The 141,970-nt window shown below is 44.7% G+C and overlaps 2 protein-coding genes across 4 annotated transcripts; one reads left to right on the forward strand and one right to left on the reverse strand.

Annotated features, from left to right (window-relative positions):
- Positions 1–25,276: 25,276 nt before the first annotated feature.
- LOC311244966 (serine/threonine-protein kinase WNK1-like) lies at positions 25,277–107,413 on the forward strand. Of its 2 annotated transcripts, XM_084334680.1 has the most exons (28): positions 25,277–25,475; positions 26,826–28,085; positions 71,037–71,209; positions 71,542–71,762; positions 73,546–73,703; positions 75,530–75,618; positions 77,022–77,241; positions 77,324–77,425; positions 77,790–78,420; positions 78,555–78,706; positions 79,694–79,771; positions 79,942–79,974; positions 82,537–82,662; positions 84,738–84,805; positions 87,052–87,214; positions 87,328–87,444; positions 87,670–87,783; positions 87,899–87,947; positions 88,075–88,218; positions 89,194–90,188; positions 90,451–90,525; positions 90,741–90,860; positions 91,400–91,724; positions 92,525–92,696; positions 94,338–94,537; positions 95,050–95,202; positions 102,879–103,087; positions 103,557–107,413. In XM_084334680.1, exons 2-28 carry the CDS (start codon positions 27,294–27,296, stop codon positions 103,899–103,901), a joined length of 6,024 nt encoding a protein of 2,007 aa, XP_084190806.1. In that variant the 5' UTR covers positions 25,277–25,475; positions 26,826–27,293; the 3' UTR covers positions 103,902–107,413. The 2 variants fall into 2 exon arrangements, with proteins under 2 accessions (XP_084190806.1, XP_084190807.1); XM_084334681.1 differs by lacking the exon at positions 79,942–79,974.
- Positions 107,414–108,957: 1,544 nt separating this feature from the next.
- Positions 108,958–121,206, reverse strand: rad52 (RAD52 homolog, DNA repair protein). Of its 2 annotated transcripts, XM_084335635.1 has the most exons (11): positions 121,118–121,206; positions 119,908–119,993; positions 119,292–119,393; positions 118,624–118,717; positions 118,460–118,527; positions 116,741–116,859; positions 116,033–116,108; positions 113,283–113,575; positions 110,767–110,978; positions 110,128–110,370; positions 108,958–109,199 (listed from the first exon to the last, which is right to left on the reverse strand). In XM_084335635.1, exons 2-11 carry the CDS (start codon positions 119,962–119,964, stop codon positions 109,138–109,140), a joined length of 1,326 nt encoding a protein of 441 aa, XP_084191761.1. In that variant the 5' UTR covers positions 119,965–119,993; positions 121,118–121,206; the 3' UTR covers positions 108,958–109,137. The 2 variants fall into 2 exon arrangements, with proteins under 2 accessions (XP_084191761.1, XP_084191762.1); XM_084335636.1 differs by lacking the exon at positions 119,908–119,993 and having other exon boundaries at positions 121,118–121,183.
- Positions 121,207–141,970: the final 20,764 nt, after the last annotated feature.

Raw genomic sequence — 141,970 nt, forward strand, 5'->3', positions numbered from 1 at the left:
CTACGGCAGCTGTCCCCACATGTCGTGCCACAGGGCCAGTTTAACAGATAACACAGGATATGTGACTCTTGACCTATTGTCTGCAGCTGTTGCCAACACTTTGTATGCAAATTCACCTCTTGTTGTGAGCACAAGGTCTCTGTAAACACACACACTCTATGAGCTAAGTCACCCTAGTCAAATCAGGTTTAAACTATATTTGATTGCCAATTGTTCCACTTTGACTGTTTCTATAAGACTAGAACACATGATTTTGATTAGTTACTGAATTCCTTAACCCAAGGCAACAGACATCCTTTTCTCTTATCTATCTGAACACCAGTTTCAGGCAGAATGCAGATCTATGGTTACCAAATGATACTACACGAGTTAGTATAGCGATCAGCCCGAGCCAAGGCAATGCTGACTCTCCGGGAGGCAAACTGATGTTTAAAATTGTATTTTCTCCTACTAAACTCACTTTCTAAATGAAAAAGATTTAGTCGTTTTTCTGGCAGTGTATTATTTCTTGCCCTAAACATAATTAACATTGTTTGAAACGTAACCAAGTCTTCACCCACAGTCTGCGAATCAGATACAGAGTAGGGTGGGTCTTAAACAGTCTGAGTCAGAGCAGAGCTGACAGCGCATCTACAGTAAACTTGCTCCCAGTTTTATCTCCGCCAGCAGGCAGCCAGCAGAAAAATATGGCATTTTCAAAGATGGTCAGTAAAAGAAAAATCGACTGCAATTCAAAGGTGAATGGACTGAAAAATATGCGTTCATCCTGAGTCCCAGCACCAAACCAATGTGACTATATGCCAAGAAACGGTAGCTCTTGTGAAGGGTGGCAATTTGAAAATAATGTATGACTGAAGTGATGGAGACCATGTTTGAAAGCAAACAAAAGCAAATCCCCCTCAGATAGCACAGCAACCAGAATAACTGAAATACTGGCTGGTGATTTGATTAAACAGCTTTGTGATAGAATAAAAAAAATGCACAGTGCATTTCTGTCACACGCCCAGGTAAGGTCAGACCTGGGAGAGTCAACACCACAGACATGAGGTGAACAATGGTCTCCTACCACCCTCTGGTGGTCACCCGCAGACGGTGCGGGCCAGTACAGTGGACATGCTGACTAATGTTTTGACTTTAATTAATAGTGTGATTAATGTGGTGTCATGGTGTGTGCTGTCGTTGACTTTCCCTTCCCTTGTTTGATGTGGTTTCACTGTTTTGGTTTTGTGCTATGAGTTTGCTTTAGTGTTTAGTTGTGTTGTTTGTTTCTATGTTTTAGACTGGGCTGCCAGGTGTTGTCAATGATGATTAGTATAGGTATTTAAGTGTGTGTCTTCCTCTCCTCGTTGTGGCGTCATTTCCTTCTAGTCCTCGGTGTTCCCCTGCCCGTCGTGTCTCCTGTCGTCTCCCTTGCCTTGTTGTTTTGTATTGAGAGTGTTTGTAAGTAGATCTAGTATTTTATTTGTATTGCACTTTGGATCTGAAGTAAACACCCCTTCTTCAAGCATCACTCCTCGTCTCTGCCTCCCTTATCTGCAAACTGCGTTCTCTCCTTCATCATCACCCCCAAGCGTAACAGAATGACGCCACCAGTCAAGAACCCAGCAGAGAGGAAGAAAGACGGAGCGAGCTACGCGACATCTTGGGCGCTTCGGTCCTGTGTGCCGACCAGGCGGCCGCTCGGGGTCTGGCACCGTGGGACGGAGTGGCCGGGCCAGCGGCGCCGATGACACTGGGTGCTTTCTGTGCTGGATCCCTGGGTGGGGAATCGCCTGGTCCGCAGGGGAGCGTCTGGGAAGGGGCGCGGATCCCGACGCCACAGCCCCAGGGGGGGATGGGGTTCCCAGGACCACGGGTCCTCCTCGCCGTCCCGGTCGAGATCTCCTCAGCCCTGGGAGGTTCCGGAGGACGAGCCGCCACCGTGGCAGACCTGGAGGACGGCGCCGGATTCCGCTGCCGGAGGGACCCCAGTCGGGGGTCCTGCATTGCGTCCTGCCGTCGGGGAGCCTCCGGTTCGGGGTTCGGCAGTGGGTCTCGCCATGGAGAGTCCGACACAGGCGTCTGCGATGCGGGTTATGGCCAACCACGTCTCTGCCCTCAGGGAGGGGTTTAGGTCGATCTCTAGTACCCTACCCACCAGCCTGGTCCCGCTGGCATTGCCGACTAGCATACAATGCACGGTCAGCCTAGCTCCTGAAGCTAACCATGCGTCCCCAGCTAGCGCAGCTCCGCCCGTTAGCATTTTTCCTGTAGCTAACTAGGCGTTCCCAGCTAGCTCAATCCCCACTGCTAGTCTAATCTCCAGGTTTATGATTAGCCTAGTACCTGAGACGGACCAGATGTCCCTAGCTAGCATTGTCCCTGCAGCTAGTCAGGTTTCCTCAGTTAGCAAGCCTAAGAAGGCTATCATGACAGGAGCTTCTAGGCTTTCCCCGACAGATAGCTTAGCCTCTGCAGCTAACCAGGCATCTACAGCTAACCCAGCCCCTACTGTTAGCTTAGCCTCTGCAGCTAGTCAGGCCCTCCCAGCTAGCATTGTTCCTGCAGCTAGCCAGGCCTCCCCAGCTAGCACAGTTCCCACAGTGAGTCCAGGCCCCACAGTTAGCCTAGCCCCCGAGGCTAGTATTGTTAACAAGGCCTCCACAGCTGGTCCAGCTTCAACGCTTGGCCGAGCCTCTACACTGGGTCCAGACTCCTCATCCCCGGATCCTACACCACGCCTCGCCGCCGAGACAGGTCCGGTCTCCCCGCCCTGCCCGGCCTCTACACCTGGTCCGGCTGCTGTGCCGGCTCCCGGCTCCTCGACTGATCCTGGCTCCCTGTCTGGTCCAGCTCTGCGCCGTGATCGGCGTCCTGGTCCTCGCCGTGGTCTTCGCCGTGGTCTGCGTGGGATCCTGCTCCGGGGGTCGTCGCCGCCGCACCTCCGTTCCGGCTCTCCTGAACCGGTCCCTAGTCCGGCGGCTGGAGGGTCTCTCGTCCGGGGTCCAGCTCCCCGGGTCTCGGTGCCCATCCCCACCCCACCTCGTTGGGCCTCGGTTCCCAGGTGCTGCTCCCCTCCCCGGGTCTCGGCGCCCGTTCCCACCCCCCCTCGTCGGGCCTCTGCTCCCAGCTCCGGCTTCCCTCTCCAGCTCCCTGTTTCTTTCCCCGCCTCCCCTCTCTGGGCCTCTGTTCCCGTCCCCACCCCCCCTCTCCGGGCATCTGCGCCCGTTTTCAACCCCCCTGGCTGCTATGCCCCTCCTGGGTTTTTTCCTCTGCCTTCCGGCCCCAGTTCTCCAGGTCCTCGCCCTGGGTTTTTTCCGGGGTCCCGGCCTCCTGCGTCGCCCGTGGGCGGACGATATTTCCGGGGGTCTGGAAGCCCCCCGTTCGGGGGGAGGTACTGTCACACGCCCAGGTCAGGTCAGACCTGGGAGAGTCAACACCACAGACATGAGGTGAACAATGGTCTCCTACCACCCTCTGGTGGTCACCCGCAGACGGTGCGGGCCAGTACAGTGGACATGCTGACTAATGTTTTAACTTTAATTAATAGTGTGATTAATGTGGTGTCATGGTGTGTGCTGTCGTTGACTTTCCCTTCCCTTGTTTGATGTGGTTTTACTGTTTTGGTTTTGTGCTGTGAGTTTGCTTTAGTGTTTTTTTTTTTTTTTTTCACTTTTTCTCCCATTTTCTATATTTTCTCCCATCCCAATTTCGTATCATCCAATTCAACCCTCCCCTGTCACGAACGCTGTTTCTTGCCTCCCACAAGCCGGCTGCAATGTGGACTAAGTCATACATAGCACAAGTCCCCTCCGGTACTTGAGGTAACAGCAGTCGCATCTTTTCACCTGCGCAGCTCGATCTCTCAGTGGCGAGGAGTAACGCGTGGGAGGCTCACGCTGCCCCCGACACTTCCTGATTCTACTGCGCAGGCGCACCAACCGACCTGTAGGAGTCGCTGTCCACAACGCCCGATCCCCACCCATCAGTTTCCCACCCCCTAATACGGCCAATGTGTATTAGTATGAACGACCAGCTAAACTGAAAGCAATGTGGAGCGCTGGGCTCGAACAGGCAAGCCCAGCGTCTCCGTCATTCGTGGCGAGCGCCTTGCCCACTACGCCACGTAGCCGCCCCGAGTTTGCTTTAGTGTTTAGTTGTGTTGTTTGTTTCTATGTTTTAGACTGGGCTGCCAGGTGTTGTCAATGATGATTAGTATAGGTATTTAAGTGTGTGTCTTCCTCTCCTCGTCGTGGCGTCATTTTCTCCTAGTCCTCGGTGTTCCCCTGCCCGTCGTGTCTCCTGTTGTCTCCCTTGCCTTGTTGTTTTGTATTGAGTGTTTGTAAGTAGATCTAGTATTTTATTTGTATTGCACTTTGGATCTGAAGTAAACACCCCTTCTTCAAGCATCACTCCTCGTCTCTGCCTCCCTTATCTGCAAACTGCGTTCTCTCCTTCATCATCACCCCCAAGCGTAACACATTTCCATAGCTGTGGATGAGTCCACTGACACCACTGAGAAGCCTATGTTCTGAAGAACCATTCATGTTCTGAAGAACTGTTCATGTTCTGAAATGTTATTGCTAAAGATTGAGAAGATTGGATCAGTTGTAAAAAAAAATTGAATACTTGAAACCCTTTTTTTGTGGAATATTTTATGCGGCCCAGCCTCACCCAGACTCTACCTCCAGCGGCCCCCAGGTAAATTGAGTTTGAGACCCCTGCATGCTGGGTTGTGGTGGCTTTGGGTTTCTTCAATTGGGTTTCTTCCTTGAGTGTTTATCCTTATCATTAGGGCACAAGTATCTTGTGTTTTATTATAAATTATTATTTCTATTATTGTATTTTCCTGTCTGTACCCCCAAGGGGATTAATAAAGGAACAACTGACTTGAGAGATGACTTGGCATGTAAACATGGGCAATACTTAATCCTTATATTTCACAGTTTCCACTTACCCAAATACATCAACATGCATGCAAATAAGTCCCCTTTCTGCTAAGAATCACAAATCATAGAATGAATAACCATTAAAAGGTAGCGTCACATCAATATTAGCTTTATTAACATTATCAAGAGTTAGGATCACCTTTACTAGAGTTGACCACAGTGAATATCAGGTCTCAGATTTTGAATGTTAAAAATAAATTCTTATGAATCATAGCACAACATACAAATCTCGTCATTTTAAATGACAGTCTGCTAGATTAGTAAATTTACCATGGGATGCAAATGATTTGCATTTGCAAAAGATGTTTGGCATCCAACCAGAGTGAAAAGTAAAGTGTTAGTATAAGTATAAAATATATAAATGAGTACTACTGAGTAATAGTGCTAATCAGATGTATGTACAAAGTTGTAGTATTAATATGTACATTGATAGAGGAAGACACCTACGGGAGACTGCAATTCAACACTGGCCCCTGTAAATATCCTAACCCAACCCCCTCCAATGTACAGTCATTTACCTAGTATGGTTTTGTCAATAGTCCAATGTACAATTTTGTTTGTTTGTACAGTGTCTCCCCCCCCCCCCCCCCTCAATGTACAGTTTTGCTTGTATATACAGTGTGCCCCCCCCCCCCAACCACCTCCAATGTAGATTACCCAGTATGGTTGTCAATATCCCAGTGTACCCAACCCCCCCCCACCCAACCTCCTCCAATGTACAGTTTCTACGTCAAATGTATATACTCCCTTTTCCTGACTCCTTCTGTATCACAAACAGTACTGTATTTGCAAATCTGGTATGTCATAAATGTATAGATGTAGCAGTACTGACTATCTGTATGTCATGTATGTCATATATGTCCTGATGAATTGAAAATGGGGGACCCTGATGTAAACAAGACGAAAGTCTTTCTCTGGTCTGCATCCCCTTAACAATTGTGTGTATTGAGCTGTACTGTATTGTACCCATTCTGCAATCTGTTAATAAAGTTTTCAATCAATCAATCAATCACTATGGTAGTAAGCCATACTGGCCAGCAGTGTAACTAGTAAGAGTAGGTAAGGGATATGTACAGATATAGTATCTACAGATATGTAAAAAGGATTATGCAGGTATGTACAGACAGATGTGGATTTAAGCATTACATCACACGCAGGAGTGGTTTGTGACCAATAAACCATGCCTAGGGGTGGTCGTTAGACCCCCCTAGGCATGGTTTATTGGTCACAAATCACGACTACAAGTGGTGTAAAGCTTTTATACAACTGCCAGATTCATCCAACCTTATTTCTATACAATAAACACACATTAATCGAAGATTTATTGAAAAAACCATCCGCCAGAAAAAGTAGTTCCCACAACTACAAAAAAGACAAGTTGCCTCCATGTGGAAGCAGCTTGAAGTGCATCCAACCAAACTAACACATCCAACTGTGTATTATTGGAATGATTGAGAGAAGTTGCCTCATGTGGAAGCAGCTTGAAGTGCATCCAACCAACTAACACATCCAACTGTGTATTATTGGAATGATTGATTGAACATTTTATTACCAGATGCAGAATGGGTACAATACAGTACGGCTCAATACACACAATTGTTAAGGGAATGCAGACCTACTTTCCATAGAACTTCATTCTTAGATGCTTCTATATAAAGTAGGTAAAACAAATTAAAACGTTTTCTTTGCCCTATAGGAAAAAAACGTTTTCTTCGCCCTATTTTTTTATTTATTTCTTTTAGCCTAAACTTAACCAGTTGGAAACCAGGGGTACAGTAATAAAATTAGCAATCAACCAATCAATCAATTCAATAGACCATGCTCACTTAAAACAGCGCTGCTTCTCTCTCAGTCTGACTCCCCCGCTGTTGCAGACAGGAGTGTGTGTGTGTGTGTGTGTGTGTGTGTGCGTGTGTGTGTGTGTGTGTGTGTGTGTCACAGTGTGTGTGTGTGTGTGCGTGCGTGTGTGTGTGTATGTGTGTGTGTGTGTGTGTGTGTGTATGTGTGTGTGTGTGTTTGTGGGTACGCCAGCGTCGGACAGTGTGAGAGAGAACGCTGCAGTCAGTAGAAAGTAGGAAGGAAGAAATTTAAATCAATCAATTAATCAATCAATCAATCCGCGATTTTTCTTTTGTTCTAGATTGACTCAAGACCCATCAATTACATCATCCAACATTGTTTAAAGGACTAACACATTCCCCTTGACAGAATCGCTTCATATTTAGTCGTTATGGTGCTTTCAACATAACCATTTGTTGTCCGCGATCTTGTTTTCTCCCGGAGTGAGCCGGGGAGTGATATGTGATTCGGTTGTGGGCGGGTCCTGAGCCCAGGACCGTGGATTGTTGCCAATAAAGACGTGTAAATGGCCAATCAGAATCGAGAAATTTGCATGCCGTTGTATAAAAGTAGATAATTCTTTATTGTCTGTTGATACCTGGAAGAGGTCAAGGTCCTGGCGGGATGGTGCCAGGAGAACAGCCTCTCCCTGAACGTCAGCAAAACAAAGGAGATGATTGTGGACTTTAGGAGGTCGGGGGTCAGGGACTACAGCCCCCTCAGCATCGACGGGGCACCGGTTGAGAGAGTGAACAGTTTTAAGTACCTTGGAGCCCACATATCCGAGGACTTGACATGGACCACACACATTGACAGTGTTGTGAAGAAGGCACGACAACGTCTCTACTTCCTCAGGCGCCTAAGGAAGTTCCAAGTCAGTCAGAAGATCCTTAAGAACTTCTACTCATGTACAATAGAGAGCATCCTGACTGGCAATATCACCTCCTGGTTTGGGAATAGCACTGCACAAGACCGAAGCAGACTACAGAGAGTGACACGTTCAGCCGAACGCACAATTGGAGGGGGGCTTCCCACCCTCCAGAACATTTACAACAAGCGGTGCAGGGGTAAGGCTAAGAGAATCATCAAGGACTCCAGCCACCCAAACAACTGCCTCTTTGAACTGCTGCGGTCAGGCAAGCGATACCGGAGTCTCATGGCGAGCACAGAAAGACTCAGAAGAAGCTTCTATCCCCAGGCCATCAGGCTGCTCAACAAACAATAAACACTATGCAACAACCATCAAATGCACACAGCACACACATCCACACGCACACACTCACTTTAAACAAACAACACACTGCAGCACCCACTCTCCACACTTTAGAACACCTAAACACACTTTATATTTATTGGTAAAGGATTTGTACTACAACTCGTACACCTTACTGTAAATTGTACCTAAATTGTACCTCATCCCATTTCTGCTTTGCACTATATAGTATTGTATATTAGTACATTGCATAGTATATTGTATATTGTATGGTAACTCAGTTACTTCTATTCTGCATCGAACATTGTATATATGTCTATACTGAACACTGTGACTTCTATTTTTACTTCTATTTTACATGCTATACTATTTTATTTCATACTTATCTTGTCTAGCACAGTCTCTGGAGCGTAACAGTAAGAAGCATTTTGTATAAAAGTATTCTGTACTTCTGTATGACAACTATTAAAGAAACTTGAAACTTGAAACTTGAAACTTGATACAGAAATGTGTTTTGTGTCGGAACACACAATGTGTTACAAAAAAGAAGAACATAGGACAACCATGTTACAGCAGAGACAGTAACATACAGGCAAGACATCAGAGAGACAACCATGTTACAGCAGAGACAGACATACAAGACATGAGAAACAACCCCTTCCTTCCCTCCCAACTAACATCATTAATTTGATGTGGCACAGTCCCAAAAGTAGATATATAGAAGGATTATATGCAAGTATATTCAGACAGATATAGTGTGTGTTGTGAAGGGCCAGATTAACACTGAGAATCTACGTTTTATTATTTTATATAACTTGTATATTATTTATATATATAAGCTATATCCCTTTAAGCCTCCGTTTGAATCATAGCATTATTCGCTTTCCTCATTGGACAACGCCCTTGACACTGGCGGCGCCAACGGTCGCGCCCCCCAGACAAGTTCAAAGACGAGTTCGGACAAGTTGAGACATGCCCTTGGCCAGTGCATTGATTCCGGACAAGAGATTCGGTTGCGCCCTAGAAAGCACTCTAAGTATATATATTGTGGAAGGCGCAAACAGCAGCAGTTTGTTCGGTGTGCAACAGTAACGTGAAGTGAAGCGTGAACCTAGTAACTAGTGTGAACCTTAGCAAGTGTGTGTGGACTTAACGTAATTAGTATCAGAACACGAGGTGAACCTAGCAGCAGAACTATTGGACATGTGAGCAGTGGAACCTACCGCGGTGTATCGTTACGGATAACTAGTAGCTCCTTAGATACGACCTTGATATTGTAGAACCATTGTTGGTGGATTATAGTGAATTGTGTAAACGTAGTACCGTGGAGAAGAGCATCGTTAATACCATTGTCGTTTGGATTTAACTACCCTGAAGATCTGCATCGGGCTAGCTTCGAGGACGAAGCTAGCTAGCTATCATCACTGCCGTCGGGCATTGGATTAAGAGCTATTACCCTGCTATCGAGCACTTGGATTACAAGGACCGGATCCGTATGAGACCCCCTTTCTTCAGTGACAAGCCGGAGTATCCGCCTATTCTTCAATCCTCTGGAGCTTACCACTCCGTGGGGGAAATCACCAGTCTCCAGCTATACCCTCGTTTGCCCCCTATATCGCCATCTCACGCCATGCAGCGTTCTGGTCTAGTATTATTAGCCTAGGAATTATTCATTCCCACTGACTTTGATACTCTGACATTCTAATATCATTCGCCATAAAAGAGCGACGTAATAATTCTCAGTTGTATATTTGACATTGATAATAAAATACTGTAAACGTTATCTCTTTGTCACCGTGCCGTCTATTGAGTGTCTGCCATATTTAACTGTACTGTCTGGCAAGTAATAATAATATGTAGTAGTGGTTTAATCTATCACAATCTTTAATACAGTCAGGGTTTTGTAACCCCTCAGTTACAGTGTGCCTGTCTGTACAAGCTGACTCATTGAAACCTACTACACGGTGCTCACAAAGCAGACATCTTGGGGTCAGTGCATTGGGAGAGTCATAAGAGATAAAGATCATCCTGACAATCATCTCGATGTCAGCAGCCTCTAAAACAGCAGCAGACACTGTGTGGGCATGGAACTGATTTTTTTGTCTAGTCACAGTGATTCATGGATTCAGAATGTCACCGTTCAATTTACATTTACTCATCACTATAACCTTCAGTGAATCTAGGCAGAGCAATACAACTGGTGTACCGGATCTCCTCTCTGGTAAACAAGAATACCCTGAAGACTCTAACAGGAGCACTCATTCAAGGGTACTACGACTATGCTTGCACCTCATGGCACCAAAGCACCTTAAAGGCACTAAAAACAAGATTACAAACATCACAAAACAAACTGGTCAGACTACTGCTTGACCTTACTCCTAGAACCCACCTCACCCCTGCCCATTTTGACAACCTACGATGGCGAGTAGACGACAGAGTACAGAAACTTGCAATGGGCCTGGTCTACAAGATACACTACACCACTAAGGTACCCATGTACATGTCGAAATACTTCCCAAAGGTCAGTGAATACCACAACCACAACACCAGAGGGAGTTCCACAAATCATGTTCAACCCAGATTCGGCTCAAACAAGGGACTAAACACGTTTTGCAATTATGCCACATCAATGTGGAACGCCCTACCCACAGCCGTAAAAAAATGTGAATCCCTACCCACCTTCAAAACCGCTCTCAAAGAGCACCTACGGAATGCTGCAATTCAAAACTGGCCCCCCGTAAATGTCCAAACACCCCCCTCCTGGTCTGCATCCCCTTAACAATTGTATTTTGTATTATTGAGCCGTACTGTATTGTACCCATTCTACAATCTGTTAATAAAGTTTTCAATCAATCAATCACTGTACGTCTGTTGAAAAGCTGCTTTTTGAACCAGAGAAAATAGTATGTCATGTAGCCTAAAGTCTGAAAAAGGTGAAATTGCATCATTGTAGACAGAACTATGGCAATAGGACAGACACAGAGAAAGGTAAATAACACAAAGATAAAAGGATAACATATTAATGACATATTAATGTATATAACCTAGTTATATGAGTACTGGCTAAGCGTCCCGCTCTTAAGCCTATCGAGATATACCTCATCTCATGTACCTATTGTACTCCATCAACCAAAACAAAAATACGCCCCTCACCTGCCGGGCCCCGCCGCTAGGCGTGCTCTATAAGATACTCTGCATGGTCACCAAACACTCTTCCTCACAGAAAAAACCCGTTTCCAGGAAAAGATTTCCCAAGGGAACTCAGGGCCGCTTAAGAGCGGGACGCTTAGCCAGTACTCATATAACTAGGTTATATACATAACCTGTCATTATATTATCGTACTTGGCCATCGGGTCCCGCTCTTAAGCCTATCGAGATATGGGGTAGAGCGGACGCGAGGCCCAACAGATGTACCCCCTGAGGACCCGTAAGCCCACATCAAGGGGTTGGGGAGTCCCGTCACCCCATCCTTCCTAATGAAGGGGGGGCGCAGTCAACTCCACCCGAGTGCGAGCAAGAGGGAACTAGAACCCCTTGAACACACAGCACAGGCGGAACCACGTGTGACCCAACATACTGTGGCCCATACCCACACACTCCTGCTACCCTACCAAAGGACGGGAAGCAGGAAAGGCCACAGACCCCAGAACCGCCTGGGAGACAGAACCCCCGGTCATGTCCATGAGGTAAAACCTTACAAAGGGGCCCGGGAGGACCATGAAGCTGCAGCACAGATGTCCTCCACCGAGGCCCCACCCAGCAGAGCGGCAGAGGCAGCCACCCCACGAGTGGAGTGCGCCCTGACGCCCCCAGGGGGATCCAGCCCGGCCAACGTGTAGCAGAGGGCAATGCCCTCGCACAACCAATGGGACAGGCGCTGTTTCGATAGTGCCTTACCGGCACGAGAACCACCGTGACAGACAAAAAGCTGATCGGTAACCCTGAGGTCCTGAGTACGGCTGAGGTCAATTCCCAAAGCACGGACCGGACATGACAGGTGAAGGCCCGCATCTAACTCACTAGCGTGAGGAGGCGGATGAAACGCCTGAACCACAATATCCCTGGAGCGGAAGGAACTCCGGATATTTTTAGGCACGAAAGCAGGATTAGGCCGCAGAGTGGCACCGCAATCGGAACGAAAAGACAGGCACTCTGGATGTACCGAAAGAGCACAGAGCTCACCCACGCGTTTAGCGGAGGTGACAGCCAGCAAGAACGCGGTCTTGAAAGACAGCTGTCCCAACGGCGCTTGCTCAAGCGGCTCAAACGGGGCCAAGGACAACCGACGAGGACCAATTGAAGATCCCAACTCGGAGCCAAAGAGCGTTGCACCGGCTTAACGCGTTGAGCGTCAAGCAGGAAACACTTCACAAGAGGGTGGCTGAACAAGACATCCCCCTCAAACCTCTCATGATAGGAGGATATAGCTGCTGCATATACCCTCACCGTCGAAGCCGACAGTCTACCAAGGAGAGACTGGAGATAACCAAGGACAGCATCCAGGGGGCAGGAGACTGGGTTCCGGCCCCCCGCCTTACACCACTCTTGGAACATACGCCATCTGCCCGCGTAAAGCGCGACAGTGGAGGGAGCATGCGCATTCCGGATGGTATTAACCACAGAAGGGTCCATCCTCTACAGACTTACCCTCCCACCAGCCACACCAACAGGCGTTGGCTCAACACCGGGTTATGGAACAGCGACCCATGTTGCTGAGAGAGGGCCGTCGCCGACCAAGGAATAACCCAAGGCGGAGCGACCAGTAGCTGGATCAAGACCGGGAACCACACTGCCGTGCCCCGGTCCGGCGCGACCAGGATCACCGTCCTGCGCTCCCTCCGTATCCGCTCCAACAGCTGACCCAACAGTTGTACAGGAGGAAAGGCGTACAGAAGACCGGGCGGCCATGGAAAGATCGAGAAGGCGTCCACCCCCAAGGGGGGATGATCTGCTCGACTGACCGAGAACCACAAGGGGCACTTGTGAGAGCGTCGGCTCGCAAACAGATCTACCGAGGCCTCCCCGAAGCGATCCCAGATCTGCCTGACTATGTCGGGGCAGAGTTCCCACTCGTCGTAACGAGGACCGCCCCGAGACATCATATCCGCGCCCACATTCTCTGCACCAGGGATGTGGAGCACCCTCAGACTGCGCAGCCTGCGAGATGCCCACAGCCAAAGTTCGACCGCCGCCCGGTGCAGGAGGATGGAACGAGTCCCACCCTGCCTGTTGATATACGCCGCTGCCGTCATACTGTCCGTTCTGATCATAACGTGCTCGCCTACCACCAGGTGGGCGAACCGTTTGAGGACCAGGAGGACCGCCTTCAATTCCAACACATTGATGTGCGGGGTAGACGGGCCAGCACGGACCTTCGTCCAGCTGCCCCCCACTGCGTTGGTCCGACACGTCCCTCCCCAACCCGTGAGAGAGGCGTCGGTGAAGACCGTGACGTGTGAGCGCCTGCTGCCCATGGGGACCCCAATGGTGAGGATACCCAGCCTCCTCCAATGGGCGAGATCTCCCCATATCGACAAAGGAACCGTCAACCGTTTCCATTTGTCCCTCACCGGATCTATTCCCATAGAGAAAAGCCACCTCTGTATACTCCTCATGAAGAGGAGGCCAAGAGGAACCACCGTGTGAGCAGATGCCATCATACCGAGCAGGCGCATCACTTGCAGCGCCGTGACCGTCCCTCCCAGACGGAGCGCGTGAAGGATAGACACCCGCCGCTGCTCCGAGAGGGTTACAATCATGGGCCTTGACCTCAACGTCAAGCCCAAGTACTCCACCTGTTGACTGGGAAGAGGCGTACTCTTCTTCCAGTTCACAGCAAAACCCAGCCTGGTGAGGAATTCCACCACCAGCCTGGTATGAGACCTGGCAACCTCCTCCAAACGACTGAGGAGTAGAATGTCGTCGAGATAGAATAGAACCCGTATTCCCCGACGACGTAGAGGCTCCAGCGCAGTCGCTACGCACTTGGTGAATGTGCGGGGAGCCAGAGAATAGCCGAACGGCAACCTCTGGTACTCGTACGCTACGCCCTGAAACAGGAACCGCAGGAACTTCCTGTGAGGAGGGAAAATCGGGATGTGAAAATACGCATCCTTCAGGTCTATGGAGGTGAACCAGTCTAACCAACCAAAATAACGGGAGTAGATGCCTGACATCGCGTCCTCTCTCGGGACCACGACTACGGCCTGCTTCGCCAACAGAGATTGGATCTCGTCGGCCAGGGCTGTCACTGCTTCTGACCCTGACAATAGGGTCGGCACCAAACCTGAGAACGGAGGGTGGGGTTGCGCAAACTGCAACACAAGCCCCTCCTTCAATGTTCTCTCTATCCACCCCTCCAAACGGCATTCTTGTCGCCATATGTGAAAATAATCCCACAGCGCACCCGCCGTCAACTGACGCTGGGCCGCAAGGAACAGTAGATAGTTGGCCCGGTCCCTCCCTCTGTGCGACGCACCCAAGGGGGGACCCCGACAGAAAGGGCCGGTTTGATACGGAAGCTGTCATCAAACTGGTTGACACACACACCCCCCCTGAACACCCCTCTAGCGCATGCTGAGGAGTTGTTCTACAGCTAGACACGCAAGGCATGAGGACCCCATGGGCTCCTACACGCCGAAGCCCTGCAGTGATATTGCTATCACCCAAATCACGCTCGCCTCTTCTTTGCAGACCACTGCCACTCTCACGGGAGTGGGAGGCGTCAGTGTGACACCCCGCCTGGCGAAGGCGAGGCCGGGGTAACCCTTACTGTGCATTCAACAGAAGAGGCCTCGAGTCCCCCTGCTGACCACTGTAGCTAGTGGCAGCCGTAACACCAGGCTCACCCATCACACAACATGTGGTGCAGGAGCCACGTGACAGCAAAACATTCTCACGGACAGACCCAGGCTCAGCCATCAACTGGGTGTCAGCCCCTGTCCCCATGAGAAGTGAAAAGTGGGGCCGCATGCGCTTCAAAGAAGGTTCGCGGCCCGCAGCCAAAGGAAAACGATCAGAGCCCCGCTTCCGTGGGTAACGGAGAGAGGTTTGAATGGGAAGCGGGCTGCTCGCGGCAGAATGACGACGGCTTGTATTATCCAAGCCGAATACATCCAAAATGGCCGATCCCTCGGCCGCCAAGGCTGTCGGCCTTGTGGAGCCCTGTTGACTCTCCGCCCAGGGTACCACTGGCGGGGGAAACATGGCCGCCTGTCGAGGGCCTCGCCACAGTCGTTGACGAGGCCATGCTCCAACCTCTGGCTGCACAGCGTGAGGCGGTGTGGGACCCAGATCGGCACGGTGGTGTAGTGGTTAACACTGTCGCCTCACAGCAAGAAGGTCCAGGGTTCGATTCCCGCTTGGGGACCAGGTTTCCATGATGCCAGTTACCCAGGTGGGGTATCTCCCAGGCCTTTCTGTGTGGAGTTTGCATGTTCTCCCCGTGCTCGCAAGGGTTTCCCCCCCGATAAGATAAACCCAATGGAAAAACATGCACAACAACAAGATCGCTAACGCTGTGGCGTCCTTGACGAAGACGGACAGGAGCACTTGGATTGGTCCCCTGGCGCGGCTCACGTTGACGCCTGTCTGCTCCCGGCTGCCCTTGGGGGGGAAGGACGACGGGATGGGTTAATCGCAGATACGAATTGCATGCATGCATCGCATGTGTGCCAATTGATGACCTCGGAGCAGGTCCTAAATTATAAATTAAATTATTATTATAGATCAACAACCGCCTGCGCCTCCACAGAACAACCAAAAAGTCCTTCCGTGGAAAAAGGAGTCGTGAGGAGAGAAAACCTATCCTCTTCCCCAAGAGGAGATTGCTCCAACCAGACATGCCTAACAACAAACGTTGATAGCATCCTAATCCTCCCCGCAGTTATAGCTTGCGACTGAGTCAAGATCTCTATAACACCACAAACATGCAACATGTTTACAATGTCGGCTGGACCCATAGCCCCACTACCCGACGCCAATGTGGATAGGAAAATAGCTAGCTGAGCCATAACACTGGCCGCCGCTACAAACCATCCTGCAGCAGTATACCACTCATCCGTCCATACTGCCACCCTCCGAGCCGATTCGCTCTCAAGCATCGGCCGGGTGGGACATTGTTCATCCCCGCCGGGACACAGGATCAAAGCTACCTGGCTACGTAGCCACGGTACACCCGGCCTGCACCCTGTTGTTAGCCCTTTTACCCGTAAAAAAGGTAAATAAGACTCAGCGAAACCCCCCACATTAGCAACCGACTGACGTTCATCAATGAACCGGGCAAGAGGAGGGAAAAGCGGCAATGTCCCGCGGCGGGGAATATTAGAACAACGACCCATTTCAGCATCAACATTAGCATTAGCAGTAGCATTAGTAGCATTAGTGTAAGCAGCATGCTCCAGGACAGCCAGGAAATCGTCCACTGCAGTGGAACGATCACAAAGCCACCTCGCCCCTGGCGCCGAAACACACTCCACAGCATTACTAACACCAACATCAATGCCTGATGACACAGGGCCTACCTGTGTACAAGCCGGCTTGATAGCCAAACCTTGCACGCTGCTCCTTGTCCTGCTGCCACCAGACGAGGAAACATCAGAATAGGCCCGACGTGTCGCTGAAACATGCCCCGAAGATTCCAGGGGTAAGCAAACCTCCGGTAAGCATTCAACATTACGCAATTTCTCTAATCTTTTTATAACAACTAGTTACATAAGGCGCCTTGCGACCGATTTATGATGGAAACGAAAATAGAGGAAGAGTGTTTGGTGACCATGCAGAGTATCTTATAGAACACGCCTAGGGGCGGGGCCCGGCAGGTGATGGGCGTATTTTTGTTTTCGTTGATGGAGTACAATAGGTACATGAGATGAGGTATATCTCGATAGGCTTAAGAGCGGGACGCGATGGCCAAGTACGATAATATAACTGACATAATATGTACAAGTGACAATTATATACCTAGGCCTATACATAATGAGCAAATGTGTCATTTCAACATATATAAACTGTGGATCGACAAGTGCATGTCATTTCATCGACAGGTTAACAGGACTGCTGATAATCACCAACCTTGCATGGCAGTGGGTTTAGCAAGATCACGTGACAATCCCATCTTGTCAGGCTTAAGGTTATACGGCTTGTGCCCAAAACACAGTGGTTTGGACCAATCGGCGTCCTTTGAGGAACTACTGTCAGCTATGGGCAAGTTCAGGTAATCAGGTAATAATAATAATAATAATTTCCTTGAGCAAGCAACCCCTAATTGCTCCCGATATGCAGGTTGGCACCTTGCATTGTTGCCTCCGCCTTCTGTGTGAGAATGGGTGAGTGAATAGGTGACTATGAGGAACAAAAAATTGTAAAGCGCTTTGGATAAAAGCAGTATATAAATGCACCATTTACCAAATATGGCCTGTATAGTCAACATCGCGCCAGACAATGTTTAAAGATCCCCTTCACTCAAATTGTATTTATGGTTAACTCCACTTGGAGGCATGACTTTGACTATACAGATTGTTATTTGTACAAAACTTTGAGTGCCTTTTTCACATTCTTCCCTGGAGAGAGAGAGCTTCTCTGTACTTTCCTGAAATCTGAGTTGCATGTGTGATGTCACTAATAGGTTGAACCTATCATGGTCCAATATGTGGTACCTTGACACCTTTAGTCTTTAAAGAGGGCCTGGATTAAAAAAAAAATATTAAAAGAGAACTTTCCTTAACAATTGCACTTAAGGAGGCAGTGATGCAAGTGCTATATACTGAATACATAGGTGACAGTGGCAGTAAGGCAGCACAGTTAATCAACATTTAATTTAAATCCCAATATGGCCTATAGTGCAATTTCCAAATCGCAGGAGGCGGCAATATTTGATAAAGGCTAAATATGTGTCAAAATACCATTGCAAATTAACTATTGTGGTGCAGCAGACTCGCAGAGACACCTACACCATATCTCACAGACTCAATGAAATGGTATTGATACAGACCACTGCAGAAATCACATTATTATTTTATATTTTTTCCAGTGAAAGGGAAAATAATCAGAATCAGAAAGGTATTTATTGCCAAGTAGTTTACACATACAAGGAATTTGATTTTGTCGTTTTTGGTGCGACATTAATGGATAGACAATTACGGTAGAATAAAATAAAAAGGTAGAATAAAATAAAATGGAATATAAACTATATTAAAATAGAAGCACAGTAGAATATAATAGAATTATAAAATAAAATAGTCCAGCAACAGTGAAGTATGAACAAGTATGAAGAGTTTTGATTGTATATACAAGCTAAATGTATCATTCCCTCTAAGATCATGAATCATATTGCAATTCCAATATCTGCCAAAATAATCACAATATGATCCCCCCCCCCCCCAAACCTTCAGTCCTAAGTTGTGTGTTGAGGGGCTGGGGGTTTCAATCAGTTGGGGGGCACAGCTCAGTGAGAAACACTGTTCCTGTGGTTCGTGGTATCATCATAGACATCACAATCCACAGTCGCTTTCCTGATGGGAGAGCTCAGAAGACGTAGTGGCCAGGGTGTGAGGGGTGCGTCTCTACAATTCGTAGCCGCATTTCTGCAGACCCCTCTCTGATTGGTTGAACTCTATTTTTGCAGACCCCTCCCATTTCTGCAGACCCCTCTATGATTGGTTGAGCGAAGCCCCTCTCTGATTGGCCCCCCGCATGAGCCGAGACAGGCTCCTCTAGCCAGGAGTCGAAAGTCGAAACTCCGTTAACTCCAGAGAGAGAGGCTGAACGCAATTTATACGCATGGAAGTATTGATTACGCCATAACGAATCATTAAAAAAATATACCGTTAACTGGAATATGTTGTGTGTGCCTTTACACATGTTGGATAGGATTATGTAATTGGTTTGTATAGCGTCGCGTATAACGTTATTTCGCGTGACTTCACGGTTTATTCACATTTCACAACACAGCCAGCGGTCAACTTGTTTACACTCCCCACTTACTGTACAATGTAACATTTAGATTAACCCAGTTGTCTATCTGTATGTCATATGTTACGATGAATTGAAAATGGGGGACCCTGATGTAAACAAGACGAAAGTCTTTCTCTGGGGTCTGCATTCCCTTAACAATTGTATGTATTGAGCTGTACTGTGTACTGTATACCCATTCTGCAATCTGTTAATAAAGTTTTCAATCAATTCAATCAATCAATAACTAGACAGTTACAATATAACATTTAGATTAATTAACCCAGTTAATGCCTTAAGAGAGAGAGGCTGGTGGTCAAGTCAAGAGTTATTTGTCACAAGTTGTTTATTAGCCTAGACATTTTCAATTCATCATCTTGTTTACATCAGGGTCCCCCATGTTCAATTAATGATAACATATATGACATACAGGTAGACAGATGGACAGTACTGCTACATTTAGACATTTATGACATACCAGATTTTGAACTTGTGGTAGGCCTAGACATTTTCAATTCATCGTCTTGTTTACATCAGGGTCCCCCATGTTCAATTCATGATAACATATATGACATACAGGTAGACAGATGGACAGTACTGCTACATCTAGACATTTATGACATACCAGATTTTGAACTTGTGGTAGGCCTAGACATTTTCAATTCATCGTCTTGTTTACATCAGGGTCCCCCATGTTCAATTCATGATAACATATATGACATACAGGTAGACAGATGGACAGTACTGCTACATCTAGACATTTATGACATACCAGATTTTGAACCTGTGGTAGGCCTAGACATTTTCAATTCATCGTCTTGTTTACATCAGGGTCCCCCATGTTCAATTCATGATAACATATATGACATATATGTATGGGCCACTCTCCAGGTGACCTGCATCGACCTTGCCCACACCAGGATCTCCTCCTCAGACTGGTGAGTCATTCGCACAGTGGCCTCAAAAGAGGTATGGTCAACGCAGGTCCAGGATGGGTTCACCGCACGTCTGTACGTGCAGACATGATATGTGTAACCCTTCGGTAAAAGTCCTTCAACACACAAGCAACAAGATGTTATTTTTTTGAAAGCCAGTAAATACTGAAAAAAAAAAGCATAGACACTTAGAAGAAGCAATGTATAGTCCCCCCCACCCACCCTCCTCCAATGTACAGTTTCTACGTCAAATGTATAGCCTTTCTTTTCTGGACTCTTTTTGTATCACAAACAGTACTGTATTTGTAAATCTGGTATGTCATAAATGTCTAGATGTAGCAGTACTGTCTATCTGTCTACCTGTATGTCATATATGTTATCATGAATTGAACATGGGGGACCCTGATGTAAACAAGACGATGAATTGAAAATGTCTAGGCCTACCACAAGTTCAAAATCTGGTATGTCATAAATGTCTAGATGTAGCAGTACTGTCCATCTGTCTACCTGTATGTCATATATGTTATCATGAATTGAACATGGGGGACCCTGATGTAAACAAGACGATGAATTGTGAAATGTGAATAAACCGTGAAGTCACGCGAAATAACGTTATACGCGACGCTATACAAACCAATTACATAATCCTATCCAACATGTGTAAAGGCACACACAACATATTCCAGTTAACGGTATATATCTTTTAATGATTCGTTATGGCGTAATCAATACTTCCATGCGTATAAATTGCGTTCAGCCTCTCTCTCTGGAGTTAACGGAGTTTCGACTCCTGGCTAGAGGAGCCTGTCTCGGCTCATGCGGGGGGCCAATCAGAGAGGGGCTTCGCTCAACCAATCAGAGAGGGGTCTGCAGAAATGGGAGGGGTCTGCAAAAATGGAGTTCAACCAATCAGAGAGGGGTCTGCAGAAATGCGGCTACGAATTGTAGAGACGCGTGAGGGGTCGTGGTGATCTTGTTAGCATACCCCCTGGTCCTCCAGCTGCAGAGGTCCTGGTGGATTGTTAGGTCGCAGCCAATGATCCTTTTTGCTGACTGGATGATGATGACAGACAGTCTGGGGGGGACACACACATTTTACACTGTACATTGGAATACTGACAAAGCCTTACTTGGTCATTTACTGTACAACTAGGTTAGGACATTTGTAGGGGCCAGTTTCGAATTGCTGTCTCACGTAGGTGTTTTTTTAGAGTGTTTTTGAAAGTGGGTAGTGATTCACATTCCTTTACAGCTTTGGGTAGGGCGTTCCACATTGATGTGGCATAATTGCGAAACGTGTTTAGTCCCTTGTTTGAGCTGAATCTGGGTTTAACATGATTTGTGGAGCTCCCTCTGGTGTTGTGATCGTGGTATTCACTGACCTTTGGGAAGTATTTTGACATGTACATGGGTACCTTGGTCGCGTAGTGTATCTTGTAGACCAGGCCCATTGCAAGTTGCTGTACTCTGTCGTCTACTCTAAGCCATCCTAGGTTGTCAAAGTGGGCAGGGGTGAGGTGGGTTCTAGGAGTCAGGTCAAGCAGTAGTCTGACTAGCTTGTTTTGAGATGTTTGTAATTTGTTTTTTAGTGCCTTTGAGGTGCTTTGGTACCATGAGGTGCAAGCATAGTCGTAGTACCCTTGAATGAGTGCTCCTGCTAGAGTCTTTTTTTTTTTTTTTTTTTTTTTTTATTATTATTGCAAAACAAAAAATATTAAGTCAGTACTCAACACACAATGCATAATGAAACTAACAATAAAGGTGGCTAAAATGACATGCAAGTACAGAAACAGAAAACAAAAAAAAGTCTATAATAATATTTGACCGTATACAGTGTATATCCAACGAAATTACCAATTATACCAATGCCTTATACAGGATATACCCCTAATACCTATTATCTAAAACCCTACACACATATGCTCCAGCTCCTGCTAGTCTTCAGGGTATTCTTGTTTACCAGAGAGGAGATCCGGTACAAGAATCGAGTTCGTTGGTTGACTTTTTTTATTACATTGGATGCCATTTTGTCACAGGAAAGATTAGCCTCTAGGATGGAACCCAGGTAGGTAATTTCATCTTTCCTTGTGACAATATTGTCACCCACTGTAATCGAGAAGCCGTCGGTCTTGCTGAGTCTGTTATTTGAACCGAAGAGAATGGACTCTGTTTTGCCCATGTGTAATGATAGTTTGTTGTCGGCGAGCCATATGCAGATTTTGCCTAGTTCCGAGCTGAGGGCTTTTTCAACCTGTAACTTGTTCTTGTCAGAGACCAGCAGGGCTGAGTCGTCCGCAAACAGGAACAAGTTGCAGTCACAAGCTGACAACATGTCATTTGCATAAATTAGGAATAGTAGCGGTCCTAGTATGCTTCCTTGTGGAACACCGCAGCTCACTGTGAGGGGGGGGATAGAGTACCGTTTACCTCCACCATCTGTTCCCTCCCCTCCAGGTAGGATTGTATCCAGCTCACTGATAAACTATCAAAACCAATTGCTTTTAGCTTGTCAATCAGAATGGTGTGATTGACAGTGTTGAAGGCCTTTTGTAGGTCCAGCATGACCATGCCGCAGTATTTGCCCGCGTCCACCTCTTGTTTGATGTGGTCGTTCAAGTAGAGAAGGCATGTGTCAGTGGAGTGGGATGTTCTGAAGCCAGATTGGAATTCGTAGATTAGATTTTTTTCCGCAAGGTACTTTTCGATCTGTTCGTATACTATTTTTTCCATGACTTTCAAGATGGATGTAAGGATAGAAAAAGGGGGCGGTAGTTGCCCGGGTCTAATTTGCTGCCCTTTTTGTGCAGGGGTGTTACTCTCGCAAGATAAGATAAGATATGGGGAAATTTGGGCGTCATAGCAGCATGGGGGAGGGGAGATACAGGTATGGGCAGGGTAATAGTAGAAAGACATAGGCAATACAATTAGATCTTAATATAAGAATGAGAAAAACAGTGTAAACAATATAATTAACTCTGAATATATATGTATATATATATATAAATTCTATGACTGTGTAGAATTGAACCACCGTTGCCTGTGACAGATTGAATGTCTTCATCTGTCACAGGAAGTACATCTGGTGAGACTCTTTTGTGGTGGTTGTCGATGTTTGCTTCCCAGGTCCAGGATATTGTTGTTCCCAGGACCTTGAATGACTCCACGGTGGTAACTACTGAGCCATTCATGTTAACAGGGGAGGGGGATATGTAGAGTAATATGTAGAGTATACAGAATTACAGGCATATGACTAATCTACAAGTTTACAGATGCCTACTGACATTTACAGTGCAATGTGCAAGAGAGCCTATAGCAAATACATTACATAGTATAGATAGTGGACAGATTGGGCGGCAGATTGGCGCAGTGGGCAAGGCGCTCGCCACTAACGCAGGAGACGCTGGGTTCGAGCCCAGCTCTCTGCGTTGCTACCGGCTGGCCGGTCGTTCATACTAACACAATTGGCAGTGTTAGAGGGTGGGAAAGCCGGTGGGTAGGGATTGGACGTTGTGGACAGGGACTCCTACAGGTCGGTTTGGTGACGCCGGTGCGGCAGAAGCAGGAAGTAGCGGGGGCAGTGCGAGCCTCCCACCCACGTGTTACTCCTCGCCACTGAGAGCTCGAGCTGCTGCGGTGAAAAGATGCGACAGGCTGCCTCCTCGTGCACCGGAGGGGACACGTGATGCAAGGCTTCTGTCCTCACTACAACCGACCAGTGGGAGGCATAGTCTGGCAACGTTCAAGACAGGGGAGGGAAGAATTGGACACTACGAAATTGGGATGGGAGAAAAATAGAAAATGGGGAGAAAAAGTGGATCCAAAAAAAATTATAGTAGACAGATTGTGTGTACTAAGCAAGCTGCTGATATTCCCATAGTAGTCTAATGTGCCAAATTCTTGGGGAAAATTATTCTCACATTTTATATTCAGTTGATTATATTGTTTACACTGTTTATTTGTTCTCATATTTTTATATTCAGATCTAATTGTATTGCCTATTACCCTGCCCAAGGGAATCAATAAAGGAATATCTGATCTTATCTTATTAAAAATACAGTCTGTCATCTTGTATTAGTTAAAATAATGTATATTTCCCCAAAAGTCCAAAGGTATGGCTAATACCCCTTCGAACCAGCCCCTTCTTTGGTCCATGAGTCCAACCCATGCCAGGTAAAGAAATCACCAACACCACTAAATGTAAATGTGATTATTCTGGAAGGTTGCACAATAGGCTATGGAAATGATGGTGGTGAATGGCATGCCAGGCGCAAGTCCAAAGTGTTTTGTTAGAACTAGCCTTAACATCTAGGTCCATTCTGATTTGAGCTATTACAACTACTGTTCCGATTTAGAGATCTAGCATGACGATGACGACAACAAGAGAGTGTGAGCATCTGGGAGTGATGCTGCTGCTGCTTGGTAACTTCAGCTGATAACGCACATCAAACACACCTACGTGTGTGATGAGGTCATCCCTCACGAGCGCAGGCGCTTGGGCAGGTTCAGCTTTCCCTTCGTCGGATTTTTGGAATGAGAATCAACTGCCATTGCTTTTGGAGGTTGTCATCATAACCCTGTAAATGCTAGTTAACCTTTTTAAATGTGGATATATTTTTATTTGTAAAAAGATTAAAAAGAAACTAACTAAATAATAATAAATACATACTATTGTTATATAAAGAGGGGTCTTCTACGCCGTGGAAACGACCTCGACTTTCATAGCTGACACTTACCAAGAAGTGACTCACACTTGTGTCGTTATCCAGTATCCGCCACCCGGCGCCGCTACTAGTAACTAACGTGAGCTCGCGCTACACTCAGTGTATGTAGCCTAGTAGCTAACGTGAGCTCGCGCTACACTCAGTGTATGTAGCCTAGTAGCTAATGTGAGCTCGCGCTACAGTGTATGTACTAGTAGCTAACGTGAGCTCGCGCTACAGTGTATGTAGCCTAGTAGCTAACGGGAGCTCGCGCTACATTCACTGTATGTAGCCTAGGAGCTAACGTGAGCTCGCGCTACACTCAGTGTATGATGTAGGCAGCCTAGTAGCTAACGGGAGCTCGCGCTACACTCACTGTATGTAGCCTAGGAGCTAACGTGAGCTCGCGCTACACTCAGTGTATGTAGTCTAGTAGCTAACGGGAGCTCGCGATACACTCACTGTATGTAGCCTAGGAGCTAACGTGAGCTCGCGTTACACTCAGTGTATGATGTAGCCTAGTAGCTAACTAGCTTGTCGCGCTAGCGGACAACAAAAGCTACCCGACGCTACCGTCGTTAACAGTTCGGCCATGCATACATCCGCAAGGTAGGTAACGAGGCCACCGGTTAGGCTCGTGGAAAGGATAACGTTAACGTCAAGGGGCAACGGTAGAAGAGTAGTAAGGTAACCTTAGCGGATATATTATTGAGGGGGGCGGTCGGGAGGTGGGTCACGGATCGGATGTCTCGGTGGCACCGTCAGTAAAGACCCGCCTCGCCGAAGCAAACGTCGGCTGGCGGCTGCGCGCTGTCTGTCTGTTGGGGAGCATTCCAGCCGCGGCGCACCGACCGGTTGTTACCAATGCGGTCCGTGATCACTCGGGGATGAAAACTGGATTATGAGACGGTAATGTTCGCCGCGTTAGATGTAACTGTTGTAACGTTCGCTAGTTACGGGGTGTCATAATGTTAAAGCAACGGATGGATTTGTGACGCGTTTTTAGCTAACGTAACGCCAGTGGCGACCGCTGCCCTGTAGTTTGTTAGGTTAGTTAGCGAATGGCGAGCTGACTAGTTGGTTGGTCGCTAGCTCTTAGCTGTTAGCTAGCGAGCTAACAAAGAACCATCGTCCCTGGCTCTGCGTTGCTGGATGTTGCCATTTCAGAAGAGCTAGTGTGGCGCGTTGTTGGATGTAAAGAACGAGGCATGTAATTCAACATTTGTGTTGAGAGTAATGCATTGCTTGTATTAATGTATTGTTGTTATTAGTTGGGTTATTTTGCCAGCTTGTAGGTTCCAGTTTAGCAGTGGGGTTGGTAATGGCTGCAACGGCCATATCTGAAAGGTATATTGATAACTCGTGAATTGAAATGGCAAACATATTTAGTAACCTGTCGTGATTTGTGCTAATTTTAGTCGGTCAGTTGTAATCATCATGATAATCATATTTAACCAGATAGCAAACAGCGCAATTATTAGTCTTGAGTGGCCACGAAGCTGATCGTACATACGTAGCTACTAGTTTTTATAAAATGTTGTACTTGTTTATGATCGGGTATTGGGAAGTAATTAATCATGAGTTGCCGACGTCGTTAGTCAATTCCTCTCTCGACGAATGACTGAAGTGGTGCCAAGTTAGTGTGACAGTAGACGGTTAGGGATTAGTCAGGTCAGCTGATGGGTATACTATTACTGTCTTCATACAGTTTACGAGTAAGTCATTTGATTTGGACATTTACCACATATGAGATATGAAAGTATAAAAAAACGATTTTTTTTAAAATATATTTGAAACCTTTATTTCGAACATGTAAATACAAAACAAATCATTCATCTCTATGAAATGGAAAAAAATAAACAAAAACAAAGTAGTAGACGGTGACCACTTGTTCATGTCAGTCAAGTGCTCTTTTCATAGCTATTTTACTGAGCAGTGCAATGTTACCAAAATCACTGTGTACTGTAAATTCCACCTGCAAGCACTTTGCTTTCTCTCTTGACAATCATGTTGACATTTGACATATCAGTGGTTACTTGAGCATGCATAGTTCTGCCAAGAGAAACATAGAATGTGGTTAATCGTATTGTCTAAACACAACACCTCTTGCAACCTTTCTGTTAATGTGATGTGAGAATTCAGTTTTTTGTGACTTAAATATCCTAAACATCTTGATACTACCACTGACTTATTACATGATATGAGGATCTTTCCGTTTGTGACTTTCATGCTAATCTTTTTCTTTCTTTCATTTTGCAGTGATACTGGACTGTAAACTCCTTTTGGAGCATATGGCCAACCTGGTTTTGCCTGCACTGTAAATCCTCGTGCCTGGCGTAGGCTCGAACTCTACCTCTTCTCCTAGTTATTCCTTATGCTTGATAAAAGCTGTGCCCTGCAGGATGGATGGTGTGGATTTAAAGGGAATCGTGTGTCAGCATAAGCACTCCCTGTTTTGCAACAGTGTTCTATTCTTCTCCATTTACAAAAGAACACCCCCCATCCTACATCCAGACTCTCTGCACTGTATATGTAATAACTGCCTTTGAGCAACAAGAAACAGACAGGAGGGTAAGCGGAGGTGGAAGCTGCAAGATATATTTTTTCCTTTTTTTAATCAAAGCCTAGATTTATATTGCGTCGCTCGGTCTGTATGGAGAAAGTGAAAGTGTCTTTATTTTAATTTCTCTCGTCGAATTCCTGCTCTCACTTGCTGTGGGCGGTGGGATGTCGGAAAACCCCAACGACAAGATGGTGAAGTTCCTGGCCCCCCCCCCCAAGAGTGGAAACGGCACCACCGGGTCCGGTTCGGACTCGCTGGTGGGCGAGCGGCTGACGGCGGAGGTGCGACGCCGGCACCACACCATGGAGCGCGACCGTTGCAACCCGGAGCACCGCTTCTTGAGGCGCAGCGTCATCAGCGACTCCAACGCCACGGCCTTGGACCTCCCGCTACCCAGCAAGATCCCCATCCTCGTGCCCCAACGGATCCCACTGCGTGAGGTCGCCCCCGCCCAGAGACCCCAGGCCGTCGCTGCTCATTTTCCCCGCATCGACCCGGGCTCGGCTGTGACAGAAGAGTCCGCTAATGACGTAGGAAGAGATAGAGAGGTAGCGGGGGTGAAAGTAGTCCCTGTAGAACAGAAGGCTGCTATCGTACAAGACGTCTGCGACCGGGTGGTGGTGGTGGCCCGCTCGGCGCCTAGCCTAGCTACAGAAGTGCCGGGTCAAACCGACCTAGAGGGCCCCGACGGGAAGGCGAAGGAGCGTGAGGGAGAGGACGGAGAGAGTGAGGAAGAGGATAAGGAGTCCGCCAAGGCTCGCGCCGAGGCAGAGCAGAGGGAGGCCGAGAAGAGGGTGCAGGACGACATCGAAGAGGCCGAGACCAAAGCCGTCGGGACATCGCCGGACGGACGATTTCTGAAGTTTGACATTGAAATTGGACGCGGTTCCTTCAAGACGGTCTACAAGGGCTTGGACACTGACACCACAGTGGAGGTGGCCTGGTGTGAGCTACAGGTATGAAATTGGGGGATATGGGTGTGTTCTCAATGTTACTTTCCCTCTCCTTTTGTGGGTGTGTTCTCAATGTTACTTTCCTTCTCCCTTTGTTCACTCGTAATTTTCTTTGTTTCCTGAAGTGTAATTCTACGCTGACTTTAGCCCCCGCGTAGCTTTGGAGATGGTGTTTTTAAATTAGGATGGACACCGTTCCAGAGCCACTGTTAAGTAGTTGGCTCAACCGCGCAGCAGCGTCCTCGGGGGTCGTTCGGTGCTGCGTCCATACGGCACCCCTGGGGATGCTTGAGCGGGTGAGCCAAATACTTAACGGAGGCTTTGGATCTCAAAACACTACCTCCAAAGCTACGCAGGAGCTATGCTGAACACTAAAGATTACCCACAGGCACAAAACGATAATAGGCCTTGTTCGTCTGGTTCTCCTTCTTCAAACATGGCTGCCTTTTAACCATTCAATAGTAGTGAAAGGGTTAACCATTGATAACTACTTTCTAAAGAAAATGCCTAGTTTCTGTGCAGTGGGGTAGAGAGTAGGTAAAACATTGGAAAAGCACAATGTTACTGTTCCACTATGACTTTGACTATGAAGATCCAGCAATAAGATCCCAGTTGTGTGTGATAAGATGTGTGGATGCTGTCCCTAGACTAATCTAACTATAAATTGCTTAAGATTTCTTTCCTTGTAGTTGCTCTCTATATTTTAGTTTTGACGTCTGACAGTTATTTAATCAGACCTATTTCAGTCAGACTCCCAACAGCAGCTAAAGAAAAAAAAGATGGCCAGAACATATGGTGAAAAGTTAGCCATTGCTCATTTGGCTAACTTGGCATTACTTTGGTTTCAGCTACTGACAGACTCATGTGTTACTGTTTAGTCACACTTTTGAACGTTTGGGACATTGAAACTTGAGGTCCCACTCTCTGTTCACTCCATCAAGTCTTTATTTTCTCATTTCCATTTCTGATGCATGTCATTATTAATTTAGCATGTTCAATCAAAACATTTACTTTTGTTTTTGGTTGTACTCGACTTTGGCCTGATGGAGCAGAGCCAACGTGATTCCCCTCCCTAAGCTACAGCCTCTTCCGTTTCTTTGGTTAATTTCATTATTGCCAAATGGAAGAGCAAAAAAAAACGTCTGTTTTTATGTGGTGCAGTTCTTCCTCGAGTTGTGGTTTGGAATTTGACATACCGGTTTGCTATTTTGAGTTAGTTGGTTGGTTGGTAGATTGACTTTCGCCTTCAGTCCTTGGACCGACTTTCATCACAAGGTGTTGTCGGGGCTGTCGCGGTAACCGCATCACCGCAAACCCGCGGTGTGTCAAGTCACCCGCGGATGCAGAACAGACAACCGCATCAACGTGAAAAAAATAAGAAAAAGGGGGGCGTCATTTTTAACTCAGTTAATTTAATGACGAGGCGTCCGTTTTCCAGTAGCATGAGCTAACTTCACGTTTCCATACAGTTTACAACTCACGGATGAAATCAGGATTTATTTTCATATCCCGGACTCGAGCCCCTAATGTATAAATTTTCCTGTATTAATCTGAATGTCTTTAATAATAAAAAAGATATACAGGTATACAAATATTTATTTGTATTTTTATTTTATTTTTAACACTTTGAGTGCCACGCCGGGTTTTCCTTTTTACCCCCTTGATGCCACCATCCACTTCAATGTTAACGTTAATATCGCCTAATCTATGTTTTAAATTATGGCTATGTGTCTAATCTGCCCGTCGCTTATCAAAGACTATTTTCCAGTCAGTGCTGTCAAGGCAGATTGGTTTTTTATCTATTCATTTCTGTTTCAGAGCATTTAGAAAAGCACCTGTTTTGAGATTTAAAAAAAAACAGTTCATTCTGGACTATTCTTTTTTTTTTTTTTTTTTTTTTTTTTTTTTTTTTTTCCTCCATTTTCCTCAGATTTTCTCCCATCCCAATGTTAGTCGTATGCCAATTCCCAGTAGGAGTCGCTGTTTACAACGACCCGGACCCACCCCGCCAGCTTCTCCCACCCTCTAATACAGCCAATTGTATTAGTGCAGATGGCCAGCCAAGCTGGTGACAACCCCGGAGCTGTGAGCTGGATTCGAACAGGCGAATCCAGCTCACAGCTCCGGGGTTGGTGACGAACGCAATCTCCGCTCGGCCACCTAACCGCCCATTCTGGACCATTCTATGAAAATCGTCTTTTACTGGAATATTCCACAACGTTGATATTCGTCGGCCTATTTATGAATCGTTTTCAAATAAATGCTAGATGATCAATATTATACGTGCAGTCGTGCATGCAAGCACATTCGGGCCGTGCACGGATAATCGCCGCGTTGATTTCCTCTTGGACTTTTACAGTGAAACCGAAAGAGCCCATTTCACAAAACAGCTTATAACTTCATCAAAATTAGTCTGATTATCCTAACACTGATAACATAGATTCCTTACCTGACATCAGATGGTATCCAACTAGTATATTCCAATTCCTGATCACCATTCGAAAAAATCGATACGTGTATGGATCCAACGTGATACAGTAGTACACATGATTCCGCGGGGCTGAGAGGCTCCAGAATGAACTGTGGTAACCCCGGCTGGATCAGTGGACTGGAAAATGTGGAGTACCGGATTTTTTCCCCCATCCATTTTCATTGAGTCCATTCCAAAATCCCTTATGTCATCTGGGAGACGATAGGGGGCGCTTTTTTCCACATATGATCGCCGGCGGTGCTCGGGTAGGCTCGCGTGATGCAATATGATTTCAGATCGCTAAAAAAAAGAATTCCGAGAAATCTCGTGAGTGGCTTTCAACCACATATTAATAAACCCGAGATATCTCGTGTGTGGCAGTTAAAGAGTGTTAATAGAAGTGCGGTACCACCGCATCCCGCAGTGATTAGCCACACACAACCGCAGTGAGAAAATGTCGGCAAAGTAGTTTGCATGGTCAATGAATACCTGAGACTTAAATGACAATATAGGGGTAATCCACTTGGACCGGTTTCCACCAGAACCTTTTCTAACAAAGGTGAATTGGGTGTTCATGCTCTATTGATTTCCTCTCCCGTGTAGCATGTGATGAGCAAACAATTTACCTGCAAAGTTGCCACAATAAGCAGGTTGGCAAACAATCTTTGGCAGTGCACGGTTGTGCACCATAGCTGAATACATGTAGAGCATCTTTATTGTAAATATATACATGTGTGTATATATATATATATATGTAATAATAATCATTATTTGTATAGCACCTTTCATACAAGAATTGCAGCCCAAAGTGCTTCACAGCAGTGATATAGACACAAAATAGGCATAAAACTAGCATAAAATTGGCATAATTATAGACTGGCATAAAATGAGCAGAGGATTGATATTAAAACCTCCCGGGAAAATTGTAATCGATTTCTGTCGTTAAAATCTATAAAAGACTATTAGCAGGCTTCTGACAAAATAAAAGCAATGCATAAAGTGCAGACATAGAAGAGTAGAAAAACCGACAGAATAAGACATCAATTAGCATAAAATAGACAATAGTCTATAAGTGCAGTGCAATAAAATAAAATTCCAGACTAGTGAAATGCCAGACATTATCTAGCCTCAGATGGTGTTCAACAAGTCCAGTGGAAACAGCCACACGGCCCACAGCAAGGTCTGACCTCATTCACTGCATGCATGTTTGCGTTTACTGTCAGGCCCTCAGTCTATCATAACCGTCCGAGACCCCACACGGCAGCGTGCACAAGCACAGCCGTGCACATGCGCAGACAAAAAACCCCAGCGCTTGTGGAGATTACAGACAGACACGTGCCCCTCCCCCTCCCTCACATAAAGACAATCCTGCACATGCTCAGTGTAGGCCTGCTCCGAATGCCTGTGTGTGAATGTAAAATGGGTCAGATTCCTGACGGAGGAATTTCTAATCTCCTGTGTGAAGTGCGGCAGACTGGCCTGCCAAGGCCTGTTCCTCCCCTTCCATTCCATCCTTCTACTCTCGCTCTCTGTGCCCTTCTTTCCGCCACATGTCTCCCTCTGTTTCTGTATGCCTCATCCTTCCTCCAAAAAAAACCTTTTTAAAGCCACCCCCCCCCCCCCCCCCCACACACACAACCGTTCTCATCTTCCTCCCTCCATTTGTCTGCCCTATACTGCTGCTGCAGCCTCCTCCTCCTCCTCCTCTTACTGCACAGTATGAGCCGATGCTTCATTATAGCAGCACAGGCCCGATGTTTTACTTAGTTAGAATCCATCCTTTTCTTTATTACATTCGTTTTTTTTGCCTTCTTCCCATGACATATAACATGACAAATAGTAACAAAAAGCTACCCCCAATGACCGTGCCCTGTGATTACTAGACAACATGATTGATGCTAGTCAGTGATTAACTGTTTTCTTGAGAAGAAACGTGGTAGGTTTAAGATGCTTGATTTGTTTTTTATTGCTTTGTTTTTATTTTTGCTGGTAACTATACACCTAGCCACTTGATGCGTCTCAAGCTGATCGGATCGCTATCGGATAGCTCAATAGCCAAGTGTAAGTGCAACCAAGACACAGTGGGGCCGGATTAAAATCTGATATCTTGAGACGCGTCGGAGCCCCAAGTTGATCAACAGTGAAGTAAACGGATGCTTCTACACGAGCCACACAGCGTTATGCAGCCGTCGCAATCAGCCTGCCGGAAGGAAACAAAGTTATTTTCCGGGAAAGATGGCAATCAGATTCTCTATCTGCTTAACGGAAGATGCATTGATGTGGCCAGGTTTAAATGGTATGTAGATAAATCTTATCTGGACCACTATCCGGATCAGAGGCACGTGAAATAGCGCGTGTAAAGCGGGGGGCCTCTCCTTCCTGCCACATTGAATGCTGTCCGAAGTCTGTCAGTAAGTGGTCAATGCGTTGCAGAGTTGACCTGTCCATTTACTATTATGTAAGTTATTGATCAAGACAAAAAGTTTTCCTTTTCGCCTGCTGATACATCAGAAGAGGGCTAATACATTCTTAAAGAACAGCATGAGAAGACGGGGCGTCAAAACCGTGACGAACAGAACTTTAGAAACGATGTTTGAACAGCTCTTGTTTGTTGATGTTTATCTAAACCTCTAGAAGCACTTGGTGCGAGGCCCAATTAGAATGCCAGTTGATGCGGTAGGTTTATCCAGCAGGGTGTGTGAACATTTAGATAAGCATTTACATTTGGACCAGTACCAGCAGTTGCCGGTGACCCATTTACAGTATGACGCTGTTGGCGGACGTCTGTTTACTCCCAGTCTTATGGTTACTCGGGGGGGGGGGGGGGTTATGGTTGTTATATGTAGTTGTGTAACCCGACTCGCGGCTCCCTGCCTATACACGTTAGCAGGTAGGAATGTGTCTCAATTAATCTTTCAGCACGTCAAACCTGGGACGGTTTCATCACCGGACTGTGGTTCAGCTGCACTAAGAAGTTGAAATCCCCTCTCACATGGTGATTAAAGCTGTCCCGTGATGATCACACAAGTGCAGAGTGCTACTCTGCCCCCGCAAAGGGCCGAGTGTAGGTGTATCAGTATCGGATCTGTTCTCCGCGGCCTAGACGTTAGGAAATTAAACGAAGCATGGCCGGTGCAAGAACGTATTACAGTCTCCCTGCGAACGCGTATCACGGCTGAGATTTTAAACGGTGATGACGGTCATATATCGCCCTGCCACTAATTCAGTCCAACCTTCACTTCAGTGCAGCTCCATTCCTCCCTGGAACCGCTGTTAGTAATAGTCTGTTACTCTCATAAAAGTATATGAAAACACCAGAAGGTCAGGCGATAGGACTATTAATAGTCTCCTCTTTGTCACTGTGTCCAGGGCCAGAGCACGGATTTGTCCTGTTATTTTACGAGGGGCGTAAAAGGGGTCAATGGAACGGTTAAGAGGCGGTAATGTGTTGGAAACATAGTAATTACCCACTGTGCATGTACACCTCCACAACTGTTTAGCTTATAAATCCCTTGGCCTAAGCTGTAAGCAAACTGTTGCCTCTTTAAAATCACATTTGCAATGGGCCTATTTAATTACAACTTATAAGAATCTTCCCACAGTGAATCAGTACAAAACTCATCAGACCAGCATAATTGTTAAAGAACTGCTTTCTAATGAAATTCTACTTCCATTTAGTCATGTCAATTGGTTAATTTCAGTTCTGATGCCTTTTTTAGAATAATCACATTTGCAAGGGGCCTATTCAATTACAATGTATAAGAATCTTCCCACAGTAAGGGCGGCTACGTGGCGTAGTGGGCAAGGCGCTCGCCACGAAATCTGGAGACGCTGGGCTCGGCTGTTCGAGCCCAGCGCTCCACATTTGCTTTCAGTTTAGCTGGTCGTCCGTACTAATACACATTGGCCGTATTAGGGGGTGGGAAAATGATGGGTGGGGATCGGGCGTTGTGGACAGCGACTCCTACAGGTCGGTTGGTGCGCCTGCGCAGTGGAATCAGGAAGTGTCGGGGGCAGCGTGAGCCTCCCACGCGTTACTCCTCGCCACTGAGAGATCGAGCTGCGCAGGTGAAAAGATGCGACTGCTGTTACCTCAAGTACCGGAGGGGACTTGTGCTATGTATGACTTAGTCCACATTGCAGCCGGCTTGTGGGAGGCAAGAAACAGCGTTCGTGACAGGGGAGGGTTGAATTGGATGATACGAAATTGGGATGGGAGAAAATATAGAAAATGGGAGAAAAAGTGGATAAAAAAAAAGAATCTTCCCACAGTGAATCGGTACAAAACTCATTGAATCAGACCAACCTACTCGTTAAAGAACTGCTTTCTACCTACATTCTACTTCTATTTAGCCTAGTAAATAATATCAACTAATTAATTTCAGTTCTGATAAAAGTTTTATACAAAACCCATACATTTCTATTCATATGTTTAGAAAATAGAACTTTAAGTTAAGTTGAACCTTTATTAATCCCCTTGGGGTAATTCGTTCTCTTGGATTTTACCCATCCTAGTCTCACGTAACCATACCTCTCCCCACGGGACATTGTGCACACAGCAACAAGTTCAAATGGAGTTACATTTTATATTAATTATTTTCCTCATGAAACAAATGTATTAAATACAGAATGTTTAACTAATCTGTTATCTGCTAAATGAAAATCGTTTTTTTTTTTTTTTTTACTATGTATTCTTGGTTATGCTAAGGCCAGGTTCTAGGCTGATGATTAGGCTTAAATGTCCTTTCTTTTTGGTAACGTTAACATCAGACATTCAGGTTAGGGTGGTTGAGGTCTAGTTTTGGTGGTTCGTATTGATGCGAAACTCGGCGATGCAGAAGGGAGACCAGCCTCGCTGTCACTTGCTGTTCGCATTGGAAATGTGAGCATGAACTGGAAGTAACAGGAGGGGAGGAGGTTGGGCATGTAGGCAAATGAAACAAGTTTGACAGGTTTTACTTCGCGAACGACCTTGACTCTCGTTTCAGAAGACCGGTGAACTTGTAAAAATGTTCCACGGAACGACGGGTACATTCAACGTGGAAGTCCGGTCCACACAATATCCTGGTAGAAAATAATTCCTAGTCATCCGCCATCCACCCACAAACCATCTCACATTTGTTTCGGATCTCACGTTGCAGGCATGTTTGAACAATAAGTAGGTCACCGCACAGGGAGGAGGGGGGGGGATAGGAATATGTTTAGGAACCTCCCCTCTCCCTCTCACCCATTCTCAGCGACACATGTCATCCCCCACCTCCCGGTGTCCCGCCCCCTTCCTTCTCAGTGTTTGGCTGAAGCCCAGTATTGGGGGGGGGGGAAGAAAAGCGTGGAGGAGAACTCCCAGGCATCCTTCAAAGAGGCTGCCTGTCCGACCAGCCGGCTGCTGGCACTCGTAGGGAGTGGCAGGCTGTGCCCCGGTTGTCTTAACACATGCCCTAATCGGCAGGCTGCATGTCAATGGAGTGTGTGGATATTTTGATTCATAGCGGGGATTTGGTCAATAGAGGTGAAGTCCATCTGTGGGGTAATTCTCAATTTAAGGCCTTAAAGGGTATTAAAAAGTCTTACATTTCATTTTCATTTGGGGGGGGGGGGGGCTGAGCAGGAAGATTAAATAATATTGAATATATTAAATGTTTTTGTATTCGAGTCGTTTTTTTTGCGGATCTTAGTCTAGCGAGAGCTTTTAAATTGCCACGCAAGTGCAGCCGCCAGTTGTCGCTATGTGTTTTTATTTAGCTAGTATGGTCGTGAAATTGCTATTAAATCATGCTCGAAGTAGTATTAAAGGGGTCTTAAATTTAACTTGTTGAAATCTCCAGATACCCTGCCCTTCCCTTCCGCTGGATCACCATGGGACCCAATCTTGGAAGAAATATGAACGGTAGTCAATGGTGACAGACAAATAATTTTTTTGGTCCCGTTTGAATTGTGCATGAATTACACATGTTTTTTAAAAGTGTAATTGTCAGCTAAGTTAGCTAACATCATGTTCTTGCATCAAAAGCTATCAATTATGTTAGCTAACTTGTGAGTCGATCAACATTCTTGATTGCTTATTATCTTTTTAAAGTGACAAACGTTATATAAAAACCTCAAACAGGATAATTTTTTGTCTCTCGCCATTGAATGCTGTGCATATTTTAACCCAAAATGGTGTCCCATGGTGGTTAGCGGAAGGAGAGGGACTTTGCCTCTATTCACTTTCTATTCAGGAAGTGGATTTTCTTATATAAAAACAAAAACAAAACATAGGCTTATTGTGGAATATTTCGAGAATGAATGCTTAATCGTTAGACACCTCGCTGAGAGAGCGCAATCTGTATCTAGTGGCAAAAGATAGGCCTACATATTTTCTTTCAATCTCCGGGCATACGATGTAAAGAATTTCCATGATTTGAGACGAGACAAAAGAAAAACATTCTTTGCTCATCTCTTGAAAAAATACATCTAAAATAACTTTTGTAATCGACCTATCACAAACCCCACCCTCTTGATCCTCCAATCGCAACCGTCGCAAAGTTTGTCCGAGGGAAGCAACAGTTGTGACTGGAGAATCAAGAAAAGAGGGTGGGGTTTGAGATGGGTCAATTGTTACCAATCACAGAAAGTCGAGGGGTGAGTACTATGCTGGCTGCTGCATGTCATTAGAAAGACGTAAAGGAGCCCTGCTGCTTCACATGATCCCTGGCTGGTGTCTGTCTGCTTCCAGTCCCCTGTGGCTGTGACTGTCACTATAATGTGGAAGTTCATGACCACTCGCATAAACTTGGATATCTGAGGCCGTTGACCCGGCAGAGGGATTCAGAGCTACGATGTGTGAATGGTTTTGTATTATGTATTTCATGATCATCTGAAAAGCACACCGCTGGCGCTACGGGAGGCATTTTATGTTGCAAATGGCACTACTAGTCGGTGATCATAGCAGGGGAAGTGACCACTGATAAATGGACCTATCTCAAACCCTGCCCTCTTTCCTTGATCTTCCAATCACGACTGCCGCTCCAAGAGAAGCAACAGTTGTGATTGGAAGATCGAGAAAAGAGGGGAGGGGTTTTGAGATTGGTCAATTGAGAGCCGTTCTCCGGGTTATTACCAGGCCTGCTGTGTTAACCACATTAACTGTTTCCGGACCTCTATTATGATAGAGAGCTTTCGTGTCTGTTTTGCTAAATCTGTTTATCATAATCCAAGGAGATTCTTGATGTATATTCCTCCATACAAACGGTCTCCTTGTTTGTTTATATGTAGTCTCACTGGGTGAGAGGACTGGAGGATCTACTCATTCTTTATGTATTGTACACCCAAGGAAATTACTTGATATGAAATCTAATCGGGCCTAATTAACAAATTTGCCCTCCCCCCGTCACCAGTCGAAGCACTATTTTATGCCACGAGAGTGCACGGTAGGCAGTTTTTCACATCTACAGAGTCGGCACCCTGTGCGGCTCTTTAAATTCATACGAGGTCAATGATTTGCTTATGTGAGCCGTTTGACTTTGCTCTTGATGTGCGCGCCGCACAGTGCAGTCTTTCACGACTCCTGTCAAAGAAGCTATAGTGCGTGGAAGCCATGTGATTCAGAGACATTATCTGCATAGACACACACACACGCACCAGGGTTTCCGTTAGAATTTTTTTTTGCAGGTCTGAGTGTCCGGTAGATTTCAATCTACCGGACAAATGGGATAAATTCCCGTCAGAGTTTATTGAGCTTAAAAACAATTGATAGGCCTATATAAAGAATGACATCATCAAGGCATTTATAATATTTTAACTTAAAACTAGACTACTTTTGCGTATATGCAGTCATTAATATATTCCAAATAAAATAAGTCCCTCGAGACTGCGTGCTGCTGCCGACTTGAGGTGTCGGTGGGCAGTCTGCCCGACCTTAATAAACAGCAGTCTGTTATAATCACATTTTTATGAGCTAACGAATTCCGTTATATTGGACATTTGTATTAATTATATCAAGCGAAGAACTGAGAAATTTGGCAGAGAGACTGCAACATTATCGTGGGTTTGCGCCGTGATGTATATCTCCACCTCCCAACGACTTGGTGCTGCTGCTCATAATGTCCGGTGAAAATAATTCCCTCTAAGCACAATTTGATTATTTGAATTGTATTAAAATAGGCAAAAATTAAATAGCCTATGCGATGAACGAAACAATCATTACATTTGTCGTTGCTTCACCAAGCAGCCGGTCAATGACATCCTGTGTCAGCGAGCTGGCAGCTGATATATTTACGTGAAGCATGGAGCAGGAGCAGACAGAGCAGAGCAGCGGTGTCAGCAGCGCCCCCACCCAACAGCTGAATTGCCAATGGCTAAATTGGAGTACTGCACCCTGCCAAGCCATGCTTCACGTAAATATATCAGCTGCCAGCTCGCTGACACAGGATGTCATTGACCGGCTGCTTGGTGAAGCAACGACAAATGTAATGATTGTTTCGTTCACCGCATAGGCTATTTAATTTTAGCCTATTTTAATACAATTCAAATAATCTAATTGTGTTTAGAGGGAATTATTTTCACCGGACATTATGACCGGAGAGATTAGATATGTCGGACTTCACCAGATTTTGCCGGTCAAATACCGGTAATTACCGGCTAACGGAAACGCTGACACGCACACACTGTACACACAATGGGTTTACACAAGTATATGCAAGGTTTCTCCCACGCCAGTCAAAGCAGATGGAATCACCCAGTGTTTTTTATTTTTAATTTTTTTATATTATATCTTTTCCCCCCCTCCTTTTTCCGATTTTTCTCCCATCCCACTGTTAGTCGTTATGCCAATTCCCAACCCCCTTCCTGGTTGTTGCGCACTCCCCCCTACTGTTGGTCCGGGAGGCCGGAGACTGTCGCATGCTTTCCTCCGACGCATGTGCAGCCAGCCGGCAGCCAGCCTGGCAGCTCAGATTCTCACTGGGAGAGTGTAACGTGTGGAAGGTCACACTACCTCCCTCCAGATCCTACCCTCGCTGTGCAGGCGCCCCGACCGAACTGTAGGGGTTGCTGTCCACAACGCCCAGGACCCACCCATCAGCTTTTCCACCCCTAACACTGCCAATTGTGTTAGTATGAACGACCAGCCAAGCTGATAGCAACGCAGAGAGCTGGACTCGAACCCAGCGTCTCCAGCGTTGATGGCGAGCGCCTTGCCCACTACACCACCTAGCCGCCCCACCCAGTGGTTCTTGTGGTGTGAAATGAACCCAGTCTGTCACCCTGTCTTGTCTCCAGCTGACAGCTCGTCTCACAGTGTACCGTATCCCAGTCACCTTTGACTCCTGTGACCTCTCTTGCGTGTATCCGGATAGACATGTCTTCGTGTCACCTTTTGATTATCTTGCCGCCTGGTCTGGCCCCGAGGCATGCGTAGAAACGTGGGTTATTTCTCACAAGAATGAAGAAGGAAAAACAGGATTTGAAACTAGAAGCAGCCTAACTGGTCAAAGTCTTCTATTAAATTCTACCCCAGTCTAAGGTTACTTCTAGTTTCAAATCCTTTTTTTCTTCATAATAATAATAATGAGAATATAAAGTCTTCTATTAAGATCTATCCAAATTAGTAGTCGTATTATTCCATATCTATATGCCTTCTCTGACTCCCAGGCCTTGTGACCCAGACTAGGGCTGGCCGATATAAAGATAATTATCACGATATATTTAAATGAATCGATATTGAAAGAAAAAAATATCTTTCAAGACTCGTCTTTCTTGCCTGCAACTTAAAGTAATGGCTTTGCTTGTCCAAATGACAATACTGACCAAATTGAGATTTATTTTTCTACTTTATTTTGTGTGCTTTCTAATTTAAAATACAGTTATGTGTGCTAGCAGAGCTAGTCTCCAGTCACGACTCACGGTGCACATGTGCGGTGGTTTGTCCACCAAAAAAGCGCCAAAAGATAGAAAAGAAACGAGCAGAGCCAGAACTGTTCAACTCCCCTGGAGCCACAGCCAGATAGAAAAGAAACGAGCAGAGCCAGAACTGTTCAACTCCCCTGGAGCCACAGCCAGCAGAGAAGCCAGTTTACTTTCGCTTTCAAACCAGCTGTAGCCTGAGAACTGGAGTGTGAGGGGTTGTAACACTAAAGATGGCGGCAACGACAAAGAATTGCTGCAAAAGAAACATACATCTGTTGTTCTTTATATACTTATAACAATATCGATAATATTGAATATAGAGTGATCTGATATTGTTATCGATATTGTTATCGCGATATAATTTTTGGCCATATCGCCCAGCCCTAACCCAGACCCCCGGGGGGTCTCCATCTCAGCCTGGGTGTCCTCCTGACGGAGGCAGCATGATCACAGGCCTTTTCTCACTCTGGCTATTTTTAGGTCCAATGGGTTATTTATGACAGCCTTTGCCTGGTAGCAGCATGTTCTCTTCCATGTTGCCTTTTCTGTAGTTTACTGGCATTGGACGGGGGGATCCACAGTGTACCGGGTGGTTCAGAGCCGCATGGAGGCTCTTGTATAGGCCGGTTGAGCTCAGGTTGAGACTGAAATCTCCCCTTTATAAACAAGCAGGAAGCCCCGTGTCCGATGGAAGCTAGCTCCTATACAATCCACGTTCAGCTATACGTTCCGACGTTCGTCCCTTTAATATTTAAAGGGAAGCCCGAGAGCTGTTGGTTCCAATCCCAGAAAGGGTTAATGGTTGTGCGTTGAAATCGAATTAATAATAATGATAACTTTATTTGTATAGCACCTTTCATACAGGGGATTGCAGTTCAAAGTGCTTTACATCAGTAAGAAATAAGACAATCAGTGTAAAACAAGCAGCAAGAGCTAAGCATAAAGTGGGATAAAATAATGCAGATATATTAATCAAATCATATCAGAACCTCATGTTCCAATAGGCTTCTTGAATTTCTGTAATCTGTTACAAAACATGATAAAGGTCATAGTACTATGCAGTATGCACCCAGCGCATAGTGGTGCGTAGAAATAAAAGTAAAAATAAGTAAAATAATAACAAGGGTAAAATGAGCAGACATATAATTAGGAGGATGAGCCCCTTGAGATGAACGGTCTCGTTATCAAGGGGGTCCTTAACTTAACACACCAATATACAGAAAATACAGTACATAAAAGAAAAACACAAATACACTTCTAGTAGTACAAACAAAAGCTCTCCCAGACCTAGCCACTCACTGATTCTTGAAATGCCAAACATGCATAGTCAGTAAATGTACCAGTTCCTGGAATTCAGTATCGGTACCCAATGGTAGCTTTTTTGGTACTTAACTCTCTCTGTAATAACAATTTTTATTTCAGTCATAAAAAATAAGTCCAAACTTCTACATTTCAACATGATTTATTCAGAACATTTTGTTATTTATTGTTGTAACACACCAGTAAATATTATCAAACTCCTATCAAATATAATATATATATTTGTGGAAAAGGCTCCTTGTCTAGTATATTGCTCTTATACTAAACATGTAAAGGTCCGAAATCTGGTACCGATTGATCTAGCGTGAATCGCTACTCTGTAGTACCAATGTAATTCGGTCGCTACCCTTAAAAGTCCCATATACATACACTTGCATGCAGCTATACAATTATTTCCATATCTCAAGTATGATTTCGAAGCAAGAGCATGTTTGAAGATAAGTAAAAAGAGATGAAAGGAGGTAAAAGATCTAAGTGAATTGGCAGGTTTAAATCTAAAGGCACAACGCCCAATTTCTTTAGAAATTCTAGGAACAGAAGAAAAAAGGATACTCTACATCATTGTTTCCCATTAATTACCTAGACTGTGGCGGCCCGCCACAGTTTTATAATGAACCTAAAATAAAGAAAATGTAAAAAGATTAAAAAAAATAAAATAAATGTATTATATTTTTTTTAATATAAAGTTTGCCAATAGTAATCCAGTATATTTTTTATTTTCTGAAAAATAAACCAGTTCATTACGGGTAACCACTTTTGCTTCATTTCTTTGATGGCTCAAATGTATGCTCTAGTCCAGTGGTTCCCAAACCTCTCCTTGAGGCACCCCAGCCGTTCCATGTATTTGTTAAATTCCACCACCAGCACACCTGATAGTTAAGTTGACTCGGGTGTGCTGGTGGTGGAATTTAACAAATACATTGAACAGCTGGGGTGCTTCGAGGAGAGGATTTGGAAGCACTGCTCTAGTCGATTTTGTGTTTTGAGCACAAAGTTCATCATAGATCTAGCCTCTTTATTTTGCTCTCAAAGTACACCAGATTGATGCATTTAACTTAAAAAATGTACAAAAAAAAAAGTTCCGAGGGGCATGGCCCCGGACCCCCCTAGAGGGGCCGAGGTTCACCCACCACAGTCTCACATAATCCTGTGGGAAACACTGTCTACATGCCCTGCCTACAGTGCCTAGACTATACGACGACCTTCATGGAATTAAAGATAGTTTTAAGTAAGAAGAAGGATAGTTAACACTTTGACTGCCGGAAAACGCTTTAGAGCGTCATTCCCGGCCATGCTCAAGTTGCCGGAGGACGCTGTACAGCGTCCTTATATCAATATTTCAAAAATCTGCGATCGGATTCATATTTCCCCTCCGCTGGCCTGAGATCCACCAGGAGGACCCACTGAGCTCTCTGGCGGTTCAGGAGCGCCATCTGGTGGCCGATCGGCGCAATCGCCAAACAGGAAGTGCTATGGAGGTTGTGCTGGTCGACCATATTACTTCCGGGCACTCTGTTTGGCTCACGGGACTCGATCTCGACACAATACATAGCGATCGATTGCCAATAACTCGATAAACAACATGATTTGGACATATATACTATTATACAAGCTGGAAATGGACCCAATATTTCTACATACCATAATAGGTAAATGACTGTTCCACGCTCATCGCCCAACGGCGCGAGGAGGATACGGTAAGATTCAGCGTTATTTTTGATCGTATTCCATATAAACTGTTATGATGAACATATCACCCACACTAGATGAATGATATAACGCTGCCCACGGAATTATAAACGATCCCCCGCCCATCCGGTCATCATCAGATCATACGTAGATCATTCTAGAAGTACGTCCAATAGAAATTTTTTATATCGCCCGATTGCCATCAAACTGTATTTCATCATCAATATAATGCATTTGGGGCTATATATCACGTTCTGGAGAAAGCTGCAGAAAGAGATGAAAACATACTTATACATTAGACCATACTTTACTATGAATATGTGAATGAAAAAGTTTAACGTTGCTACACAATGAACAATACATATAGGACTTTGAATGGGCCCTAATAATGGCAATGTAGCAATAGAATTTAAAAAGTTATAGCCATGCAAAGAAGGGGTACTTCTCCATAGACAAATAGAGCCGGCAACCTATGGTATATAATGAATTTAACCCATGGCACCCAAAGTGTTAAAGAAAATGCATTTAAAAAACAATAGCAATTGCAACCAGCTATAGCTTAAGGTTTTTAAATCTGTTTTGAATCTGGCCTCATTTCTTAAGCTTAGCCCTGTGCGTACCAGCTAGTCGCTGAAAGAAAGAGACAGGGGTGTTTGCTAACGAAAGCAAAAAGACCACGTGATTCTCAGCACCGTGGGGCTTGAAGCTTCATGTCGGAGCAGTAGCCTGCATCTCGGCGTGCTGACTCAGCAGAGTGAGTTAGAGATTCAGACCACTGAGGCGTGCGCTAATTGATCATTGACGGTTCATCTTCATTCCCTGGCCTGGGTTTTACATTAAAAAAAATGTAGTGCTTCGTAATCACTTTGTCACACACACACCTTCACTCTGAAGTCTGAAACAACACACACTCTTGCACACATAATAAACACCAGCCTGCTATCCTCATCCAGTCTGTCTCCTTGCCACACACAGTGACTCCACAAGGGCAGAGAACTCTGGTGTGTGTCGTCGCCCCACCCCCCCCCCCACTAGGGCTCTGTATCGAAATCTGATACTTCTATGGTATTGATCAAATTGCTTCAATACTATCGAGTATTGAAAAATGCTGTGGTATCGCAAGTTTGGTATCGAATGACACCGTGTCATTCGATACCAAATGTCCATACCTGAGCAGTTAATCTCATCATTGTCAGTGAGCCAATAAGCATGTTTGTTCCCAAGATATAACATTTCCTCTGTTCAACCACAGTCATCCGACATGTAACAAAGCCTCAGATTGGCTCACACGGCACACGCCCACAGGTCGTGTCCTTTTTGTTATCTATATCAAATCCCAGGTATCGGTATTGGCACCGGTATCAAACATTTTCAATGGTGCCCACTGCCCAGCCCCTAGGGTATGATTTATTGCAGAAGGGGTGGAAACGGAACTATTTATTGAGCTGACTCACTAATTCCAAGTGTGTCAGACAGAGCTGCCACCGCTGTGTGAAGCCTGCCAGCTTGGAGTCATGTTATTTTATAATGCTAGATCTGTACGGCCCGCCTCCCAAATGGCATTTGAATGATGTTGGCACAAGTCGTGCAACGGTTTCCGTTCCTTGTTCCTTTAACCGCTGATGGGGTTTCAAGAGGATTCAATTGAACATTTTAGAATGTGAAAAGTTGAGGCTAAATGTATCCCGAATTTCCCCAAGGGGATCAATAAAGGATTATTTTATCTATTATCTTATTTAAAGGTCCCCTCCACTGAAAAACATGTTATTTCTACGGTTAACTCCTCTTGGAAGCATGAATTTGACTAGACAGATCGTTAATTAGATTAAAATGTATTGTCATCATACAGTGTAATGAAAAGAAGTTTGGCACCCAACCAGAGAGCAAATGTAACGGTAAAGTGCAATAGTAATATATATACAATGTACAGGTGATTCAACTGGATATAAAAAATCTAAATTAGTACTACTGAGTAATAGTGCTAATCAGATGTATATATACAGAGTTGTAGTATTAATATATACAGTGATACAGGTATAAATACACTATGGTAGTAATTCATAAGTTTAAGTTTATTTATACATGTTTTACCCAGGGACAGTGCACATTAATCAACATATTCAGTTTCCACATCAATGTAAATGTGCCAGAATTAGCTAATGAGCTAGTTTTCATCTGTAGTCCCTGCCTAACATGCATGTCTTTATACTGGCCAGCAGTGTAACTAGTAAGATATTATATAGATTTCAGGGCCCTCATTCATCAACGTGGACGTAGAATATGTTCTATTTCCACACGTAAGCACGGAATGTAGAACTAGTGTACGCACAGGGAAGTCGGGATTCATCACACGGTGCGTACGCAGGCTCTACGCTCCTCCGTAGAACTTTGTTCTACCGTCAATGCTCGTGCATGATTATCCATATATGGTCATGAAAGTGAGGAAACACCCCCCATGGGATGTGAAATAATGGACTGACCCGAGCGGTACTCTGAGAAACTCCACGGAGAATTCACTGCTGTCGAACCAAGAAGACACTATCGCGTATTATGGGATAAATAAAAGGCGGATTTGTAAACGGTGATGTCAGATATCAACGGCTCCCTAAGACCATTGCTGCAATTCTGCCTGGACAGCTCAAAATACTAATAAAGACCGTTCGTTGACCACTGTTTGGCGTTGGTTGTGTGTCATTATAACCGTGCTGTAATATGAATGCCTTTGTGTTCGATTGGCTATATGATTTTTAGAGGCATCTATTTTGTTGTCGGCTAATAAAGACCGCGCTGGAATATGACTGCCTTTTCCCGTGTTCGCGATGGATCGCGATGGATCTCCCGTCAATTTTCTACCTGCTGCATATGATTTCTAGAGGCATACTACAATCCATTTTGATGTCAGTATTGGGTAGCCTACATAAACAATAATACGAGAGCTATACAAGAACAATGAATCTTACTGCCATGTATGATGTAGCCTATACGCCATGTGTAGCCTGCCTATATGTGATCAATACAAACATGAACTTTAATTCCATCATGTCTGTGTGCGGGTCACTGCGGGAACTCACAAGGCTGTTGTCACAATGTAAATAAGAACGTGCACTGAAAAGTTACAGTATGTAGTTGGTTGATCATTTGTATGACAGTCAGTAAACCCTTGCAAAAAGTATCCGTTTTATTTAATGAATTGAAAACATTCAGCATCGCCTTCCTCCCGGCATCCAGCAATAACATGTATCAGGCAAATGCGCATCGCAACATTGACTGAGTGGAATCCCTTTCTATTCACATAACTGCATTTGTGATGGAGCTTTGACAGCTACAGTAACAGTCTATTGGTCGATCCATCTCCAATATCACGATGGACCGTGCCGCGGTGGCAAAGACCCGAGGGTGGAGAGGATCTTGAATGAATTCCATCATCATATATATATGTTGTGTGTCTGTCCACTATGTTTGTTACTTTGTTATTCCCCCCCCCCTATCTATGTAAAGCGACCTTGGGTCTCTTGAAAGGCGCTATATAAAATGAAGCTATTATTATTATTGTTATTATTATTATTATCATCACATCTGTGCGGGAGCTCACAAATAGACTGTTAGTCTCAGTGAAGTTTCAACGGAGGTCATCTATTCTAACCAACAAATTGAAGTAGAAAGCATTTCGTGACCAATCTTATTTGGAAACATGACACACAAAATAATTTGCTTTTTATTCGAAACAATATCTAATCGCGTTTGGAGGTTGGTGTTTTGCGTCTGCCCCCCCGTGCCAAACAAGCAGGCCAACCTCTTGTTCGCGTGTGAGCCCGTTATAATTACACTACTGTCGCTATTTTACAATGAACTATAATGAATTACGGGTCATACAGAAGTTGAACACTAATGCACGGAAGCTTATTTCCGCCTTGAAACTAATGCAGGACTGAGGAGTGCTTATGCGTAGTAACGATATTCTACCACTGGGCGCGAGGTACGCCAGGTCCGACCTGTGCGTAGATGTAAGCACGGAGTCAAGTTCAAATCGAAATTGATGAATCCCACTCTTTGCTTAGAAATGATCGTACGCACAGGGTAAGCACAGATCTGTGCGTAGAACACGTTGATGAATGAGGGCCCAGGGCTCTACGCTAACCTTTTTCACTAGGGGCACAGGTGCTCCTAAATGAAAAAAGTTAGGAGCACACAAAGAAATGTAGGAGCACCCAAAAATATTTAGGAGCACAGTGAAAATATTTCAAGTAAAAGTAAATTAGCTCTTGCTACAACCCTGCATGTTTACATTTTGTATTTTGTACTTGATGTTCATTAACATGTGCTGTCCCTATCAAATAAACTATCAAATCAAACTACTGCTACAAAAGTAACAGTCACTTAACTTTAGCCCCTTTTATGCATACAATGCCTATGTTTTGGCTGTGTTGCTCTTCTAGAGAAATAATCCTTTCAGGGTTGCCTATTGAAATACTGTACACCTCCAGTACAGAAACATTGTTTATGAGTTTGCGTGTCAGGTAGACCATTGATTGACAGTCGAATCTGCCAATTACGTCACACCGCTTGCACTCCGGCCGTCCGGCGCTGCAGCTGGACCCTATTGCCCACCTCTGCTGTTCATAACGCTAGCCAAGTTAGCTGTACACACAGATACAGTGTGCCAGTGACTTTGGTGTAGGGGTGTAACAATGCATCGATCCTAAGGGGGAAATTCAACTGCATCGATTTGAAAATGTTAGAATCGATTATCGCAATTTGAATGTGTACACAGTGTTATGTTGTTATCATGTCCGTTACAGTCAACACAACGGCATACGCTACTGCATCAACGTTATGATTAACAAAGCAAGGCATTCGTTTTGTTGCATTAACGTTATATTACTATTGTTATCGCTAAATCTAGGTGTTCTAAAATATATTGCTATTGATAAGACTAGAAGTTACATGTCTCGGGAAACTCATATCGCAATGGTGGCGTTTCAGGAAGTAAACAAGCCAAATGAGAGCTTCCGATTGGTCATTTGCTTTCTTTCTCTTGAAACCAGTCACGTCACTCTACTGTGATTGGACCGTTGGCTTGAGTGCAATGTGGGACTTGTAGTTTTTTAACGTTTCTCGCGGCGGAGAAAAAAAAGACGAGAGGCTGTAATCTGTACTCGCTAGGGATGGGTACCGAATTCGGTACTTTTGAGGTACCGAACCGAAACACGTCGTTACTACAGAGTATCGAATCAAGTGAGAAACCGGAAAAATAAATGTTTACATTTTTTTTATTTATTTTTTTTTTCATGTCAACGTTCACACGCACAATATATGCTTACCTAGGATTTGACTTGATTCAACAACAAAGCAGTCGGAGCAATGACAAGCCGAAAACTGTCGAAATTGTAGTTATTTGAAGTTTGGATTTTTTTTTACGACTGAGGTAGGTAAATTAAATTTCTTGAGACTAAAGTACCGAAAAAAGGTACCGTTGGGTACCGGTATCGATTCACAGGTACCGGTATCGGTTCAAATGTGAAAGGTACCCATCCCTAGTACTCGCACACCGTGCGCATAATTGAGTTTTACGGTTAGCGCACACATATTTTTAGGGGCATATGCGAGCAATTTGGTCGCACTGTAGGGCCCTGGATTTAGATATAATATCTACAGATATGTAAAAAGGATTATATGCAGATATGTACAGACTGATGTGGATATATATACACGGACGGTAAGAATAAATATTAAATATATATATATATATATACTGAAGGAGGGGAGCTTCTCTGTACTTCCATCAAATCTGAGCCGGCTGTGGTCTAAACAATCCTGGGAACCTATCATGGTCACTATTACCCAACTGGCCACACTGTCATCCAGGAAATAATGCTAATGGCTAACGTGAAACTCGTATTATAAGTTGATACATCTAGTGATCCTTGCACGAAAACAATAATTTCTCCCAGAAAATCTCTTACGTTAGTTATAGCATTTAGCAATTATTTAGTTTGGGCCTTTTGTGAAGTTATTATAGCCAAAGGTTATCTAGGGCTGTCAGTTTATCGCGTTAATTAGATTAATTAATTACACAGCAAATTATCGGGTATGAAAATTAACTCAATTTTTTTTCTTTTTTTTTTATCTCATTCATTCCATAAGAATGTAGAATACACATTTACAGACTTTTTTTTTAATATGTACCATTTGCATGTTCTTGGTATCTGATTCTAGGGACATCTATGAATCTCAGGGAATGTATTCCCAGTGTCAGAAATACTGTGGGCTAGATCCACAAAGAATGGATTGGACGGTGCAAGTTGCACCATTACTTACAATTCCTTATGAATTGAAAATGGGGGACCCTGATGTAAACAAGACGAAAGTCTTTCTGTGGTCTGCATCCCCTTAACAATTGTGTGTACTGAGCCGTACTGTATTGTACCCATTCTGCAATCTGTTAATAACATTTTCATTCAATCAATCAATCTGCGCGGTGATTGATTGAATGAAAATTTTATTTTGAGTAAATTGTAATGAACCAAATGAGAATATCAATAATTTTTTTTTATCTTTGACTATGAATAACACCATGCTCAAATTGACCAGACCTGAAAAATCTAAGCAAATTAATAGATGGAAGATGATTAAACAGAAGGTTTTGTAGATACAGTACTGAATTCTGCCATCCGGACACATGCAATTTGAAATATGATTATAGAATATAGAATATCAGGCATAAAATGGTTATGCGATTAAAATGCGATTAATTAGATTAATTAATTACAAATCCTGTAATTAATTAGATAAAATGTTTTAATCGCCTGGCACTAGTTATGACAAATGGCACAGTAGCTGCAGGATGGCAGAGTATTTCAGCACCACTCGCCGCTGGACAGCTCCCTCCAATCATGGATGTTGTTGTTGCAGCTTTACAGTCTGGCTGTGCGCACCAGATGCGTGAGGTTATGCATGATAATAAGGGAGAGAATTACATTCAGCTCATTAGACATTTTCTTAACACTTTGGGTGCCGGGAAACTCTGAAACACGTCATTCCCGGCCATGCTCAAGTTGCCGAAGACGCTTTACAGCGTCTTTAATATCAATATTTCAAAAATCTGGGATCGGATTCATATGTCCCCTCCGCTGGCCTGAGATCCACCAGGAGGACCCACTGAGCTCTCTGGCGGTTCAGGAGCGCCATCTGGTGGCCGATCGGCGCAATCGCTTAACAGGAAGTGCCGTAGAGGTTGTGCTGGACGGCCGTATTACTTCCGGGCACTCGGTACATGTCCCGGGACTCTGGCTCGTCACACTACATAGCGATCGATTGCCAATAACTCGATAAACAACATGATTTGGACGTATATACCATTATACAAGCTGGAGATGGACCGGGTAAATCTACATCCCATAATGATAAAATGTCTACTCTACGATGATCGCCCAACGGCGCGCGGAGACTGGGGTGAGTTTTAGCGTGTAAAGTTACCGTCTTCGATACTAACTGCTATTATCAACATTTGACCCACATTAGATGATTGGTATAACGCTGCCCACGGAATTATAAACGCCCCCTAGCCCATCCGGTCAACATCAGATGACGTGTAGTAACTTCTAGAAGTACGTCTAGTTGGAATTTTTTATATCGCGCTGATTGCCATAAAACTGTATTGCATCATCAATATAATGTATTTGGGGCTATAGATCACGTTCTGGAGAAAGCTGCAGAAAGAGATGAAAACATACTTATACATTAGACCATACTTTACTATGAATATGTGAATGAAAAAGTTTAACGTTGCTACACAATGAACAATACATATAGGACTTTGAATGGGCCCTAATAATGGCAATGTAGCAATAGAATTTAAAAAGTTATAGCCCTGCAAAGAAGGGGACTTTCTCTATAGACAAATAGAGCCGGCAACCTACGGTTGATAATGAATTTAACCCATGGCAGCCAAAGTGTTGACGTGCCGAAAGATTGTTCATGAGTCTCAAATCTCTTGAGGACGAGTCTTAAGTCTCAAGTCACGTGTGGGCGACTCGAGTCCCCATCTCTGGTTGATGGCAGCTCCTGAGTGGTGACGGATGTTATTTGTGCGTTTATGGTTCTCCTTGACGTAGATTAGGCCTATTTCCGCTCTCATGGACGTGCGAGAGGTTGCCAGACCGGGCTCTGATCCCAGTGATGGTAAGAGTCGGGTCAAAGTCGTAGATCAGTTCACCTCCTCACCTATGCAGATTAAATCGGCTTGTCAACTTCAGTTTCACAGAGATGGATTTGCTGTGAAAAGTATTCACCCGCTCTCAACATTTTTGTAAAATGATTGATGATCTAGGCTACTAAAAGCAATCCATTCTATCATTCTATCAAAGTGAAAAATAACTTCTCATGGAGAAAATCTAAAGATGGTGATTTTAGGCTTATGGTTTTATGGTTTTAATAGGGGTTTTCCACCATTTTCTATTCCTTGCTAAATGTGTTAAAATAGTCTTGGTGCCATGACATCAATTTCCAATTCCAGTCCAATTCACCAGTGAACTCCACAGTAGAGGGTGCAGGTGTGAGGGTCATACTGTATGAGCCATGTCTCGTACCAACCTATGTGATTGGTGATTAGATGGCCAAATAGCAGTCAGGCTACATTGGAAAACACCATATCAATCTCTGAGTTCAGTGATTCATAGAGAAACAATTAAGGATGTGGATGTGGTTCTACAGCTCTACTAGATTTAGTAGCATATGATCCTGTTAGTTAGGGTTCTACAGCTCTACTAGATTTAGTAGCATATGATCCTGTTAGTTAGGGTTCTACAGCTCTACTAGATTTAGTAGCATATGATCCTGTTAGTTAGGGTTCTACAGCTCTACTAGATTTAGTAGCATATGATCCTGTTAGTTAGGGTTCTACAGCTCTACTAGATTTAGTAGCATATGATCCTGTTAGTTAGGGTTCTACAGCTCTACTTGATTTAGTAGCATATGATCCTGTTAGTTGGGGTTCTACAGCTCTACTAGATTTAGTAGCATATGATCCTGTTGGTTAGGGTTCTACAGCTCTACTAGATTTAGTAGCATATGATCCTGTTACAGTTAGGGTTCTACTGTTGTTTTTAGTAGCATATGATCCTGTTACAGTTAGGGTTCTACAGCTCTATTCGTTTTAGTAGCCGTTTTCTTTTTAAATGGAGTGTCTTTAATCTCAGTTTGTGATCAAATTCAGGGTTGGATTCACATACCATTCTCTTTTTTGTTTCTGTGCTCAAGAGTTTTGAGTGGAACATTCTTTTACAGTTCACCCCCGTCATCAGTATCTTTCTTTTATGACACACGTGAGCATCGAGTGGTCCAGGCTAGCAGGCTTTGAGATAAGGCCCTTCACGTGAGCTTTAGCGGTGGCCGTTGTGTGTTTACTGAACTCTGATCCGATCCACTGGTGTGCTCTGCTGAGTTGAACGAGTTCCTCTCTCTCCTAAACCCCTGCGTGGTGCGCTTTAGGATAGAGCGCTCTTTGATGTCGTGGAAGTCAGACTGGATGTTGGGCCAAAAGATGCATGAGCTCCACTGTTTAATCCTCATGATGTTGACGTCTCCTCTTCTATTCCTCCAAGAATTTATGCTCTCATAAAAGCAAAAAGAAAACAACCCCACACCATATATCGGGTCAAAGTATCAGCCTACTTGGAGCTGTCTGAAAGGATGAGAATGTTAGTGGTGTGGTGGAGATATTACCAGGGCCTAAAAAAAATAATGGTTTGTTTCCGGTTGCCGACCGACCCTGCCGATTTAGGTGCGACCCAATATATTGTATGAGTTTAAATTTTTTTTTTTTTTTTTTTATAAAGTTTCATAGAAATCTTAGTCAAACCTTTAGTATTATGGATGTTAAACATGCTGGCAGAGTACATGCATCCATGTAGTTGTGAACATTTTAATTAAATAAAGAAATTCCCTATCCATAGTCGCTGTGGGAAAGAATAAAATAAAAAAATAAAATAAAATAAATTCCCTACCTACCCATGGCCTTAACTGACAACCAACAGGAAACAAACAATATTTTTTGTTATGCCCAAGTTCCCAACCTTTTGTATTGTGCTGCTTTTGACCATTTCCCTGCTGTTCTTGGAAGAGTATCTGGGTGAGGAAAATAGTCTAATTGGAATCAACCACAGGGCATATATCATTGTCTCAAAGTTTTGTTATGTGAAGTCACCTGTAAATTACTGACAAAAAACACAGAATGGTTAATTAGTTCAAAAAGCACAATTCTATGATGGAAAAATATTGTTTTTCCCCACTTAGACCAGTCATCCATTTGTTTCTGCCACAGTCCCCAAAAGGTCTTACTAAATCCGCATTTGCACCGAAACTACCAGGAAGTTGAACTCTTTAATTGCTGGGAACTGCAATTAACTTAAATTGAGGTGCGGCTCAAATGGCAATCTTTGAATATTTATTTATATTTGGGAATGCGAACATTTCATCTGCTGTTCATACAATCTAATTATAACTAAGATATTTGCTGAAGATCACTTTTGTGCAGATCACATTTGTGCATAGATCACTAGATGAATCAGTTGATTAAAAATACACATGACGTAAGCACATAGCCACATACGTGTTTCCATTACTTAGTTAACATCCATTAGTTAACATCATTGGGCAACATTTTATAGCAACAATAGATCTTTTGTGCATAGATATATTGGCATATAACATTCCACGTTCGCATTTCCTGGTTGAAAGCAGATGACATTGGCAAAATGGACGTTAAATGTCTCTTAACACTTTCAGTGCCAAGGGTCCGGTGCCCCGGAACCCTGTTGCGTGCCACCACCCACTTCAATGATGGAGCTCTCATATTTGCGAACGCATAAACTATATCTTAAATTATGGCTATGTGTATAATATGGCCGTCGCTTATCAATGACTTGTTTGCAGTCAACATTGTCGAAACGGATTCTTTTTTAATCTGTTCATTTCTGTTTTATACCATTTTGAAAAACGCTCGTTTTATGAAAGTTCCAGAAAATTTCAGAAGATTCTGTGATAATCGCCCTTTACTAGAATATACTGGAATACACAAAAAACGTTGTAATTTTTTATTATTATTATTATTATATTATTTATGAATCGTTTTCAAATAAACGCTAGATGTACTTATGCACGCTATAGAAGCGGGCTGAAAAATCGATTATCTATTTCCTGATTCAGCACACACACACACACACGCATACACACATAGGGCCCACGTTGATATATCTGTGGAAAAAGCTCAGATTATCCCAAGACTGGTAAAATAGATTCCTTACCTCAGATCAGATGTTCTCCAAAAAAAGATTATTCCAATTCCTGATCGCCATTCCAAATATCGATCGCGTTTATTGATCCAACACTGGGTACTGGTGGAAACACACATTATCCGCTGTTCTGCGGCTCGGCGATGACTTCGATTGTCTCGGGTTACTTGTCAAGTTGTCTGACAAGTAAAATGTGGAAGCAGTACTTTTTTCTCCTCCATGCGTTTCATTCAATCCAATCCAAAGTGGTGCAGTACCATCCGGAGAGACGATAGGGGGTGGTATTTTCCCAATGGAGCTCAGAGAGAGTTCCAGTGGTAACGTGAGGCTAGATGGATGAAATATGAATGGAAACTCTAATAAAAAACAATCAAAGGAGATCTCTCGTCTCTCTGGCACTCAACGGTTGGCATGAACTAACGAGAAATCTCGTCCTTGGCACTCAAAGTGTTAACGCATAGCTCAGTTAACAAATAAAATGAAAATACTTTCCTGAAAGTTCCTTGACTTTGAGCAGGGTCTTTTTTTTCTTTTCTTTTTTTTGATCTTTTTCCTCCGATTTTCTTTCTCCCATCCCAAATGTTAGTCGTATGCCAATTCCCAATCCCCTTCCTGGTCGCTGCGCACTTACCCCCCACAGTCAGATCATCTGGGAGAGTGGAGGCTATCACATGCTTCCTCCGACACACGTCCAGCCAATCAACCGCTTCTTTTCACCTGGCAGCGCGGATCCTCCCTGAGAGGGCGTAGCGTGTGGAAGGATCACACTATCCCACTCAGGTCCTATCCGCGCTTAGCAGGCGCCCCGACCGAACTGTAGGAGTCGCTGTTTACAACGACCCGGACCCACCCCGCCAGCCTCTCCCACCCTCTAATACAGCCAATTGTATTAGTGTGAACGGCCAGCCAAGCTGGTGACAACCCCGGAGCTGTGAGCTGGATTCGAACAGGCGAATCCAGCTCACAGCTCCGGGGTTGGTGACGAACGCAATCTCCGCTACGCCACCTAACCGCCTTGAGCAGGGTCTTTTAACCTCTTAACAGGCAGGCAGAAAAGTGGCCATTTTATATCTTTAACTTGAGAACTGCATACTTTTTTTGCAAAGCTTAGCCTTATACTTTATACGTATAGCACATGCACAAGCCTGGTCTCTTTTGAAAGATAACATTCTGTTATCATATTTGCAAAAAAGGAGAATCACTTTTAGTGCTAATGAAATAGAGTAACAGAGGTTTGAACTTGAGTTGAACTTGTGTACTCACATTTTTCTTTAGTGGTTGCAAGATTCCATTATTCAAGCATAGAGGTATGCGCTAGCCTGAGCCCGCGGTTCCATAGCCTGAAGTCTTATGTAGTACAGGTCCAAATTCAATAAAGATCTGTTCAGAAATTAGTAGGGGTGTAACGATGCATTGATTAATCGAAATGCATCGATTCTAATGTGTTAGAAAAATATATATATATATATATATATATATTTTTTTTTTAAATTTAGCATTTTTTTAGCATTTTTACAGCTTTTATTGGCCACGCAGGACCGACAGAGGAGAGGGCGAACGGGAGGAGAGGTGGGGAGGACATGCGACAAATAACGACGGGAGCTGGGATCGAACCCGGGTTGGCCGCGTAGGTGCGCGAGGCACTATGGTATATGCGCCACGAGGGCGCCCCTATATATATATATATATATATATTTTTTTTTTCTTTTTTTGTGTATTGTTTTTATTGACCTATAGTCCTCATGCTGAGTGAATTAGTTCCCCCAGCCACATTTGTGTATTCAAATCTTTTTGGGGAATTAACTGATAGAAAATGTATCTAAAATTAATCGAATCGAATCGTGGTCAAATGAAGAGATTTCATGATGCATTGAATCGTTGCCTGAAGAATCGTAATCGAATCGTTGTGAGGTCGAATCGTTACACCCCTAGAAATGAGTGTTTGAGAGAGGTTTTAGTAAACAGACGCCAAAAGAAAGTGTTCCAAAATCCATTTCTGCCATCCACCTCTGTCCACTGTGCGTTCTGAAGTCTGAGTCACAACTCATGTTCGCTCGTCAACTTTCACCTACTTCCTATAATCTATTGTTTTTAATACAAATAGACCTCCTGTTCACTGTAAAGTGCCACGTTTTGACATATTGAGCTTTAAACTTTAAGTAAACATTTTTGGAACTCACAACACGCAACCTAAAACCTCTCTTTCCAAACGCACACACACAGAAAGGGAGAATGCCCCTTCCCCAGTCCCCACTAATGGACCTCTGCTGTTCTCTCTGGCTCTGATCAGCTTAGCTTAGTTAGCTTACGCTAACGTAACGTTAATTTCTGTCTTTAACGTGACATGGGCATAAAGGAATGGCGAGGATGCAAGGCATGTTAGATGTATTTGACCCGTTGTGAAAAAAAAACAGCAGGCACTTATATAGGCGGACTCTGGACCTATGCTGTGTAACGTCTACACACGTGGAGCTACTGTTGTTGGGGCCGGGCGGATGGGCCATGCAAAATAAATGGCTTGGTTCCGGTTGCCTGCCGATTTAGGTGCGACCCAAATTTATTTTATGAGTTAAAAAAAAGGATACATTTTTTTTAATAATTTTTAACAAAGTTTAGTTAAATCTTAGTCAAAAAGTGCAGTCTATGTCAATAATGAGAATATATAAAAAGCAAGTATTTCACAATATTTGCACAGCTCTCTGATGTCAGGATATTGAGTAGTATTTAGGGGTGGCATTTTTAATACTACTACCTTTGTACATTGTACTTTTGTAGTACAGTGTCTTTGTATTTTAACCTTTAGTATTATGGATATTAAACATGCTGGCAGAGTACATGCATCCATGTTATCGTGACATTTTTTATTAAATAAAGAAATTCCCTATCCATAGTCGCTGTGGGAAAATTTTTTAAATAAAATAAATTCCCTACCAGTACCTACCCATGGCCCTAACTGACAACCAACAGGAACCAAACAATTTATTTTGTTAGGCCATAGCTCACCAGGGGATTTTCAAAATAAGAGTATCGCAATATGAATCGATCTTTTTACGTTGCATCGATCCTATTGGATCATTGATAATAGATCGATATATCGATCTGGATCGATGTATCGTCCCACCCCTAACTCAGTTCTCAAGCCTATACTGTCCAACGTGGTCATTTGACATGCGGCCTGTAAAAAGACGCTCGCCTGACATATTGGCACGGAATTGGTTGAGTGAGGTGGCGTTCGAACGGCGGCAAATGGATGTTTCGAACAGTATATTATATGTTCGGCGAAAAATGCAGCCCGAGCCGGTAGACGCTTGCAAAGTGCCGTGACATGCGCACAAGTGCAAAACGGGACATATACGTCCTGGTGTGTGGTAAGAGGTTAAAGTCCTACCCTCAGAGCAGGGTCTTTTTAAAGTCCTACCCTCAGAGCAGGGTCTTACAGTCCTACCCCCAGAGCAGGGTATTTTTGGGGGTAAGATAATCTACTAGAACTTCTGTTTAGACCCTGGTCCTAAACAAGTCCCTAGTTCCTGAACAAGTCCCTAGTTCCTGAACAAGTCCCTAGTTCCTGAACAAGTCTGTAGTTCCTGAACAAATCCCTAGTTCCGGGGGAAAGTTTAAAAACTATACTACAATCTACTATGCTACTATGTAGGGGTGGACGGTATGGTCTAAAATTTATATCACAGTATAATTTGAAGCATAGACGGTAACGGTATATATCACGGTATCAGTGTTTCCGTTAGAATAATTTTTTTTGCCTGATAGGCAGGCTATATAAAGAATGACATCCTCAAGGCATGTAGATTTATAATATTTTAACTTAAAACTAGGCTACTTTTGCGTATACAGTCATTATATTCCAAATAAAATAAGTCCTGAGTCGAGACTCCGTGCTGCTCCCATTGCCAACAGTGGGGCTGGATGCTGGATTTTGCTAGAAGCATATGCAGCTACAGAGCCGCAGAGTAGGGGCGCTTTCAGGTCCGGTCACAGGCCCGCTCAACAGCTCCCCCCACCCAACGGCTGAATTTCCAATGGCTGAATTGGAGTATTGCACTGAGCAATACTCCAATTCAGCCATTGGCAATTCAGCCGTTGGGTGGGGGGCGCTGTTGAGCGGGCCTGTGACCGGACCTGAAAGCGCCGCTGGCTCTGCGGCTCTGCAGCTGCATGCTATTCGCAAATCCAGCATGAGCCAGCTCCCGCTGCAGCCGTCGTTATCATAACACTACACACATATCATAATGTTTACAGCAAACTGTAGTTGATCACCAGGTATGTTTTATTAACGTAGAATAATTCATATAAGAAAACCGATAGGGAAATCACTTACCTTTCTCCACTGGTTAAAAATGCCAGGAACTGAAATTGAAACTTGCTGTGCGCCGCGGTGATATGTGTTTATTATGAAATGACAATTGCGTGTTGACACGCCCACTGCGCGAAGCCTCCTAAATAACTTTTTCCAGTTTGCACATATCTATTATCTATGACTAATTCTATCTATTTTTAGGGGCAAATGCGAGTGAAATAGTCGCGCTGTGGTTACATGACGTCATTGCTATTTTAGAGCTGCTCTACCGGTTACACGGTATAGTCAAAATCCATACCGTAGAGCAAATTCATACCGTTTATACCGTCCACCCCTACTACTATGTCTTTACTACTATATTTATATTACTATGTACTGTGCTACTATGCCTATACCTCTATTATGCTACTATGTCTACACTATTATCCACTCAAAGTGAAGCACTCAAATTCGTCACTGCTAGACGAACATAGAAGCGAGAGTGCAAATGTAACGGCAAAGTGCAATTTGAAAACATCTTTCCACCTCAAAATGTGCTAAATTATAATTTCACAGTTACTTATTTCCTCTGAATATGTACGTTTTGCAGCGAGTAGTTTAGCCGTCACCGCTATCTTTCATTGTTGTGGATTTCCCCTTTCAGGACTACCACAGCGATTCTCCTCTCCCTCATTATGTAGACCAGTCGTACAAAGGCTCTCGCAATAGTTTGAGTGTTTGCGGGGGTGGGGTTCGACACAAAAGCAAAGGGCCAGGAGCTTGCATGACTTTGCCCCCCCCCCATCCCCTACAGGCCCTGACGCTCATTGCCGTAGAGCGCAGCCTGCCATGGATGTTTTGCATGACTGTTTCCACATGGTGTGCAGAGAAAGAGAGAGAAAAGGAACCAACGCCTATCGGATTGATACTCGGGAAAAGTAGGTCAGTCGGTCAGAGGGCACGGCGGAGCCCCAGCCCGCCATCCTTCACCCCTCGCCCTCTGCCTTAACCCCCTCCCCCCCCCTGCGTTTATATTGCCGCGCCGCCCTGCCTTGTCCCTTTTGGCTGCCCTAAGTTGCCTCCCCTGAGGGCACACCAGAAATCCCCACTAGATCTACCCCTCCCCCTTTCCTTGACTCACACGCATCCAACACATCACTCAAAGCGCGGCCCAGCTGGAAGACCTCAGGAGGAAGCTTCTTCATTACCTTTTGTTGAGTGATGTGAGTCAGTGGAAAGTTTTCTCAACTCTCACACTCTGTACGCTCTCTGTACCTCTCTGTCTGACATTCCTACTCTCCCACTCCCTCCCCCTCTCTCTTTCTCTCCCTCCCCCTCTGTCTTTCTTGCTCGCTCTCTCCCACTTTTTTGCCCTCTCTCACTTGCCTCTCACAATGGGTTGAGTTTCCTGGACAACGTGGCTGGTTGCCAGGTCTGAAGGGAGGCTTTTCCTCTGGGCCAAGTCGCTATAGGCCTTTGGCTTAGGGTTTATTCTTCTCAGGGTTGGCTACGCAGACTGATGATGTGGTTTGGCTGGCTTTATAGTAGGGCATGGTGAAAATGTAGGTTATACCAGCGAGGACCACCCCCTTCTTAGTCCATGAGTCACTTAATTGCTCGGTTCGGTCTTAGTTAGCCGGGAAACGGGTTAGGCAATTTGTGTAGTTTCTTTGTGCTCTCTTCCATGCTGAATGAGTTATTCCCTGAAAGATTAGATTTACACTTCTCTGCTAAACACTGGATTTAAAATGGGCCCCCTCTGCATGATCGTGTGTGTAAAAAATACAATTTTACCTATCGTCGATTAATCGTTATCGATTAGTTGACTAAGTCCTATAACTATTAGTAGACTAAGAGTTCCTTTAGTCGAGGATGGCTCTAATACAGTGGTTTTCAAACTACGGGTCGCGACGCAAATTGGGGTCGCGGGTAGGTGACAATGGAAAGTAAAAAAATATATACATTTTTTTATATAGTTGTATGTTCTGGCAACATATTTTGGCTAAATATGCCTTGTTTTATAAATGTGTATTGATAACATAGTGCTGTAATTACATTTTCTAATAAATATGGCATGATCAAGTACAACAATGTGTGCTTTTATTTTGATATTCCTTAATTCCACGTTGAAATTTACGCGATACATTAACTCATTCAGCGCCATCGCTTAATGAGCCAGGGGGCGCTAGAACGCCATCGCTTTAATCAATGGGGAGACTGCGAGATTTGCGAGTGCTTAAAATATATCTTATATTATAGTTATGGGTCTAATACACCCGTCGATTGTCAGTGAGTTGCTTCCAGTCAACATGCCCAAAACAGATTGTTTTTTCATCCGTACATTTCCGTTTTATACCGTTTTGAATATGAGTATAGTTTTGGTGATTCTTAGTAATCCCAGGAAAAGATGCGATAATAGCCCTTTAGTGGAATATTCTAAACACGTTGTCATTTTTCGCCTGATTATCGAATCTTCCTGAAATCAACGCTAGATTATCATTATTATATTTTTTATCTACTTTTTCTCCTTTTTCTATTTTTTTCCCATCCCAATTACCCGCTGTGCCAATTCTCCCCTCCCCTGTCTTGAACGTTGCTCGCATATGCCCCCCACTGGCCGGTTGTAGGGAGGATGGAAGCCTTGCATCACGTCTCCCCTCCGATACACGAGGAGGCAGCCTGTCGCATCTTTTCACCTCCCAGCGCGGACTCTCATTGGCGAGGTGTAACGTGTGGGAGGCTCACACTACCCCTGCCATTTCCTGTCTCTGCTGTGCAGGCGTCCCCAACTGACCTGTAGGAGTCGCTGTCCACAACGTCCAGATTACCACCCATCGACTTCCACCCGCCAACTCTGCCAATTGAGTTAGTATGACGACCGGCCCATGCCGGAGGCAACGCAGACAGCCGGAGTCGAACCCGGTGTCTCTTGCGTTGGTGACGAGCGCAATGTCCGCTGCGCCACCCAGCCGCCCCACTAGATTATCATTATTATCCTTCCTCGTCCATACATGAAATGGCCCTCGTAGCGTGGCGCCACCTCCTGCACTCAACGGTAAACAGCCACTTACCTGGTCTCTGATGTAATGCAAAAGAAATAATCCAATTATCTGATCGCCATTCCAAATACTGCTCGTGGAAGTCCGACCCACATTGCCCGGCATTGCATTATGAAGGGGGGGGGGGGGGGGGGCGGCGGGCAGCATCGCAGATGTAACATTGTAAACGCTAGTCCTGCCGGAGTATTTAAACCTCGCCCGCACGGCTCAGATCGTCCCAGAAAAGAAACTACACCATTTCTAATGGAGTGCAATACCAGCTGGAAGGCGTAGGCGGCGGTATTTGCCCTTTTGCGAGCTCGGACCCATTCCCAATGATAACATCAGGCTGGATGGATGCAAAATGAATGGATATAGCTAATAAAAGAAATAATGATTAAAACCCGAGTTTTCTCGTGATTGGCGCTGAACGGTTGGCGAGTTAACCCGACTTTTCTCGTGACAACCGCTGAATGAGTTAAGTGTGGGGTCCCCAAAAAAATTCCTAAATAGAATGGGGTCACGGTATGAAAAAGTTTGAGAACCCCTGCTCTAATACAAGCAATTGACCCATTTCAAGTCCCGCTCTCTTTTCTTGATCCTTGATCACAACTGTTGCTTCCCTCAACTGTTGCTTCTCTCTGGGGGGGGGGGGGGGGGGCACTTTTCCCCCCTGTTAACACTTTGAGTGCCAACAACGAGATTTCTCGTTAGTTCATGCCAACCGTTCAGTGCCAACGACGAGAGATATAGTTTTTTTTGTTTTGTTATCGATTTCCATTCATTTTTCATCAATCTAGCCTCACGTTACCTGTGGGGATCTGTCTGAACTCGAACAGGGAAAATACCGCCCCCTATTGTCTCTCCGGATGGTACTGCACCCCTTTGGATTGAATTGAATGAAACGCATGGAGAAAAAAAAGTCCTTCCACATTTTACTTGTCAGACATGTAACCGGAGACCTTCGAAGTCATCGCCCACCACTAGAACAGTGGAAAATGTGTGTTTTCCAGTACCCAGCATTGGATCAATAAACGCAATCGATATTTGGAATGGCGATCAGGAATTGGAATAATCTTTTTGGAGAACATCTGATCTGAGGTAAGGAATCTATTTTACCAGTCTTGGGATAATCAGAGCTATTTTCACCTATATATCAGCGTGTGCCATATGTGTATGTGTGTGTCTGTGTGTGTGTGCGATCAGGAAATAAGATAATGGATTTTTCAGCCCGCTTCTATAGCGTGCATAAGTACACATATACTATCGATAATCTAGCGTTTATTTGAAAACGATTCATAAATAGGCCGAAAAATGACAACGTGTTTTGTGTATTCCAGTAAAGGGCGTTTATCACAGACTCTTTATTTTCTTCTGGAACTTTCATAAAACGAGCGTTTTTCAAAATGGTATAAAACGGAAATGAACCGATTTAAAAAAAAAAAGAAAAAAGAAAAAATTCCGTTTCGACAATGTTGACTGCAAACAAGTCATTGATAAGAGACTGCCATATTAGACACATAGCCATAATTTAAGATATAGTTTATGCGTTCGCAAATATGAGAGCTCTATCATTGAAGTGGGTGTTGGCACGCAACAGGGTTCCGGGGCACCGGACCCGTGGCACTCAGTGTTAATACCTAAATTAGATTAGATCCAAATGTATTGTCATTATACAGCACAAGTAATTACAGTACAACGAAAATAAGTTTGGCATCCAACCAGAGCGCAAATGTAACAGTAATTTAAAGTGCAATAGTATTATACAATGTACATGTGATTAAACTGCATATACAACATATAAATTAGTACTACTGAGTAATAGTGCTGCTAATCAGATGTATGTACAGAGTTGTAGTATTACTATGTACAGTGATACAGGTATAAAGACACTATGGTAGTAGGTTGTACTGGTCAGCAGCGTAAGTAGTAGGGAGTACCGTAAGGGATATGTACAGATATAGTATCTACAGATATGTAAAAAAGGATTATATGCAGGTATATAAATCAAATTATATGTACAGACAGACGGATGTGGATATATAGATGTATATATACGGTAAGAATAAATGTGTATACTATATACAGCATTATTGTACAGTTATATGCAGTTATATTCAGTCGGATATGAATATATATATATATATATATATATATATATATATATATATATATATATATATATATATATATATGCAGTAAATAAATGTATATACAGCACTATATACTAGTACATGCTATCATACGAAGTTATATGGGTAGACTATAATATGAGGTAGGTTACGTAGTTATGATTACAGTGTAGGGCAGTTGTAGACGGTGAAAGCAGTAGGTAGGTATAAATGTGAGTATAGGCAACAGAGTTGTACAGTATGGTTAAATCTTAACAGGCGCCATTGGTCATTTATTCACCGGTCAAACTATTGAGTCTGGACTCCCTGCAGACAGACAACCCTCAGCGTCGAACGGACTCCTATGATTCATAGTGGGCCAGACCTCTGTTAACCGTTAGCGTGCGTACAGAGCTCTATTTTAGACTCTAGGTCTCGGTCAGTTTGGAAAACACTGGACAGTGTAAAAGCTCTGGCATCTAGGGTCGGGACCAGGCTCGGTTTGATAATATTTACTGAGGATGGCCAGATAATCTTGATATTTAAGCATTTAAAAACACAATATATGATCATGCGATTTATTTTGTGTGGCGTGTTACAACAATAAATAACAAAATGTTGAAATTGAGAAGTTTTGAGTTTTTTTAACAACAGAAATGTTTTTTTAGGGTGGCGTACCAATGTACAGCACTGCGGTGCAACACGGCCGTCCCGGGTTCGACTCCCTTTGCCGAATGTCTTCCACCATCTATCTCCCATACATCCTATCTCTCTCTGCCGGACTGACGAAAAAAAACAATAAAATATCTACCAAAAACCAAAAAATATATATATTTTTTGTTATTACAGAGAGAATTAAGTACCGGAAAAAACTCTGTCTCGGTTAAACCCCCCCACGCCACCGGTAGTTTGTGTTGGTCTATTTGGCCGTGTCGTGAAGGTGACTGTTGCCGGGTGGGTGGGTGGGTACAGGTCCGCGTGTCGGGAGGTCAGCGAGGACGTCTGGAGTCTGATGGATGCTTCACACGTCTCCAGCGCCGGCCTTTTCTCTGTCTCGTCATGCGGCGGCTCTTGTTCTTTTCAGTCGGGGGGGAAAGTAGAGGCCAGAAGCTGCACACATTCCTCTCAGTTCACAGTCCTGCGGCAGGAAGAACAGGGGCCCTACGCCCCAGAATGTGTGTGCATGATGCAGTATGCATATATCATATTCACGTGTGAGCACTGAAGACATCGTCCACATTCTCTTATATGTTGAGGTGAACTTATAGCACAAGTACAGTACAACGAAAAGAAGTTTGGCCTCTAACCAGAGTGAAAATGTAACAGTAAAGTACAATAGTATTATACAATGTACAGGTGATTAAACTGGGTATAAAATATATAGATTAGTACTACTGAGCAATAGTGCTAATAAGATGTATGTACAGAGTTTTATCAATACAGTGATACAGGTATAAAGACACTATGGTAGTAGGTTGTACTGGTCATGGTCACCAATGTAACTAGTAAGAGTAGGATAGGGATGGGTACCGAATTCGGTACTTTTAAAGGCACCTACCGAAACACGTCTGTACTACCGAATATCGATTCACGTGAGATCTAACGGTGCCCATTTTCGGTTATTTATTTATTTAGTTTACCGCAAAACGAAACCACACGTTAAGCGGTTCAGCTTGTGCAAACCAAGCATTGCCACTTTGTGTGTGTGTGTGTGAGAGACTTACTTACTAAGTGTAAGAGACCCGCTAACATACGCTACACCATAGATATATAATAAACATAATTATGCGTTACACTGCCCCGGAGCCTTCTGAAAAGATTCATTATATCTGCACTGCCCCAGGTGAGAGACAACCAAACGTGTAGTGAAGACCCGCCCTACTCTGCCTCTGATTCGCAGACTGTGGGTGGGGGAATGTGATTGGACCAAAGCAGAGTTCAGTTGACAGACACACAGACAGTGGAGCAGTCGACATGCAGAGTGACAGAGACACTGCTCCTGCTTGCAGTTGAGATAGCGGAGAATTTCGACTCGTTCCATGTTGGCGCTGTCTCGCAGTCGCAGATAATACATATGAAAAGAATAATTTGATGTGTGTGACTGACTGTGTATATATTAGAGGTGGGCATAGATTAATTTTTTTAATCTAGATTAATCTATCTGCAATCCTGGATTTAATAATAAAAAAAAAAAAACTGCAGAAGGCATTCAAAATATGTGTTCTACCCAAATAATGACCAGAAGTAAGTCCTTACTTTTTCTTTCCTCATGTTTCTCAGGCCAGGTGGCCCATTACACCATGAGCCCATCTCCCGTTTCCAAAATGCATTACAGACTGTTTGAAAAAGCTGTTTTGCTATGATAATTGGTAATGAAATATCAAAATAATGTTCAATAAGATGTACTTGTGTTTAATAAGTTGTTTTATTCAGAAGTTAACACAAATAAATAATATTACCAGTACAGTACAGTATCTAGCACTCTCGGGAGCAAAACAGAAAGAATCATTTCAAACTTGAACTATGTGACATGGCTTGAATCAACTGCTCCAGTGGAGTTGCTCAGTGGCCAATGGTGTCAACTGTGGGTGTGAATGGAACTGTGTGAATGTGAAGCAGGGCGTTCCTGAAAAAGAGCATCTGTGCTCAGCGAACCTACCCTGGGTAAATAAAGGTAAAAAAAAGAAAATGTAAAAAAAAACATGTTTTTTTTTTTATTTTTTTTTTTATATTAATGCGTTAATTATATTATCGCGCGATACTAGTATAGCGTTAACGCAGCACGTATATATATATATATAATAACTTTATTTGTATAGCACCTTTCATACAGGGGATTGCAGTTCAAAGTGCTTTACATAGGGGTGGGACGATACATCGATCCAGATCGATACATCGATGTAATTATCAACAATCGAATCGGATCGATGCGATGTAATAAGATCGATTCATATCGATACTCTTATTTTGAAAATCCTGTGGCGAGTCTCATATCTGCCCAAGAACAACAGCAGTAGCTCCGTGTGTGTAGATGTTACAGCATAGCATTCTCCCTTTCTGTGTGTGTGTGTGTGTGCGCGCGTCTTTGGAAAGACAAGATGAGGTCAGAGGAGTTTGATGTTTAAATGTTATTTAAACATAAACAATATAATACATAATAAATGTAGGCCTATACATGATCATGCAACATCAACAAATTGTTGTAGGAACGGTTTGGGAGAGGGAGGTTGTGAGTTTTGAGTTCCAAAAAATGTAGCTTAAAGTTTAAAGCTCAATATATAAAAACGTGGCACTTTACAGTGAACAGGAGGTCTATTTGTATTAAAAACAATAGATTGATTTTCCTTTAAATGTCTGGAAGAGCTCAAAAATACAAATGTCAAATGATATTTTCATTACCTTTTTTTTGTTGATCTAAATGTTACCGATTGTGTTAAATGGGCATATGATATCATCTCATATCGATCGCAGGCACCTGAATCTAATCGTATCGTATTGTATCGTGAGAGACTTTGTGATATCGGCAAATATCGTATCGTTGTCCAAAGAATCGATATCATATCGTATCATGATGAAACTGGTGATTCCCACCCCTAGCTTTACATCAGTAAGATGTAAATAATAATACATTATTTATTTATTAAATATGAAGTTTGGATTTTTTTTACAACTGAGGTAGGTAGATAACATTTTTAGAGACTAAGTACCGAAAAAAAGGTACCGTTGGGTACCGGTATCGATTCACAGGTACCGGTACCGTATCGGTTCAAATGTGAACGGTACCCATCCCTAGTTAGGGATATGTTATGGATAAGACCTCGTCCACATTCTCTTATGTTGAGGCGAACTTAAAAAAAAAAAATTACATTTCAAACCCCCGCAGTAGCCTACTATTCTTCCACTCAAACCTTGTTTCGTTTTTTATGGTGTCTGTAGATAAAAAAAAAAATAGCGTCCTGTCTGGTGTTATCAATGTGGTGTTATCAATGGACGCATTAAAATGCTTAACGGACGGACATTTTTCAGAGCTCGTCTTCTTGCCAAAGTGCTAACAGGATTAATATTCAAACCCTTCATACAGTGAGAGACATGAAGTAGGGCTGAGCCCAAACGTTTGAACGTTCAGACCTTCGTTCATTACGTTGGCATTCGAATTCTAAATCAACATTTGAATCTTTTATTTTTTATTAAAAAATATATATAAATTTTCTTATATACATATATATATTTTTTTTCATCCGTCTATTCATTCTGTTTAAACCAATGTGGTTTTTCTTCACAGTTGCAGATAAAGATTAGGCTACACTAATATTATAGTATTAAAAACTGAGTTATATTCATAGAAAGTTGATAAAAAAAAACTAATTTACCGGTAATCAGATTAATCACTTTATTCAAATTGAGGATTTAGTTATATATATAAAAAACGTTTTTTTTAATTAAAAACGAAGGTTCGAACGTCCATTCGAAAAACCCTGACGAAGTTCGAATCCCAAAAACAGGCTTCGGGGACAGCCTTAGTGTCCAGGGTTTCTGACCTCGTCCTTAGAGGAACTGCCAGTAACTACAATGCAGTTGTTATTTGTTATTTACTCACCATATCTTGCTAGATGTTCCCCATGTTAACACTTCCTCCTTCCAATTTGCTGCTCCCAGCAGTTGGAACGAGATGCAAAATACTTTGGAAAATGGACAAATATATCCCCTTCACTACTTTTCACAAACAACTATCGAGTTGTTTACACACACCTGCAACTGTCACTCAGCCTTTTAACTGTAATTTGACTGTTCTGCTTCATGTATGCCCCTTTGTAATTTTATTTGGTTGTTTGATGTGTGTTTTAATTATTTCCCTTACCTCTGATGTATGTACCATCTGTCTCTTTTCTATTTATTAAATGTATAATTTTTTTGTCCCCATTCCCTGTTACCCTTCGAGGAGACCTTTTGTCCTCTCGCCAGGCCGTCATTGTAAATAAGAATGTGTTCTCTTAACTCATTGAGCACCACGCTATTTTCCCATCTTTACTCAATGGTGCCAGCGTTATTGACCATTTTAGCGATGTTTGCAGACCCATCATGTGTTCTGTATTATAGCTATGGAGACCATAGTATGGCTAATTTGACAGGCATTGTTTATAGTCCAGAGTGACTAACCAGTTCATTTCTACATACTGTAGTTTGTGCGCTCTTACACGCTAAACATCGCCCCTTTCCTAAATAATCCAGTCTTTTTTCATAGATCGCAAGATATGACGCGTTATATGCATTATGCCCAAATCGTTCTGGCTGCTCGCCCGAAACCCCAAATACTTCCAAATAGGGATGCTCGATATTGGCTTTTTTACCGATACCGATATTGTCCAAGTTTTTTTGCATTTTGTACATTTTAGTTTTGTATAGTGTATATTTTGTATAGTGTGTTCTTTTAAATGGTAAATGGAGCATTTATATAGCGATTTTAATTAGGGATGCTCGATATTGGCTTTTTTACCTATACCGATATTGTCCAACTCTTAATTTCCGATACCGATATCAACCGATGCCGATATATGCAGGGTCCCCCCCCCCCCCCCCCCCCCCCCCAAAAAAATGGAATAATTTCAGGTAATTAACATTACATATGTCTTGTTGTGGAATTAACATAACATTATGCATACTTTTTACAATAAATAAAATCAGAATTTGTTCTTACTTGCTTACCTGGGTAAATAAAGGTTATAGAAATAAAAAATTTAAAACCGATACCGATATTTTCCGATATCACATTTTAATGCCAATATCGGCTGATAGTATTGGTAGGCCGATAATATCGGACATCCCTACTTCCAAATCAAAGGTATATACCATTTGAGGGGGGGGGGGGGGGGTACAGAAGCATGTTTTACATAAAAAAAAATACCAGCAGGTTAGACCTTACCTCAGTCAGAAAGTACTCTAAAATGAATAAATCCCAGTCGATCCCATGGCGATCGCAATTACTTGTGTATATTGGTAGGGCTGACCTTCAAATCTTTTTATGGCAATCGAAGCTTCGAAGCTTCGAGATAAAAAAATAAATATATATATATATTATTTTTTTGTTATCTTATGTTGTGGGACTTGTACATCACTTTGGTGAACTTTGTTGTTTTTAAATGTGCTCTATAAATAAAGTGGATTGGATTAATTAATTAAATGAATAATGAGTCGAGAGCTGCGCTGCCTGGGCGGCTGCTCTCCGTTACACAGCCAACAACATTACATTACATAATTATGTTGCAACCTTCGTTCGTTCCATTGAAGGCGCAAGATTTTGCAGGTGGGAGGGGGGATAATTTTTTTGGAATATATTTTATTTTCCTTCAAATCCCGTGCCCATCGAACGAAGCTTTGCAGTATTTAAGACAGTCCTATATATTGGGCATGGCTACCATACGGGAAATAATAGCTCTGAGGCACCAAATTTTCCACCGATTGCTATGTTGTGATCCACTCCTAGGCGGAAACAGCCGGAGTGGATCACAAGACAAGTGATATCCCCAGTTCCCATTTCAAAAGGTAGGCGATACTGCCACCTGGTGAGATTCGATCGTCATTGCAATTCCAACCTAGGCAGATGAGCCAGGGAGACCTAGGGAGCTCCGGCTGAGTTTATAGAACGGGTATCAAAGGAAAAGGATCAAAACCCGAGAATTCTCGGGTATGGTGCTCAGCGCATGGCGGCGAAACCCGACTTTTCTCGGGTTTGGCGCAGAAAGTGTTAACTGACCTGCCTGGTTAAATAAAGGCAAAAAAAAGAATTAGGCTGTTCTGCTGTGATCTCCTCCTCTACTTTGGTTGTAACATCAACTCGTCATTCTCCCGTCCCTCCCTGCAGGATCGCAAGCTGTCCAAGGCGGAGCGCCAGCGCTTCAAGGAGGAGGCGGGGATGTTGAAGGGGCTGCAGCATCCCAACATCGTCCGTTTCTATGACTCCTGGGAGGGTCCCTCGAAGGGCAGGAAGTGCATTGTGCTGGTTACGGAACTCATGACTTCTGGCACGCTCAAGACGTGAGTCTCGAATGTCCTGGGACACGCATACCTTATATACACATATACAGAACATATACAATTGCAAATAGCAGCATGGGGGAGGGGAGGTACAGGTATGGGCAGGGTAATAGTAGAAACTAGAAAGACATAAATATAGGCAATAAAATGTTATCTGAATATAAAGAAATTGGAAAAGTAAACTGTGTAAACAATATAATTAACTCTGAATATAAAAATATGAGAAAATAATTAACTCTGAATATGAAAATATGAGGAAGCAACATAATAAATACATACAAATTCAACATTGATTAGATATTCACGGTGCTGATGTGTCCCCGTCCTCGCAGATATCTGAAGCGGTTCAAAGTGATGAAGATCAAGGTGCTGCGGAGCTGGTGTCGGCAGATCCTGAAGGGGCTCCACTTCCTCCACACCCGGGCTCCGCCCATCATCCACAGGGACCTCAAGTGCGACAACATCTTCATCACGGGCCCCACGGGGTCAGTCAAGATCGGAGACCTGGGCCTGGCCACGCTCAAGAGATCCTCCTTTGCCAAGAGTGTCATAGGTACGACCCAGGTGCCACTGCTATCTCCCTTTTAGTAAAGAAAGTTGCAATCTGAGAGTATCTTTTCTACAGTTCAGGACCCTGTGTGTTCGTATTGAGCAATGTTGGGATTTTAGGGACGGTTTTTTCCTTTTTTTGCTTTTTGCTCTTTTGCTTTTGTTTTTCTGACAGCGTGGTTTAAAAACAGACCACAGTGTTTCAGCTCTCTCAAACCACAGCTCAAAACGGAGGCCAGATTTTGTGGCAAACCACACAGTACTCTCTCTCTCCGCAGTCACACAGCAAAGGTCTGCCAGGTTTGGTCCCTGTGACAATCTATTTTGTGCTCTGTTTCTCCACAAAGGGAAAGGGTTTTGTTTTCAGGCACCTACTGAAAGTAAGTAGCGCCTCAAAGTTCCTTCTACTGTTAAAAAAATATAATTATCATATATAAATGTCATGCCTTACACCTGCAGACTAACTTGGTCGGTGCTAAAGGTGTGCCCTTTTGTTCTGTCTCAGACTGGTCTTTGTTCTGTGGTTTGGAAAGATGTGGTCTGTTTGCCAATAATGCCAATAATGTTTTAACATCTCTCTTCTACGGGTTTGCCTCAACAGGTTTTTTTGCTAGTGTTTGTCTCTTTACTGTCTCATAAAATATTTCAGGACAACAGAGAACCTTTTTTTTGTTTTGTTTTTTGCTATGTCTTCTGTCTGGGGAGCTCTTCTTCTCCCTCTCTCTCTCTTTCTCTCTCTCTCTCTCTCTCTCTCTCTCTCTCTCCTTTCTCTTTTATTTTTCTCGTTTCCTTTTTTTCTTTCACATTCTCGGGTATGTTTTTAAACTGTAGGCTCTAGCCTCAGCTGTGCCCCATTCTGCTGTATGGAATGAATAGGGTACTGCCTGTTCAGTGAGTAAGTATGCACTGTTATGGGCCCTGGTAAGTCTGCAAGTGTGCTGTGACACACCTCCATTTCCAAAACAATACAATTCAAATAAGCAAAAGAAACAAACAAAAGAAAACGAGTTTTTCTGTGTAAGACCCGAGATTGAGCGCTGAGTCGCCAAACCCATTGGACAGGAAGCCGGTGTACAGACACACACTGCTCGGCACAGTAGCTAGCTATGGGATCTGCTTCTCTCAGTCCTGACCATAACAGTTTTCCCTCGGCAGGTTTGAGGAGGAGAGGTAAGTCGCATGTCCAAAGGTAAGTGAAATGAAAAAAAGGGGGTTTTCCACTTGGTTTTAAAGGTACGGTCTTGACAAAAGTTACTTCCATAGCTAGCCTTTGTATCATTGGCGACCATACGAATGAATGAAAGTTCCGACCTGATTTTGTTTCCAGTCCATTTTTGTAAAGGGAATGCTGGAAGGTTCTATATACCCTCCCTTTTTGACCAGTGTGTTCTGTACATCGAGCCGAAACACATATACACCTTTTTATTTACAGCCCAAATACGAAGGTCTTACACAGACAAACATGTGCCTCTTTCACTACAGTCTAACTGAGCCCAGCCTCCCCCTCCTCTTTTTTTTTTACTTTACTCCCCCTCTCCTCTTTCTCTCTCTATCTTCTTTCTCCTCTCCTCTCGCAGGTTCCCTACTCTCCCGGGAGAGACGGCGTTGGGAACCGGCCACTCCGCCTCCTCGTCCTCCTCTTCCTCGACCCCCTCCCCCCCCCCCCCCCGGGGCTCACCGGGGGTCAGAGGAGTCGAGAAGGGGGGATTGGGTTGTGTGAGAGAGGCCGCGCACACTGCTCAGTCAGGGGGGAGAACCAGAGTTCTGAATAGTTGTTTTGATTTAAGGTACCCCTGAGTTCATGGCGCCTGAGATGTATGAGGAGAAGTACGACGAGTCAGTGGATGTGTATGCCTTTGGAATGTGCATGCTGGAGATGGCCACCTCAGAGTACCCGTACTCAGAGTGCCAGAACGCTGCACAGATCTACCGCAGAGTTACCAGCGTAAGTCTCAACCTTCAACCCTCCATGTCACACCTCACCCCTACCTCACCCTCTACTACCCCGCCCTCCCTCACTTTACAGAACTCTTAAAAAAAACATCAGCCTCTTTCTCTTTTCCTCCCTACACCTCTTAATCCAAGTGTGTGTGTGATGTCAAGACCATCCTTCTCCACTGCTCTCTCTCAGATCACAATGCCTTTTCCAAGAGAAAAGCCTGTTGCAATTTAACCCCAGCAATCCCCTCTTTCCCCCTCTCCCCACCCCCCATTTTGTTATTCTCACTCTGTTCTTTTTGACTTACAGTTGATGTGTGTTAAGCATGTAGACGCAAGGTCTGGATGATTGATTAGGGCGGGGGGTCAGCTCAGCACTGTCCTGTTATTTCCTGCCAGGCTGATTACTCGGGCTCGTCGTGATAACAGAGGCGCGGGCACAGACTACACACGCACGCTCGTGAGCAATCGCTTATTCATACAGTCGACTCAGACCTCCTGCTCGCTCCTGAAGCGCGTAATCGCAGACTCATGATGATTCATATCCTCATTTCTGCTGATGGTGATTTGTAATAAGTCTGATAGAGGTATTATAGGGTGTCTCTCTCTCACTCAGGAGCCAGCGCTGCTGTTCCCAGCTTATCATCACCCACTCCTGAAGATATACAAAGCACGTCACAGAGTGTTCTTTCACCCACTGCTAAACATTAACCCCCCCCATCTACTAGATTAGCACCTGGTACGGCATATAGAGAAGAGTAACCACGTTTTTGTTTCTCACTTGGAAGAGATTAAGTGCTCTGGCGTTTTTTTTGCCTAGATTCACCCGGTTCTGTGTGCCCTGGTTTAACTGTTGGAACAGAACTGATGCGCTGTAGTTTTTTCCCCCCTCTAGACTTTGAGTCATTATAGCTCTCAGCCTCCGTAGCGCCAGGCAGTCTCCTGCTGTCAGTGGCTCAATCCAGCACTCCTCGTCATCAGCCCCCCCCCCCCCCTCTGTTATCCTACACCCTCTCCTCACCGATCCACCGTTTCCTCTCATCATCCTGCAGTCTTTTTTAACCCTTTTCACTACCACACTACAGAAGGTTAACCCTTTCACTACCACACAACCCTAGTGAAAGGGTTAACCTTCTGCAGTGTGGCAGTGAGAAGGGTTAACCCTTTGTCGTGTGGTAGTGAAAGTGTTAAAAGGCCACGCTAGCTTGTGGAAACACTTGTGTTTCAATTCTGAATTATCTCAGAAGCGGATTAGCGATGGAGGAGATGGGATTTCTAAGAGAACAATCCAGACGCAAATAACACGCAGTGTTTGTAAAATACATTAGGGAAGAGTGCGGCGTCCATCTGGCTTTTCCCAAGTAGACGTTTTCTCTCCACGCATGTAGGATTAGGAATGGAAGTTGTCCCCCAAAAAGGCGAACAGTTACCTCTGCTTATTCAGCTGTAACTCTAGCCCACTTCATCGGGGTTAGAATAGAATAGAAGTACTTTATTGATCCCGAGGGAAATTCAGCACCACAGATCGCTCACAATGAACATTCAGTTAGTCAGAAATCTAAAATAAGAGTACACAGTCAGAGATATACATTCTAAAATATGCAGTCCAAAAATATACAGTAAAATATTTGCAGTGAAATGTACAGGAAGATATACAGGGATTTATACTGTTACTCTTTGTGCTCAGTGAGGCAGGACGGACGAGGCTAGGCTCTGTTCCGGTAGCGTCTGGTACGGTGTCGAAGACAGTGGGCTCTAGGGACTAGCTAGCACCCAGGTTAATGAGAGTTGGGAGGAGAGCCGTCCTCATTCAGTGTTCTGTGTTTCCTGTAGGGAGTGAAACCGGGCAGCTTCGACAAGGTGGCCATTCCTGAGGTGAAGGAGATCATCGAGGGATGCATTCGGCAGAACAAGGACGAGAGGTCTGCATCTTGTGAAGTTGTTTTCCCAGTAGGCATCATTCTAGATGATATCTTCTAAGATTAAAAATCACTTACTTTTTTTCAGTCTTGGTTTCAACTTTTTCTTAAAGTTCAAGTTTTTTTATTTGTCATTATACACGACAATACAGGGGCATTGCAGGTCATGACATTTTTGTGTTTCGAGCTCAGACTCAACAGTGCACAATTTAAGAAACAACAATTAATACAAGAATGGTAACAATAAGTAGTAGTAGTAAGATCAAATAAAATGTAAAATGAGGTAAGATAAAATTTTATTGTTGGCTCGCTCAACCCTACAGATTGCCAAAATTATCCAAGCAGACACTCACAATATAATATATAAGATTCAATATTAAAGCTATTTATTTGTCATATGCACAGTTAAACAGACAGTTACACTGTACAATGAAAATCTTACTTTGCCTAGTCCCCCCTTTACACAGAATCACAAAATATAAACTTAAACTGGAATTAACAATAAGAAAAAGTTTAATGCTAAAATAAAGTCTTAAAAAAGAAAGTATAAATATAAGTGACAGAGTAACAGTGTTGCACATTCAGTTCAGTGTAGTAGCAGAATGATGTAAAGTGCACCATGCATTGCAAATATTGCAACAATGAGCATAAGCCTTGTAACGCGAAGGTTGGGAGCAATTTAGGATCTACTTCATTGAATTGCCCGGATGATCGTAATTAATCCATTTGAAATTAATTCATGACACCAAGCATCGGAATCGAATCGTAAGATTCCCACCTCTAACCATCGGTCCCCTTGAACTCTGTTAATTGAGGGTATCTGCAGGGTATTAAATAAGTCTTAAAAAGTATAAAATTCATAATTCTCAATGGAAAGCCTGGTCATTTAAATTGGCACGCAAGTGCAGCCGCCAGTTCAGTGTTGCTGTTTTCTTTTTTGCTCGTATGGTCGTGAAATTGGTATTACATTTTGCTCTAAAGTGGTATCATTTTAGTCGTTATTTTATGTCGTTTTTAGCATTTTATTCGTTATTTTTTAATGTCTTATTTTACTGTTATAAAATTGTCTCTTATTGTTTACGGTCTAATTTAGCTGCTATTATTTTAACTTTTCAGTCTTTATTATTTTATTTGTAATTTTGTATTGTCTTATGCTATTGTCTTACTGTTTTACTTTTACTATCTTATCTAATTGTTTTACCATTTTGTATAACTTTTATCCTTTTGTTTAGTTTTTTGTGTAAAGCACTTTGAGCTGCAATCTGTATGACTGGTGCTATATAAATACAGTTATTATTAATAATAAAAAGTCTTAAATTGAACTTGTTGAAACCCGCAGACACCCTGTCACCCCCCCCCCCCCCCCCCCCCCCATACGCTCACCACGCCTCTCGTTCCCCCTCCAGGTACTCCATCAAGGACCTCCTGACCCACGCCTTCTTCCAGGAGGAGACGGGGGTGCGTGTGGAGCTGGCGGAGGAGGAGGACGGTGAGATGGAGGCCATCAAGCTGTGGCTGAGGATAGAGGACGCCAAGAAGCTGAAGGGGAAGTACAAAGACAACGAGGCCATCGAGTTCTCCTTCGACCTCGGCAAGGACGTGCCGGAAGATGTGGCGCAGGAGATGGTGGGTTCGCTTGTGATACGGAGGGACGGAGAAGATTGAGCGTGCGTGTTCGAGTCTCTAATGGGTCTAAACTCTCTCTCAGGTGGAGTCTGGCTACGTGTGCGAAGGGGACCACAAGACCATGGCCAAGGCCATAAAGGACAGAGTGGCCCTCATCACCCGCAAGAGAGCACAGAGGCTGCAGGTGTGTAACAGCTCATTAAGATAAGATATTCCTTTATTGATCCCCTTTGGGAAATGCAGGCATCATAGCAGCATGGGGGAGGGGATGTACAGGTATGGGAAGGGTAATGGACACATACAGGCAATACAATTATAGTACAGTAGAAAAATTTAAATAGGCAGTGTAAACAATATAATTAACTCTGAATATACGCATCTGAGCAAGTAGGCAGTATTATTTGTACGTGTTTATGGTGAATAGTGGTTTGGACGGGTTGTTTGTAGTCCTATATCAGGAAGAACACGTGTGTAATTGGGCTGCAGGGCTCAGCTGTTGTCTGCTAATGTTTTCCTGAGGGGACTAATATGTTTGCATTGAATTGAAGGTCAGAGAAGAGCAGGAGAAGAGGAGGCTGGAGGGGGAACAGCAACAACAGTTGCTACCACAGCAACCAGGGCAACCACCGGGCGTAGAGGTCCCTCAACCCGTCCTTCAACCCGTCCCCCAGGCGGTCCAGCAGGCCGCCCCGTACATCCCACCTCAGCCCGGCCAGCAGCCCATCCAGCAGGCCGCCCCGTACATCCCACCTCAGCCCGGCCAGCAGCCCATCCAGCAGGCCGCCCCGTACATCCCGCCTCAGCCCGGCCAGCAGCCCATCCAGCAGGCCGCGCCGTACCTCCCGCCTCAGCCCGGCCAGCAGCCCATCCAGCAGGCCGCCCCGTACCTCCCGCCTCAGCCCGGCCAGCAGCCCATCCAGCAGGCCGCGCCGTACCTCCCACCTCAGCCCGGCCAGCAGCCCATCCAGCAGGCCGCCCCTCAGCCTGCGCCCCAGCAGAGCCTCCAGACCCCCTACATCCCCCCTCAAGCAGTCCAGATGACTGGCCCGGCACAGGTGGTCCCCTATGTCCCCCAATTCGCAGGGCAGGTCCCGGTCCCAGGTCAGAGCGTGGCTCCCGTCCAGCCGGAGGAGCCCGATGTGGACGAGTACCAGCAGCAGCCGCACCACCCCGGGGGAGGTGTGTAATCATAACAATAGTCATGCGTTTTTACGAGAGAACCTGTATTGTGTTTGATACTGCTTCGGTTATCGAGGACGACGCACTCATCAGATCAACCTTCTCTTTCCCTCTCGGCCTCTCCCCTCTCGCAGCCAATCACATCGCGGACAGACGCGGGTCTGTCCTCCCCGAGTCTCAGCCTGTGATGTCATACAACCCCGTGGCCAATCAGCAGCTCCAGCCGCCCCAGGCCCCCTATCCTCCGACTCAGAGTGATCAGTTACAGCAGCAGCAGATTCAAGCGGTGAGTCATGTTACAATGAGGCTATAAAAACCATGTGTTTAATAAGAAATGCAAGTGGTCCTGTCTCTCTCTGCGCATGTCTGTACCTGCTCCGGAACAAAACCAGAGGAGTCTTTTTTTTCTTTTTTTTTCACTTTTCTCTTTTCACTCATCCTCTAAAGGTTGATTTACACTCGACGGCCGCCCCTTGGCAGATATGAAGGTGCCGATCGATGTTTTTATCATTTACGCTTTAGCGAAGGTTTCGCTCATCCCCGAGGTAACAAAAGACGACGAGCTCCCAACCGCCAATCTGTCCTCTCTCCCCCTGTGTGTAGGAATGTTAGCTACAGTCCAAAGTCGGGGTACGTGCGGGGTATTAAAAAGTATTTAATTAATAATTCTCAGGCCTTAAAAGGTATTAAAAAGTCTTAAATTTAATTTGCACAGGGATTACATTTTCTGGGGGGCAGCCAGGCTGTCGGTAGATGAAATTATATTAAATATACTAAATGTTTTTGTATTCAACTCGTTGTTTTTTGGGGGGCTACTGGGAGCTTGGTGTTTCTGGCGAGAGCTTGTATAGAACGTGCACGATTTTTTAATTAGTGCACAAGTGCAGCTACCAGTTCAGTGTCCCTATGTGTTTTTTTGTTTGTTGCTAGTATGGTTGTGAAATTGGTATTCAATATTGCTTTAAGTATTAAAAGGTCTTAAATTGAACCTGCAGACCTGAAAGTGGTACACAGTACAGTATATCCATGATAAGTTGGCATTTGATCCAGTCAAACTGAGTGACAATACATGACAATGTCCACAACAGAATTCTGGAGGTGTGTAACATGAATAAAAAAGTTGAGCAACCTTTTATTCGTTGTCGAAAATGCAGAAGAAATCCCAACCTGAGCATGACATAAGAGCAAATTGGCTGCCGTGTGAATTACATTCCTAAGGTCGGAACAGGGTGGAAAGGAATCTCAACCTGAGCAAAATGTCCTCACTTTTCAGGCCCAGCCACACATCCCAGTTTCCCAGCCATCTACTGTGGTTCCCAGCTCCCAACCTGCTACTGTGGCCCTTCAGCAGGTACATTTCACACTGTTTACAGTCCTACATGCTCTGCTTTGGAGTTCCCATCCAGTTCGATGGATCCTCCGGTCCTTTCCTTCCTCCCTTTGTTAATTATTTCTTTATTTCTTCCACTCTCTCTCCAACTCCCCTCATCTTACTGTGTTGTTGTGTTTTGTTTCTTATAGAACGGTTACTACCTTCCATCGCTTCCCCCTCAGGTAGATAAAAAGCCCTCCCCTCATGCCTCTTCTTCCCTCTACACCCACAGCTCCTCTTCGGTCTTGCACTAGAGACCAGAGACACAATAACATCCTGTCAGGTTTCAGCCTTGTCCAGTAAACCTTAATAGTCCAGATGTGGTCGGTCTGGTGGTTGAAACTTGGTAGTGTCTGGACGTCAGTGGCCGTCTGAACGCTACGGTTTCTTGAGAAGTGCGTGTGAGCGTAGCGGACAGACACAAAAAAAAAGTGTTCAGTGCTGCAATGCATTGCCAAGCTTGGGGTTGAGTTATAGTGCAACTATGTGATCCAGCAGGTAAGTACCTGAAGCTTTGGACCTGAGACATTTATTCCTCTCGGGGGGGAAATGGACTGGGAGGGAAATATAGTATCTGTTACGTCAGGGACGTCTGTTAACACATTGAGCGCCAGATGCCGCTGTGGGCGTATGGCCGTTTGTGCCAGCGCTGTAATGCAATGGGGGTAGATGCCGGTGTTTGTAGTGCTAAAACTATATTAAATATTATAGCTATGGATCTAATAACAACGTCGATTGTCAGTTAGTGCAACAGATTACAAAACAGATTATTTTTTCATCCATACATTTCCGTTTTATACCGTGGTGAATGAGTATAGTTTTAGAGTGATCCTAGGAAACTCCGTCAAACAGCGCTTTACTGCATTTCATTATAAATCGTGCCATTTCTCGCCTGATTATTGAATCAATCTGAAATCAACGCTAGATTATCTGTATTATGTTTCATCATACATGCACGAAAGGGGGGGCGGGGGGAGCTTTGATCGCAGCCAACGGGACACGGCCCACACACACACCACAGACACATGCTGCGATCGCGGGGAAAAAATTATCGGATCAACACAAGATTGATAATATATAGTCCTTACCTTGTCTATGATGTACTGCAAAAAGAATAATCCAATAATCTGATCGCCATTCCAAATACTGGTCGCGGTCGTGTGTCCAACGTTATCCACCAAAGAAAATGAACGGGGGGGCGGGGACACCTGTCGATGCCATCCCTATAAGCACTTGTCTTGCTGGAGTGTTTAGACCCGCCTGCACGCTGCAGCTTGGCCACATCGTTTCAAATGGAGTGCAATAGCGGCCGCAAGACGTTAGGCGGCGGTATCGGACCGTTGCGGTCTCAGACAGAGTGCCACACAGTCCTACAGCACAGCAGAATGAATTATGAATGGAAATAGCGAATAAAAGAAATAACGATCATAATAACGAGTATACTCGTTGTTGGCGTCCAACGATTGGCGGGCTATAACGAGTTAACGAGTCATTGGCAATTAATGTGTTAAAGTAGATCTCGTTTCTCCCACTTACCCGTCTATTTCTCTTCCTTTCCATCTCTGCTGTCCCCCCTCTCTTCCTTTCCCTCTCTGTTCTCCCCTCTCTCTTCCTTTCCCTCTCTGCTCTCCCCTCTCTTCCTCCCTCTCTGCTCTCCCTTCTCTCTCTTCCTCCCTCTCTGCTCTCCCCTCTCTCTTCCTCCCTCTCTGCTCTCCCTTCTCTCTCTTCCTCCCTCTCTGCTCTCCCCTATCTCTTCCTCTCTCTCTGCTCTCCCCTCTCTCTTCTTCCCTCTGCTCTCCCCTCTCTCTTCCCCCCTCTCTGCTCTCCCCTCTCTTCCTTTCCCTATCTGCTCTCCCCTCTCTCTTCCTTTCCCTCTCTGCTCTCCCCTCTCTCTTCCTCCCTCTCTGCTCTCCCCTCTCTTCCTCCCTCTCTGCTCTCCCCTCTCTCTTCCTCCCTCTCTGCTCTCCCCTCTCTCTTCCTCCCTCTCTGCTCTCCCCTCTCTTCCTCCCTCTCTGCTCTCCCCTCTCTCTTCCTTTCCCTCTCTGCTCAACCCTCTCTTCCTTTCCCTCTCTGCTCTCCCCTCTCTTCCTTTCCCTCTCTGCTCTCCCCTCTCTTCCTTTCCCTCTCCGCTCTCCCCTCTCTCTTCCTTTCCCTCTCTGCTCTCCCTCCTCTTCCTTTCCCTCTCTGCTCTCCCCTCTCTCTTCCTTTCCCTCTCTGCTCTCCCCCCTCTTCCTTTCCCTCTGCTCTCCCCCCTCTTCCTTTCCCTCTGCTCTCCCCTCTTCCTTTCCCTCTCTGCTTTCCCCTCTCTCTTCCTCTGTCTCTGCTTTCCCCTCTCTCTTCCTCGGTCTCTGCTCTCCCTTCTCTTCCTTTGTCTCTGCTCCCCTCTCTTTCCCTCTCCACTCTCTCTTCCTCCCTCTCTGCTCTCCCTTCCTCCCTCTCTGCTCTCCCCTCTCTTCCTTGGTCTCTGCTCTCCCCTCTCTTCCTTGGTCTCTGCTCCCCTCTCTTTCCCTCTCCACTCTCTCTTCCTCCCTCTCTGCTCCACTCTCTCTTCCTCCCTCTCTGCTCTCCTCTCTCTTCCTCCCTCTCTGCTTTCCCCTCTCTCTACCTCGGTCTCTGCTCTCCCCTCTCTTCCTTGGTCTCTTCTCCCCTCTCTGCGCCCCTCTCTTTCCCTCTCCACTCTCTTCCTCCCTCTCTGCTCTCCCCTCTCTTCCTTGGTCTCTGCTCTCTCCTCTTGTCTTCATCAGGTGCCCCCTCAGCAGCCCCCATCCTCCCAGCCCCTCCTTCCCCAACAGCAGCAGTATCCAGAGGGCAGTGTCGCTCCTCCGAGCTCCGTTCAACCCCAGTCGCAACCTGGAGCTCTGCAACTACAGGTGACAAGTGCACACACACACCCACCCACTCCTTATATTGCCGGTGTCCACATGGAAGTGTGGAACTAGCCCATAACAAAAACACATAGTAGTATTTAGTTCCCGTCATGCATCATGCTATCGCTTTCATTAGACGGCACTACAGCATTCACTTTAGAATGTCCATTCATTCTTCTCAAGTTACTTCTCAAGCTGTTTTCCTCTTTGCTCTTGACCGACTCCTCCATTGTGCGGCCGCTTCATCCATTCTTCTGTCTCTGTCCTCTGCATGCCGCTTCTTCCCTGCACGCCACTTCTCCCTGCACGCCCATCAGTCTTGGGCCAATGAGCCGAGTCCTCCCGTCGCCTCCCCACCAATGAACGCAGAGCACCTATACTTCCTCTATCAGGCCACGTGCCTCCCTGTTTCGCAGGTACACACCAGGGTAACCGAAAACAGTACTGGCGCTTCTCCATTCACCGGCACGGTGACAACAAGCGTCTGTTTCCTACCCGTGCCTAGGCGTCTCCATTACACAACAAACCTGTGAGGCGGGGGAGGAGAGGAAGAGTAGCGGACGCTTGTGACTCGGAGACTCAATCAGCTCCTCTGGCACCAGTCCATGACATGGAAATGACCTCATTATTGTATTTTATAAACCTACCAGGTACCCAACCTATTACCAGGCAAACCGGCTTCAGGCACAAATAACTGCCTCCTAACCCTAGTACCAGGTACTCTAATCCTAGTACCAGGTAAACAAGCTTCAGGCAGCGAATCTCATTTACATCAATATTGTGCTATGTCAGAACAGTCTTGTGTTTGCAGGTTAAGTATTTAATGTTCGCTATTGCCCAGCTGGCCACTCCACTGTCATCCAGGAAATGCTCATGTGAAACTCGTATTATAAGTTGATACATCTAGTGATCTATCTTATCTATTCAAGCAGTCTATTAAGATAATTGCATTTACTATTTCTCTGCATGTTGTCCGGAAAATATTTTAGTGAATGGTTTAGGTGGCAAAGGAGAAGGTTTACTACTGTTGTATTTTAAAATGTCGGTCGATGCCTGCATGTGACAGATTTCCATTGACCAATCGGCGATCTGCAGTATCACATAGCAGCTACATAGGATAGTATCGTTGGTACCGAGTACAGAGCGAGAGCAGTAGCTATAATGGCCACGGGTACTCTGCCCTGCAGAAGCTAACTGCAGCAACTACAATCCTTTTTAAAATGTAGTTATAACAGGGTTCACACAAGGTTCTTGAAGTGCTTGAATTGTTATGAAAAAAAGTCAAGGCCTGGAATTCCTTGAAAACAGCCAATTCTTTAACAAGGTGCTTAAAAAGTCCTTGAAATTCAAATCAACCATTCGCATTGTTCATCCATGATAAAATGGTTCTGAATCAAGATTTTTTTTTTTTAATCTAAAGTGTAACCAATTGTCGGAAATTGGTTTTAAACTTTTAAGCCATAAATATTGGATTAGACATTTAAAAGTGAATTGTATCCTTTTAAATGTCCTTTTAAAATAAAAAAAATAGTGCTTGGGAAAGTACTAGAAAGTCCTTGAATTTCATTTTGCAATGTCTGTGGGAACCCTGTTATAACTGAAACTTTGCTTCTCAATATCCGTTTTATCTTGTGACAAAGTTTCAGAGTTCAATCTTGCTCTGTTTTTAGAGGAAAGGGGGAAGAAGTAATTGCAGTCACTACAAAATCACTGGATAGTCAAAAAGAACTTTAAAGCCATTTTACTCAGTCTTACCGTTTGCATAGTTACTGCAGTTAGCTTCTGCAGGGCAGCACTGCGGCCCGGCACAGGTGGTTTTGCGGTAGAGAGAGCCAAACAAAGTGGATTCTGGCATGGCAAGGTAGTGGAGAAGCGCCATAGGTGTGTGGGGGGGGGGGGGGGGTTCGGAGGGTCTCCAGTCCCCCGCTACATTTGCATGTTCCTTTCAGTGTGTCGTGTTCAATCCCCTTAAAAAACGCCCGTTCATTCCAGTCCCGGGTGTTGCTTTTACAGCACCTGACCATTGTGTTGCGCTGGTTTGTTGCGTTTGTTTACATGTGTATTGTCTGTATTTCCAGGCCCCTGGGACCATGCCCCAGGCAGTACCGGCAGAACTCTCAGCTTCGGTTCCCACACCTGTGGAAAGGTTAGAAAGAAGAAGAAACTTAATTTAATTTCAAAACTTTATTTAAACTCGAAAGGCAACTGAGGTTTCCCTCATCTACAGCCAAAAAAAAAAGCATATCAAATCACACGGCATATAAAATCACAACAATAAGACTAGTAAGGATAACAATCAATTAAAACACATACAACTTTATTGACAAAGGTTGGAGATCAAGGTTTTAAACTCTGCAACAGAGGGGAGAATCTCAAGCTTTAAGGACTGTTGGAGTTAATTCCATGAGCTAAGGGGCATCCTAACGAAATGTACATGTATCCTGTTCTGAGCAAACTCAGGGGACCTTAAGGACCAGCTAGTCTCTAGAATGGGTTCCAAAGTTCCATTCCAATAATCATGATGTAGTATAAGGAGGTATCTTACCGATAATGATGTAGTATAAGGAGGTAGCTTACCAATAATGATTGTAGTATAAAGAGGTAGCTTACCAATAATGATTATAGTATAAGGAGGTAGCTTACCAATAATGATGTAGTATAAGGAGGTATCTTCAAATTTCAAGTTTCTTTAATAGTTGTCATACAGAAGTACAGACTACTTTTATACAAAATGCTTCTTACTGTTACGCTCCAGAGACTGTGCTAGACAAGATAAGTATGAAATAAAATAGTATAGCATGTAAAAATAGAAGTAAAAATAGAAGTCACAGTGTTCAGTATAGACATATGTACAATGTTCGATGCAGAATAGAAGTAACTGAGTTACCATACAATATACTATGCAATGTACTAATATACAATACTATATAGTGCAAAGCAGAAATGGGATGAGGTACAATTTAGGTACAATTTACAGTAAGGTGTACGGGTTGTAGTGCAAATCCTTTACCAATAAATATAAAGTGTGTTTAGGTGTTCTAAAGTGTGGAGAGTGGGTGCTGCAGTGTGTTGTTTGTTTAAAGTGAGTGTGTGCGTGTGGATGTGTGTGCTGTGTGCATTTGATGGTTGTTGCATAGTGTTTATTGTTCGTTGAGCAGCCTGATGGCCTGGGGATAGAAGCTTCTTCTGAGTCTTTCTGTGCTCGCCATGAGACTCCTCTTACCAATAATGATGATGTATAAGGAGGTAGCTTACCAATAATGATGTAGTATAAGGAGGTATCTTACCAATAATGATGTAGTATAAGGAGGTAGCTTACCAATAATGATGTAGTATAAGGAGGTAGCTTACCAATAATGATGTAGTATAAGAAGGTAGCTTACCAATAATGATGTAGTATAAGGAGGTAGCTTACCAATAATGATGTAGTATAAGGAGGTAGCTTACCAATAATGATGTAGTATAAGGAGGTAGCTTACCAATAATGATGTAGTATAAGGAGGTAGCTTACCAATAATGTAGTATAAGGAGGTAGCTTACCAATAATGATTGTAGTATAAGGAGGTAGCTTAACAATAATGATGTAGTATAAGGAGGTAGCTTACCAATAATGATGTAGTATAACGAGGTAGCTTACCAATAATGATGTAGTATAAGGAGGTAGCTTACCAATAATGATGTAGTATAAGGAGGTAGCTTACCAATAATGATGTAGTATAAGGAGGTAGCTTACCAATAATGATGTAGTATAAGGAGGTACCTTACCAATAAGAATCAAAATGAACAAATACCAGTGTTTGTTGCACCTCTCCATCAGCGAGGACAAACTAACGTTCTCATAAAGGACACAGTGATGAGTGTTGTATCGATCATTAGTGATTAATCTGAGGGCAGAGTGACATACACTGATTTTTTTTTTTTTTTTTATAAACCTTTATTTTACCAGGTAGTCACTTGAGATCAAAGATCTCTTTTTCGAGCAAGACCTGGCCAAAATGGCAGCAAAAACAAAAAACAAACATACAAAAATACACAAAACACAGACAAAGACATAAAAGGCAAAGTGGGGCAAGGGGATACATTTGAGCTGCAGCAAATCAGATTGAATGGGATTGGGGGAGATTGGAGGGTAGGGTAAAAAGGTAGAAAGAGGATGGAAGGTGAGGCCCTGCAGGAGGTTGCTGGGGAGAGAAGGTCAGGTTAAAAACATAAAATATAATAGCACATTATGCAGTGAAGCAGCGACATTCTCCCATCTCATTCTTTAAAATGCCCTTAATTTGAACTTTAACTATAAACTGAGTGAAGATCCTCCGGTACCATCAACTATCGCAGATCTTTTAACGAGGTAGCTCACGGAGAATCGCTTCTCACTCTCTCACACTCTCACAGTTGCCTGTCTGACGCCACCTCGGGTCTGAGCGACGGCAACGAGGGGAACTCCACGTCGGGCGGCCGCCACGAGGGCCGCTCACTGAAGAGGCACCAGCGGCGCTCCGTACGCAGCCGCTCCCGTAACGAGAAGACGGCCAAGGCCAAGCTCAACGTGCTCGCCGTGAGTGGTCTCGTCTTTGTACACTCCTTTTTCCATGATCAGGTTTTATTTTTTTGTGTTCATTATGATCTGGTGGAGATGAAAATTATTTTTAAACGTGACTGTTCCTGCAGATTTCCAACATGGGGGACAGAGTGGCCGAGTGTCAGCTGGAGACGCACAACAGGAAGATGGTGACGTTCAAGTTTGACCTCGATGGCGATAATCCAGAGGAAATTGCACAGATCATGGTAATAATAATACTCCAACTTAGTCCACCAAAGTGTTTTTTTTTTTTACATTTATATTTAATTGTCATAATAAATTGGGATATTAGAGATGACCCATATAGATTTTGCACCTTTACAAGAGTTGCACTTTTCCAATAGAATATTATTTCATTCCTGTAGCTCGTAGCGAATGTGTGTCGTGTTTTGTAGAAGCGCTAGAACTTGTCCGCTTGTCTCTCCCATCAGGTTGAGAGTGAGTTCATCCTGGAGAGTGAGAGGGAGTCCTTCATCGAGCAGATCAGAGATGTCATAGAAATGGCTGATGAGAAAGGAGAGGGCCTGAAAGAAGTCTACCCCCAGGTGATGTGATGTTCTCCACTGTATGGCATCTCGGAGGCTGATACTCCACATGTCTACTCTGCCTCCCACCTGTCGAACCTCGGGGCTGACTTTGTTTTTTCTTATTCCACTACAGATGAGTGACCTTCAGCAGCAGCCTGTGTTATCCATTCCCCTAATACCGGGTAAACAAGCTCCAGACACAAATACCTACCTCCTAACCCTTGTACCAGACAAACAAGCTATCAAGCTCAAATACCTACCTTCCCATTTATCAAATCCTCACCCACCCCTTTGACCTCTCTCCACCAGGCATTTCTCCCAGCGTGGCAGCCCAGGTGGTGCACTCGGCAGGCCGCAGGTTCATCGTCAGCCCTGTGCCCGAGTCTCGTCTCAGGGAGCAGTTCTTCGGCCCGCCTTCCGCCAACACCTCCTTCAGTGACGAACCCTTCCCAGGTTAGCGGCATTTCTGTTTCACAACTTTGGAACGTAATTCTAAATATGGCCACGGAACGCGTGGCTATGATGCAGCTGATTACATTTGAACTGTCGTACTATAATTGATAGCTACAGCATGTCTTTGGAACAAGGACACACAGTGTCGTAGATGCGAAGCGAAGTCACATCACACAAAGTGCGATGCATGTGAGCTGCCACCTGGTGGGAGAGCAGCTAGCCGAGTTATGTTATTTCAAACTTTTAGTTTTATTTAAACTCGAAAGGCAACCGAGGTTTCCTTCATTTGCATGTTGAGTGTACATACAGAAATGAGCAAAGAAAAGCATACAAAATCATAACAATAAGATAACAAGACGAGGCAAAGAGCAAGGATAGGATCAATTAAGATTTGTCAACTTCACAAAGGTTGAAGATCAAGGTTTTTAACTTGAGGAGAAAATCTCACAATTCCATGAGCTACAGGCGTCATAGCAAAATGCAGGTTGTGTGTGAATGTGCGTGAGTTAGTGACACTACCAGTCATAGTGGTGCATGATATAATAATAGTTTATATTCCAGAGCATGACAAAAAGGCAGCCATGTCTTTTTAATATCAAGTTTTGTTTTATTTGTAATGTATTATTATTTGGTACATGTACATTACAGTGAAATGCTTGGTTCTGTATGAGCCCCCTGAGATTGTGCTTCATACAGTAAAAAGAATAAAGACCAAACACTACAAAATGTACAATATACAAAACTAAAGTACAAAATGCAAAAATTAGGTAGAGATGTAGTGCAAATATTTTAGTAATGAATAGATAGACTAAAACTAAAATAGACTAAAATAATGAGCAAAAATAATAAATGGCAAATATAATTGGACATCTAAAAGGAATCTTTGAAGTAGAATATTTTATTTTATTTAAAGATTGAAGATAAATAATCACACACATTTATTTGCATCTTACATGTTGTTTCTTCCGTTCCCAGTGCCACCCATGAGCCTGGGCCTCTCCCTCTCCGCCCCCTCTGCCAGCCTCCAGCAGGCCTTCAACGAGATGAGGCTGTACAGTGGAGGGAGACGCTACACACTCTGCCACCCCGCCACCCAGCCAGACCCCAGCGCCCTCGCCTCCATCCAAGCCGCCATCTGTCCCAACATGTCCGTGTCCAGCCACACCCTGGTCCCTCCGGAGGCCGCGGCTCCCACCGCCTCCCCCCCTGCCACGTCTGTCACCTCCACCGCCGGCTCCTCCTCCCCTCCCCCCTCCATGGGAAGGGTTTCCCCCACACACGTCCTCGCTCAGCCCCTGGTCCCCGCACCGGCCGCCCTTGATCCGAGCCCTCCGCCTCTGTCCTCTCACCAGATAGCCCCCGCGCCGACCACCATGGTCCTTCCCCCCCCCTCCTCCGGCGTGTCTCCTCCAGCTGTGCCCCAGGGGCTGCAGCTCTCCCAGGGCGCTCTCCCCCCGGTGTCTGGGCCTCCGCTGACCAGCAGCCCTGCCTCCTCTGTGGTCGCAGCTCCACCGCCCGTTACCACGGGGTCCGCGGCGACGTCTGAGCAGCAGCAGCAGCTTGTAACCGGGGTTACCACTCCATCCTCTCAGCCCGTGTCCTCGTCCGTCCACACGGCGCAGCCCGTCCCCTCCCAGTCCGTCCCCGCCTCTGTCCCCGCGGCCCAGCCACCAGCCGCTCAGACCCCGGTGCAGCCCCAGGCGGGGGAGCCGGAGGGGGGCGACATCCAGGCGCTGGATAAGAAGCTCCGCTTCCTGTTTAAAGACCAGAGTGCTGCCAGCGCCTCCTCGGCGGACCCCTCGCAGAACACAGGCACCTCCTCTCCCCCCACGGGAACGACTTCCCCTCCTCCCGGAGCCGCCCTGGTGCCCCCATCCAACCTGCCCCTCGCCTGGGGGGTACAGAACAATTTTGGCCCCATGACCACCCCGGGGCAGGGGGTCACCCCTCCGGCCAAGCTCAGGGCACAGGTGAATAAAACCAGCAGTGTTCAAGTTTTGTTTTATTTGTCACATATAAAGTACATGTACATTATAGTGAAATGCTTGGTTCTGTATGAGCCTCCTGAGAGTGTGCTTCATACAGTAAAACATTTATAAAGACCAGACACTACAAAACTAAAGTACAAAATACAAAAATTAGGTAGCGATGTAGTGTCAAAGGAAACGTATTTAGATTACAAAGTAAATGTTGACTACTATGGTGATCCTAACACTGTTCCTCTGCTTTCAGACCTTACCTACCACCTTTGACCAGGCTACTACTCCTCCATCAGAGCAGATACCTCCATTCCCTGGACCAGCTCAGGTGAGTCCCGCTCTGTCCTTCGCTCAGTTTTAGTGGGGAATAATGATCCTAGATGTAAACGAATGACCATTTGTTCCACACGACCATGTATCATTTGGCATTTTTGTTGAAAACGGCATTCGTTGTTAGATGAAACATGTCTGTTGGTCTGAGTTCCGTGTGAAGCATGTCCTTGCATTTATGACACGCTGCCAATGTCCCCTGTGTCTCCGCAGTCCCAGCAGCCCCTGGGTAATCTGGACGCCCAGCTGAGGAGAGCTCTGAGCCCAGAGACGGTCCAGGAAGGCGGCAACGCTCCCCCTCCAGCCACCGGCTTCACTCTGGGACGCTTCCAGGTGAGGGTTTAGCAGGAGCAGTAAATTACTCTGAATAAACCATTATATTGTTTGTAAATGTAATTATATGTAACGTTTCAACAACAGGGTATCTGCAGGGTATTGAATTCATAATTCTCAATTTAAGGACTTAAAAGGTATTAAAATGTCCTACACCTACATTTTATTTGCACAGGTATTAAATCTTTTTTGGGACTATCGGGAGATGAAATAATATTAAAACATATGAAATGTTTTTGTATTGAAGTTGTTGTTTTGTTTTTGGCGTGGCTACCGGGAGCTTGGTGCGTCTGGCGAGAATTTAAATTGGCACGCAAGTGCAACCGCTAGTTCAGTGTTGCTACAGTATGTGTTTTTGCTAGTATGGTCATGAAATTGGTATTGTATTTACAAGTGGCATAAGTCTTCAAATTAACTTGTTGAAACCGGCAGATACCCTGATATTGTATGTAAATGTAATTATATGTAAATATGTAACGTTTCAGAAAATCGAATTCCCAATTCGGCTCACATTTAATTCCCCCCTCTTCCCCACGCAGGTGTCCATTGCCTCCGATAGCGCCTCCAGCATCACTCAGGACGGCAACATAGCCTCCTCTTCCTCCCTCACCCCTTCCTCCTCGTCCTCCGCTTCCTCCTCTTCCTCCTCCTCCCTCTCCAGTCCAGAGAACACGCTCCACCGCTCCTCCGCTCTGTCCAAGGGGGTCTGGGGAGGAGGAGGAGGAGACACCATAGACGGAGCCGCTTCTGCTCCCCCCGCTCAGCCTCCCCCCTCCACCACTATTGGCCGCTTCCAGGTGTCGGCGAGCTCCAATCCCAGCGCAGAGGCCCCCAGCGCCAAAGTGGGACGCTTCTCAGTCACAGGTGCGTACGAGGCTCCAGGAGAAATCTTAACTCTGTTTTAATCTGTTATAAACACCAGGGCAAACAAGATGGTGCTGAGTCACAACTAGGGGGTTGTCCGGAGGGGGGCCTACGCCCCCTGTCCGTGTCTATACTTTCCGTAGCCGCATTTCTGGCAGACGTTCTCTGATTGGCCAACGCCAGTTTCTACACTGGTTAGGCTTAGGCACTCTTCGAAGTTGGTTAAGGTTAGGGTTTGTCTTAGAGCGTGACGGCAAGTTCTTTCGACGGTTAAGCTTAGGCACTCTTTCGAAGTTGGTTAAGGTTAGAGTTTGTCTTAGAGCAGGGCGATAGAACGCCAGGTAGTTTGCAGGCTGTTCGACGCGGAAATGGGCAAAGACACAGCTCGTCACGCTATTGGGCAAACATGTCAGTGGCCAATCAGAGAGCGTCAGTCAGTGCCAATCGGAGAACGTCTGCCAGAAATGCGGCTACGGAAAGTATAGACGCCCCCTGTCCAGGAGGCAAAAAAAGTGCAATAAAGAGAGCCATTTTCTGTAAGCACACGCATGCATGCATACACACACACACACACACACACACACACACACACACACACACACACACACACAGTGGAACAGAGGACAGCACAATCACACATTAGACAATGATGCGTCTGTTTCTAAGCTGGCCCCAAGCTTTCACTGCAAAAAGGAAAACACATGGTGGTGCTTTGGCATCATGGCGTTGTACCCCTATACCATTGTTTAGGGAAAGCCCTGTAAACACGTATAATATGACCCGCCGTCTTTGGTTCTCAGTGACCCCGGCAGCAGCAGGCTCCAGCCCTCCTCGCGAGGCCGGCGTGCAGAACGGACCCTCGTCAACGGACCCCCGCAGCCCCTACCCCTGTTACCTCAGCAGTGACAACGAGGACGGCTCTGAGCCGGAGGACGAAGCGCTCCAGAAGGAAGTGGGCCGCCTCAGAGAGAGGTATGTCCTGCACCTCGTGGACTGGCAATGTGTTCACTCACTTATGGTTAGCCACTCTGCCCCTAGTGGTGTCTCTTAGGCATGGCACTTTGTGTAAGACCGTTTTATGCAAGAATGCTTGTAAATATCTACTAACCTAAAGACATTTCCATTTTATATCTCTTATCAAAACACTTGGATTAGAAAAAATGCAAATAACGACGAGTTCACTAAAGTAAAATGTACATAATAATAATAATAATAATAATAATAATAATAATAATAATAATAATAATAATAATAATAATAATAATAATAATAATAATAATAATAATTAATAATAATAATAATTTGTATTTGTTGTGCACTTTTTAAAAAGTGCTACAGGTTTAAAAACATAGTATAAACAGAAAAGTAAAAACAACACAAGAATAAAATAACAAGAAATTGGGCCTCATTCATGAAGCGATACTTGGGATTCAGCAATGTTTTCTTATTGTTGCTTTTATCTCAGGCAAGACCAAATTCTAAGAGTGGTCGAGAGCACTCTTACCCAGATAAGAAACTTTTACCCAGATGAGAAACATTTAAAAAAGCCTACCATTCCTAATAATACATCAGATTTATATAGCGCTTTTCCTAATGCTCAAAGACACTTTAAAAAACAAACAATACAATACAGTTTTAGTAGATACAATAAAAAATATATATAAAAAGGTGAGAGAGGAAGGAGTTCATGGGAGCAAACCATTGGTCAATTGCCCCCAAATACGACTTTATAAACCCAGAACTTTTTAATAATTATTATTATTATAACTTATTGTGTGCGTTCTTCTTCTGAAATGGATTATATATTGCTGTTAGAACAGTTAGATGCTGGCTGCCCAGGCGTATACGCATAGAACGCATATTTACAACATCTCTCCTCTCCTCTCTTCTCTGCTCCTACAAGTTCTGAGTGAATTCAGGGTTTTAGCAACAGGGACCTTTCAGAGAGAGATGACGGGTGACAGATCCAGTATTTCCCAACCTACTGCCCGATTGGTTCTTGACAAGCGTGCAGTCGTTAAGTTTTATTTTCGCACTATACAGTACGTGGTATAAGTCTTTATTTGTCATCAGATTAACACACACATGCGATCAGCGACCCACAGGAACACACACACATGCACTGAGTCGCGAGTCATGAGACTTGTGTGCGTGTGTCATTTTGAGATCAGTCGCAAATCGCTTCCTGTTGAATGGATCAGAGAGACAGCGATCAGATGCCGAAACCCGGCTGTTTTACACACGCCTCATTCGCCTTATAAGGAGATGGCGAGCGTGTCTATGCAAATGTATTCAGCGCGAACGCGCATTTGAATTTAAGAATGAGTGGGATTCATCATGCAACAGACCTGGGTAATAACAGATTTGGACGTTAAGAACAGCTTGATGAATGTGGCGGTGGCTTTTCGTATTGTTCTCTTAACAGACAGGTAAGCAAGAATATAAGAAATTATATTATAATTATAATAAAAAATAACAGTATTGTTGAATGAGGCCCATTGTTATTAGCTAGCAATCGAAGGCCTTTTGGAACAGAAATGTTTTCAGACCTCCAGGCTCTGTATATATAATACTGTTTTCTTTACTATAACTCCTTCTCTCTACCTCACACAGACACTTGAAAGAGATCCAGGCCCTGCAGTTTCGTCAGAAGGAGGAAATCGATGTCCTGTGCAACCGTCTTGGCAAGCACACCCCCTCTGCTATCGTGTCCCCAGCGGTGGTCATGGCTGGGGGCCGTCGCAGGCCCAAGAGCAAGGGCCACAAGTCTGCACGCAGCAGCAGCAGCAGCCAGCCCAGCCCCCTACACTCGGGTAAGAACTCATCCACGTTGAGGTCAGCGTTAGCGGTCAACCTCGTACGCTGCATCACCGTACGTACAGGTGCATCGCAATACATCGCATCGCATCGATATAATTAGAATATCGAGGAAAAGTTCATTTATTTCAGTAATTCAATTAAAAAAGTGAAAATCATATTAATATAGATTCATTACACAGAGTGAAATATTTCAAGCCTTTATTTAAATTTGATAAATAATGATTATGATTATTACAACTAATGAAAACCCCAAATTCACTATCTGAGACTTTTTATATTGCATAAGACTAATAAAAAAAAAATATATATATATTATAGAAATGTCAATCCGGCGTGGCGGCAAGCAATATATTTCCTCAATATTCTAACTTATTGAGATGCACCTGTATGCACTCGAGACGGCACAATCACCACACGGTCATCCAGGCGTTCGCTTTGAAGGAACGTTGCTAAACGATACCTAATGGTTCTGCTGCCTTAACTCTACTGTGGTTCTGTGTTCCAGGAGGCCCAGCCCAGAGTCCCCAGGTCTCACCGTGTCCGCCAAAGCAAACCTCTCCCCCCGCAACCGTGGCGACTGCTGAGACGGTGGGCAGGTCCGGTCTGAAGATGCTGAAGCCCTCCCCGTCCATGCCCAGTCTCAGCACTACCTCCACAGGTACACGCCTTACAACACCTCGTCTACCACCACAGAGACTCCGGCTTGGTCAGTCGTCCCTACGAACACATAGGCCGTAAGGTGAAGGCTGTATCGTTTCATCCCATTCCCACCTCGGCGGACTACACAATTTTCACTCAGGGTGAAAGATATATTGATGTAGATTTAGGAACAAAAAGTTCTCTATTGACAAACCTGCGCAATCATAATTTTAAAGTCGGGACTAGATCTTTCCTCGCAAACGGATACTTGGTCAATTGGTGCGAGTTCGGTCACGTATCTTGCGCTCGACCAATAGCAGCTCTCTTTGTTGCCAAGTTACAGACCACAAGACATTGTGTAAACAGTAACGTGATGTTATGTCATTCACGGAGTACATCTTGATGAAAATGGACAAAAAACACATTCTAATGTTCGCAAAATAGGCTTCTAAACAATGTTCTATGCATATACGCTACTTGCTATATAGGCAAGCGATTGAATACAGCTGTGAAACGGGCCATAACGTATGTGTTATTAACCATACTGTACATTTAAATCATATCGCCTTCTATCTACACCAACAACACAGCATTGCACACACCCGATGCATGACGTCCTGTCTGGGAAATTATTCGATAAACCTCCATAAACACACAATCTGTCATGCATGCAGAACATTTGTATCAAAAACACTTTACCTTGTGATTCCCAACCTGCAATATTGCTGGTAAAACTTTTTTCCCTCCTTTTTCTGTGATTTTTCTCCCATCCCAATTTACCTCTCGTGCCAATTCTCCCTCCCCTCCCCTGATTGTTGCTCGCATATGCCCCCCACTGGCCGGTTGTAAGGAGGATATAAGCCTTGCATCACATGTCCCCTCCGATACATGTGGAGGCAGCCTGTCACATCTTTTCACCTGCCAGCGTGGACTCTCATTTGTCGAGGAGTAACGTGTAGGAGGCTCACACTGCCCCCGCCATTTTCCTGACTTTGCTGTGCAGGCGCCCCAACCGACCTGTAGGAGTCGCTGTTCACAACGACCAGACTACCACCCTTCGACTTCCCACCCGCTAACTCTGCCAATTGATTTAGTATGATGGCCGGCCCAAGCCGGAGGCAACACCGACAGCCGGATCCGAACCCGGTGTCTCTTGCGTTGGTGACGAGCGCAATGTCCGCTGCGCCACCCAGCCGCCAGTCATGCTGGTACAATTTTCTAAAGATTGAGGTTGTAAAACAGTTCAGTGGATAGTATAATGACAAAAATAATAGACCCACACACTTTTGATCAAGATCAGACCTGGGAATTGTACGGCCCGCGGGCCGGGGATGATTCTGACCGGCCCGCGAAAGATTATATGATAATACATTTTTTTTTTTTTTTTTTTTTTTATATATATATTTTTTTTTAACTTTTTTCTTTTCATGGCAACGTTCACACGCACAATATACGCTTACACTCATGAAATGCATAGCCATGTGAAAGCCTTCATGACAAAGTTGCAATTAATTTCAAGGCAACTAGACAGCAACAATCTCAAACGCATGAAAACCCTGAAAGAGGGTGCTCCAGTAGCACACCATGTTACCGCGCTGCGTCGCGGGACTCCGTGCTGCGTCACGGATCTGGTTGACTCCGAGTTCGATTCCCGGACTCGCCGTCATTTGCCGAATGTCTCCCCCTGCTCTCTCTCCCGTTTCACCCTACAACTGTCGGTCATACTTGACCAGAAAAGCGATAAACGCTAAAAAAAAATAAAGTTTAAAAAAAAAAGAAAACCCTGAAAGAAGTCAAACCATCAGCTGATCACCGGCACAGGTACTCATCCATGTTGGGAGCACTGCATGATGAATTTCAAGGTGTTTTCAAGATTTCAAAAAGGTTGAGGATGAAATGCAGCTGGTTTCCTCTCCCTTTACCTGCAGTGTTGATAGTTGTTCAGCTTGAACTCATTGACCTGCAGTCTGATTCACTACTGAAAAAGCACTAAGTCAGCATCACTGCTAGAGTTCTACTCTGCTCTCAAGGAGAACTTTCCAAACATGAGGAGACATGCTCAGAAGATGTTGGTTCTCTTTGGATCCACCTACATATGTGAACAGACATTCTCAGTCATGATGTTTACCAAGTCCAGGTACAGATCCTCTCTCACTGATGAACATCTGGCAGCTGTGCTTCGCATCTCCACCTCAGACATGCAACCTGACTTTGATGGACTTGTTAAAGCTCAACAGAGACTGGATTTCTCACACTGAATGAAAAAAATTGAACTGAAGAACACTAAAATGTGGAAATATAACAAGTGAAATGGGACACTTGATATTTTTTTTCTTTTTTTTGCACAGTTCTGAAAACATTAAATGTTTAATATAGGCATGTAAAGTAAAAAAGGCTACAAAACTGGGACACTTTTCTTTACACAGTTCAGTGACATGTCTTGTTTATTTTTGCTATAAGATGATGTGATGTCTTTAGAAAGCTAAGAAAATCCTTGTTTCAATAGTATATGAAACTCAAAATGCCCTTTGTTATTAATGTTTCACATTTTGTTTATCATTTTGGAAATAGATTCTATTTGAATAAATGATATTTTTGAAAGCTAACCTCACCTTTTAATTGCCAAATAATAACATACACTCTTACCAGCGGTCAAAACAATGCCATTTACTTAGAAATATATATAGAAATAAAATTTATATTATGCATAATTGAGTTTGGAATTTTGGCCCGGCCCTCCAACATATTTTCAGTTGCTCATTCGGCCCCCTGGGAAAAATAATTGCCCACCCCTGATCAAGATAGTTAATCAATCAAAACACTACACCACCATCCCTTTAATTTGGAATAATGTCAAACAATTTACAAATCAATAAGTTACTCATTAACCTTTTTATTTTCCATTTAAAGACTAAATAGAATGCAGGTACAAAAATAGATTCAAGAGGTTTATTCGTCACATACATACACAAGTTTCATGTTTGTTTATTATTTATCACAATAAAATACAGGTACTTTACGATGAAATGCTTGTTTCTGTATGAGTCCCTGAGAGTGTGCTTCATACAGTAAAAAAAAATGTAAGTAAGTAAAAAGTAAAGTAAAGAGGAATATTCAATATACACGACTACAGAGTAAAATGAGTAAACAGTGAGGTGTGTGGAGAGATCAGTGTCAAACTGATCTCAACAAATACAAACAAATCACACCACTACTGTATAACCCTAATCCCCTCACCCTATACATCCCAACCCCAGTCCACACGCTCATCCACCACCACACTTCCCAGGCAACACTGATGTTAATCATTCTCACCACTATAATTTTTTTTGATCCACTTTTAATCCCATTTTTCTATATTTTCCTCCCATCCCAATTTCGTATCATCCAATTCAACCCTCCCCTGTCACGAACGCTGTTTCTTGCCTCCCACAAGCCGGCTGCAATGTGGACTAAGTCATACATAGCACAAGTCCCCTCCGGTACTTGAGGTAACAGCAGTTGCATCTTTTCACCTGCGCAGCTCGATCTCTCAGTGGCGAGGAGTAACGCGTGGGAGGCTCACGCTGCCCCCGACACTTCCTGATTCTACTGCGCAGGCGCACCAACCGACCTGTAGGAGTCGCTGTCCACAACGCCCGATCCCCACCCATCAGTTTCCCACCCCCTAATACAGCCAATGTGAATGAAAAAGATCTGCTCTTGGCTCAGTGACAATAAATTGTCTCTACATCTGGGAAAAACAGAGGCTATACTCTTTGGGTCAAACGCCAACCTAAAGAAATCCCAGGGTTTTAAAATTAGAGTAGGTGAAAACGTTATTGAGGATAAAGAGGAGGTCACCTACCTGGGCTTTATTTTAAATAACAAACTTTCTAATTAAAAAATGGCACAAAAAGTTATTACTAAGGTCAATCAAAAAACCAAATTTTTATTTAGAATTTCCTCATTCATAAATAGAAACGCTCTGAGGACCCTAGCTGGAGCCCTCATCCAATGTCACTTTGACTATGCTTGCACTTCATGGTACAGCAACATATAAAAACAAATGAAGACAAAGCTCCAGACCTCCCAAAACAAACGAGTGAGACTCCTGCACAACCTTCACTTTAGGACTCACCTAACGCCAGCCCACTTTAGCAGCCTGGGATGGCTTAGGGTTGAAGAAAGGGTACACCAGCTTAAAATGCTACTGGTTTTTAAAGTACTGAAAGAAACGGTCCCCAAGTACCGAGTAAATTATTTTAATAAAGTAGGAGATGTCCACAAACACGCCACAAGAGGAAGCCCCACGGACCTGGTCCCGCCGAGAGTCAGGACATGCATGGGGAAAGATGAATTTTTTTACTCGGCTACGGTAATGTGGAATGCCCTGCCAACATTCATAAAACTCCTGAACTCCCCTCTCGGATTTAAATCCGCCCTAAAAACATGGCTCAGCAGCAACTCAAATTGGTCTTAAAATGTTTTTTATCTCTTTTATCATAACTTGGCTTTTATTTCTTTTATCATGAGTTGCTTTTAAGGGTTTGCGGATTTTCTTTTAACATTAGTTAACTGTATGAGTTGTCAGGTTAGGCGTTTTTATACACATTTTTAGGATGTATGCTGTCTAGTGTACATGTCCATTTGTGTTTCTGTGCCTTTTTATGTTCCATGTATGGACCACAATGGAAACAAGCCTTGGCTTTATTGTGTTTTATCCATTTTTGACCAGCGTTGTTGACACTGTTATTGTCTTGTCTTTTAAAATGTTTTTTTGTCCTACGATTTGTGTCAAAATAAAGTATTCAATTCAAAGTACGGACGACCAGCTAAACTGAAAGCAAATGTGGAGTGCTGGGCTCGAACAGGCGAACCCAGCGTCTCCAGATTTCGTGGCAAGCGCCTTGCCCACTACGCCACGTAGCCGCTCCATTCTCACCACTATCATTTGAGTCATCCTCCCATGTAGCCTTATCCTCCGTTTCCTTAGAAACATTTGTACAGTTTTGGCATTGACAAAGATCTGTACATGGCAGTTTTGCAGACACACATGAACATCTTCCTGTCTCACATTTTCCTTGTTTGCAACCGCAGTGGACTACCTGCAACACACTATCAGGGGCCGGATTTGTCATCCAGGTCACTGTTAACTCCCCATCCTCGACGTGCCACCCATTGCCAATGGGTGAAGGGGCACACATTACAGCTTTCAATGAATGTCTCATTATCGCTGCTTGGTAATTTACTCACTCTGCTTCCGTTTCTTCCAAAGTCCCAGTAGCTGTTGCAGTTGATTGAGGCAAGGATCTGGTGTACTCCCTGTAACAGGTTTTGTGATATCGCACCTCCAAGGCCACACCGTCTTTGTCTTGGATATGCAAAAGAAGGCTGGTGTCTTGCTTCACCTGGGCAGCTCTCAGCAACAGGCCTTTAAATAAAATTGGAAAATAACATGAGTGTGTGTTGGGACTGAGAATTTCTTTGATTGTATTTTGATAATGTGAGGGAAATGTTATCTATGTCAATCTGTGTTAAATCTCTGTACAGCTTGACTAGTTCATATGATCAACTAGTATACAGCTTTAATTAACTCAACAAGCAGGCCTGTGGCTTCACTCACCTCCTCCCCCCCCCCGGGACACACACTAGGACAAAAGAGCCACAGCATGCATGAGGTGGTTAACAAGAGCATTGGTTCTGAAAGCTAGCATACAAACATCATAACTAGCAGAGCTACATAAACATCACTGTAAAACTAGATGACATACAGTATCTGAAGAATAACTAGTAACTAGAATGCTAGTTATGTCAACTATAAAAACACAGCTAAACTGTATCTCAGCACAGCATCAAATAGTGTATTTTTCACATTAGTGTAGCTAGGCTTATTTTTCATACCTGCAGCCAAGGTTTCAGCCAATGATAGATGGTACCTCTTGCGTTTGCCCTTCACATGCACATACTTGTCCCTTTTCTTGCAAATGATGCACAAGACAGGTCTGACAAAAGCTGGTAGGCCTGTCCTGGATCGAAGTTTCTTCAGAGGACTTTCACTTGTAGAACCATGTTCTGTAAGCTCAGACTCTCCTGCATCCACATCTTGAGCTGCAGAACACATTCTGTATCCAAGCGTTTTGTCGATAAAACGCCTATAGCAAGTAGTGTGAAAACCAGCATCTCCAGGAACATTGGCAAACTCTATCTCTAAACAATGTTTGTATTTGTATGTATCCGCAATTATACGATTCTCGCCTGGCAATTTAAGCCACCGCTCGACAGAGTTTCTATATCTATCCCACCGTGTCTGTGTAAAATCTTGTACACTTTCTTTCTGAGCGGACATGAGATGCATATAACATTGTTTAGAAACCTTTTTGCGAACTTTAGAATGTGTTTGTTGTCCATTTTCGTCCTGTTCTGATGTAACGTTAATCTGTGGATGTCATTTGTTGTCACCCGACGGCCGTATCCTCGCAACAAAGAGCTGCTATTGGTCGAGCGCAATATACGTGACCGAACTCGCACCAATTGCGACTTTAAAATTATGATTGCGCAAAATGGGCAGGTTTGTCAATGGAGAACTTTTTATTCCTAAATCTACACCAATAGATCTTTAGCCCAGAGTGAAAATTGTGTAGTCCGCCGAGGTGGGAACGAGAATCGTTTTCTAGCCACTTCTCAGCCTTCACCATACGGCCTAACAGTGTTCATGGGTGGGAAGCCGGTGGGGTATGAGTCCTGGTCGCTGCAATAGTGACTCCTATTGGTCGGTCGGGCGCCTGTTCAGCAGGGAGGGGACCTGGGAGAGATGGCGCAAACCTCTGTGTGCATTATGTTCTCCCAGTGAAACTCCTCGCTGTCAGGTGAAAAGAAGCGGCTGGCGACTCCACATGTATCGGAGGAGGCATGTGATAGTCTTAGGGCTGTCCCCGACTAAGGATTTGGATAGTCGACTAATTGGCCAAAATTAAAAAAGAAAAAGAAAAAAAGTGTATATAGGCTATATATATTTTTTTTTTTATCATTCCATTTGGGCTGTGGGTGGTGCTTAATGTCTGAAGGAGTCGACTGAAGGCTTCTTGTCCTCTGCAAAAGCATGCAATTGGTCCACTGATGGATACATCTTGATATTTGTCTAGTCTAGTGTGTTCATTAGATGGGTGAAATCCTCTTTCAGTGCCTCTGTGCCTGTTTTCTTAGGCAGTTAGCCTCTGGTATGCGTGCCATTAGCGTTAGCCACGCTTCTAGGCCTCTTTTATTTCGGAAAGAATGATAAAAAATATATATATATATATATTTTTTTGTATTCGACTAAGAGGTTGGCAGTTGACTACGGCTCCTTTCGACCGATTAGTCGACTAATAGGGGTCAGCCCTAGATAGTCTACACCCTCCCCAGACCGACAGTAGGGCAGCATGTGGTAGTCTACACCCTCCCCAGACTGACAGTAGGGCAGCATGTGGTAGTCTACACCCTCCCCAGACTGACAGTAGGGCAGCATGTGGTAGTCTACACCCTCCCCAGACTGACAGTAGGGCAATGCGCGCAACGACCAGGAACGGAATTGGCATAACGACTAAATTGGCGGATCGGAGAAAAATGATAGAAAGGCAAAAAAAAGAGAACCTTGTCCACGTCGCGGCTCATGACTGGAGTCGATTCAGTGGTTCACCTTACCCCCCCCCCCTTTCTCTCTCTCTGTGTTCCCAGGGGCCAGCGGGACCAGCTCGGACAGCGGTCCCTCCAACAGTAACTCCCTGACCCAGCCAGCCGGCGCCAATCTGGCCCCTCAGTTCCTGAAGGCCAAGGGGACTTTCACCGACGACCTGCACAAGCTGGTGGATAACTGGGCCAGGGACGTCAGCCTGTCCCAGGTCAAGAGAGGACCCAAGGCTGGAGGTCAAGGACCAGGGCACGACGTAAGGCCTCAGGACTCCTACTCCAAATAGTAGCACACGTTAGATCTAGTCTATTCTATTTTTCTCTTTTATTACGGCCTATTTTAAAATGGCCATAGAATCAAACCATAAACAAAGAGGCCTATTAAGTTAGATCCTAATATGAAAAACTCTGTGATTTAATGCTTTACCTTGACCATGTCTATTTTGCTGCCGTCTATTTTATGTTCGTTTTATACTTATTTTATGTCTGCATTTTATGCATTGCTCTTGATCTGCCAATTTTGTGCTTATTTTTTTACTGCTGTGAAGCACTTTGAGCTGCAATTCTTGTATGAAAGGTGCTATACAAATTAAGTTTATTATTATCTGTTCTACGAGCCATTCCATGTCACTATATGCCCTGTGTTTCTGGCTCCCCCTGCTGGTCAGTCCTCGCTGACTTTATTTTCCTGCTAATAACGCTTGAACTTCCTCTTCCTCTCCACAGATCATCCCTCCGGCCAACATGGGCCGCAAGTTCTCTGCCCCGGGCCCCCTCTGCCCCATCCCCGGCACCGCCGCCGTCGCCCACCACCTCCCCAACCCCGCCAACCCCCGCAAGGGCTCCCTCGTCCCCGGCAGCCAGGGGTTCGGCTACACCGGTGCTCAGTACAGCGCCCCCCAGTGGACAGGCTCGTGTCAAGTCAACATGCTGAACACCGGCCAGCCCCTGGCCCAGTACCAGGCCGCCCCCGCCGCCTCGGCTGCCCTGCAGCAGGGCTACCACATGGGAACCAGCACAGCCGCACAGAAACCTGTCAACCCCGGAGGCTCCAACCTCAGGCCCACGTAGCCCCAGTCCGAGCCCAGGTGTGGGCGGAGGGGCAGGACAGACAGCCATAGGGGCAAGAACCACTAGCTTCTCTCGGTTAGTCGCTCGGGTGGTTGGGTGTTGTGCTTTCATTTTTTTTTTTTTTTTTTTTTGATGGAGTTGGAAGAGTGGTTGGGTCCTGCTGGGCAGAGAGAGAGAGAGCTGTCTTGTCAGGTGGAGGGAGAGTGCAATACACGCCCACAGCACACCAATCGCACTCAACCCGCGCCGGCGACCGCGGAGTGAGCTGCGATAGACTTTTTTTCGGGTTGGTTCCGTGTCCAGTGAAGTAAAGGACCCAAGGGCAGGACCGACGACGGCCAAAGACGTATTCTGAGAAGAAGAAGAAAGCACCCATTGCAAATGTCATCATTCCTGTGAAGGGGAGGCATGTAGGAACTCAATGAGTCGCATCTCGACTGCTCCTGGCCTTAAGCTTAACGAGAAGATTGGAGTGATTATGCCACCCCCCCTCCCCCTCATCCCCCCCGCACATATGTACATGTGCTCTAGATCTGCATTCATTGGGTTGAGTCACTTTGGGAACGGTATGTTTTAAGCTATCCGGGATAGTGAGGGAATGTGACTGTATTGAAGGTGGGGGTGTGATTGACAGGTGGAGGTAGGTGTATGTAGAATGTGAGCAGAGAGAGAGTGTTAGGAAGAGAGACTAGAAGGTAACTGCAGGAGTGTAGTGGATTTGCATTTATCAAAGTGGCTACCTATTCTACGGGCCTTGTCTCAAACCGCGCCCTCTTCCATCTTCCAAGCGGTGGTTGGTGATTGGAGGATCGAGAGAAGAGGGCTGGGTTTGAGACTGGGGCCAATTGCAACACAGTAAAATGCAATAACGGCAGTGAGAAGCGATATTCTGTCCCTCGTAAACAGTGGCCTTAATCCCCCAAACATGTAAACATCGACTTTGTATATAGACATTTCTTCACTGGGTTATGATTCCATGTTGAGTGAGCCTATGTTTTATCTTCTCTCCCCCCCCCCCCCCCCCCCCCCGTGAGAAGGCCTGGTGTGTTTTATGATTTTGAGTCTTCATCATTCGTCCCCGTACAGGTTGATTCAGAGTCCTTACTGATGTACCCTTCTCTGACATGGTAGATGTGTGTGTGTGCTGTAAGTAAAACAGAAAAGCAGTTATACTGGGGGGGTTTAGCATGGTTTAAGGTTGACTTGAGTTGCATTCGGTTAGGGAGCGAGGGGATAACAAATGGTTAGGGGTTTAAACTTTAGACCCAAGCTGTTTGTTTTGTACGGTGGATGAAGCGAGAGGTTTTGGTTAAGCGCCCCATGTTTACATGTCACCATATCACCTGGTGCACTCATTACAGACAGTCTACTCTGACGTTTAGGTTCAAAATTTGTCTAAGACAATGTCTTTCATTATGAGAAATGTCACTTGGGGAGTTGTGATGCTGTTGGCAGGCGGAAGGAAAAATCCGTTCAGCCGTTCACACAGATGGTGCATGATATACACACACACACAGGTTGCTAGTCTGTATCAAAAACAAAAAAAACTAAATGATTTCACCTTATTTCCCGTTTTTGCGTCGCTTCAAACCGTGACGAGCATCTGGGGGTTCTCTTCTATGTGGTCTGTTTTTGTACATGTATATTTAATTGCCAGGGGAAAAAAGAAAAAAAAACAATGTTCTTTACGGACCTGTATTCAGCCATCAGATTTTGATGTTGTTTCATTGTAATTATTATTAAAAGGTTGTTAAACAACATGTAGTCAAAAGGAATATAAAAGTGCAATTGCAGGGTTATTATTGGTATCATATGAACACAGGAGTAACCTTGTGTTTTTATTAAGCTCTTATCTTTCACCGCCCTGTCTTTATTATTTTTTTTTCATCTTTTTCTCCTTTTTCTATTTTTACTGTGTACGATATTAATGTGAAGTAAATGGTTTCACACATACTGCTGGAGTCACCATAGAGTACTGCGTGTGCCCTGCTCCCACCATCCAGTACTTTATATATATATGTATATATATATATATATAGACAGGCTGCCCTGTACACCTGCGGAACAGTGCCTTGCATTCTCACTAATGACGAGTTCCACCACCACCACCTATCCCTGATGTACTAATGGAGTAGTAATGTAGTTGTGACTATTGCAAAAAAACAAAACGACAATAATAATTGAACAAACCTGTACAATACAAGCAAACGGTTCCAAGTGTGTTTTTTTTATCCTCGATGTTAACATATAGAGGTTGTATCTGCTCTATGAAAGGATAGAACGAACATAACACACAGGACTATCCTCAATGTTAACAGAGGTGGTAACTGCTGCTTATGGAAGGATAGAGCTAACATAACACACAGGACTGTATCCTCAATGTTAACAGAGGTGGTAACTGCTGCTTATGGAAGGATAGAACGAACATAATACACAGGACTGTATCCTCAATGTTAACAGAGGTGGTAACTGCTGCTTATGGAAGGATAGAACGAACATAATACACAGGACTGTATCCTCAATGTTAACAGAGGTGGTAACTGCTGCTTATGGAAGGATAGAACGAACATAATACACAGGACTGTATCCTCAATGTTAACAGGTATCTTCTCTATGGAAGGATAGAGCTAACATTATACACAGGACTGAGGAAGTAAGAGCACACTGGGTAGTTTTGGAAGCAATTTCTCTCTTTACAACTACATGTCTTTGTGTATTAACTGTATATTATAGTTTGGCTCTAAAATGTAATGGTTTGGGTTAAAATGTCTGAATTATCATTACAGTATTTCATAGGAGTACTTGCTTAAGCAGAGAATGAGATGCGTCATTTCCCCTGCTGGCACTTTTTAGTTTTTCTTTCCTTTTTATTGCCACCTCATGAGTGCCATTCCCTGTGACCCTTTCACCTACTCATAGATTGGACAAATACTTAAACTTCTCTAGAGAAAAATAAGTTACTGCAATGCAGAATATGCAATGTTTAAAAGGTTTTATATGGACAAGAGGGGGAAATGGAACATTTGCATGCCGATGAGGGTTGTTACTGGCTCGAGAAAATGTTTTTGATATTGGAATATAGACATCCTTGCTTCTCTTTCTTTTTACGTTGCCTTCTCGTGAGTCCTCACAAAGTGCCGTTGATCTGTTCAATCTCCGTTCACCGCTGTCACAGGCACGACTCCTCGTTTCAATGTATCAGAAAATGGATTCTGCATGCTAGCTTCTACACTGGTTTTTAATCTAACATAAAACGACAAACCGAATCACAACCCACCCACTACTGTACAGCACAAGCTCAACACAAAGCTAATATATACAGTTCTATTAATGCTATTAACTCAAAAAAGATTCCTCTATACAATATTGTCTCATAAGGCTACCGACAACCCAGTTATATCCTGTTGTACCTAGTTCTGCTCCCTCTTTACTGACTTCCTGTGACTGTTCTCTGGTTTTGTGTATGTTTTTTCACATTGTACAAAATGTAAGAAAAGAGAAATAAAAATAAAAGAAACATAAGTTTGTGGATTTTAGTTTTTGTTCATGCTTTATAGGTTAATTTCTTCCAAGGTCGGTGCTTAGTGCTTACAGGTTGTCTCCAGTAACGGTTAACAACCAGTTAACGTGTGAAGTGCACAATATTTCCTTGTTTAAGCCACTGCAACGGCTTTGCCTGAAGAATTTACTATGACCGGGACGTTCTAGCTTGTTTGCCGACAGGATTCGGGAAAAGGCAGCTTCCAGGGGAAGTACATACACCGGAAATTCTACCCCATAGACACTTTCGGCAGTAGTTCTTTACCAGGCTTTATCTCAGAGATAAAACTGGGAACGAGGTTACAGTCAACTAGGGCTGTCCCCGTCTAAGGATTTGGGTGGTCGACTAGGATTGGCCAAAAAAAAAAAAAGTATATTATAAAAAAATTTAATGTTTTATCATTCCATTTGGGCTGTGGGGGGTGCTTAATGTCTGAAGGAGTCGACTGAAGGCTTCTTGTCCTCTGCAAAAGCATGCAATTGGTCCACTGATGGATACATCTTGATATTTGTCTAGTCTAGTGTGTTCATTAGATGGGTGAAATCCTCTTTCAGTGCCTCTGTGCCTGTTTTCGTAGGCAGTTAGCCTCTGGTATGCGTGCCATTAGCGTTAGCCACGCTTCTAGGCCTCGGTTGGCCAGTCGACTACGGCTCCTTTCGACCGATTAGTCGACTAATCGATTAATAGGGGTCAGCCCTACCATCAACTAACCTCGTTCCCAGTCCTCTGTGAGATAAAGCCTGGTAAAGAACTACTGCCGAAAGTGTGTATGGGGTAGAATTTCCGGGTGTAACAATGCATCGATCCTAAAGTCGATGCATCAAATCAAATCGTGGTCAAATGAATATCTAATCGAAGTGGGGTCAAATATTTACACCCCTATTATTGACCTATAGTCCATTCATGCTGAATGAATGAATCAGTTCCCCCAGCCACATTTGTGTATTCAAACTTTTTGGGGGAATGAACTGATCGAATATAATCGAATCGTGGTCAAATGAAGAGATTTCATGATGCATTGAATCGTTGCCTGAAGAATTGTAATCGAATCGAATCGTTGTGGGGTCAAATATTTACACCTATATTTTTGCATTTTATTTCTTGCACTGTACAATCCATAAGCTGTAAAAACACTTCAATCATCAGGGGGGAAAAATACCTTACCTTATACCATCATGCACTCTTCCTACTATACTAATGTCTTTACTACTAGGCACTCAACACTGCAGCACCAAACAGTTTCAACACTGTTTGAACATCATTACTCAGTTGTAAGAGTTGTACCCTTCCTGCTGACTTGTCATACAGAACTTGTAAGTCGCTTTGGATAAAAGTGTCAGCTAAATGACAACATTTAAATGTAAATATGTGGAAAACAAAAACTATAAAATGCTAAATAAAGATAGGAAAATAAAGGGAATGGAAACCAGATTGAATATACTGCCATATAAAAATTTTCAATTTATTACAAATTTATGACAGGATAACCATGTGTAAAACAAATAAAATAAAAAAAACAATTCAATTCAATGTACAAAATGAAATAAATAGAAAAACATCATTATAAAATGAAGGCTGGATAGCGGGGTCAACTGAGATCAACTGTGATACTGAATGTCAATTAAAATAATTATTACAAAAGACAAATTAAGGATATTATAAAGGATTTAAGGAGCAGAACAGGCCCATGGATTCTCAAGTGTCCAGTTTGCGTTTCTTCATGTACTGCCCGGGTCTCTGTGGACTAAAGGCCTCACCTGTATCAGGAAAAAGCAAATAAACTGAAGACAATATCGAAGAGAATACTGCTTATTTTTGCACAATTTTTAAACCTCATTTTATATACTTGGCATTCATTCAAATTTGGCTGGGTGATAAATGTTTCCAACTCTGAACACATTAATTTACACAGACTTTAAATGTATTACATTTATGGGCGGCTACGTGGCGTAGTGGGCAAGGCGCTCGCCACGAATGACGGAGACGCTGGGCTTGCCTGTTCGAGCCCAGCGCTCCACATTGCTTTCAGTTTAGCTGGTCGTTCATACTAATACACATTGGCCGTATTAGGGGGTGGGAAACTGATGGGTGGGGATCGGGCGTTGTGGACAGCGACTCCTACAGGTCGGTTGGTGCGCCTGCGCAGTAGAATCAGGAAGTGTCGGGGGCAGCGTGAGCCTCCCACGCGTTACTCCTCGCCACTGAGAGATCGAGCTGCGCAGGTGAAAAGATGCGACTGCTGTTACCTCAAGTACCGGAGGGGACTTGTGCTATGTATGACTTAGTCCACATTGCAGCCGGCTTGTGGGAGGCAAGAAACAGCGTTCGTGACAGGGGAGGGTTGAATTGGATGATACGAAATTGGGATGGGAGAATATATAGAAAATGGGAGAAAAAGTGGATCAAAAAAAAATTACATTTATTTTGTAATGATACGTTGTTTTTAATTGTCATTCAATTATTTTTAATCGGTTTGCTTAAATTATTATTACTTTCACAATTTTTATTATGTTATATTATAATATTTTATAATTTCTTCATAGTTTGTTCTCATAGCTTTGTAATTTAGTTTTGAAAAGTGCTTCACAAATGAATAAATATTATTATTATTATTATTATTATTATTATTATTATTATTATTATTATTATTATTATTATTATTAGGCCTCAACAAAAACATCTCACCTGGACTTGTCTGAGGCTGAGGTCTGTACAGGGGCTGGTTGCCCTGCGCATGGCTGAGCGACGGGGCCTCCTGGGGTCTGGCTGGGGGCCTCAGGGACGAGGGTGGCTCTCTTTGAGGGGTCTTACTGCGTGTTTGCATCTGGTGGTTCCCAGGTGTGCTGGGCCTGGGGCCTCTCAGGGGCTGGCCCCCTGCATACAGCTCCTCGATCCCATCCAGGGTGAAATCCCACAGTTCAGGATCATCTGGTTAAGAAAACAAAAAGGAGAATGTCTGAGCTGGGAGAGTAGGGAGATCACAGGGTTACTTGTGGGAGTACATTGAGCCCCCTGGTGGTGGGTTACAGTACCAGCTAGATAACCATCCCTGCTGCAGGGCTCTTTGCGTCCAGTAGGGGTGCTGTAGCCAAATGTGTCTGCAGCTACCTTTCCAGGGGGGCCTACTGGCATTGGGGGGAGGAAGAGAGGCATCCTACTGCTGAACATGACGACACTAGAAGAAAGTTCTTATATAGAAATCTTTGAGGAAAGCACACATTGATACGGAAAGTAAACGATTGATAAATAGCGAGATACGATGCAAAGAACGCAAAAACTCCCGGTTTATTGTGTCCTCACCGTTTGTCACAGTCTCACTGTTACCTCCAATGCACATTTGTCCAAAGGTGTCCTCTGTGTCTTCGGGCTTTAGCTGGGGTTGTCCCTGGGGTTGTCCCTGGTCCTGCTGCACCCTCTTGGCTTCCATCTCCTGTCTGAACTTCAGCTGCAGCTGCTGTTGCCGCAGCTTCCTCAGCTGTTTGGGGTCCGTGTGTCCTTCAGGGGTGTTGACGGCGTCTGGGTCAGACCTAGACAGACTACAGGGGGTAGATGTGATGTTTAGAATTGCAAGCAAGACGGAGATTCAGGACTGAAGGTAGAGCAAACCTAAACACACGATGACCAAACAACACACAATGAGATCAATCCCTGCCCATCAGATGGAAACAGCCTATACTTGCAAAAATGCTGTTAAATACACCAGAGAAACAGTTTTTCTGTCAAACTAGGGAATTTGGGCGGTCAGGTGGCGTAGCGGAGATTGCGCTCGTCACCAATGCAAGAGGCTGCGGTCTCGACTCCCCGGAGTCAGCATTGCTTGGGGCTTGGGCTGATCGCTATACTAACCCGTTTGGCTGGGTTAGGGGGAGGGCAAGTCATGGGTGGGAGTCTGGCGTTGTGGACAGCGACGCCTACAGGTCAGGTCCGGGCGCTTGCTCAGTGGAGGCAGGACTTGATGAAGGCAGCGTGACCTCCCACGCGTTACACTTCACCAATGAGAGTCCTCGCTGCCAGGTGAAAAAAGAGTCACTGGCTGTCGCCGCACATGTCGGAGGAAGCGTGTGGATGACTTCAGAGTTCCCTTGTACCAACCAGTGGGAGAACATGCACACAACAACCAGGTAGGGGAGGGGGGGAATTGGCACAATGACTAAATTGGGACGGGGAGAAAACAGAGAAAAAAAATCAGAGAAAGAGAGGGTAAATTTTTTTTAAATTAAAATAAACTAGGGAATTTGAATCTCTTTATTTGCCTAGTACATTTAGCATATACCAGGGATTTGTACCATTGCATATTCCACTGTATTTAGGCTGCACGGTGGTTTAGTGGTTAACACTGTCGTCTCACAGCAAGAAGGTCCTGGGATCGATTCCTGCTTCGGGACCAGGTACCCAGATGGAGTATCTCCCGAGCCTTTCTGTGTGTAGTCTGCATGTTCTCCCCGTGCTCGCAAGGCCCCCCCCCCAGGAAAAGATAAACCCAATGGAAAAACATGCAGAACAGATCGCTAACACTGTCACGTCCCTGACGAAGATAATAATAATAATGGACAGGAGCACTTGGATTGGTCCCCGGGTGCGGCCCCAAGCTACAACCCATGTCTGCTCCCGGCTGCCCTTGGGTAGAAGGACAACGGGATGGGTCAAGCGCAGATAGACATTTCATTGGCGACCCAATGCATGTGTGTGTGTGTTCCAGTGTGTCGCCCATCTTGCATGTGTGTGTTCATCTGAATGACAATAAAGACTTCTTCTTTAACCAATCCTAACTATTTATAGTAGTGTGGCATCCAGAGCCCAGCGCCCGGGGACCAACTACAGGTCTAATGCCAGGGTAAAAGAAGAAGAAGTCTTTATTTGTCATGCAGATTTTAACACACACACATGCGATGGGCGACCCACAGGAACACGCACACACATGCACTGAATCGCTGAATGAAATGTTCTCTGCACTTCCCATCCCGTCGTCTTTTCCCATAAGGGCAGCCGGGAGCAGACAAGGGCTGCAGTGTGAGCCGCGCCCGGGGACCAATCCAAGTGCTCTGTCCTGTCCGTCTTCGTCAGGGACGCAACAGCGTTAGCGATCTGTTGTGCATGTTTTTCCATTGGGTTTATCTTATCGGGAGGGGAAACCCTTGCGAGCACGGGGAGAACAAACTCCACACAGAAAGGCCTGGGAGATACCCCACCTGGGTAACTGGCAACACGGCAACCTGGTCCCCAAGCGGGAATCGAACCCAGGACTTTCTAGCTGTGAAGCGACAGTGTTAACCACTACACCACCGTGCCGCCCAGAGCCCAGCGTCCGGGGACCAACTACAGGTCTAATGCCAGGAACCTCGTGCTCATGCATGCATTATAATGCCTAAAGACTAGCCTTGGACAGCCCATGCATTTGCAGTTGTGAAGTCAATCCAAATCACTTGCGAGTGTCAGATACATCACAAGAAAGTACTCACCCTCTACTGTCTTTAATTATGAATGAACACAACACATCTTGAGATAGTAGCTGTAATATCAAATCTCTGTATGATAGCATGTACAATACTGCTTTATATACAGCATATATTTTTTATATTTTCTGCATATATATATATATATATAACCATATCTGTCCGAATATACCTGCATATAACCCATATAACTCTATGATAGCATGTACAATAATGCTGTATATACCGTGTGGCGTGTATATATATTTATTCTTACCGTGTATATATCTATCCACATCTGTCTGTACATACCTGCATATAATCCTTTTAATATATCTGTAGATACTATATCTATATCTATACAGTTATACAGGAGTTACCAGGGGCCACCGTCATCATGTTGTTTACCTGTCGCTGTCCTCGTTCTTGACGTCTGGGTGAGCTGCAGGCAGCGCAGGCGCAGCCATAACGTCTCTTTTAGGGGTATGAGAGGAAGACGCTCTAGGCTCCGAGCCTGACCCCTGACCTTCTGGGAGCTTCTGGTTCTGGTTGAGCAGCACTCGGGGCTCCAGCGGGGCTCTGGTAGATCCCGCCGCAGACCTAGACCACTCGTTCCTGGCCAGGCTGGAGAAACGTGCTTTCTCCACTAAAGGCTCCCTGTCGGAGCGCTTGGTCTGGGCCGGGTCCAGTGGAGGAGCAGGCTGTGTGCGACAGAGTGTTACAGTTTATACTTTTGTTTTATTTGTCACATAATAAGGTACATGTACATTACAGTCAAATACTTGGTTCTGTATGACCCTCCTGACATTGTGCTTCATACAGTAAACAAAAGTAAAAAGAATAAAGACCAAACACTATACAAGATAATATACAATATACAAAATAAGTACAAACTAAAGTACAAAATGCAAAAATGAGGTAGAGGGGTAGTGCAATGTTTAAAGTGTCTAAAGTGAATGTTAACACTTTCAATGCCAACGACGAGATATCTAGTCTCACGTTAGTGCTGCAAACTCTCTGAGCTCCATTGGGAAAATGCCACCCCCTATCGTCTCTCCCTGTGGTACTGCACCCCTTTGGAATGGATTGAATGAAACACATGGTGGGGAAAAAATCCTGCTTCCTCATTTAACTTCTCGGGCAAGTCATCCGAGAGGATCGGATTCATTGCCGAGCCCCAGAACAGCGTGGAATACATATTTCCAGTACCCAGCTTTGGATCAATAAACGCGATCGATATTTGGAATGGCGATCAGGAATTGGAATAATCTTTTGAGAACATCTGAGGTAAGGAATCTATTTTACCAGTCTTAGGATAATCAGAGCTTTTTTCACAGAGATAACAACGTGTGCCCTATGTGTGTGTGCATGTGTGTGCTGATCAGGAAATGAGAGAATCGATTTTTCAGTTCGCTTCTATAGCGTGCATAAGTACACATATACTATTGATAATCTAGCGTTTATTTGAAAACGATTCATAAATAGGCCGAAAAATTACAAAGTTTTTTGTGTATTCCAGAATATTCCAGTAAAGGGCGATTATCACAGAATCTTTATATTTTCCTGAAACTTAAAAGAAACAAGCGTTTTTCAAAATGGTATAAAACGGAAATGAACCGATTAAAAAACAATCCGTTTGACAATGTTGACTGCAAACAAGTCATTGATAAGCGACGGCCAGATTAGACACATAGCCATAATTTAAGACATAGTTTATGCGTTTGCAAATATGAGAGCTCTATCATTGAAGTGGGTGGTGGCATTTAAGGGGGGTAAGGCGAACCGCATGGCTGGCAATGAAAGTGTTAAAGGTGAATGTTTAAGTGAGTGAGTATGTGGATGTGTGTGCAATGAATGTAGAATGGATGGGTTAGTGAGTGTTGCATAGAGTCATTGGGCCTCATTCAACAATACTCTTATTATTTTTCTTATATTCTTGCTTTGTTCTGTTAAGAGAACAATAAGAAAAGCCACCACGACATTCATCAAGCCGTTCTTAACGTCCAAATCTGTTCTTACCCAGGTCTGTTGCATGATGAATCCTACTCATTCTTAAATTCAAATGCGCGTTCACGCTTAAATCATTTGCATACAGACACGCCCGCCATCTCCTTATAAGGCGAATGAGGCGTGTGTAAAACAGCCGAGTTTCGGCATTTGAGCGCTGTCTGATCCATTCAACAGGAAGCGATTTGCGACTGATCTCAAAATGACACACACACACGTCTCACGACTCGCGACTCAGTGCATGTGTGTGTGTTCCTGTGGGTCGCTCATCGCATGTGTGTGTGTTAATCTGATGACAAATAAAGACTTATACGTGTACTTATACCACGTACTGTATAGTGCAAAATATATCATTCAAGCAAAGTAGGCGTTGTCAATACTGAACGAGTAGGTTGGGAAATACTGGATCTGTCACCTGTCATCTCTCTCTGAAAGGTCCCTGTGGCTAAAACCCCGAATGCGCTCAGAATTTGTACGAGCAGAGAAGAGAAGAGAGGAGAGGAGAGGAGATGTTATAAATATGCATGGTATGCGTATGCCTGGGCAGCCAGCATCTAACTGTTCTAACAGCAATATATAATCCATTTCAGAAGAAGAATGCACGCAATAAGTTATAATAATAATAATTATAATTATTGAAAAGTTCTGGGTTTATAAAGTCGTATTTGGGGGCAATTGACCAATGGTTTGCTTTCAACCCATGAACTCTTTCCTCTCTCACCTTTTTATATATATTTTTTTTATTGTATCTACTAAAACTGTATTGTATTGTTTGTTTTGTAAAGTGTCTTTGAGCATTAGGAAAAGCGCTATATAAATCTGATGTATTTATTATTATTAGGAATGGTAGGCTTTTTTAAATGTTTCTCATCTGGGTAAAAGTGCTCTCGACCACTCTTAGAATTTGGTCTTGCCTGAGCGAAAAGCAACAATAAGAAAACATTGCTGAATCCCAGGTAAGAACAAAATAAGAGGAAATGCTAGTTAAGAACGAAATCTGTTCTTATATCACTTCATGAATGAGGCCCATTAAGCATCCCGATGGCCTGGGTAGAAGCTCCTTTTGAGTCTCTCTGTGCAGTCTTTGACTCTGAGCATTCCAAAAACATACCTCCAAACTAAGAACAGCCAAGGGATATAAAGTATCGCACCTGTTTGGGGATCTTGTTGATAGCCATGAGGTACTCTTTATTTGAGATGCAGTTTCCAAGGACATTACCAAAGCACCTGGACAGGAGGAAAGACCAAATATCAGCTTAGCTATTGGTTCAAACTGTTCCTAGAACAGTTAGATTAGATTAGATTTAAATGTATTGTCATTATACAGCACAAATACTGTACAATGAAAAGAGGTTTGGCATCCAACCAGAGTGCAAATGTAGCAGTAAAGTGCAACAGCAATATACAATGTACAGGTGATTAAACTGGGCCCAAATATACAAATTAGTACTACTGAGTGTAGTGCTAATCAGATGCATGTACAGAGTTGTATTATATAAATAGACAGTATGACTACTACTGGCCAGCAGCGTAACTAGTAAGAGTAGGTATGTACAGATATAGTAAAGGCCTAGGTGATAATAAATAAATATATATATGGTATATACAGCCTTATTGTACATGCTATCATTCTATGGGTTATGTGCATGTGTTATTATATAATAATATTATATTTATATAATAATAATAATATATATGATTATTATTATTATTATTATAAAAAATACAAGCAAACATTTACATTTCAGACGCAAACCATATTCTGTAAATATGTCATCCCGCATGGAAATGCATTAACAGAATCAAACACAGCCGCGCGAGAACACTCTGTACTCTTTACTAAAAGGCATTGGAAGTACTTCAGTGCTCTCTTCAACCCGTCAGTGACGGCCTCCTTCCTGGCCTTCTCCAGCGACAAGGCTTTAGATTTCATCCCCTCGCTCACCCCGTAGCCCACGTCCTCGTGGAACGACCCGTCCTGGAGACAAGAGGCACACACTCACCCTTAACACTCACTGTAGACACTTTAAACACTTTTAACACCATATTTGATCTATTTATTAATAAAGGATTTGCACTTACATCCATACCTAATTTTCACATTTAGCTTTAAATTTAAGTTTGCATTTTGTACCTCATTGTCTGCATTTTTACTTCATTGTACTTTAGTTTGTATATTTGTATAGTGTTGGGACTTTATTCTTCTTCTTACTTTTTTACTGTATGAAGCACAATCTCAGGAGAGCTCATACAGAACCAAGCATTTCACAGTAATGTACATGTAAATGGTAAATGGCTGCAATTTGTTCCTCACATTTTACCCATTCACTCACACATTCACACACAGACAGAGGCAACCATGCAAGGTGCCAACCTACTCATCAGGAGCAGTTAGGGGTTAAGTGTCTTGCTCAAGAACACTTCGACACGCTGCCCGGGAGGAGCAGGAATCGAACCGGGAACCTCCGGATTACCAGACGACTGCTCTACCGAGCCACTGTCGCCCCCGATGTACTTTATACGTGACAAATAAAACTTGTTACAGAGATGTCGGAGTGATAGATATGTACTGTGCTATGTGTGTGTGGGGGGGGGGGGGGGGTATCGATACAGTACAGTAATACTGTACTTTCCCCAATTATACTGTATCGATACAAGACAGATATTGTGATATTTTCACATTACAAATCCAAGGCTATTAATTAAATCGTATAATGACGCTTTGTCGAATAATGTCCTTGAAAACAGACCAATTGACAATTTGAATGCTTGAAAGTCCATCAAGTAATTGATTCATGATTATTTAGAGATTACATGATTAAGTATAATGAATGGTCACATTTTATTTCCATAAGGGGTATTATTTAGTATTTTTGGGGCAGTCAAAAAGAAGTGGTTAATGGCGAGATCTTGTAGTATTGAGTCACAAATCTTTAACATATTGTAGAACATTAGGAATTGCAATAATATTATGCTGTGGCCCTTGTACTTCTGTTAAGTGCTTGGAGCCAGAAAAGGTTACATGACAGCCTATCTTTATTTATTGTAACGTATAATATAACCGATAGGACATACCCTCATCTGTGGCTTTGTTTACTATTTATTTTTCTCCAATTTTGATATTCATTTTTTTTAGTATATTTATATTCATCTAATTGTATATTCATGTCTTTCTACCCTGCCCATACCTGTACATCCCCTCCCCCCTCCCCCATGCTGCTATGACATCCGAATTTCCACAAGGGGATCAATAAAGGAATATCTTATCTCATCTTATCTTGTGACTTCTGAGCAAAAGTGAGGTTTGTATCAAATTAAAGCTCTTGTTGAGGTAGATCTTGTACCAAAAGTAGTGGAATAACAAAGAAAACTCTGAAGAATTAAGAAACAAAATCACCAAGTCTAGTCTAGTGAGGAGGATCTGGTGCTTAGGTTCTAGAGAAATTGTTAAAATTATTATGTATTATGTGGCCTAAAAAAGATTTGGATTATCTGCATTCAAACTGACAATTACAACTGTGCAAGAGATACAAAAATACTCTTTGTTGCATTCCATATGAATAAGTGATGATTCTAACCTTCAGCTGCACTTTGATAAAAGCACTGACTCCAACATAGAACTTCCCATTGTTGACGTCCACAAAGTCTGTCAAAAGACAAGGTCTGTTAATTTGTTGTTACCATAGTGACCCTTGCACTGACATAACAACCTTTAGTGACGTGAAGCTGCTTTTCCTCTTACCAATGTGCTGCTGGGAGATGGAATGAGACCAGCCGTTGTATCCAAACATCTCATTGGCCAAGCCGACCACACGATGCCCTTCAATGTAGCAGACCTGTAACAGTCAACAAAGCTGATCACACCATGCATGCCCTTCAATGTAGCAGACCTGTAACAGTCAACAAAGCTGATCACACCATGCCCTTCAATGTAGCAGACCTGTAACAGTCAACAAAGCTGATCACACCATGCATGCCCTTCAATGTAGCAGACCTGTAACAGTCAACAAAGCTGATCACACCATGCCCTTCAATGTAGCAGACCTGTAACAGTCAACAAAGCTGATCACACCATGCATGCCCTTCAATGTAGCAGACCTGTAACAGTCAACAAAGCTGATCACACCATGCCCTTCAATGTAGCAGACCTGTAACAGTCAACAAAGCTGATCACACCACTAAGAGGTGGTGACAACAACTATTTGTGTGAATGTGTAAAGATAGATACAGACAGACAGACAGACAGACAGACAGAGAGAAGCAGACAGACAGATAGACAGACAGACAGACAGACAGACAGACAGACAGACAGACAGACAGACAGACAGACAGACAGACAGACAGACACACACACACAGGGAGACAGACACACACCGAGAGGGAGAGAGAGAGAAAGAGAGACACTCTTGCCTTCTGGCCCCCTCCAGCCATTCTGCTACTGATGTACTCTGGTCCAAGCTTCTGGTTGAGAGCATTCTGGACCGCCTGGTACTCCTCAGCAGTGTACTTATACTACATGAAAAAGAGCCAAAGTGGGGAGGTCAACAATCAGTGTGTCTGGTAACATGGGTCTCCCAGTCCCTCTGCTCTGCAGTAAACACAAAATAAATATCCTGGTATCCCTACCACTTGAAACAAGTTAAATTATCTGCCAGTGGAGTAAACGAATTTGGCTTGGAAAGATTTCTTGAAATAAGTACAAATATCTAGGGTTCTCTCTCCTGATTGGATAAAATGGGAAGGGATACCATATATATATTTATTTTTACATTAATTCAGAGTGGAGAGACTGGGAGACCCATGTTACTGACCAAACACTACATCAGTGGTGGCTGTTGGAATGTAGAGCTATGCAACACTTATTTTAACAAAGAAAAACCACTTACAGCTCCTTTAAACAGGGCCTGGGTAAACCCATCCTTTAATACAGTCCCCCAAATTGTGACTGTGTTTGAGATTTTATCATAAAAGCATGGATGTCACAATGAGGTCACTCTTAACTTAGGAGCTAATGATTTTGACCCACCTCGCCAAAGCACCTGGGTGCCCGGGTACTCTTGTCCTCCTCTGTGTCATGGTGCATAGTTCCACAGTTCTCCCCTCAGCCTTTAACTATGAATGAATGAATGAATGAAAACTTTATTTAACAGATTGCAGAATGGGTACAATACAGTACGGCTCAATACATACAATTGTTAAGGGTATGCAGACCTGAGAAAGACGTTTGTCTTGTTTCCATCAGGGTCCCCCATTTTCAATTCATATAGACATTTATGACATACACAACATACATGACATTTATGGCATAGGGACATATAGGTATTTAGTACTGATACATTTGTGACATAAACGGTATTCCAATATACAGTACTGTTACCCCTAGATCCTGACAGAGTATATACATATGATGGGGAGGAGACTGTACATTAGGAGGGGGTGGGTGGGTGGGAGAGAAATATACATACGGCGGGGAGGGAATATATACATGCGGTGGGGAGGAGACTGTCTATTAGGAGGTGGTGGGGGTTTTGGGCATTTACGGTGGCCAGTTTCGAATTGCAGCCTCCCGTAGGTGCTCTTTAAGAGCGGTTTTGAATGTGGGCAGGGATTCACATTCCTTTACAGCTAAGGTTACAAGTAGCTCAAGTCAGTGGTAAGGTCATTCTGTATCTAATTTTTGCATTTGAAAAAGTTGTACTTCATTGTTTGCATTTTGTACTTTAGTTTGTATAGTGTTTGGCCTTTATTCTTTTAACTTTTTTACTGTATGAAGCACAATCTCAGCAGGCTCATACAGAACCAAGCATTTCACTGTAATGTACATGTACCTTATATGTGTGACAAATAAAACTAAACTTGAAACTTGAAAACTTGGAAGATGAGCATTTACTTGGCTAGCTGTCAAGTAGTGACTAGTGAGGAAGAAATTGACAGCAGCATACAGTGTAACAGCAAGTGTAACTAACATGTCACCGCCACACATGACTCTTCCTAGTGAAACAATGTAACTCATAACTTTAAATTAAAGAAGCTCTATTGGCTCCGCTCGACCATTTTTGTAACCAATTCAAGTCAGGGACGTCAGTGTTTTTGTTTTGGAGGTAGCCATTTTATAACAGCCTTCAACAACCTGCTATGTCAGCTATCACTCCTGTAACTTTGTGTGCTATAAAGTATAAACGCTAAACAGTCGATGCTAACTAGACTTACGATAATAAACACGCTCACGAAAGTACCTTTAAGAGAGAGACAGAGTTGTAGCTGTCTGGGCTGAGTAGCTCCTTTCTCTTTTCAAACTTAGCGCGTTTATTTTACCCTAATGTCTTATTCTTCTTCTTCTTTGTTTGATTTAGCCGCGGTTGGCACCCATACGTTTTGCATTAGCGCCATCTACTGGATGGTAACAACTTGTTTTGATCACACAAAAAATAAAACCAAAGCAGACAGCAACACACAACAAAGACAACCACAATTAATTTACACCCAGGAGCCTGAGAGGGAGGGAAATGCTCTTTGTATTTCTTCCAGTTTAAAAGTCCTTCACTTTAAGATATTTTTGAGCTACAGACACTATTTATTGCACAATGTTGTTTTTTTATTGGATTATATTATATGTTGTACCACTGTATTGCACATCGTCGCGGGCAAGACCACCCGCATTTCATTGTATACTTGTATGCCGTGACAAATAAAACTCTTGACTTGACTATTACCAAAGACCGTAATATACAGTAGGAAGAGTGATATTAGCCGTGAAAATTAATAGGAGGCGATATTCTCACTGAAAATTCAACGCAGTTCATTAGCGAAACTTAAATATCAGGAATGTCAATTTCAATATTCTAAATGAAATATTTCTCAATTGTATGTAAAACGAATCAAATCCTTAGCCTAGCTTACCCTCATTGTTTGTAAATGTGAATTACCAGTATGCACCAAAAATAAAACAATAATTCCTTTTAAAGAGATCCGCTGAATAACCTGCAGGACTCGAGGCAGAACAGCAGCTGGCAGTTGCAAAAATCAATTACTAAGACCCTAACATGGCAAATCCATTGCTCATTCAAATAAGCCTACTCTCCTTGCCGATTTCTCGAGAATCACTCACCCACTCAACTTCACACTCAACACTGCACTTTCTTGGGTCCTCAGCAACACAACCGCCAAGTGTGAAGTCAGTCGGGTGAATGGTTCTCGAGAAAATCGAAGGACAGACATACAAAGATTCCTTCCGTTAAATCCAGTTTAACATCCTGTGTGTGTTAACACACATAGCGAGTTAACGAAAGGCACTTAACTGGGAGGAGATGCGTTGAGGAGCCCCCAAATGAGTAGACCTCTGCACCTGCAGTGAAGGAGAAGATTAATGGATGGAGGACGAAGTTGGAGGATGCAATTAAGCCAACGTTGTAGAAACACACGCACGTTGCAACACACGCAGCTGGAGACTTATGCCCAGGAAAGGTCCGCCATCTTGACTGTGGGCTCCTATTCTAAAGCCCAGGTATGTCTCCATGACCTCACCATGTACCTATGGGAAACTGGAAGAGAGCTGGGGAAGGCGCCTGTGGGGTTGGTTGTCAGAAATTTCCCAACATGGTCGTTTGCCCACAGCTGCGCCCAATCATATCAATTAGTCAAATAATGTCCTGGAGGAGTGATGCTACATTTCTCAAAATGGCCCTCAAGCTGTGTAAACTCTCCAACAGGAGCCTGGAAGACAGAGGGGTCCTTTCCTGCCCCGTTGATTTGAAGATCGATCGAACCTGGGACACAGGAACGGCTGCAGAGTGGCAGTAAAACTCGTCAACCATATCATTGGGCTCAGGCATGGGCGGAGGGCTAGGTAGGAGAATACAGGTGACCTGAGGCAGAGCAGGGAGGGCTGCCAGAATTCAGCGAAGGGAAACTTTCCTCTTTGTCAAAGTCGGGGAGTCGTGACAGGGACCGTGGAGCACAGAGCTGCAGACGAAGTGGATGGAGAACGACGGTGTCCTCCTGGTGAACCTAGCGGACGAAGGCGGAGCGATGCGTCACCAGTTCTTCACCAGGGAGAGCGGTACAGCTAGGGCCCTCACAGTGTGAGACTTGCCGAGGCACCTGAAGCGAAAGACGTGGGCAGGAGTGGGAAGGTGGCCCTGAAAAGGGCTGTTGGGTTGGAGCAACAAATTACTTATTAATTTATAGAAGTAAAAGGTGCGGGCGGTCAGGTGGCGTAGCGGAGATTGTGCTCGTCACCAATGCAAGAGGCTGCGGTCTCGACTCCCGGAGAGTCAGCATTGCCTTGGCTCGGGCTGATCGCTATACTAACTCGTTAAAAAAAAGATTTTATTGTCTTTTTTTCCCCCTCCTTCTTTTTTTCGATTTTTCTCCCATCCCACTGTTAGTTGTTATGCCAATTCCCAACCCCCTTCCTGGTTGTTGCGCACTTTCCCCTACTGTTGGTCCGAGAGGCCGGAGACTGTCACATGCTTTCCTCCGACGCATGTGCAGCCAGCCAGCAGCCAGCCTGGCCTTGCAGATTCTCACTGGGAGAGTGTAACGTGTGGGAGGCCGCACTACCTCTCACCAAATCCTACCTTCGCTGAGCAGGCGCCCCGACCGAACTGTAGGGGTCGCTGTCCACAATGCCCAGGACCCACCCACGGCTCCCCTCCCCCTAACTCAGCCAAACGAGTTAGTATAGCGATCAGCCCGAGCCAAGGCAATGCTGACTCTCCGGGAGTCGAGACCGCAGCCTCTTGCATTGGTGACGAGCACAATCTCCGCTACGCCACCTGACCGCCCGCACCTTTTACTTCTATAAATTAATAAGTAATTTGTTGCTCCAACCCAACAGCCCTTTTCAGGGCCACCTTCCCACTCCTGCCCACGTCTTTCGCTTCAGGTGCCTCGGCAAGTCTCACACTGTGAGGGCCCTAGCTGTACCGCTCTCCCTGGTGAAGAACTGGTGACGCATCGCTCCGCCTTCGTCCGCTAGGTTCACCAGGAGGACACCGTCGTTCTCCATCCACTTCATCTGCAGCTCTGTGCTCCACGGTCCCTGTCACGACTCCCCGACTTTGACAAAGAGGAAAGTTTCCCTTCGCTGAATTCTGGCAGCCCTCCCTGCTCTGCCTCAGGTCACCTGCATTCTCCTACCTAGCCCTCCGCCCATGCCTGAGCCCAATGATATGGTTGACGAGTTTTACTGCCACTCTGCAGCCGTTCCTGTGTCCCAGGTTCGATCGATCTTCAAATCAACGGGGCAGGAAAGGACCCCTCTGTCTTCCAGGCTCCTGTTGGAGAGTTTACACAGCTTGAGGGCCATTTTGAGAAATGCAGCATCACTCCTCCAGGACATTATTTGACTAATTGATATGATTGGGCGCAGCTGTGGGCAAACGACCATGTTGGGAAATTTCTGACAACCAACCCCACAGGCGCCTTCCCCAGCTCTCTTCCAGTTTCCCATAGGTACATGGTGAGGTCATGGAGACATACCTGGGCTTTAGAATAGGAGCCCACAGTCAAGATGGCGGACCATTCCTGGGCGTAAGTCTCCAGCAGCGTGTGTTGCACATACTCCCTTCTACAACGTTGGCTTAATTGCATCCTCCAACTTCATCCTCCATCCATTAATCTTCTCCTTCACTGCAGGTGCAGAGGTCTACTCATTTGGGGGCTCCTCAACGCAATGCATCTCCTCCCAGTTAAGTGCCTTTCGTTAACTCGCTGTGTGTTAACACACACAGGATGTTAAACTGGAAACAGCAAGTCACTGATAGAAGTTTTCTCTCCAGGTGTTTGGCTCTACAGAACTGACCAGTCATGGACAGAATCGACAGATTTGTCCTACACAGAGATTTTTCACGAATGCACCACAACTGTCTGCCTTCTGCCTGGTGTATTCTGTTGGACCGACAATCCTGTGGTGGTTGCGGTCTATACCTCAGGGCAGCAGCATACAGCCTTTTTTTTATTTCGTTGATTTTCTCTTTTCCCCACTCCCTGGCTGTCCCCGCACATTTGTCCCTTTCCTGTTTCCCCCAGTCCTGTAATTGTTTTTGTTTAGCTTAGGTAAGACATTGTGACAAGGTGGTTTATTTTAGTTCCTAGTGTGTTTCCCTTCCCCTTTCTTCTGGCTGCTACGGCCACATTGGGTTCCTTGTCACCAGGCTGTGTTCAGGCCATCAGCAAGCAGTCCAAAATTAGGAGATTTCCTACCCCCTATTTTGTTTTCCGCACATTGTAATACAATTTCCAAATAAAGATTTACCTCTGTTACATCTGTTGTCTTGCTGTGTTATTGTGTTGGGAACATATGGAAACTTGTCTTATTATGCACTTATGAAGAAGTCTTTATTTGTCATGTAGATGAACACACACATGTGAGATGGGCAACACACAGGAACACACACACACACACACACATGCATTGGGTCGCTGATGAAATGTCTCTCTGCACTTGACCCATCCCGTCGCCTTTCCCCCCAAGGGCAGCCGAGAGCAGACATGGGTTGCAGCGTGGGGCCGCGCCCGGGGACCAATCCATGTGCTCCTGTCCATCTTCGTCAGGGACGTGACAGCGTTAGCGATCTGTTCTGCATGTTTTTCCATTGGGTTTATTTCTGTAGGAGGGGAAACCCCTGCAAGCACGGGGAGAACATGCAAACTCCACACAGAAAGTCAGCCATTCTCTTCTGTCTCATCGTCAGTTTGGATATATACGGCTGGTGCATTTTTACGCTCTGAGGACTGGTGACCATCTGTGGGTTATAACCTATTCTGTCTGGGTTTCTCTTAGCTTTCTTCTTTACTGGTCAGCCATTCTCTTCTGCCTTTCATCAGTTTGGAGACATGGACCCTCAGCCCTCTGAGTGTTTTGTTGTTATAACCTATTTTTCCAGGATCTTCATGTTTTTTTCTCTTAGCTCCTTCCCTTTGGCTATTCTTTTTAGATTTTGTCAGTGGTACTAGTTTAGTCTTGTCTCCTTTCTTGGTCCTTTTAGGGCCAACAGGGGGGTTCATGGATCAGGGCTACACTATCGCTTTGCCTATTAGTCCAATAAGCGAAGCAAGATGCGGAGCCCGCATGAAATATAACGATAGTTATGAAGTATAGCTCTAAATGGCTGCATTTACACAGCGCTTCTATCCAAAGCGCTTTACAATTTTGTTCTTCCCATTTTTATCCATTCACTCACACATTCACACACCGACAGCAGAGGCGACCATGTAAGGTGCCAACCTGCTCATCAGGAGCAGTTAGGGGTTAAGTGTCTTGCTCGCCTCAAGGACACTTCGACATGCTGTCCAGGAAGAAAGGGAATTGAATTGGTTTCTGGAAGGAACTACGGGAGAAAGAATGTTTGCTCCAGCCCCTGCTTATATACTAGGTTTCTGGAAGGAACTACGGGAGGAAGAATGCATGCTCCAGCCCCTGCTTATATATACTAGCTTGGGGGGCATAGTGTCACAGGTCGAGGAAACAGAATGTTTCCCACACAGTAACACGACAGGACAACTGGGCCCTATTCCCCGTACCTGGTTCAACTAAGTCGAACAAAAGTCCCATTATCCAGATTCAATTAACCCGATGTTTGAATCCAGGCTTTCCCTGTTCCTCGAACGCTGATTTAATCTCGTTAATTCTAACCATGATACTCAGGATAATTGCGCGCGGCCACCTCACCTGAAAAGACAGCAGGTGTCGATCGCAGAAATCCTGATTTTCTAACGGCATTGATTGATTGATTGATAGATTGATTGAAAACTTTATTAACAGATTGCAGAATGGGTACACAAGTTAAATGCATAATCTATAGGCTAATTTTAAGTCGCTCATTACCCCAATCAATCAGATTATATTTCTTTAAATGTGCCTGCTGGCAGTAGGTTTAATGGAATGAATAATCGAATGAGATCTTGCTAGCGAAAATAATTAGTTAAACTCTTTCAGAATAAGTAGACAAAAACAAGCCCAAAGAGTATAGATATTGATACGAATTAATAGATACTTATGAGGATATCTGTACTGTATGTGCTTAGGTATCATGTACTATATAAATACATGGTTCCCAAAGTTTTCAAGGCGCGACCCCCGAAATAACGTGTCAGAGAGGCTTGGAGGCTTGCAGTTTCAATATTAATCAGGTTTTAATCTTTTTCGGACATCATCCATACATGCATTGAATTTATTAACCTTTGGTTTATACCAGTGACACCAGTCATGTTAATCACCTTCTTGTTCATCATCAGATAACAGTGCTTGAACAGATAAATGCATTTTCTCAAATTCATTCATCAAAACGTCAAAGGCTTGCAATTGCTCATTCATTTTCTCAAGTCACGTCCACGTCATCAAATCCGTCAAACAGCGCATCTCCTCAAACATTTAAATCCCAGTTACAATATCACAATAACGTGTGAGTGACAGTGATACAATTCAACAATCTACATATTCAGATTCGTCATAATTCACATCCACAATCCACGCATGAAGACGCTTCAATTTATGTTGAATGAAACACAATCCGGGCACTCTGTTAAGCAAATACATCCACAGCCAAGAATATGAAACAAATAAGAGCCAAACGCCCATTTCATTCATTAAAAACATCCTGCGGGATTCACATTTGCAATGCTCGACGTTATTAAAATAACCACATAGTGTGTATATCGTGACTCGCGAGCGCCGTATATATGACGTGCATTATTTAGGACAAAGTAAATCCAAAGGCTGAATATGATTTATTATCAGCATTTTAGGTATATTATTTTACATTTCAAAAGCCCCCTCTAGAAAAACGAAGCACAAAAACATAATTCAGAATGGTATAATGGGATCTATCTAGACTGTGAGGATTATTTCAGGAAGGGAGCTGGCATTTCTTTGCGAGGGCGTGGCCAGGTTATCGAGCTAACTGAACTAAACCCTGCCCTCGACCAGGTTAAAACTTTTTGATCTGTTGCCATAGTGATTTAGAAAATCGCACATCGGGGAACCGAAATGTCTAGTTTAAGTCAAGTTATCCTGAAAATTATCCGGCTAACTCAGTTAGCCAGGTACGAGGAACAGGGCAGGTAGGTAGTTTTATTTAGACAATAAACATATACAGATCACAGAGTATTGCTTTGTCAGGGATAGAAATGAAAAGTCCAGGACTTATTTCCATCGTTGTCCCTGGAGTCAAGGATGCTTGGTTCATACACACACCTCACAGGGCCGCAGCAGCCTTGTCATCATCAAACAAACCTGTTGTTTTTATCTGTTGATTATGATGATGATAAAACAACATGCTTGTTTGATGATGATGATGAAAACAAAAGGCTTGTTTGATGATGATGAAAAAGAAATCTGCTTGTTTGATGATGACAAAAACAATAACAACAACAGGCTTATTTCATGATAATGATGATTGTAACTGAGGGCCTGAGGGGTTACAAAACCCTGACTGTATTAAAGATTGTGATAGATTAAACCACTGCTATGTATGTACTTTAATTACTGGCCGACAGTACATCGAATATATGGTGGACTGGACACTCATAATAACACGGCATTGACAAAGAAATAGTATTTGAGGGTATTTATTATTATGCAACAATAGGTTACAGAATGAGAATTAGGGTTGCGCTTGTATGGCGAAGAATAAGCATAAAGTCAGTCAGTAGCATAAGTCACTGGGAATAGAATGATTCCTACGATGGGTACTAGGCTGACGCCACCTGGCGTATAATAGCAATTATAGAGGGCAACGCTGGTACCGTCTGATCAATTGAAGAAGAAGGGGATTCACGTACAGAAGCCAGTCCTTGTAATCCAAAGCTCAGCAACAAAAGCAATAACTGTAATCCAATTGCACGATAGCAACGATGATAGCCAGCTAGCCTCGGTCCATGAGGCCAGCCCGAATGTAAATCCTCACGAGGTTAAATCCCAAACGACAGTGGAGATTAACGATGCTCTTTTCCGGGTAATACGTTCCACAATCAATATAATCCAACCAGTAATGGTTCTGCAATCGCCGCCGCCGGTTCTCCTGTGCACATGTCCAGCAGGTTCTCCGACTAGGCCTCCTCGTGTGCTGGCACCAATGTATTTAGTCCACGCGCACTGGCTAAGGTCCACTAGCTAAAACGAACGAACCTCTGGGTAATGCTACACACGAACGAACTGTGGTTGGCACGATATACAATAAATTAACGACTATTTACTTCACATTAAACTAAGTCGAACTTGACGTTACTGCATTAATCTGACACTTTACTATTCAATTCGCACATGGTTCTCAACGCTCTGTTAGACGCACTGCTGCTCACTTCACTACACATTGAATCGGGATGAACTTGATGAACAGCTACTGTTCGCACCTGCCGCAGCATATATACTTAAGTGGTTATCTAGTCCCGAACCTCAGTTCTCGTCTCGAATCAATACGCTGTCTCCGGGCATGTTACGACATGCCCGGGCTCGTCTTTGAACCTGACTTTGGGGGCTTGCGGTCTGGCGCCGAGGGCGTTATCCAATAAGGAGAGCGAATAATACTATGATTCGAACGCAGGCTTAAAGGGATATACCGTGTATATATAAATAATATACAATGTATATAAAACAATAAATGTAGATTCTCAACTTTAATCTGGCCCTTCACAACAGCCGCCTCCTAATTAGTCCGCACCTAATTAGTTAAGGGAGACAGATTAATAGTCCAGTCAACTGCTCAATATCTGTTGTGAGGAGTAGGGCAATCTACAAAGTCAGTGGGTCATGGTCGTCATCAGGGGAGTCAGGGATCTCCGGCAACTCTATCAGCCTCGCCACAGGTCGGGTGTAAGTCCGCCCTTGGACAATAACTTCTGCCGCTCTGACCTTCCCGTCGGCACCAGTGATCACTTTGCTTACGCGGCCAGCCGGACACATAGCTCGGGGTAGTGACTGGTCTATGATCATAACGACTGTGTCCACTTTTAAGTTGTCCCTGTCCTTTACCCACTTCTGACGGGCTTGGAGGGACGGTAGGTAGTGGAGGAGGAAACTGTTCCAAAACTGGTCAGCCAATACTTGACTCTATCTCCACATTCTTCGGCCGTTCGCTTCTTCAGGTCTGTACACCGCCTGTGGAAGGGCAGGGTCCAGCCGCCCCATCAAGAGAGTGTTTGGGGTGACTGGGTCGACGTCTGCTACATCACTTGAGACGTACCCGAGGGGCTTTGAGTTCAATACGCCCTCGATCTCCGTGAGGACTGTCGTGAGGACTTCTTCCGCCACGGTCTGGGCCCCAAGCACGGCGTACAGAGCTGTCTTTATAGAACAGACTTCTCTTTCCCAGGTTCCCCCGAAATGAGGGGCGTTCGGGGGGTTGAACTGGAATTCGATCTGAGAGGGAGCGAGGCGGGTCTTAAGTTCTGGGCCCATGGCCTGGAAGCTCTCTCTCAGTTCTCTTTCTCCGCCTTTGAAGTTTGTCCCTTGATCAGACAACAATGCAGACGGTTTCCCTTTTCTTGCTATAAATCTCCGGAGGGACATGAGGAATGAATCCGTACTCATGGTCTGAAGGAGTTCTATATGCACTGCTCGGGTGGTCATGCACTTGTATACAATGCCCCACCTCTTCTCTGTCCCTCTTCCTTTCTTGACGTAGAGCGGGCCGAAGCAGTCCACGCCCGTGGAGTGAAAGGGCTTCTCGCCGAGTCGGAGGCGGCAGGGAGGCAGGTCGGCCATCATAGGTATACTGGGCTGTGCTCGCCACTTGCGACAGTCTAGACAAGTCCGTTGGAAGCGACGTACTGCTTCTCTTCCTTGCAGTATCCAGTAACGGCGTCGGATCTCAGCGAAGACTCTCTCTGCCCCAGCGTGGTGCACATCCTCGTCGTACTTCTTTATGATAAGCTCGGTGACCTTGTGTCGACTGTTGAGGACGATAGGATACTTCCGTCGCAGACGACCACCAACCCTGATGAGGTTATGGGTGTCGAGCTCGGGGGCCAAGGGGAGCAGTCGGCTGTCTGAAGGGATTGGCTTTGTTCCCTGCAGGCAGTCTAGCTCATCTGGGAATGAGTCTCTTTGGGCTCGCTGTAGCAGAAGGAGTTCTGCCTCTGCGTAGTTCGATGCGTTAATGTCTGTAGTGGGGGGAACCTCAGGGTGGTGCCACAAGAATGTCTTTATCTGCGCACTCAAAGGTTAAGCAGTCGTCTATGTTAGGGTCAGTGGGGGCTGGGACGTGCGTCAGCCCACAGAACATAGATTTCTTGATCTCTGCCTCCTCTTGACTAGCCTCCCGTGGTGTGGGGGTAGGCCACTCCTCCTCCGGGAGCTTGAGGAACTCAGGACCGTCACTGTAAATATTGGGACGTGTGAGGTCATCTAGAGACATCCCCCGTGTGATGACATCGGCTGGGTTCTGTTTGGTGTCAACGTACCTCCAGCACGCTGATCCTACCAGGTCTTGAATCTCGGTGACTCTGACTCCCACGAAGACTTTGTATCTGCAAGAATCGGACTGGATCCATGTGAGTACAGTCATGGAGTCTGACCACAAGATTGTCTTTTGCACCGTTATGGTGAGTTCACGTTGTATCAGCGTGGCGATTTGCGGGCCTACCAGAGCTGCGCAGAGCTCTAGACGCGGGATCGATTGTTGCTTGCGGGGGGCTATTCTTGAGCGAGCCGGGACGAAAGCTGTGTGTACTTCTCCTCCCTCCTCTCGGGCTCGCAAGTAAGCCACCGAACCGTAGGCTACTTCCGAGGCGTCACTGAAGACGTGCAGATCCATCTGGCACGTCTCCAGCCGCACTGTGGGTGGGAAGTAGCTCCGGCGAATGTTCACATTTTGGAGCGAGCTGAGTTCCCTCTCCCACTCTCTCCAGGTGGAAGCTAGGTGGTCGGGTATGGGGTCGTCCCAGCCCTGTTCCTTGTCCCACAGTTCTCGCACGAGCATCTTCGCCCGAGTGGTGTAAGGTAGGATACACCCCAGCGGGTCGTATTGGCTTGCGAGTGTTCTGTATACGCTCCGTCAAGTGGTTGGTAGAGGGGTCGACCTTCCCTGCTCCTGGGTCAGGGGTGTGTGCTTATAATGGAGCGAGTCTGTTTTGAAGCGCCAGACGAGGCCCAATGTCATTTCCTGTGCTTCACCTGGGGTGGTCGCCATCCAGGTCTCGCTGCTTGCTGCCTTTGTCTCTGGGGAGAGGCTGCGAAGTACTTGAGGGTCACTGCTGGCCCACTGCCTAAGGTCGAAGCCGCCTTTGATCAGGGAGGCTCGGAGCTTAAGTAGGATGGCTTCGGCTTCTTCTGGCATCGCAACGCTTTGTAGACAGTTGTCCACGTAGAAACTCCTCTCTACGCTTTGTCTGACCTCCTCGTCAGCTTCAGGGTCTTCTGTCACGTGTTTTTGTAGTGCGAACGTAGCACAGCATGGGCTGCATGTGGTGCCGAAGGGGAGGACCTCCCATTGATAGATGGAGGGTTGCTCATCGTTGATCCTCTCTCTCCATAGGAACCGCAGCAGGGGCTTGTCCTCCTCCATCAGTCGCACCTGCAGGAACATCCCTTTGATGTCGCCGCTGATGGCCACCTTGTCTTGGCGGAAACGTAGTAGTACGCCGAGGAGGGAGGGGCCGAGTGTCGGGCCGGGCAAGAGCAATTTATTCAGGTTCTGTAGTCCGATCTGGTAGCTGCAGTTGAATACAATGCGGTTCTTGCCGTTGTGGTGGACCTTGTGGTGGGGCACGTACCAGGATTCAGTCGTCTGGTCTGCCTCTTGATTGTCAATTTTCTTGATATGTCCCGCTGTGATCAGTTTGTCGATCTCAGCGCGGTATACAGTGGCTTGAGTGGGGTCCTTGGCTAGACGCCGCTCGGTGTTCAGTAGATAGCGTTCTGTCGCTTCTTTTGAGGCGTGGAGGGTGGGCATCCCCTCTCGCCTCAAGAGTGGAGTTGCGTATCTCATCACTCCGTCGACCTCGACCCTCTTTGTCTTCTGCTCGAGGAGAGCTATGGCATACGTGTCTTCCTTTGAACTAACTAGTTTCTTTTCGTTCTTAAAGGGCATCGAGTCTAATGTCCATAGTCTCTCGACGTGCTGCAAGAGGGTGGTGTCGTCTTCGCTTATCCTCGTGTAGAGGCAGCGGGTGGCTGTCGGTCGGTTGGAAGACCCGGAGAGGGGGCCTTGTAGTGTCCAACCCAGGCGGGTCTTGACCGCTGCTGGACAGCCTCTGGGCCCGATGTGGACCTGGTCCGTTGGGACGATGAGGTGTGCGTGGTCGGATCCTATGAGCAGGGTCGGGGTGGCGCCGTTGATGGGCGGTATAGGTAGTTGACGTAGGTGCACGTATTTCTCCGTCAGCTGTGTGATGGGGTAGGTATAACGTGACAGACCTATGTCGTGGCTTGTGAAGGCGTTAGTGATGCTATACCGCTTCTCGGGCTGCTCGACCGCTGCTATTGTGAATGAGACGTTTTCACCCTTTATAGTCTTTAGGTCTCGCCTAATGGTACGGATTGTCATTGTTTCTTCGGTACCCCGCAGGCCTAACTGGGCTGCGGCGGAAGCGAGGAGGAGAGTCTTTTCCGACCCATCATCTAGGACGGCGTAAGTGTCCATGACCTTGTCCTCGTAGCTTAGGAGCACTCGGACCACCTTCAAGAGCACTCTGGAGCTCCCGCTCTTCGCAGGGTCTATATACATGACATTTACTCTCGAGCTGCTTTGTGGTACGGGTCTCCTCTTGTTGCTGTCGTGTAGGACCTCCAGGTGGGCGCCGTCGCACTTGCTGCATCTTTTCTTCAAGCGGCACTCAGCTGCCATATGGCTGCGCGCGCAGCGGAAGCAGCGGCGGTTCGCTTTGATCCACTGACTCACTTCGTCAGCAGTCAGCTTCTTGAAGGTGTCACATTGAGACAGCCAATGTTCATTTTCACAGTACTGGCAGGCAATCTTCCACTTTCCCTTCACGTGGGAGGTGTTCTTGTGCTGCGGCACTGACTCGGCCTGGTGCATAACTGTCATTGAACCTCCGCGGTCCATCTCTAGGGCTAGAGCCACTCCACACGAATGTGTCCAATCGTAGACTGGAGGAATCGTAGAGGAAATCAGCCAGGTCTAGGAGGGATGGTTCTGGGCCGTTGGGGTCACGGTGGTCTTTCTGCCGCCGAAAACGCTCTTGACGGGCTGGAGGGAGCTTCTCCAGTATCCGCTCCACGTTAGAATTTGCATACAGTTCATATCTCCCCTTCTCCTTTTGGGACCCCAGCATCCCCACGAGGGATTGTACCTTGATAGAGAGGTCATCTAGTGCTCTATTGTCTTTGGCTGGGGGGAGGCGGTCGATATCTCGTATTTCTTGGATCACGTAATCCCATATGCGTCCATAGCGCGCGTCGAGGGCCACCAGAGCATCTGAGTAGGGGTTTCTTGAGTTCGAATATGCCAGCGCTATGTTATGCGCTCTGGGCACCTTGAGATGCTTGAGGAGGATGGCATATTTATAAGACTCGTCGTGGACATCGGACATTATAGTCTCTAAACACATGCGTAATTCTGTGTACTGTGCTCTGTCCTCGCGCGTAAAGTCTGGGAACGTCTGTGTTCCAAGGTAAGACGCCATGGATGGCTGGGACACTGATGAGCGTAGGGGGAGAGGCCTCCTGGGCGAGTCTCCCCGTACGGGTGGTCGTGGGTTAGTGCTGGGTGGGTACCAGAGGCCGGGCCCCCAGGTGCTGCTCCTCGGTGCTGACTGTACATCAAACTTACCCATGAGTTGGGTCGGGGGTTTGTAGCGCAGTGACTCGGGGCTGAGGTCGGGGCTGTACTGGGCCTCCTGGTCCAAAGTAGGTTCGTGCTGGTGGGCTTGATGTCCCTCCTCTTCCTCCGCTAGGTCTTGGAGTCTTCTAGTTAGTCTCTCGGCGACGTAGGCCGGTTCTTCCCGTTGGCTGGGTCCCGTATAGACCGGTCGGGGAGGGGGCTCGGCGACGTAGGCAGGTTCTTCCTGTTGGCCGGGTCCCATGTAGATTTGTCGGGTAGGGGAAGGTGCCCTAGACCCGTGTCGTGATGATCTCCGGGAGCTCCGTGTGGAGGGGGGGGGGGGGGTCACCCTCGCGATCAATTGTTCTATCATCTGCGCCTGCAGACGGTCGCGCTCCGCTTCGCGCTGTGCATTGGCGTGTTCTCGCTGGATGTTCTCTTCAGTCTGGAGGCGCCTCTCCTCCAGTCTGATGCGTTCGTGCTCACTCTGTTGTTGCGCTTGGAGGCGCTCTCGAGGTACTCTTCTCTTGGTTGCGCGCCGAGGTCTGTCTCGGGTGCGCGCTCTTGGGTCTCTTGCGCTCCGGGGTCTATCCCGGTGGCGCTTTCTTTATCCTGGGGCGCTCCGGGGTCTATCCCGGTGGCGCTGTCTTGAGGTATAGTCACGTCATGTCCCGCTTGGTCCCCCCCGTGAGCTAAGTCAGTTTCGTTTGAACCCACTGGGGTCTCTACTGGTGGGGCCGACAAGTCGATAGGATTGGGCATGCTTAAACTATCAGTTTTATCCTTACTTAACGTCTTTTTAGGTAAGCTAGGAGGTAAAACTAAAGCGTAGTCCTCCAGGTATGGAGGTGGCTGACGTTTGCGCCGAGGGCGCTCTAATTTGGGAGAGCCGTCTGGAGAGTGTCCACCGCTGGCCATATCAATATTAATATGATATTTAAGACTACTGATACCCTCCGGCTCGAAGGACCAATTGTAACTGAGGGGTTACAAAACCCTGACTGTATTAAAGATTGTGATAGATTAAACCACTGCTATGTATGTACTTTAATTACTGGCCAGACAGTACATCGAATATATGGTGGACACTCATAATAACACGGCATTGACAAAGAAATAGTATTTGAGGGTATTTATTATTATGCAACAATAGGTTACAGAATGAGAATTAGGGTCGCGCTTGTATGGCGAAGAATAAGCATAAAGTCAGTCAGTAGCATAAGTCACTGGGAATAGAATGATTCCTACGATGGGTACTAGGCTGACGCCACCTGGCGTATAATAGCAATTATAGAGGGCAACGCTGGTACCGCCTGGAGACACTGGGTTCCTTCCAGAGTTGTAAGGTCTGGAGGATAGAGGAATGTTCGGATACTCAGTCTGATCAATTGAAGAAGAAGGGGATTCACGTACAGAAGCCAGTCCTTGTAATCCAAAGCTCAGCAACAAAAGCAATAACTGTAATCCAATTGCACGATAGCAACGATGATAGCCAGCTAGCCTCGGTCCATGAGGCCAGCCCGAATGTAAATCTTCACGAGGTTAAATCCCAAACGACAGTGGAGATTAACGATGCTCTTCTCCGGGTAATACGTTCCACAATCAATATAATCCAACCAGTAATGGTTCTGCAATCGCCGCCGCCGGTTCTCCTGTGCATATGTCCAGCAGGTTCTCCAACTAGGCCTCCTCGTGTGCTGGCACCAATGTATTTAGTCCACGCGCACTGGCTAAGGTCCACTAGCTAAAACGAACGAACCTCTGGGTAATGCTACACACGAACGAACTGTGGTTGGCACGATATACAATAAATTAACAACTATTTACTTCACATTAAACTAAGTCGAACTTGACGTTACTGCCTAAATCTGACACTTTACTATTCAATTCGCACATGGTTCTCAACGCTCTGTTAGACGCACTGCTGCTCACTTCACTACACGTTGAATCGGGATGAACTTGATGAACAGCTACTGTTCGCACCTGCCGCAGCATATATACTTAAGTGGTTATCTAGTCCCGAACCTCAGTTCTCGTCTCGAATCAATACGCTGTCTCCAAGCATGTTACGACATGCCCGGGCTCGTCTTTGAACCTGACTTTGGGGGCTTGCGGTCTGGCGCCGAGGGCGTTATCCAATAAGGAGAGCGAATATTACTATGATTCGAACGCAGGCTTAAAGGGATATACCGTGTATATATAAATAATATACAATGTATATAAAACAATAAATGTAGATTCTCAACTTTAATCTGGCCCTTCACAACAATGATGATGATTGAAAAAACAACTCGCTTGTTTGATGATGATCAAGAATCAAGAATCAATAATCAAGAGGTTTATTTGTCACATATACCAGGGCATACAGTGAAATGCGGGTGGTCATGCCTGCATCGATTGTGCAATAATACAATAATAAAATAGACATATATGTTTTCTATATAAAAAAAACAGGTAAGACACAAGATGTGCATGATAAAAATAGACATGCTAAGTACCTGAGAAACTGGTTCCTATGTACACTACTATACAATATACAATTTAACTATTTTAACTCCGTCATTATTATACTTAATGTATCTAAACTATACTATACAATACCTCATTCCTTTAAAGTGACTTTTCCATTATTTAAAGTGACATTTTGTTTAAAGTGATTGTAGCGGTTGCAGCATGAGTGTTGTGTGTGTGTGCGTGTGCGTGTGTGTGTGCGTGTGTGTGTGTGTGTGTGTGTGTGTGTGTGTGTGTGTGTGTGTGTGTGTGTGTGTGTGTGTGTGTGTGTGTGTGTGTGTGTGTGTGTGTGTGTGTGTGTGTGTGTGTGTGTGTGTGTGTGTGCTCATGTGTACTTGTGAGTGGAGAGTTCAGTGTTCAGTGTTCTGATGGCCTGGGGGAAGAAGCTGAGCCGGAGTCTCTCTGTTCTAGTAGCGTGTGTACGTAGGCACTTGCCTGACTGCAGCAGCTTGAACAGGCTGTTGTTGGGGTGGTGGGGGTCTTTCATTATTCTGCAGGCTCTGGATTTGCACCTCCTGTTATATAAGTCCTGCAGGGGTGGTAGTGCAATACCCGTAGTACGCTCTGCTGAGCGCACCACTCTGGAGTGCCTTCCTGTCCTGTGCTGTGCTGTTTCCAAACCAGGCAGTGATGTTTCCAGTCAGAATGCTCTCTACAGCCCCGGAATAGAAGGAGTGGAGTATCTTCCCCGATACGCTGAACTTCCTTAACTGTCTCAGGTGATAGATGCGCTGTTTCGCCTTTTTAACCACATAATGTGTCAGGTCCTCTGTGATGTGGACTCCCAGGTACTTGAAACTGCTCACCCTGTCCACGATAGCCCTGTTTATCCACAGTGGCGTGTGTATCCCCTGCTGTATTCTCCTAAAATCCACGATCAGCTCTTTGGTTTGTTCAGGAGTAGGCTGTTATCCTGGCACCAGCGTGCCAGTTCATCAACCTCCTCCCGATAGGCCTTCTCGTCATTGTTAGAGATCAGCCCCACCACCACTGTGTCGTCCGCAAACTTCACTATGGAGTTGGAGCTGAACCTGGCCACACAGTCATGTGTGTACAGTGAATACAGCAGGGTGATGATGTAAAAAAACAACTTGCTTGTTTGATGATGATGATGATGATGATGATGATGATGATGATGATGATGATGATGATGATGTTGATGATGATGATGATGACAAAAACAACAGATGATGACCACCACAACCATGCTGATGATAACAAAAACAATCAGTTGTTGAATGATGATGATGAAAAAAAAAACTTGCTTGTTTGATGATGATGATGATGATGATGCTGATGATGAAAAAAAAACTTGCTTGTTTTATGATGATGATGATGATGATGATGTAAAAAACAACTTGCTTGTTTGATGATGATGATGACAAAAACAACCAGCTTGTTTGAGTGTCCAGAGTGTCTCCGCCTAGAACGCCCTCCAGTGGACACAGATATATATTTGTTATATTTGTTAGACAGTTACTAACAATCCTACACAGAGCCTCTACCTTCAACACTCCCACTTTTTAGCATACTGGCTGACTTCTTGGAAAAACATTTTTACAAGGGAAATAATATAATTACAAAAACATCAACAGAACATGGCAGTCAATATCTACACACCAAACATGGCCTTTGCAAATCTCTTCAATTTCAATTTGGAGGCAGGTTTCGTCATTGCATCTGCTACCATGTCGTCCGTGGGACAATACATCAGTGTCATCCTTTCTTCTCTGATGACAGATCTAATGAAATTATATTTTATATCAACATGTTTACATCTCTGCCGACACACAGGGTTTCTAGAAATCGCAATGGTTCCCTGGTTGTCCTCATAAACAACAGTCTTCTTGTATACATAGGTATCCATCCCTTCGAGTAGTTGTTCCAGGTAGATACACTCCTGTATGGTCATAGCTAGAGCCATATATTCGGCTTCACAAGTTGATAAAGCCACGGTGGGCTGTTTCTTTGTTTTCCACGAAACCAATGAGCTGTTTGGGTTCAAACTCACACAATATCCGGTGGTACTCCTTCTATCTGTGGTGTCAGCTGCCCAGTCTGCATCACTGTAGGCTTTAAGCCCTAGGCCCTCGCTGCTCTTTCTGAAACACAGTTGTCTGTCGGCTGTACCTTTAAGATAACGAAAAACATGTTTTACCGTAATCCAGTGCTCCTCTGTGGGATCAGCAAAATGCTGTGACAACTTACTCACTACAAAACATAGGTCAGGGCGAGTACATGTCGTCAAATAGATGAGGCTACCCACTGCTTCCCTGTACATTTTTACATCTGTCAGTTTCTGAGCATCCTCCTGGTAGTCCAGTTTTTGATCACATGGTGTATCCCTTGTCCTACATTCCTGCATGTCAAAACGTTTCAGAATCTTTTCCACATATCTCCTCTGGGATACTGTTACACAATTGGCAGACTGCTCAAAATCCATACCTAGAAAGTGTTTTAACCTCCCAAGGTCTTTCATCTTAAATCTATTGGAGAGCATCTCTTTCACCTGAGCTAGGCTCCTGGTGTTGTCCGCTGCTATGATCAAATCGTCTACCCAGATGACGATGATCACTTTCCCTGACTCCTTTGATTCCCTCGAGTAAACACAGGGGTCTACTGGGTTCTGTAGGAAGTGATCTTTGATAAGGCATGTATGAAGCATCTCGTTCCAATTTCGCCCAGACTGTTTTAGGCCGTAAATGGATTTTTCCAGCTTACACACTAACTTCTCTCCTTCCTTTTCGTAACCCTCGGGTTGTTCCATATAGATCTCCCTATCTATGGGTGCGTGCAGATAGGCTGTCTTCACATCCATCTGATGTAGAATCAGATTGTCCTCAGCTGCTTTCTGAACCACTACCCTTACACTGGTCAGATTGGCTGTGGGGGAGAATGTTTCACCATAGTCTATCCCCTCCCTCTGACTGAAACCCTTAGCTACAAACCTAGCTTTGTATTTATCGTGGCCTTCAATTCCCTCCTTGATTGAATACACCCATTTTCCTCCCACTGTCTGTCTGCCCTCCGGTAATTTTGAGTCCATCCTTACCCACTCCATCATCTCCTGGTTCCCCGCTGCAGCGGCAAAAGATCTCGCCAAGCTGCAGCGGGTGATTCGCTCCGCGGAGAGGGTGATCGGCTGTCCCCTGCCCTCCCTCAGGTCCCTGCACGACTCCAGGGCGCTGAAGAGGGCGAGGAAGATCATGGCCGACCCATCCCACCCCGGTCACAGCCTCTTCACCCTGCTCCCCTCTGGGAGAAGGCTGAGGATCCCAAAGGCTGTGAAAGCTCGTCACAGACTGAGCTTCTTCCCCTCAGCCGCCAGGCTGATCAATGCCTCAGGTCCCCCCCCCCTCTGCCCCCAAGTGACACTGGCACAATGACACTGACTGCACTGCACTAGTCCGTACTGGAACTCTGCACTCTTCACTTTATATATATATATGTATTTTATTGATTAATCCTCCACTGCACTGTTTCGTTTCTTGTCATGTGTCTGTGTTGGTGTTGTTTACTGTGAAAAAAGAAAAGAAAATGCATAGACTGTATTGCTGCAACAATTACCAATGTGTTTTTACACAAATGGCTCAATAAAGGAATCTGAATCTGAATCTGAATTTGGTAAGAGTGAAGGTGTGGTTGTCCTCTAGGGACCTCATCTCCTCGTCCATCGCTCTCTCCCATTTACTTGCTTCAGGGGACATTATGGCCTCTTTAAAGGTCTGTGGGACCCCACTGACTACCCTGTAGCAGTAATCAACGGTGATGGGTGTACTGTCCTCCTCGTCACTCCCTTTCCGAGCATAGTCTGTCAGATACTTTGGGGGTCTGTGTTCCCTCGAGGGGTACCTCCCACTGCTTGGGGCACTCGGCGCCACCCTCGGGTGCTCCTCGTCACCGCCCTCTGGGGGTGGCTGACTGTCTGCCTGCACGCCCGTGCCAAGTACACTGGGCTGATGTGTCTCGGTTTCTACACACCTTACTCTGGAGTCCAGCTCTGGCTCCTCTGTCTGTGTCTCGCCCTCACATGTTGTCTTTGTGACAAACTTGACTAGCCTGTGTTTCTGCACTATCCCTTTACCGGGATAATAAACCAGGAAAGCGGGGCTTCCCTTGTCGTGCCCTACAAAGAGCCCTTTCACACACCTGGACTCTAGCTTTCCTCTGTCCTGCAGGTACGCATAACACTCTGATCCAAAACGGTGCATTCTGGCTAGACTACACTTCTTTCCTGTCAGTGCTGTATATGGGGTGGTGCCCGTGTGCTTATTGAAGCACCTGTTTCTGGTGTAGGCGGCTTCTTGTACCGCATAGTGCCATAGGCTCTTAGGTAAGTTACTGCCTACTAGTTTACACCTAGCCATCTCGAAAAGGGTGCGCCATTCTCTCTCTGCCACTCCGTTCTGGTGTGGGGAGTATGGACATGACGTCTCGTGTCTTATCCTGTTCTTCCTCAACAGTGATTGAAACTCTCCGTTTGTGAATTCGGTCCCGTTGTCGGACGTCAAACATCTTACTGTACCATAAGGGGCTATGTCCGCCAGGAATTTTTCCGTGGCCTGGAGTGTGTCAAACAAACACTGCCCCTGTGTACACGTCTGTAAAAGACTGTACATATCTATAGCCTCCTATGGACTCGTTCCTTACTGGACCGGCAAGGTCTGTGTTAACCAATGCAAGTGGTACTTTTACTTTTTCTGTGGGATTCCTGTTTCTCGATTGAGCAAACTTCCCCTTTATGCACATGACACATTCTTTATCAGGTCTACGCTTATCGCCTTCAATGTGCATGCCTTCTGTCACCGTTTGCAGTTTCAGTAAATCCTCTTAATTACAATTACCCATAATCTC

The sequence above is a fragment of the Notolepis coatsorum genome (assembly GCF_963971535.1).
Source record: "Notolepis coatsorum genome assembly, chromosome: 18".
Taxonomy (NCBI): Eukaryota; Metazoa; Chordata; class Actinopteri; order Aulopiformes; family Paralepididae; genus Notolepis; species Notolepis coatsorum.

What these genes read in the sequence shown, in the direction of transcription:
- LOC311244966 (XM_084334680.1), top strand. Translation starts at nt 27,294, where the DNA reads ATGTCGGAAAACCCCAACGACAAGATGGTGAAGTTCCTGGCCCCCCCC. An exon ending in CTGGAGCTCTGCAACTACAG is followed by an intron (nt 82,663 to 84,737) that starts GTGACAAGTGCA and finishes CTGTATTTCCAG; the next exon opens with GCCCCTGGGACCATGCCCCA. An exon ending in CGGCCAAGCTCAGGGCACAG is followed by an intron (nt 90,189 to 90,450) that starts GTGAATAAAACC and finishes CTCTGCTTTCAG; the next exon opens with ACCTTACCTACCACCTTTGA.
- rad52 (XM_084335635.1), bottom strand. Translation starts at nt 119,964, where the DNA reads ATGCACCATGACACAGAGGAGGACAAGAGTACCCGGGCACCCAGGTGC. An exon ending in GGGTTGAAGAGAGCACTGAA is followed by an intron (nt 116,109 to 116,740) that starts GTACTTCCAATG and finishes CCTCCTGTCCAG; the next exon opens with GTGCTTTGGTAATGTCCTTG. An exon ending in TCAGCCTCAGACAAGTCCAG is followed by an intron (nt 109,200 to 110,127) that starts GTGAGATGTTTT and finishes TTCCTGATACAG; the next exon opens with GTGAGGCCTTTAGTCCACAG.